The sequence below is a fragment of the Colossoma macropomum genome, unplaced genomic scaffold, assembly GCF_904425465.1.
Source record: "Colossoma macropomum unplaced genomic scaffold, Colossoma_macropomum, whole genome shotgun sequence".
Taxonomy (NCBI): Eukaryota; Metazoa; Chordata; class Actinopteri; order Characiformes; family Serrasalmidae; genus Colossoma; species Colossoma macropomum.
The window spans coordinates 28,130,608-28,274,786 of record NW_023494785.1 but is presented as its reverse complement, the minus strand read 5'-3'; the positions used below and the strand labels follow the sequence as shown (position 1 = coordinate 28,274,786).

The 144,179-nt window shown below is 39.2% G+C and overlaps 1 protein-coding gene across 1 annotated transcript; it reads left to right on the top strand.

Annotated features, from left to right (window-relative positions):
• The first annotated feature begins 80,498 nt into the window (after positions 1–80,498).
• Positions 80,499–143,748, top strand: acvr2ba (activin A receptor type 2Ba). Its single transcript, XM_036589596.1, has 11 exons — positions 80,499–81,024; positions 126,429–126,636; positions 132,299–132,405; positions 133,277–133,425; positions 134,027–134,170; positions 135,347–135,490; positions 135,878–136,026; positions 136,146–136,260; positions 136,959–137,097; positions 142,000–142,130; positions 143,234–143,748. The coding sequence occupies exons 1-11, from the start codon at positions 80,973–80,975 to the stop codon at positions 143,426–143,428; spliced, it is 1,533 nt and encodes a 510-aa protein (XP_036445489.1). The 5' UTR covers positions 80,499–80,972; the 3' UTR covers positions 143,429–143,748.
• The last annotated feature ends 431 nt before the right edge of the window (positions 143,749–144,179 follow it).

Sequence of the window (144,179 nt, the reverse complement as noted above, 5' to 3'; positions counted from 1 at the left end):
AACTGGCTATAGAAAATTCACGTCTCTTGTGTTTCCACTACATATTTGAACACTGATAGTACATTGTGGCCTAAAGCCATATATAGTTATCAGTAAATCAATACGTTCCAAGACTACATGACTGTTAAAAATGACAGAAATCGATTACAGTGATATATACACACTTCAGTGACAAAATATACATTCTTTAGAGACAATTTATGAGGCAAACACTGTTGTAAAGGACTGTGTCTCTCTTGTGTGTATCTGCCAGACGTGGTGCATAACACATGTTCTGACACATTTAACACTCACTTATTGGTACATTTCAGTCTGAAACTAATGTTATATATGCTATTTGTTGTGTTCCACAGTATTCCATAGTGCACTATTTTATCATTGTACATCAGCATCACTGGTTTGACAGAATTCATGATTTTGTATCGGTTTGTTTTTTGTCCATTAGTGTCACTACAACACTCAGCATGCATTATGCAAATATGTCATGCCATTGGGAATCCCTGTGGTGTCAACCATAATCCCTAAACCAAATCCCTGACATGCTAGACCAGGGGTTGGCAATCCAAATATTAAGAAGAGCCATTTTGTCCTTTCAACAAAAATCAAACCACCTTGGGAGCCACAACATTTTATGTCCATTTTATTGAACGTTTTACCATCTTGGCTGTAAATATGTCTCAGTATGTGCTAATGTGTTAGTCTAGGCTAAAAAGTATAAACAAAAACACAGATTTACTTTGCTCTGCTTTAGGATTTAGCTCAGCTTTGCATCTCCAGCAGGAAACTTTTTTTTGTTTCTGGTAAAATGTCTCTCAACGTTTGATTTTTTACGAGGCTGCTTCATATTCGGCAGCTTCTCATTCGAATTTTCCCGTGTCTGAGGTGCCAGAATGTGCTGCAGCAATTAAGGTGGAATGAGAAAATTACAACGAGAAGCTGGCAAACGAGAAGCTCACTTCAGGTTTGTGACTTTTTAGTGTTTGCTAGTCTCTCGTTGCAGATTAAATGTGTTAGGAAACCTGCTGGAGTGCTTATAGATGCAAATAAGTCAATTCGTCTCTAAATTATCAATGTTTGCCTTAAATCTTTCTCCTTGCCTTTTTGTTAGTTGCTAGTTCTTTGTTGTCTGTGTGGCTATGGTGACCAGCAGTCTGCGCACCAACCTTCAGGGTTAAAGGGTGAATTAGCAGTTATACATTAACTCCAGAGTTTAAGAACGTTTACTGTTAAAACTGTGTTGAACGATCAGCAGAGCTTTATTTTACTGCAAAGGAGGATTATTTTATTTTTACCTAAAGATCTTATTCTACTGTGGAGCTGCAACAAGGCAGTAAAAGAGCCGCGTGTTGCCGAGCCCTTTTTTAGATCCCCCATTTTAGACAATTTTGAAATCTTGGCTGAACATGGTTTTAGAGCCCAAAAAGAGGACTTGTGGTCACTCTATTGGACCAATCCTGACTACTAGCTAGTTCCTTCCACCTTGACGTTATGTCATTAGAAGGGTGTTGTCTTGGTCTTTAAAGCAGAAAATCTTAGTTTAGAGACTCCTCTATAGGATGTGAGTAGGTATGTTTACAGCAGCTTTGGTGATAAATTCATTGTTCATTTTGGCTGGAGTGTCTCCTTAAAAAGGGGGGAGAAAGCAGCAGTACTGTGTACTTTTGTCAGAGCCTCACTTTCTTGCTCTGCTTTCTCAAGAACACATGTCTCTAAAGGCACAGACCAATTCCAGGTGCTGCTGAGCAGAAAGCACTAACACTAAAACTTTATTACTTTTCCTGGCCACTGCACTGCAGTGCCTCTACTGCAGGCTGGCTTTAGAGCAGCCGTTTGCTCTGACAGCGGCGAGTGCACACGGCATTCACAGAGAGACGCAATCAGCCAAACTGTTCATTAACGAGGCCTGCTTCAATTACTGCAGAGGCTGCCTGCTTTTTGTACCTCCAGATTACATCATCCTAATTAGACCTTCTTCAACTCATTTGCACCCTCTGAAGCCCCCGCGGACACACAGCTACTCTAGTTCTAGGTAATTAATATGCACCTTAATTGACTTACATGGGTAATTGTGCCCTTAATTTATGTGGTTCCCGTTCAGAATGGCAGTACCTGAAGAGTATTTTTAGGGAGAGCCCTGCTTCTGTTTGTTCACAGCATTGGAAATTCTCCTCCTCCTGTTCTTAAAGGTGCAGCCTGTTTATGTGAGGGTAATCATAAGCAATTCTAATGGGGTTAATGGGGGCCCAATCTAATCCATATGATGAGCAAGATCAAAATGACAGCACAACAATGACAGAGGTTCAAGTGTATGTAAAAAATAAGACTCTTTTGATCCAAGGAATCAGCAGTAAGTTAATTATTTATTTAGTAGCTTAATTATTAATTAGTAATTTAGATTATGTTTATTAATAGGGTTGACGTAATTACTTAGGCTACAGCACTGATCGATGAACACTGATCAGTATCATAATAGTACGTAAAAGTCTTTTGTCTAATGAACATTGTCTAATGAAGTCTAGTTTGAGAGTATTGTCAACCTTTAGGGATGTTGTTTGTTGTGTTTTGCTATAATATTCAAATTACATAATTATATATTTAATTACATAGTGCGTTTTCCGCAACATTTACTTCCAATTTATATTCTGTATAGCTCTTCTAATGTTTTGCTGTTTGATATGAGAGCAGCCATCACAAAATGGATATTAAAAGTTGTACTGTATTTTTGTATAAGCTAATTGACATAACAGTGTTTAATTAGCTCAGCGTTTGATGCATAATATCACTAATGCTAGCGCATAAGCTGTCAAAGCTAATCAAAATCATTAATATAAATGCCACACATAACCCAGGAGCACACAGTTCACTGGCAAATCTACCTAATGTTAGGAAGCTAAGGTAATTTTATTTTACCTCTCACGTATTCACACAGCTTAAATCTGTACCGCTTGCCCATCCAGCACTGAAGCAGAGCATCAGTACCTACTTTTAATAATTAGGCTTTCACCAGAGCACAGGGATTAACTGTGGACTAAACACAACTTCATATGAGTCTATAAACATTACATTTATGTGTTTAGCAGATGCCCTTGTCCCTAGAGCTCTAAAACAGTAGGCAGTGTAGCATGAGGACTCGTGCAAAGTACTTTTATTGGTACAACAGTTACATTAGTGTTAGTGTGTATGTGGGCTAGTGTTTTGTCCCTGCTAAAGGTTTTTAAAATAGTGACTACTGGGAACTACATATAAAAGTTTTTTGAGCATATAATTGTTTCCTCTGAACTGAGAATTGCTATATTTTACTTCTCCATTATCGCTCCCCTATTGAGACGCAGCTGAAGCCACTGCAAGTAAAAGGTCATGTGTGTCGTATTCCTTACCAGCTCAGGACATACTACAACAAGCATGAGAGAGTTCAAAGTTAGCTAGCATATTTTTAACTAGCATATTGATGAAATATTAGCATATAAAGTAAGTAAGACATCAAAAGGTCGATTAAAGCTAATTTATGTCTCATTAACTGCACTATGAGTACTATACTGTCCTTTCTGTTAGCTAGAGTTTGGCAGAAGCAGCCTTTTTGATGTATTTTTAATGCTTTTTCAGTAAACAAGAAGGATGGAGAAGCAAGAGAGAATAGAAGACGAGCACATACACACAGATGCAGATGTAAACATTGGTAAATAATACAAATTAAGGTAATATAAAAACAGTGTGAAACTAGTATAAACAGTACAACATGGATTTTCAACTGAAAATAAATGAGAAAACATAAAATAAACAGTGGAACTGGAGTTGAATCAGTTTATGGAACTATAATAGTAGTTCATGGAAGATTGGAGGGATGGGAAATGAACAAATGGAAGGAAAAAGTACATTACAAACATGGATGAGAGAAAGAGGGGAGCAACGAAGCGGTGAAAAACATGAAGGAGATTAGAAATTGGCAGTTGATGTAATTCAGCAGTTCGTTTATTCACTATGTGAAGTAAATCATTTCCCTGCAAATGGATCTCACTGATTCTGGTTACGGCCCTATTGTTGTCTTTAAAATGCGAAGTGCAGTTGGTGGAAATAGTGATCTCCAGATTGGTTGGGTGCAGATGGCATGTTTGTTGATTTGTTTGGAGAGATGGTCCAGACCAGGCCTGTCCACTACAGGCACATCAGTCTTTCAGAGCTGTGGAGATGCCAGGATCAGAAAACTGTGATCTTTGAAACTTCAATTTCAACGTGTGCTGCTTATAATACGATCACTCTGATGTGATGTACAATCAGTATGGGACCACTATGTCAATCCTGAGAGCTGGACTTCATAGGGATTGCGCATAGACCTCCATTGGAGCGTTTATCTTGCAGAAAATAATGCATGTCTTTGCATTTCCCAATTATACATTTTCTAGATCAACTAAAGTGTCAAATTTGATTTTATTTTGATGAATTAGCACATCAGCCATGCCTGGGACAGGGCAGTCTGGCATTCAGGATAAATCACTGTCATCTGCAGTGCTGAGGCTGCACGTTACATTGTCAGTGTGTTGAAGAAAAGAATAATGCATGGTGCTGCGCAAGAGCCTCTGGACACGTCTGAGCCCCACCTCTCCCCTGAGCACATGTATGGAGGTGCAGGTATCTCAGCTACTTGTCAAATGGATGTGAGGCAAACACTCATGGGTTTAATCTTAGTTGACAATATCTCAATATTCTATTTAGCTTCAAACTAAATAAAAACTAAGTAAGTTGAAGTGGATAGAGACCGCTTTATTAATGCACATACCATCTGCTAGTGTCTCTATAGGATTGTAGTAGTTTGTTAGCGCTGTGCTAATGGTGATTCACATTAACACTTTCTGGCAAGACTGAGGTGAGCTTCTTGTTCTAATTTTCTGTTCCACCTTAAACAGTGCAGCAGTTACATTCTGGCACATTAGGTACTAGAATGTAACTGCGGCAGCATTTAGGTGGGACGGAGAATTTAAAAAAGACAGTTCTAGATTAAACACAGACATTTGAAGCTTCTAAAAGATATTACGTGTTTTACCTGAAGCTTGTGACAGACATATTAGCACTTGTTTTACCTTGTAGCAGTTTCACTGTGACTCTTTTAGTAGAGAGTTCTGGTATAGAGCTGCCACTGCTATTTTCTATTTCTAACAACTCATTGTTTAGACTGCTGCTCATATTCAGTCAGTGGCGTATCTGGGAAATCCAGAGGAGCTAGACTGACGTCTCACAAATTTGGTCTCGCCTATTGGAAATCAATACGTGACTGTGATTATGCTGATGCTTAATCGAATGCGTTAGTCCTTCTCTTTAGCGCTTGAGGTCCCAACCAATAGGAAAGCTCACTTAGCTACCTGGATACGACAGAGAAGAACAAGTCCTGATTGGTCAGTTTTCTACCGGGTGTTTCAGAAATGTAACTCTCCCTTAACAATGAAACAATAGTAGTACTGCAATATTTGCAGAGTTCAAATAAAAGCATGATTTAATTTCAATAAAAATCAACAAAAAAATAACAGACGTTCATTTTTAGCTCCCAGAAATCATTGTGGATTCTCTGAAGGCCTAGAACGCCCTGACGGTTCCTATCTGCTTAAAATACAACAGGGCTGCAACTAATGATTATTAAAAGAATCAATTAATTACTGTTTGATTAATCGACTAATTGAACCATTATACTGTGGGCAACTTCCTGTTACTTTGCCACATTACCAGTTTCTTCAAAGTCCTTATAGGACTATAGGACTGTCCACTTGGCATAACCACTAGGGATCTTTAAACCCAAACCTGCCACACCAACTTTTCAAAAGCATATCTGAAATCACTAATAAGGTCTGACAAAAATCACATAAATGATTTGTGGTGTTTGGCTCAAATAAGGGAAAAAAAATTCTTTCAGGTTGTTCTGGTTGTTCTATGCATGCACATCGAGGGAGGGCTTTTCCCACTTGCAGCTTTACCAGCAAGGCGGCTGGTTCTTTGTATTGAAGGGTGGGACTTTACCTGCAAACAGACACCATGTTCATCTCGTTTTTATCAGAAAAATGGGTTTTCCACCAGGAGGCACCACTAGAACGCCCTTCGAAGTTGAATGATGAAGTAGATTCAGCACGAACTGGTTGAGTTGTGACATCAACGCTATTCTCATCATACTGAAGGATAGAAGTGAACCGTCAAACAATGGAAAGCAATCAGATAAACTGTACAAATACAATGAATTGTAATGGGGACCTATACATATGTACAGTGAGCTGTAAACATGTACAGTTAGCCCACATTTGATTTCTGCTTCGTGAGTTCAAAGCAGTAAAATAGGCCAAAAGCGACATCCATTTCATAACATCCATTTCATAACCTCAGTGTTCTGTTTATCTCTCACATAAACCACATGAATGTGCATGTTGGGTCAACAAGAGAAAACTAGCACCCCACTTGCACTTGAATGCAGTATAATATCTCTGCTTTCTTCTTTTATTGTGCAGTAAAATGATAGAATCCATACCACTACTCTCTCTCTAGTGTTTTGCAGTCTGTGTGCATCATATGAACATTTTAGAGCGTATTTGAGTGCTTCTGATTTTAAATAAAGAATGCAATGACTTTTTTTCATAATCAATGCTAGGATTAATTAAGGATTAATTGACTTTGTTAACTAACTGTTGCACCTCTAATAAATAAATTCCTGTTAGATATGTTTTGTCCAGCTAGATATTATGTTCCCTTTTCAATGGCAATAATATGGCAATAATGGCATATGGCAATAATAATGCATTAAAGAGAGATTCCTAAAATCTCCTCTAACCTGAAAAAGTGATTAAACAAGTTTGAGGTGTTGAGAGTTGAGAAATTAGCCTTATGCTGCACTACACTTTTGACAATTGAAGTCTGATATCTGTCTTTATCTTTTTATGGCATTACAGGGTTCACCAGCTGTAATGCACAAAAAATGACTCATCCTGAGTCATTTCTGAGGTGGTGAAAGAAAAATCAAATCTCATAATAGGAAGAATCCTTGCAGATGAAGTCAAATTCCAGTGCGACCTGCAATTTAAAAAGGAATGGAACTCGTTTTACAGGTAAGTATTGTGAAAGCTGTTTTATTACCCCTCATTATCCGATTAGAGGGTGCCTCTGGACCCTTTTTTAGTGATCGAGATGGGAAATGTATGGAACTGAGGCTTGATCTATGACGGCAGAGGCTGCTGTGTCCCAGATACCTGCTGAAGTGGAAAGCCCTGGGAAAAAAAGATCCATCTCCTTCTACCTGCCCCTGCAAGTCCCCTGCTGCATTAGCTGTGTGTGTGTGTGTGTGTGTGTGTGTGTGTGTGTGTGCGCATGCCACTGCCATTGGCCACTGAATCACCTCTCACTCAGCTTGTTGATCACGTTCTGAACATCTCTTTTTGACCATATTTGGTATTCTTTCTTGACTGTGAGTGCATTGAAAGAGTATTGAAAGAGTATTGAAAGAGTATTCAGAGAGTATTCAGAGAGAACTCAGTCTAACTTGATGAAGGAAATGTCATCTGAGGATGTAAGTGAGTTATCTACTACTGTCATATCTCCATCATTGTAATGTTGACCTTCTTTTTAAATCTGTATGTGATGTTAACATGTAAAGATGTATGACGTGTTCTGAAAAACTGCCACGAAATCTGACCTGATGCCTCTGACTTTTAAATGATTATTTCAGGTGACTTGCAGCCATGTATACATACATATTACTATTTTAGCAATTCAGAAATGCTACTTCTTTCAATTTTAACCAAAAATCTTATGTTGTGAAGCTTTAAAGTAATGGTTGGGCCAAAATTTTAATTAACACACACTCTAGAAAATGATGTGTTAAATAACAACATACTTTTGTCACCCATTTTAACACTTTTGTGTTACATTTTTTTCTGATTTAACACTCTGTGTTAAAACTAATATAAAGTGTGTTATCTGTAACTGGGCACAGAAATATTTCAACACATTTGTGTTAAAAGTAACTCAAAATGTGTCGTCTCCAACTGAACACACTGATATGCCTAGTTAGAGACGGAATGTGTTGTTTTTTTAACACATCTGTTTTTAGAGTGCAGTTTTTCCTCAAATGTAGTCATTCTGCCAAGATATGTTTGATGTCTTTCTTTAGTTTTGTAGTGAAGCTATGAGATGAATGTACCTAATAGAAGTACAGAAGCCTTTAGCTACTGGTTAACACTGTTCAAGTTGCAGGCCTGAATCAGCAAATCTAGAATAGACTTGCTGTATGAGCAGTGTTGGAAGTGACACTGTACAGAGTAAGGCGTTACAGTTATGTGATTACTTTTTTCTGCAACAAAGTGCAGTTCAAAGTTTTGTAATCACAATTTGTAATTAAAATGACTGATGTAATAAGTATTAAGCTACTTGTGTTACTCATATGGCTTTAACCCCTTAAACCCTAGTAACACTTTACTGTAGTGCATTGTTCATCTAAACAAGATGGCCATAGCAACCAACATAAACCTATATAAACATTTAGAGAGGTTTATTCCAGTAGACGTCGTCTGTCTGAAACGCTGCTTTTGTCAACTTTCATGTCAAGTCATGTGATTTTTTTCTGAAACTGGGTTGTCATGGCACTTTTTTGGGTGAAACAAAATAGCATAACAACTGATTCTGTGAGTGTATCTCACAGTGACACAATGCTAACACTGTAACATAGCTTAAATCTTTTAAATGGTAAAATAAAACTCATTTTAACCTAGAGCCACACAAAATGCTCATTTTTGTTGATTTGGTAAGCTATGTCAAATTATCCACATTATGTCAGGGTGACAAGCACAGAGCAAAAAGGTCTGTATCATCTCACCCCAGAAAGTTTCATGACAACCTAACGTCAGATAATAATCTCACTTGACACAGCTGTTACGTCAACTTCGCATCAAAGTTGGCGAATGCAACCTTTTTGACGAATGATGCCTATTGGATAAAGGCTCAATCACATTTCTTATTTTTAACCCGACCCCTTGTTTTTAAGTGTCACCTTGCCCCTTGAAACTGACTTACAGGGGGTAGCGGTTAAAATCTTCCCCAAAGAAAAGGAACAACCCTCAAATGAAAAGAAGACTGCTTCATTAACATTGACTACTAGCACTGCTCTGTAGGCCACCCTGCCAGTCTGCAGTGATAACAGAGGAGGGTAAAGTTCAGCAACCTCGCTGCTGGGCTTTGGTTACATTTAGGGCATTATGTGCCTTTAAGGAGGGGGATGAGACAATTATTTATTATCACCCACCCCTAATTCTACAGTGATATGATGCTGAAGTCAGCTGTTCGCCAGCTTCTTGTTCGAATTTTCTTATTCCACCCTAAATGGCACATCAGTTTTGATGCCTGAGGTGCCAGAATGTAATGGGTGCACCATTTAAGGTGGAACATGAAATTAAGCTAACTAGGTACTGAGACATCAGCAGACTATTAGTGATTTTTTATGCTTGTTATAAAGAAAAGGACCAAAATACATTGAAACGTCATTAAACTAAGATAATACAATGCTTATTGTAATTTTCAACAGAGCAAATACTCATATTTGTGGGTTTCTTTGGTCACTTGCACAGCCATCTTGCCGGTTTTTCTTTTTTTTCTCCTAACACTCCATTTGGAGGGCCATGTAGCCCTAACACTTCACCCCACCCCTTTGTTTCAACAAGAATCGGGACACCCTACCCCTAGAAGTGAACACGCAAAACAGTGATAAGGGCTAAGTGGTAGGGGCAAGGGGCAAAATGGGATTGGGCCTAGGTGATCATACACGTTTATGTAGGTTTATGCTTTGCCTGATTGGGCTTATGTAGTTATATGTAGTCGTACACTGCCCTACAGAGAAGTATTACCTTTTAATCAGTGTTTACTGTTGTTGCCTATTTGGGCTTTCTAGTTTGTACAGATTTGTATTTATGGGTTTTAGAAAGGAACATAGAAGTGTAGAAGTAAAGTAATGAATAATGGGCTCAGTTTTCCAGTAAGCAGCAAGTAATCCCAGTACAGGTTGAAAGAAGAAGGCTTGCAGTTTGCACAATAGTAAATGTAGGCTATAAGCTTCAACTGCTTTAGCCTCATAGCGCCAGAGCAAATCTAAATAAGCAGACTTTGGACACTAAACACGTTGTGGCTGATCAGCTACATTTGGGGCAAGATGAAATTTGATGGCCAAACCGTCGATTTAGGATTGTGAGATGTTTGAGACACTTTAAAAAATAGCAGCCCCTCTTCAGCAAATCCGGCTCTGCTGGCTGGTCAGCTAACCCAGTGGTATATAACCCCCACTGTATGTGTATATGTGTGCAGAGACAGGGATGAGGAAAGCAGCGGTGGCTCGACTGTTGGCCAGACAGATAAGAGTGCGTGCGACTGGCTCACGGGTGGGCCTGATATTTAACTCCCAGAGCAGACAAAAGCCTTTTGATCCCTGACTCCCAGTTCACTATAGGAGGCAGGGGGGAGTGGAATAGAGTCCAGCGCTACTCCCACCACTTGGGTGGTGTATGCACAGCAGGAGCTAGCGCATATGAGAGAGAGTGAGAAAGAGGGGGGGTGAGAGAGAGAGAGAGAGAGAGAATTGCATGGCAGAGATGGAAAGAGTGGTGATGGAGAGAAACAGAGGGTGCATATGTGTATGTAAAGGAGATGGCTGCGGGGAGGGAGAAAGAGAAAGAAGGGAGGGAGGTTGAGGAAGACATAAAAGGAGGATGTGAAAAGATGGCAGAAAAACGAATACTTCAAATTGCCGCTTGTGTCTAGAGGGAGTTCAATCCGCCAGCAAGGCCGTTGTCTCTTTGCAGTCCTAAACGCTGTGGAAGAGCACTGTTTCATGGTAGGAATTCAAAGAGGCAGATGAAAAAAGCCTACCTTGAATAAGACACAGCTTTTGTAGCGGAGAGAGAAGGCCAGAAATAGTGCTGCATTCATCACCTGTGCCTCTGTACGGAAATGAGTGCTCCATTATAAAATATACATGTACATAATAATGCAAATACAATGTCATGTTAAATTGCCACTCTTTAAATTTACATTTCAGTCGATAGCGTTTCTGGCTCGTGCGTAGCATAGAGTATATCATTTGTCAGAGGCAAAAGGCTTAGCACATTTCGATCCATTTAATACTGCAGTGTGGTTGAACGCATGGCTACTGAATACACTGAAAAAAGGTACACTGTTTCAGATGATGCACTTTTCAGGTGTGCGGTTTTCTCTGATTATTTTGACATTCGCCATTGAAGACCACCCGAAGGCTCTCCCCTGATATTCTGATATGTAATGAGGAAGCAGTCCAGCACAATCTGGCCATTTCCCCAGTGTCTTAACCTAATAACACATGCTTTTCTTTTTTTCAAACCTGCGGCGTGTCCTTTACCTACTGCAATACACGAGTGAGAATCCTCAGGGAAGACACATCTCCACATTACTCTCATGTCTCTCTCTCTCTCTCTCTCTCTCTCTCTCTTTCTCTCCTGTCTATTTTGCTGTCTCTCTCTCTTCTGTCTTTGCTTTCTCTCTCTCTCTCTCTCTCTCTCTCTCTCTCTCTTCATTGTGCTTCATTGTGCTGTACTTACTAACGGTTTTGTGTCAGATTTAACCCTGCTGTTCTGCCAGTTGGCACTTTCTGCTTTTCTTGCCTTTCTGTTGCTCTTTCTTTGTTTTGTTTCTTACTCACTCTGTCTATCCTTCTGTCTCTCTCTGTCTCTTTGTCGCCCTCTCTCCACTGTCTGTTTTTCTCTCTCTTTACCTTTCTCTCTCTCTCTTTCTGTTTCTCTCTCCATCTCTCACACTCTCGCTCCCCAGTCTCTCTTCTCTCTCACTCCTCGCTTTCTTTCTTTACGTTTGTCTCTGTTTCTTAATCTCTCAGTGTATGTCTCTCTCACAGTCTCTCTTTTGTCCCTGTAGCTTTGTTTCTCTCTGCCTCTCTCTCTCTCTCTCTCTCTCTCTCTCTCTCTCTCTCTCTCTTTCTGTCCCCCTTCTGTCTCTCACTCTTTGTTTCTCTCTCACGCTCTCTCCTCCATCTCTCTCTTCCTTCTGTCTCCAGTTTCTTTCTTTCTGTTTATCTCTTTCTTAGTCTCTCTTTTTTGTCTCTCTATCTTTCTGTGTCCCCCCCTCTCTATTGTCTCTATTTTTCTGTTTCTCTCTCCTTTGTGTATCTCTCTCTCTCTCTCTCTCTCTCTCTCTTGCCAAGCGCAGGCATGCTGAGTCTTTGAAGCGCTGCTACTATTTGTTTATCGGCAGCACTGGCAGGGGTGAGAAAGCAGTGAGAGAGTAAAAGAAAGCAAGGATGCCCGCGTGGCTCCAAGAGCACATCAAAACAGAGCTGTGCTAAATAATGCATGCCGCCTAAGTACCACTGGAGGGGGCCACTGAGAGCACAAGGAACTGCCCAGTTTGGAATTCTTCCTCCACGCCTTTTCTATTGCAACCTTTCATCTTGATCTGAGAACAATTTCACTGCCTGCACTAGGATGTTTTAAAGTGATGGATCAGCCAAAATCACATTCACGTGTTTTCCTTTAGCCAAAATGTGGTCGATCAGTCAAGAAATGATTGGTACATAAAGTTTCCTTTATTTAGTTTTGCGCTGGAATGGTGAGGCTAATGTAGCTAACAAAGCCTTTACCACCAGGTTAGCACTGAACAAAATCCATGCTTAAGTCATACACATTTTTAAGTAAACTTAAATAGACTTATGTGGCTTTTAACACCGTATGATGTACTGTTATCTATAAATGTGGATAAAAGTACAGCCCTAGTGATGGTGAAAGCTCATTTGCTGCCAGTTTAAAAACATCATTCATTTATTGATTTATTTCCTGCAAACCTAGTGTTCCAACATGTGAACATAACTGAACTTTTAAGCATGTTGGGTGACACAATATCTTACATTAATACCTCACTTATTGTACCTGACCTTGTTCTGTAAACGCGGCTGTTGAGCTGCACTAGTTGAACACACTTGTTGCTGCAGACAGATATCATGCCTGTACAACAAGCTGCCTATATCATAGGTGCACATTTTAAGACATCCTCACACCACAACATCAACTTTCAGATGTCAGACAAAGTTTCAGGTCTCACACACAAATCATGTGTCAGGTCTCGTACATCAGGCAAAACAGGACTTTTCAAACTGAAACAAAATGATGGTAAGCTTATTCTCTTATTCACTACCTAAAGTCAGCTGAATATAAACCAAACATACATCCATTTTTATTACTAGATTAAGACATTCTGGTCTGCCCAGTTAAACCTGCCAGTTAAACATGTAGCATGTAAAGCAGGGTCTCAAATTCAAATAACCTGGGGGCCACTGGCCAGGTGGCCTTTTATATAGGGTGGTTGGTAGAAAACATGTAGGTGTTCTACATGTGTCCTATATGTCTTCTGTCACCACAAACCACCACTACTACTACTAGTGCTGTTATTATTATTATGATTATTATTATTATTATCATTGTTGTTGTAGTAGAATAAATACACAGAACATCTGGTAACACTTTACTGTAGGGTATTGTTCATAAGGCTACATGACATCTACATAAGATTGTCATGACAACTGACATAACCCTACATAAATGTTTATGAATGCATATTTCAATAGGCATCATCTGACGTAAAGGCTACTTGGTAACACTTTCTATGAATGTCACCTTTGTAAGCATCTATAAACACATTCATAACATTTTATAATGCATTCATAAGGCATTATAAACATGGCTATAAATATTTATAAAAATGCATTACACGTTATAGCCATGCTCAATATGCATTATGAATTGTTAACATAATACATTATAAGTATTGATCATAACAAATTATAAGAGCTCATAAGTCGTATTTGTCTGCTAAAGTAAAGTGAAGCATACTGTACTAAAGCCTCCTCCAGTGTTAAGAGTGAGGCTTCAAGTTGAAGTATTTACTGAAGGATTTACTGAAACACTAAAACTTACACAATAAAGCATATTATAGGCTTCAAATGTCAGAGTTTAAACTAGTGCTGCCATCAGTGTTTTACCCAACGTGGGAAAGTCAGTGTACACCACCGTTAGCTTGGTATTTGTCTTTACTTTGCAGTCTCCAAGCTGGGACTGACTTCTTTGGCACTGACAGTATAATATGTTATCAGCACTACTTATAATGCATTATATTAACAATTCATAATGTGTAATAAACATGGCTATAAAGTGTAATCCAGTGTAATTCATTTTTATAAACATTTATAATCATGTTTATAATGCTGTATGGCATTATAACATGTTATAAATGTGTTTATAGATGCTTACAAACGTGACATTCATAGAAAGTGTTACCAGCTACTTTAGCTAACTTTGATGAAAATTGCCAAAATTAACCTTTATAGTGAATGACACCTTTTGGAATAAGCATATGTAAATATTTATGTAGGCTTATTTTAGTTGTCATGATAAGCTTGTAGGTGTCATGTAGCCTTATGAATAGTACCCTACAGTAAAGTGTTACCAATCTAATAAACATTTAAGTGTTCACTTCAATTGAATAAACTTACATTTAACAGTAGAATTATGTGGGACTCTTATCATGGCATAGGCATTTCCAATGAACACAAGTGAAGTGCTGGCAATGGAGAGCAGTTAATGCTGCATTCTCAGTGAATTTGTTTGATTATTGTGTTATAAATGAATAAATTATAAAAAATAGGTTCAGTTTCTAATAACCTCAGACGGAGGCATCACACTCGAGTGGTCTTGAGTCCACCTTACCCTGATAACCACTTTATTGAGACAAGACTGAGGCCATTAATTTACTGCAGCCTAAATACTGTAATAATTTTAGTACATTTTGTGTAGTATTTTTTTTTAAGAAACAGAAAGAAAAGTAAAGGAAAAGGGGAAGAAAAGCCCCTTCATCAACACCCCCTCAATCCCTCACCCTCTAAACATGTCTTAGATGATTGACTACAGTTGAGACAAGGTAGATTATGCGCAGTACATTTGTTGGCTGGACCTGCTTGAACATTAGCTGCTCTTCCACAGCAGGTTTTTCTGAAGTGTAGTCTGATGTATTTGTTTGAGCTTTTAGATGTAGCAGCTCACACTGCAGTGACAGTGATGAATCTCCTCCATGACCGCTTGCTCTTCCATAGCCGAAGCCCAATGCCGTCGTAAAGCATTGCCTCCAGCCTGGCCACATTTGCATTCTGCTTCTTCAGGGCAAGACATGGGAATAATTGATTCCGCTTAATTCATGCCCATGCCTGAGGCTTTCAGCCATGCCACTCCGTGCTTCTTATAACATAATTACGCAAGAACATCGCGCTTAGTCAGGCAAACAAATAAATCTAAACGCTTCTGCTGCCACTGGGCCGCAACTGGATGACCACACGTCCTTCTCCTGAGATTTATCCCCGTTCAGAGTGCTTCGGCCATCATGCACCAGATATCACTGCCGAGGCCATGCTGGAGATAGGGAAAGCAGGAGATTTTAAATGAGGCCGTGTTTAAGGGCGTAAAAGTAGAAACGAGAAAGATAGTCAGTCTATGGAGCACTGGCAGCTTAGACAGTAAAGGCAGGGAGGCTGAATGGTTTTGTGCCTTTCCTTCTTTAACTCACATGATTCAGTGCATCAACTAAATATCAAGCACTTCATGATTCAAGTGTGTCAGAGCAGGGAAAGACAAACAAACGGAGGTGCTGTGGCCTTCAAGAACTGGTTAAAAATGCCTCTATAGAGGCGGAAGATGATCAGAGGTCCTTAGTTCAATCTAAGACTGTGATTTTTATTAATGGTTGGTGCGTAAGTGGATGGAACAGCACAAATGATCAGCTCTGAGAGTATAAAAGTAAGCAGGCTTTGAATTGAGTGCTTTATATGGATATTATTTGACTACATAAACACCTTATTTAACACCTGACCATCATGAAAAGCCATTTGGGCAAGATGCATATTTATTGAGAAACAAATGATTTATTAACATAATATGAGGATATTAAAATGATATGTAGATAGGCCCAGATGTGATATGACCCATTACTGTCTGCTGGTACCACTTATAGGTTCGGATGTTGCTCGGCTCCTGATGTGGAAGAATTGCCATTTTAAAATGGCAAGTGCTTTTTGTGGTTGAACTTGGTAAATTGTGGTGTGGGTAAAAAAAAGCTATGCTCATAAAGCAAAAACACATTGTTACCCCATCTTGTATGAGCAAGACTTAATTTACCCCATGATTTTTGCAGAAAAATTAAGGCTGAAAGATGAATCGTTTATATATCAAAAACGCAGTTTAAGAGAGTGCAAGTTTCAAATTGCAAGACCTGCAGCTATCAAACTTTATCAAAATATGTTGTCTTAAGCTTTAAGAGGGGAAATTTAACCTAATAACACAGAGGTGTACGCTGCCTGTTAGACCACTGAGAGGCAACCAAACCTCCATTTATTGTAACATCATATCCACAACGTACTGGTTTTCTGGCACACAACATTAAGGGGTCAAGCCTCAAGGCAGAAAAAATAGATGTTCTGGTCTTCTTGGTAAAAAAAAATACAGGTCTGAAGCTCAATTTATAGAAAATAATCGCAATTTAAACCACAGTCGCAATATTAGTCAGAAATATTGCAGTTCAAAATTTTCCCCAAATCGTTCAGCCCTAAGAAAAAGTCACAACTGCTTTCTCATCATAAAAAATATAATTAAATAAAACAGTAACAGTCTTTAAAATTAAATTATTCAGCTTCTGGAATAAATGTATAAGAATCTAAGTAATAACGCATATGATATAAGTAAATTGCAGTAACGTAAACAGCACTGTGCCACGCAGCTGAAACTCTGAGATGCCAACTCTCCAACCTACTCCACATTCCACTCATCAAGGTTGTAATGGAGACACAAATTCTCTTAGTTTATGATTTCATAGCTTGTATATGAATTAGTTTATATGGATTACATCAACATGCACATCCACTTTCATTCAGATGCAAGACTCATGACATTCTGCAAAAGAGGACTTTAACTCTACAGCTCAGAAATCACATATTAGGTTCAGGTTCATTCAGATCAATTTCCTTGAGTTCCTTGAGTTTCCCTCCAACCAGGATCTGTGGAATGATGTGATTAGCCTTGTTTTAGGGTCACAAGACAAATTTTGTTTATGGTTTCTTAGAATAAAGGTGTGGCTCAGTATACCCTCTGGCTCAGCCCATCTTCCCTACTGCAGCATCTTTACTGTGTAGAAGAATGACGATTTGCTCCAGATGGATCTCTCCTGCCTTGTCCTGCCTTCGTCTTTGTCTGTTTTCCCTTCTTACTTACCCTTCCTCCTGTCTCTTTCCATGTGCCTTTTGTTTGTTGTTGTTTTCGTTGCTGTCTCCGCCCTTTTCCCGCCTCCCCTTTTGTCTGTTCACCTGTGCTTAGTTTGTTTCTCCTCATTTCCCAGGTGTTTCTAGCCTTATAGCTTCCATAAGTAGCTCTCATGGTTCAGCGTTCCTTTGTCTGGTCTTGAGGCCGTCTGTGTCGTGTCTTGTCAGTGTTTTGTACTACTTTCCATGGCTGTTACTCTGCATTTAATTCTTTGTTATCTACTCATTTTCTCCAGTATTTGTTTTGCTTTGCTTGGAGTTTTGTTTATTTAATAAAACTTCTAACTTGCACCCACATCATGTCTTGAATGCCTATCCTCCACCCACACTGTGACACACACTGTCCTAAAAAGGGTTCTAAATAGAAGCATGAGCACTCAAAGAACCATTTGTGTGCTTAAATGGTTCTTTACAGGGTAAAATAGTTCTTCAGATTGATGGAGTATATGTTGTATATGGTTCTATATAGAACCTTTCTGAAAAGGGCTCTAAATAGCACCAAAAATGGTTCTGCTATTGTTACGCTGTCAAGCTTGTAACAATAGAAGAACCCTTTTGGTGCTATATAGAACCATATACAACACATTGTCCATCAATCTGAAGAATGATTTCACCCTGCAAAGAACAATTTAAGCATGTAAATGGTTCTTTAAGTGTTGTTTCTATGTAGAACCATTGTCTTTCCTAAAGAACCTTCTCCATTTGTCTGATTAAATGGTTCTTTACAGGGTGAAATCGTTCTTCATATTAAAGGAGTATGTATTGTATATGGCCCTATGAAGAACCTTTTTAAAAAGTGGTCTACATGGCACCAAAAATGGTTCTGCTGTTGTTATGATGTCAAGCTTGCAACAATAGAAGAACCCTTCTTGGTGCTACATAGAACCATATACAACACATTTTCCATCAATCTGAAGAACAATTTCACCCTGTAAGGAGCCATTTAAGCATACAAGTGGTTCTTTGAGTATTCATGGTTCTGTGTAGAACCATCATCTTCACCAAAGAACCCTTATAGAACCATCTTTTTTAAGAGATGTAATGTGCATTGTCTTACTAGATGGAACGTATTAACCATACATAAAAAGAAAAGTTGTGTAGTAAATGTATAAATATGTAAATAATGAGCTGAGGCGATGCAGTAATCACTGTGCATGTACTGAGAACACGACCTAACCATTAGAGTTAGTGATAAAAAGGAAAGAGAGAGAAGTCAGAGAAGCTAATTTGTCTCTGCTTTTGCACATATTCTTTCTACATATCCTTGGTAACATAGCAAAACCCTAACAGTCAATGATTGCATCAGAACCACAAGCACCCATGCCAGCTTTTGATCAGTAAGGAAGGAGGGTTGAGGGAAGGAAGCATTATCAAACCTACAAAAAAAACATAATCATTTCTTTCAGGCTGTATAGACGGCTGACAAAATGTATGGAAGACTTTCTTTTGACTAAATGACACAAGTAAGCACTCATATTCCAGAAAGCCAAGGGTCTAAAGGAAGTCCTCATAGGGGGTTGCAGCTGTTACCAGGTTTTTTTTCTAACATGGCAGTGACAGATGATGTATTTAATCACTGTTGGTACAGTATAGTGGGTAACACCTCTGCCTTCTATGCTGTAGACTGGGGTTCAATCCCCTGCTTAGGCCAGCACCCTACACTATACCAATAAGTGTCCTTGGGCAAGACTCCTAATGCCACCTTCGCCTACCTGTGATCATGTTGTAAGTAGCTCTGGATAAGAGCACCTGCCAAATGCCGTAAATTTAAACCACCACTTAAATATCAACTTTAAAGATGTTGCAAGGTGAATTCTGTTCCAGATGATTCTTTGTTAAAAGCTGCTTTTGGCATCACTGCAGTAGCGTTGAAAGAGAAAATGTTTCTTCTTTGGAAACTGTGCTTGAGTAAAAAACATACTGCCCCTTCTTCTTTTCAAACACCAATGGAACTAAGACTCCATTGTATCCCCTGTGAACAGATCAAGGCCGCTACATGTTCGCTGCGTTGTGTCTTATTGAACCAAACAGTCAAAAACGTTGAGAATGGGCATTCCAGGGAGCGGTTTAATCTGATGGACGAACAATAGCAAGGCTGCATTGAGAAAGCAGGGCCGCGAGCTATACTGATACTAATAATGTGAGTGACATGCTGAAGTGCGTGGGAGGAATAGCCCAAAGAAGGCAAGGCAGCTGTTTGTTTCAGTGTGTGTGTGATGGAAATGACCCCTGACAAATGAAAACTGCCCAACCTTCAGCGCTGCACAGCCTGCTCTCGGGGGACAGGGGTCTGGCCTGTTTGCCTGGAGGCTGAGGCTGTGGTGTGCTCTTAAGACAGCTCAGCTCTCTCAGATGGCCCCCCACCATGCCCCCCTTTACTCTCTGTGCTCATTATCAGCTCTTGCATATGGCAGTTTCTCCGGTTTCTCCTGTACATGGTTGGTTAACCCTTAAGTGCATACCTCAGGTCGCTAGCAACCCTCATACTCATTTCTCCCCTGCACCATTTTCTGAGATACAGCACTGTGCAAAAGTCAGAATAGTATTCATTTTTCAGTGTTAAGGAAAAAAAACAGAAACATATTTAACAGAATGCTACACAGAAACCTTAGCAATTAAATATATATATTTTAATAATTAGTATGTCTGCCATTTGAATTCTGTTCTTTTCAGAGATTTGCTTTCAATTTTTTCAATCTGCAGGGATGTTTTTCTACAACTCCAAAGTTAGATTTTAGAAGTTTTTGCATTTTCTGCTTCTCACAATCCAAATCATCCCAAACACATTCAGTGATCTGGATGAGGTCTGGACTCTGAGGTGGTCAGTCCATTGTTCTGAGAACACCAGCAGCTTCTTTGATTGATTTGCAAGCATTCTTTTTATCTATTTTCTTTTCTCTGTAACGTCTTGACAGCTACACATCCTTTCAGACTCTTAGCACTGAGTTGTCTTCTCAAAGTGGAAGGATGGACAGAAACACCTGTGGATTTTTCAGATCTGAAGCAACTTGGAGCTTGATTTTCTCCTCCTGCTCAAAGATGAAAGTGCTGTTTATCTGATGGTGACAGTTTTGGTGGTCTACAGGGTCCCTTGTTGTTAGGAGTCCTGTTTTTTTCCATCTTTTTAAAAGTTTTTTGAACTGCAGTTTTGCAGTTTTTTTATTTGCAGTATTGGTGATGGGAACCAGGGGTCGCCATATCTACGACGCAATATAGCCATTTTATTTACTATCCAAAAAGACCACTGAACCTACACAAAACAGTGAGTGCATTTACATGTAATCTGATCATTATTGGATTTTGGCAGTTATCTGATTATTAAGTGGTCGTGTAAACAGCACACTCCGATTTTTTAGAGCGGATTTAGGTCTAGAAATCTGTTTAAGAAATCTGATAAAGAGAGCTGGAGTTAAGCTCAGTAATTGTGTTTTTCAGCACATGTAAACTCTTACTCTGATTTCTTTTGGTTTTCTCTGTTTGTGCAAGTGTGAAAAACAGCATTCAGCGTTTAACACAGCTCCCGTTAGATGCATCAAATCACTTTTACCCTTTAACTTTAACCCTTAGAAGTCGCAGTGGTTGCCAACAATAACATTACCGTGGTATGAATTAAGAGTTTATTAGCATAAATAGATATCTCCATTTAAAAAATTTCATAAATTATGCTTTTTATTGTGCAATCCAGGTAATATCAAGCAACCTGCAGTTGGGTTGTTTTGATTAAGTAAAAATAACGGGTAACTTACAAAATCTTTGTTACATAATTTAGTTTTTTACATTTAACAAGCAGGTAAAGTGCTGAAAATGTCAACAAAATTTGAAATATTGATATTTGAAAAATCCTAAGGCTGAATCTCAAATGGCTGACTGCTGCCTACATAGTGCGCTATGTGAATTATGAAATTTTGGCTTTTACACCGTTATACTGCCCTTTATATCCAGTATGTAATTGTGCACACATGGCTGAATCCAAAATGGTTCGCTGTGCTCTGTTTAGATGCAGTGGCCATTATATTAAGACCTACGTGCTGCACTTTGTAGGGAGAAGGATGCCATTTGAGATTCTGCCTAAAACAGTTTGCGGCACTTTTGCATCACCTGACCTGAATACTGATTCGCTGAACTGATTTATCGGGTTCTGCCCGAGAACAGCACTGGCGCTTGACTGTTTCTGTAAAACGTGAACTTACAATGCCTTGACAATGAAAAATAGTGGCTTTTGTGACAAAACATATGTAGAGCTCAGAATGCACTGTGTGTTAAGAATAACTCACAACAGTCAACTTGTTTTTTAAAGGATGGCATTTTTCACTCCAATTCTATATTAATTATTTCTTACACACAGTTTGCTGAAACAAGCAAAGAAATTTGGTCAAATGTACAGATTCTTAACTTATAATTGATACCACATATGTGTTTGCAGTGGAGGAGATATTTCATTATGATGTGAATTTGATGAAAAGTTATCTTGTTTTGCAGAAAGAAAAACATTCGTCGCATTTTTGTCAATTGTTGACTGAAACAAATTGAAAGAAAGCTGCCAATAAAGAATGTAAACTGAACTGTAAATGCACTTCACTGCATAGTTAACCATGTAGTTAAATATGTAATTATGTAATTACATTTGAATGGCAGTAATAACTCTTGATATTTAAAGGTTAATGACTGGAGCTGCTGTCCTGTTGAACCAACTGAAGTAAGATATGCCCTCACAAAGATTCTGAAATATTCTTAGTAAGGTTTAGTCCCACCCTTTGTGTGTGGGTTCCCACACTTGGGCCTTGCAGGTTGCCATATGAAGCCCTGTAAAGGGAGCTCTTAGCTGCAGCAGGCCCCAGACAAGCCATTGCCTGTGATCTATAGACGTGCATCCATCAAAGCGATTGTGTCACTCCTGCTGTCAGTTGATGGGGTGAGTTGAGGGGAAAGCACCTCAGTGCAATGAGGACATACTCTCCATTACAGCGGCTGCTGATCTTCATATTGCCAGACCCCTCTGGCGTGACTGCATCTGGGCCCAGCATGACGAATGGCTGTGGATCGCATCGTCATAATGGCAGCCATTACCCTGCACCAGAGAAAGGAGAGAGTCTTTACCTTAGTCCCCCCCTCCCCTCCTGATCCAGATCATGGTGGGTCAGCCGACAGCGCATTAAGACAATTAAGACGGCCCCTTAACCTTCCCGTCTGCCTCGTAGAGCTGGCGGAAAGAGCTCCTGTCATTGGCTGCCATGACTGATGGCATACAGAAGGCCATTACTAGAGGTAACTTCAGGACTTTACAGAGTAGCATTGTTGTGCATGCTTGTACCATCACCCAAATCACTTGTTTAATCAAGGAAGAAAGAAGCAGAAAAAGAGTCTGATTTCACTCAAAGATTATTGTTGTACACACAATGGAATGGTGGTCTACAGGGTCCCTTTTTGTTAGGAGTCCTGTTTTTTTCCATCTTTTTACAAGTTTTTTGAACTGCAGTTTTGGAAACACCTGTTTTTTTCACTTATTTTTCTTTCCTTATGCACCACAATTCCAAAATAGTTAGGACAGTAGGGAAAATTCAAATAAAAACAGAAAGTTATTTTTTAAATCTTCAATGAAAACAGTACAAACACAAGATATTTAATGGTGTATTTTATTAACTTTGTTGTTTTTTGTAAAAATACCCTCATTCTCAAGTTGATGCCTGCAACACATTCCAAAATGTGCAATTTTGAACTAGGAACATTGTGACATGTTCAAAAAAAACATCTTAAACTGGTGATGCAGTCTTCCTTAGGTACAAAATGAGCATGCAGGAAAGGCCCAGTTCTTTATGAGCAAAGATGCAGGTGCAAGAATTTGAGGTATTTCTCCCTCTACAGTGCATTATAACATCAAGATTCAGGGAATCTGGAGAAATGCCAAAGGCCAAACACCACAATGAATACCCACGACCGTCAATCCCTCAGACAGCACTGCACTGAAAACCAACAAGCTTCTGCAGTTAATGTAACCACACTGGCTTTGGAATATTTTGAGAAACCTTGCCAATAAACCCCGACCATTACTGCATCTACGAAAGCAAGTTAAGACTGTCCTAGGCACAGTGGAAGTCATATGTCAGCAGACTTCTCCAGGCTTGAGCTCATCTGAGATTGACTGATGCTCAGTGGAAACATGTATTGTGGTCTGACATGTCAACCTTCCAGATTGTTTATGGAAATAAAGGACATTGTACGGGTCAAACAAATACAGGTCAGACAAAGTTTACTAGTCACTGCTTTCTGTTTTTATTACCATTTCACACACTGTCTCAACTTGTTTTGACATTGATTTTAACTGATTTTGATTCCTGAGGAGTAAAAGAAGCTAATTCCATATGTAAAGTCAAAATAGCTAATCCCATCATTGTTGCCCTGTTTGTGTGGTCTTCATTCTGGCAGACTACCAGACCAAGTCTTGTCATTCATGTGAAGAGCAGAGGAATGCCTGGTTTTGACCCCATGCAATCAACCTTTGGCCTAAGCAACACACCTAGACTTTACACACCGTAAAACAGGCTTGGACTCATAACTGTCCCCTCCATCCTAAAACAAGGCCCAACACAGATATGACTTCAAACCCCAGAGGAACATAAGAGTGAGCTTGATAATGAGGCCGTTCTGGAGACAGTGCTTTCTCAGCATCTGATCAGAGGGCCTCCTGCAGCAGGTCAGCTCTGATTGGCCTCAACCCCTCACGGCCCAGGTCCACCGCTCGTCTAAGCGCATTTCAGCCGGACACCTTTATGAGCTGATTTACAGCGCCACATGATTTCCACATGGCTTAACTATGTACTCCGGGAGCTCCTCTCTGGATTCCCCCCTCGCGGCTGGACAGCTGTTCATCAATCTGGGAGATAGAACTGTCCTCCCTACCCTCACATGCACACTCTATGTTTTGCTGTGTCTCCCGGGGAACGGCATGGAGAATGCTGGGACCAGAAATAAAGAGGTGTGCTGCACAGTGAGCTGTAGAAACGCATGGCTTTTGTAGATGTGCTGGAAACACTGAGTTCAAGAGCGGAGTTGGAGATTTTGAGCAGCTGCAGCAACTTCTTGAACTGCCTTTTGAATGTCTGCTGCTCTGATCTGTGTCAGCATGGGCCACAGATGCAATCATGGTCAAGTGATATTGTACAACCTTACAGAAACAGAATCACAAGAAAGAGAGTGCATACCAAGCACCAGCTTGTCCTGCATTCATTTCTCTCCCTATAGGTTATATAATGGAGCCTTCTGGTCTGATCATTCTTGCCCTGTCTACACCACTGTTGAATCAATCTTGTTTTGTGCTGCGAGGGACTCGTCTGGCCTTTTAACTGTGAATCAGAATGGTCATGTATATTCCTGCCGCATCGCTTGTGATACAGTGACTCAATAGTGTTTATTGCACGTATGGTCCTCACATAAAACACCCATACCCAGACACCAATAAAGGCATCCAAGCAGGTGAGGCCAGGCAAGCATGCTTTGTTAGACTGGCTTTAAGGGACTGCTGTGGTTTCTTTTAGCCATGACCTTCGAGCCTCGCTGTGGAGGGAATGGATAGTCCCATGGTGGTAAGTAAGAGATCAAGCCGGCTTAATAAAAGAGTCTCCGGTGGCGAGGCTGTTTATTACACTGCAGTGCAGGTACAGGATGGAGAAGAGGAAAATGATCTTTACGGTGATTTGTGCAACTCATCAGTTAAAGGCCCTGTTGCACAAGAACCGTCTATTGTCAGTCGGTAATGCACGTTTGCTTCAGTCCGGTGATTGATTTCCATAGTACAGAAGCATCTCTGCGCTGGGCTCCTGTTATTGTTTGACAGTATCAGTATGAATGAGCTGGATGAGGCCTTTCCATCACCAGAAGAAAGTGAAAATACTGGAGGCATACACTGAAATGACCAAAGTGACGTTCTGTCTTCTCTCACTGTTACACGGGAAGGGCCCACATTAAATTTTCACAAGATTGTGCAGCTTTTGTATTGTGTCTTTTGCCTCCCTCCTTCTCTCTTTGCCTCTTCACGATTTGTGTTTGAAGTGTGCGACATTAAATTTTTATACCAGTGAGGAAATTGGCTTTTGCTTTATGTTATGTGTACAATCTGGTAGTGTGGCCCACTCCCACATAGCGATTACTCCTGCAGAATCGATATGTGCTTATTGCTCCCATCCATATCTATAGATTTCAGCCTAATTTCACCCCCCGTGGCTTATGCCAATGTTGCGTTGCTTAGTCATGCTGCTGCTGTGCATAGAGCCATGAAAACTGATGTAAAAACTACACTTACTACAGCAAGGTCAACCAAAGGAATAAGCTTTGGCATCCTCGCTGAGTAAGAATGTAAAGATATAAGCCATCATAATGCCCAGAACCAATTTTGTAATTTCCTTTTTTCAGAGAAGAGTTATCTTGAGTTAACTCTTAGGGGCAGATATGCTAAGTTTTTGCACCAGTGCAAACCTTATTTCGGTGTTCAGAAGTTACAGTTGGTCTCACTTTATTTGAATAGTCCCTTATAGTCCCCTATAGATTAACTACAGATGTTCAAATTGTTAACAAACCATCTGTTGACAGTTGATTCTGAACAGTGGTGGGGTTAGGGTTAGGATTTAGACCAAGGTTAGGGCTAGGACCAAGGTGAGTGTTGGGTTTAGGTTTTGGTTTGAGGGTGAGGTAAGGTTAGGATTAGAGCCAGGTTAAAGAAAATGATGGTCAATTTAGTAGATATTTAGTTGAATGTAGCTTAACAGTTTTCTGTATAGGCACAGTAACGCTTTACACCCATAATAAGATCAAAAGGACAGTCACTTCATTGCATAGGCATTTATAGATGTTTCCCTCTTAAAGTGCAAAATATGAGATTATGACAATGAAGCACATATACTGCTTTATCAGGGCTGATAGTTAATACTGACTGTGTGCTGTTTAACACCAGTGAAAAGCTTGTTTTTTTTAGCTAACACAGCTGTCGTTGTGGTTGTACAGAGATGCTCACTGAACTAAATTGATGCCTGTTTCTTCTAGGTGAGTTGTTTCTGGCAGCAGTATGACAAAATTTGGCTTATGTTTGACCTCTCAAAATTTTGAATATTTATGTCAAAATAATGACTTATCATCTTATAATAATAATTTCCAATTGTGACTTAATAAGTAAATATGTCATTACTTAATAAGTCATTATTTTGAGATCAAAAGTCAGACTTTTGACATAATAAGTCATAATGTGGACATACTGATGCCAGAAACAAACACAACTGGGGGATTATAAACAAACAACATTTTTTGTGCTCTACTTGACAGAAATGGGCTTCCTTACAAAAAAGCATGTGAGTAAAACTAGCAGCTATATTTCCCTGCCCATATGTTAATTATTAAGTTGTGCCTGTGTTCTTTTGCATGGAAGTTCTTAATAGATAAAAGGGATGTGCATTCCGACTCATTTTGATATATTTCTTTATCCATGAGAGTTAATGAACAGATACCTTGATAACCGCAGAGAAGTAAAAATCAACGGCAAAACAAAAAAAGAGAGGGAGAGAGAGAACACAGAATTCGGCTGAAATGAATGTAGAGCCGGGGCTTACTTTTAAGATAAAAACGCCTGTTGATAATTAGTCAAAATAAATCAGTAGGGATCCGTGTTGGATGAGTAACATATCAGAGACTGCCTCAGATGAGCTCACAAGCTTAAACTACAGCTAACTGCTACATCACTGGATGCTGATGGAGATTCTTTGTCTTATACAGGTGTTTTGTTTTGAGTGGGGTGTGCCAACATGTCAGTTTGTCTAACATCAGTCTAGCCTATTTAGTGATCAAAGCTGCATTTCCACCTTCTCAGTCATGTCCTTGACATCCTGTTCAGGCTCTTGTTCAGGCTACGGTGCAGCAATGTAACATAACAGACTATTAGACAGAGTCTTATTCGAGCTGGATAAGTTGCACCAGAAATTGTCTGGTAATGTAATTTGCGAGTGATTTGACTGGCCCATTCATACAGGATAAAGGACATCATTTTCCCAAATTACCCCAAGTGCCCTGAATTGAAACATCATCACACAGATGTTTGTGTCATAATTGTGTGATAGGTGCCACAGTTCAGAAAAATAACAACACAGTATGTGGATAAATAGCAAATATGGCTAAAAGAAAATGCAGCACTTGACAAGGGAGGGAACTTTACATCAAATGTGGATTTCAGTAGTCTTTTCATGAACCTGAGGATTAAGGAAGTGGGTCAAGTCAAGCTCCATTTAGCTGTTATCCTTGTCTTCGGGTTGCAAAACAAGAAAAAATGGAGGTGACATTTTTTATCACCCAGTGTTACTTTTCTGTGATGTTGATTCAAATAGGATTAATATTGCTGAATTATAGAAGGTAATTTACTCTGGAATTATTACTTAGCAGACTTGTAAAACTACAGACATGTCAGATTCATACTGGATTAAAATCAAGGGTCTCTTCAGTGATCACATAAATTACAGCACCTTCTCAGGTAAAGCTAATCCAGCTCCAATAGGGCTTAACTCACAAATACGAGCTAAAAATTCACGTTTTACAGTTCTGTAAAATATAAAATCTGCTAGTTGCTACATTGTTGGTTTGTATATTTTCTATGAGGAAATGTAACAAATACCCAGATATTTTCTCAGGATTGGAATACAGGCACCTTGGTTAACTGAGCACTCAAGAACTCGTCCATATCGCTAATGGATAGCCACTAAATAGGCCAAGCCTCATCAGTGCATCAGTAGAGGTACTTTTATTGAGTGAACTTAGTGTGTTTGCTGAAACTCTACTGTTCTTTAACTATTACATGCAGCTTGCCATCAAATGTCCAATGGCAATTAACGTTCTATGAGCGGAGTTCATCAGGTGCACAGTGGAGAACATGGATAACGACTCAGCGCATGCTGCCAGTGCCATCATCCTCACGTTAGCGCAATGTTCAGAGGAATCTTGACATTTAATTTGAGCTTTCACACAAAAAGGTTAATGGCTTTGAATTACCCATTAGTGCTTTGGGCAGCCCAAGAAAACCTTCATGCCATCAGCCAGTAATCCGGCGGTGTGAACTTGAATAAAGCCAGCTTTATCTGGGGTTACGGTTGATGTACCTTCAGTGAAAGCCTGAATACTGAAAGCGTGTACAGCAGAGCATTTTTGAATACAGTAAAAGAAATACTGTGAACAGGCATTGTGTTTCACATAGAGATGCTTAATTTTTGTTCCTTGGTGGAAATGCTTAAAAATAGTAATTTCTTTAATAGTACCCTCATTAGAGGAGGCATTATAGTCCAGTGAAAAGGTCAAAAATTATCTTATCTTAACAATAAAAACTTCACAGGAGATGAGCAAAGATTCATGCCACGGGTCTCGCAGGCCAAATTACATGAACGTTGTGTTATATTTTCACATCAAAAGTTAACAGCTCACTGTGAAGCACGGATGCCATTAGCATGAAATTTTGCATGCGTGATCTTTAGGTGGACGCTCATTGTAATGGTCCATTTGAAGGATCTCATTAAAAAACATGGCCTCTCCAGCTATAAAAAAGGCTGTAAATGCTCGAGGACAAAAGGACAGCCAGGCCACACCGTTGAGGAGAAGGGCTTTTAGGGCTACTCTAAAGCTAAACCCAGCATCTTGTGTGCCACTGGATGCTGACAAGTGGCATGAAGTTATGCATTGGTGTGGTACAGCAAATCTTGTGACTTATCTCCTGCTTTGAAAAAGCAAGGTGGCTTTACCCTTGATTCAGTGCAGCTGGCTCTTGTCTTTGTGTGTTTTCAGAGGTTCTCTGTTTGTGTTACTACGTTTGTGTATAGTCATGTATATTCGAGAAAAGAAGACGGGATAACTGATTAACTAAAGAAACTTAGACACAGTCAACTCAGTCCTGGAAAAAAAAAAAACGTGGCTGCATAAGAACACAACCTATAAACACAGTTTGTAAATGCAAAGATGTGGAAGCAATAAAATGCTCTTTCACTTTTTTCACACTGACTATGAAAAATCAATACAGCACTAAGCAATAAATAAAGGAAAAAAGAACGAAAGAAAAAGCAGGAGGCATGCTTCTCTGCTGTACTTATCTTCTCCCTTGGTAAATGCTTAATTATTCTGACCTGGCATCTAATTACTGTTTTGAGAAAATTAATGGCCTACACAATTTTCTTCTGTCTTGATATATGAGATGTGCAATTTAGTTTTACATAATCGTTTATGACTGTGCTTTAAGGGTTTTCCTTAATCAATGTGGAAACTGACAATAAAGTTTTATTGCTGGTTTTGAGTGCTGGAACATTCATGTGATGCACTGCATTAGATGGTGGGCATTTTTTCCCCTTGTGAGAATATATAACAGATTAAATTTTCTGTTTATCATATCTTGGAGTGGTCAGTGTAAGCACGCTGAGCTGCAACTCACGCTCGCCTTCTCCTGCATAAATCACACTCCATTTTTATTGAGGTGATATCATCTTTTACCTCCATTAGGAGTAATGTACAGTCCTCTGCCTGTGAGCCACACTGAAGAGTGTGTGGGTGTGGTCACGATGAAGAGCGTTTGTGGGCACGGTCAGGATAAAGACTGTGTGGCTGTAGTCATGATGAAGAGTGTGGTCACGATGAAGAGTGTGTGTGGGCGTGGTCAGAATAAGCAATACATAAACTACTAGCTAATCCCAGTGCAGAAGATGGAATATAGGTGGAATTTGACAGAATATTGGTGAATGCAGTATGTGTGGAATTTTTGAAATATGGGTGGGATTTGTTGCAATACTGGTGGGTTTATTGGAATATGTGTGGAAATTTATTGAAATGCAGGTGTAGTTGTTGAAATAAGGATGCAGTTATTGGAATTTGTATGGGAGTTTTTGGAATACATGAGGAATTGTTCAGAATATGTGTGATGTATTTGAATACGCATGGGATTTGCCAGAATATGGATGGGATCATAGAAATATGGGTGGCATTTGTTGGAATGTAAATGAGTTATTCAGAACATAAATGAGATTGTCAGAATATGTGTGGGATTTATTGGAATACAGGTGTGAGTTGTCAGAATATGGGTGAATGGAATGCGTGTGGAATTTTTGAGATATGGGTGGGATTTGTTGCAGTACTGGTGGAATTCTGAAATGGAATTTATTGACATGCAAGTGGATGTGTTGAAATATGGATGCAGTTATTGGAATTTGTATGGGAGTTTTTGGAATACATGTGGAATTTGTCAGAATATGGGTGGTATTTGTTGGAGTACATGTGGAATTTGCCAGAATATGGGTGGGATTATTGGAATATGTGTGGGATGTATTGGAACACACATGGGATTTGCCAGAATATGGATGGGTTCATAGAAATGTGGGTGGCATTTGTTGGAATATGAGTGAGATATTCAGAATATGAATGAGATTATCAGAATATGTGTGGGATTTATTAGAATACAGGTGTGAGTTATCAGAATATGGGTGGGATTTTTTGGAATACATGTGGAATTTGTTAGAATATGGGTAGAAATGTCGAAACGCGTGAGATTTATTGGAATACAGATGGGATTTGTCAGACTATAGGTGGAATTATCAGAACATGGGTGACTGGGATTGTCAGAATATAAATGAGATTGTCAGAATACAGAGAGTATTTGTCAAAATATACATGAAATTCTCAGAATATGAGTGAGAATGTGGGTGAGATGGTTGGAATATGAATGAGATTGTGGAAGTATGAGTGGGATTTATTGGAATACGGGTGGAGATCGCTGGAATACGGGTTGAGCCGTGCCGCTGATGTGCCACTTCACCCAGTAATGGCGGGTGTTTGAAGAATGATGGCAGTGGATTCACTTACTGCTCCATCCAATGTTCATCATTTACACCCATTAAGAGCCCCAACCTGCCAGTCAACCTCTGCGTCTCTTCCACACTGACTGATATATGCCAGACACTGCCGTCATGTAACGAGCCCTTAACATGTAAAAACTGAGGCTGTAAATCTTCTTCATTACAGCTCTCCATGTTCATGGGTGAACCGTGTGATGGTGTGACTCCTCTCGCCCTGCTTGACGAGACCAAAGTGAACGGCACTTCATTTCATGCCGTCAGTGTTAATCTATGACCTCTCCCTTCCTCTCCCTGCACTGGCTGCCAAGCACTCCCCCAGGACTTCCTGCTGTGAGCCTGCCTTCCTTTGACAACTGCATTAGGCTACATGTGCAAAAGCAAGCAGTGCATTTTTAAATGATGAAAACCACAGGAGACATGAGAATTCCAGCAACAATCAAGCACGTTTTACGTTCTTTTTAGAGGAGAGTTTTTCAGGGGTTCTGGAGATATTGTGTTTTTTGGGGACTGGAATGCAAATGAAATGGGTGCGCCATGTTTCATTTGTTCCAACTGAGCACCTTTCCCCCTTTTTATTAGCCATTTTTACAGTGGCCAATATTGATCTAGCAGAGTATTTTGATCTCATTTATATGGAAGTTGTATTTGATTGATACAACTTACATACATTAGCAGTAATATATCACTTACTGCTCACCTGTATCCCATCTAAATGTATTAAAAAGGATTTAAACTGAGAAGTTTGTAAAAAGCTTCATGTATTTTTTGTATTAAGTACTAATAAGTTTTATTAATAAGGTTAAGCCTATATGCAGGACAGCACCTTCATATCAACAGCACCATCAAGAGTAAGCTTCACCTCCAAACAACCTCTGGAATTAGGAGAGGAAGTGAACAGCAGATCTGCCTGAAGGCTGAAGCATTTCACCTCAGATTATTTCATTTTCCACCCAGCTGTTCAAACTATGTCTTTATCAAAACAGACGGACAGATAATCACCTAGCGTTCCTCCCACATGGAGAAGAGGAGAATGTTTGTGCTGTGTGACTCTCTGCAGATGTCTGTGGCTTTTAATGAGTCGCATCTCTGCAGTGACAGTATGTAAGGAGTGGGTGGATGGCACATTTGCACATAATGCCTTAAAGCACAGTGCCATCTCTGTTTGCGTTATGAAACGTAGGCAAACTATGAGCCAGAAGGTCTTGGCTTCATGGTAACGTTTGCCAGTATGTCCTAAACATGACTGGATTCCAATTAAGATGGTGCGGCAGTGACATTGGCCCACACTGATGACTAGCACTTGAAATGTTCTCCAAACCCGACAGGACCCAAGTGTTTACATTGGGTTTGGTCTGGTTTTATTGGGTTTGATTTGCTGGGCTTCGGTCAGGTTCACATTTCATGCTTGGGCTTTTCACTCTCCATCTACCACCTTTAACATATTTAAATAGATTAAATTAATTAGTGAAATTTTAACAGAATTTCTGCAACTAAAGGCACTTTTAGGTTCTGGCAGTGGATGTTTGGATGGTGGTAGTCAGGTTTAGGTTGGGTTTACATATAATTTTGTCAGGCTAATGTCTGATTTGGAAAGTATTTTGTTGGGTTACATTTGGGTTTGTAATCAAAATGTGCAGCTGTGGTGCTTTGCTGGACTGCTGGGCAGAATCTTCCTGACTATGTTTTGGTTTGAGCCAAAATTTTAGGTCATATTAGAGCTCTACTCCCAAAGCCCTGAGCTTGATCTCCAGTTTTCTGTCTGACATGTAGTCCTCTATCTCTATTCTTCCCCAGTATTGCAGTGAATGAGCAAAGTGGGACCTGATTGACTGAAAGTAGTGTTGCTGTTTTATGGGTTGGTTGATGGCAGAGTGCTGGGTTGTGAAGGTCAATTGTATGGCAGGAGTATCAAGTTTTGTCAGATGGTTTCTACTGTGCATGCTGTACGGTGTTCTAATACAGTCATAGATCTGGTGGTGTGCATAAATGAATAAGACTGGGGAATATGACCTTGTTTTTTCTGAGTTTAAAAGCTTAGAGACATTTTTAATCATGGATACACAAAGGTTCCACACCACATTCTTCACAGATCAGAGTGCTTGTACCTTGAATACATTTCAGTGATTTATGGCTTATTCAGACTGTGCCTTTTGTATTAAAGTTGCTCTGCATGATAAAAAGTGCTCATCATACCCAACTTTGGTAAAGTGCTGCAGGTGGTTTCGCTTAAGTTACTAGATTGAAAGGTTTGTATTTGTATTGTGTGAGGTGTGTTTTGTAGGATTGTCCCTTCTTACTTGTTGGAGGCAGGGTTGCTTGGGAACTCGCACACGAGTGTGAGGAATTTCTTCCCGTTGCGACCTCCCACCTCTCTGTCCAGCAGCCTTTGGAGGAAATGTACAGCCAGCCATAAAAATCCCTGTGCAATGTGCAAGGAAGAAAAAAAAAGATTCATTTATGGGTGAAGTTCCTTGAAATTCTGATTATACTATCACTGTTGTACTGATGTTAATGTAGGGTAAAGTGGGCATAAATGTGGCTGAGCTTGATAAGAAAGAAAGGCCTTATCCTACCAGATAAAACCTCATCTCTGTGCCTATGCATATATTTACATTTTCCTTTATTGCCACTTTCTAGTTTCTGTAATGTGAAATGAACGTATTGCAGCATGACAGAACTGTAATGTGTTTTGAGGGTGTTTATTTTTATGATCTGTGTGGTATTATGAAGACAGTCTTGAATAAAGTTCATTGAGGTTCTGATTATACTCTCTCTTGTGCTTAAATAAATATACGGTGAAATGGCGTAAATGAGGTTGCTAAGGCCTTACCCTATGAGGTAAAACCTTTGTGACTTTTTGTGTTTATGCACATATTTAAACATAAGTATGTACATTTTCCTCTAGTGCATCTTTCCACAGTCTGTGATTTCTATAATGTAGCATAAGTAAGAATGGATAAAACTGTAATATGTTTTGAGGGCAGTCATTTGTATGACCTGAATGGCATTATGAAGACAAATTTGAGTAACATTCAGGTTTCTTTCCAGTGTTGGTGATCAAGACCAGAGATCACAAATATTTTTGTATAGAAACATTTTATTTACTATCCAAAATGACCAACGAACATACAAAATGACCAGTGAACCTACATGTCCACTGAGTTTGCATATGTAATGTTGATAATGGTAAAACAGCAGTAAATCTGACAAAATAAGTTTTCTTTGGGGACCATTTTGCCTTACAATGCCCTGCCTGTACCTCCCCACTATGAATGAATTTAAAAGAATATATTTTAGGCCTCAATGTCTCATCAATGTGCCATCAGACAACACATTGTGACGTTAGGGGTTCTCGGAAGAAACTCGGAGGAGTCAAAGTTCTGGTCCATGCTCAGCTTTACTTGAATTACTGGGGAAAACACACTGTTCTGCCAGCTCTCAGGTCTCACTGTTAGCTGTCCAGGCTCACTCACTAGCTACAGCCACATCCTTGAGGAACCTAGTCCTGCCCTTCAAAATAAAAGTCCCTGCAAAACTGAGCATAACAAATGCTAACATTTCCTATGAAGTATATAGCCTAAAATAAGCATGAATAACTTTTCTTTTTCTAATCTAAATGGAACCAGGCATGACCAATGCCACAGTGTTAGCCATTTTGTACAGTAACCTTCTGTGAGGAAGCTTTTAGAGGCTTTAAACTCTTCAGACGTCTGGTTCCTATCACCACCACTGTGATAAGTTCTGACTCAGTAAGTGTCTCTAGAATAGAGCATTTCACATTAAACCACTCTGAATGACTTTGTTTACATCTTAAACATTTAACTATGCAGATTTTTTTTCCTCTACCAAACTTTCCAGTGTCTATGATTCACACAGTGTAGCTTAACCTCTTAAATTGCCAGCAGCAGGCCCAAGGTTTTATTACACATTTCTATAACCTATGAATAGCTCAGCCAGCTTGCACTGTAGTTCCTGGATAATAAGCCTTAGTATGTAATAAGCCTGGAATTTTAAGGCAATATGTAAGAACAGATGGAACTGTAATGCATCTTGACAGTATTTCCTTTTATGATATGAAATGGTTCATTTTAGAGAAACTCATATTTCTTTACAGTGCTGGTGATGGGAACCAGGGGTCACAATGTCTACAGTGCAGATATACACATTTTATTCTTTATCCAAAAAGATAAAATAATGATAAAAAATTATAGAACTGTGGTAAATAGTGTTGCTGTACAGCATCCTGCATGCATATCTCTGCCATAAATGGATTTTTAAAGAAATATGTTTTAGGCTAAAAGGTTATCTCAGATCCACCATAAAACAATGATTCAGGCATCAGACAGCATATTTGTGACCGCTTCATATAAAATCTTTACGTCAGGCATTAAATGCTTCAGACATCTGGTTACTATCACCACTGCTGTGAACAATTTTGACTCTGTAAGTTTCTTTAAAATGGAGCCTTTCACATCAAACCAGTCTGATTGACTTTATTTACATCTTAACCATTTAATTCCACAGAAAATTTGAAAGTGGAATTCCCTTTTATAATTGGGTGAAGAAGGCACAGGATTGAGGTTGATAAATAAGAAAGGCCTTATTTTATGAGATAAAACCTTTTGTGTTTATGCATATATACTGTATGGACAAAAGTATTGGGACACACCTCTTAATCATTGAATTCAGTTGTTTCATTCAATTCCATTGCCACAAGTGTATAAAATTAAGCACCGAGCCATGCAGCCTGCAAGAATAGGTTGTTCTGAAGAGCTCACTGAATTCAAGTGTGGTGCTGTAATAAGAAGCCACTGTTGCAACAAGTCAGTTCATGAATTTTTTTTCCTTCTAGATATTCCACGATCGACTGTGAGTGGTATTATTGAAAAGTGGAAACATTTAGGAACCACAGCAACTCAGCCACGAAATAGCAGACCACATAAAGTTACAGAGCGTGTACAGTGCATAAAAGTTGCCAACACTCTGCTGACTCAATAACTGCAAACCTCTGGCTTTAACATCAGCACAAAAACTGTGAGCCAGGAGCTTCATGGCATGGGTTTCCATGGCTGAGCAACTGCATGAAAGCCTTACATCGCCAAGCATTGGATGGAGTGCTGTAAAGCATGCTGCCACTGGACTCTGGAATAGAGGAAACGTATTCTGTGGAGTGACGAATCACGCTTCTCTGTCTGGCATGGACGAGTCTGGGTTTAGTGAAGGAGGAGAATGTTACCTGCCAGACTACATTGTGCCAACTGTAAAGTTTGGTGGAGGAGGGATAATGATATGGGCTTGTTTTTCAGGGGTTGGCCTAGTTGGGTTGGCCCCTTAGTTCCAGTGAAGGGAAATCTTAATGCTTCAACATATCAAGGCATTTTGGACAATTGTATGCTTCCAACTTTGTGGGAATAGTTTGGGGAAGGCCCTTTCCTGTTCCAGCGTGACTGAGCCCCTGCATATAAAGCAAGGTCCATAAAAGCATGGCTGGGGGAGTTTGGTGTAGAAGAACTTGACTGACCCACACAGAGCCCTGACCTCAACCCCATTGAACACCTTTGGGATGAACAAGAACAGAGATTGTAAGTCAGGCCCTCTCGTCCGACATCAGTGTCTGACCTCACACATGCTCGTCTGGATGAATTAGGAGAATTCCTGCAAACACGCTCCAAAATCTTGTAGAAAGTTTCCCAGAAGAGTGGAAGTTGTTATAGCTACAAAGTGAGGACCAACTCTAAATTACTGCCTATGGATTTAGAATGAGATGCCATAAAAGCTCCTGTAGGTGTAATGTATAGGTCCACATAGTGTATATGTACACAATATTTACATTTTCCTCTATTGAAGCTTTCCAGCATCTGTAATTTGAAATGAACACAATGTAGCATGAATAAATGCAGATGAAACTATAATGTGTTTTGAGGACATGTATTTTTATTTTGTTGATCAGTATGGCATTAGGAAGGCTGCTTTTGAGCAAAGTTACTGAATAATAGCGCTATACTGTGCAACACGACCTAATCGGCACATTTATACAGACGGCCAAATTCGCCGGAAGCTATATTCCCTCTTTCAGCTCCCAGAACCAAGCTGTGTTTGAACTCTTCGCATGCTTTCATATCTCATGATCCCTCCTGCTGTGTGTGCATACTCAGAGGAGATAAACACACTGACACATCTCAACACACACACACTTACAGTCATCCATATAATCAGTCATAGACTCACTTCACACATACTGATTCACATATGTACACACGTCACGTAACACTGATGATCGTGCTTGCATTGGCCACATTAATTATGCACACAGTCACAACAGTGTCAGTTTGCTCCGTACATAACCAGTACTTTTTCCCTCCCTGGACCAGGGAACAGAGCGGAGGACTTGATTTCCCATGGGTGCTGTAGCATCTTAGCCTTGCTGCTTGCAGAAAAAGCTCCAGGAGAAACAGTTATTTTCCCCATAAAAAAAGCTTGAGTGTATGGAAACAGCTATTAAAATGGACGACATTTTCAAAGGCGTAATCACAATGTTGATTAACTCGCACGTACCAAGTTGTACATACAATATATTGCACATACTATATATATATATATATATACATATTGGCCCTTTGCACTCCATCCTCCTCATAAAAGATTGGCGGTAATTTCATTGCAGAAATAGTAGCATATTCCTCCCAATCCCATGTCCTAGAAGCGTATATCCGGACTGACTTGAAGATAAAGAAGCTGTTAGATCTTGAGAGTGGTTCAGTTTGAGCCATGATGGAGAGAGGGTGAAAGGGTTTAGATGGGCCGTCTGCAGCGGTGCTCTGGACCCTCGTATCTGCTCTGTTTTGGCAGAGTGCTATCAGCCTGGAGATAAGCGATTCCCCTTAAACCCCTTATCAGGTAACAGGGAGAAATGCGTTTAATGAACTGCGCCGCCCGCCACTTGTTTACTTGATGTTTTAATACCACGTCTGATGTCCTAATCTCAAAGGCAGGTGTGGAGAGTAGGTAGCCCTTAAGTGCATTTAGCCTGGTGCAGAGATTGCATCTGAAATGCTTTGCTGTGAGTGCTCCTGCATTTGTGTATGTGTGTGTGTGTAAAGAGTAAAGCTCCATTATTGACTCCACAGCTTTAATACTGTGGGCTGATTGCTGTTGCATGCGCAAACATCTCGCAGTGTAAAGACAGGAAGAAGTTTTCCAGACATTCACGCTCAGTTCAGTGCTTCAGCAGTTTCAAGACAAATCAACTCTGGCCCTGCATTCCGATTCAGGAAAATAAGGTTACTCCCAGACTTTCCCTTGGCACATGGCCTTGGGGGAATCTGCCGGCCATCTTGTAGGACATTGCATTTCTGAAGGGCAGAGAATGTTTCTATTGGCGACACCTTGAATTCTCTATATGACTTGAAGGAGCCTTCAAAATGCATTTAAAGATGCCTGTCATTTTTGTAGTATTCTCAGTAGATACAGCCAAGTTAGTGCTTCTGTTGTCAGGACTTCAGGAGCTGAACTTAAGGCCTAATATGTCAGATTAATCATGTTTTGATTTCCAATGGCTGGGACCAAATTTGTGAGAAAAAAGGTCACTCTAGGCATTCTGGAAGACCACGATATGTCACTGACCATGAATACGAGGGGTAGCATCACCAAGTTTTAATCAGTTGTTAGAAACTGACAACAGTGGCTGCTGTATGCCAGTGCTGTTTACTAGAGTCACAGCTAGTTCAAGCATCGGCTAGAGGGGTATAAAGCCCCCCAGCATGTGGCTATGGAGCAGTGGGACTGTGTCCTCTGGAGTCATGAAGCACCATCCATCACCTTTGGTCCAGAGTCCTGTTTGTGATCCAGAACTAATCATCCAACATCAGTACCTGACCTCACTGATGATCTAGTGTAAAGCCTCCGTAGACGTCTGCTCCATTTTTAAACTCATCATACTCCACATGTCCTTCAGCAAGCGAATATTCAAGACAATGAAATAGAATTCAGGTGATAGTTGTCTGGGTCTGTGACTGCAGACTGCAGAAGCTACAGGAAGAGGTTCTAAAATGTATGTCATACAGCAGCTATATGAATACTCTAGCCTCAGTCTGTAACTTCTCCCCAAGGCTCTGCTCCTCAGCAAATCAATGGCAATAACTATGCATAACTATTTTTACCATGCTATGCTTTTCCAGAAGAATCTGTTACACTATCTCAGACCTAATGTGTATATGATTGTTTGTATGGGGGGTAGCAGGCTAATTCCTCTTTAGCCACAATTTCTACACAAAGTCACATCGTAATCTTGGCACAGAGCTGTGCAATTTTAGCCCATTGTTAAGCCCGACTTGGTTGTCACTGACTAAATTTCATTATGAGGCTGAATTTCAGCTTCACTGGTAGTCATTTGACATACAGTGTGAGGAGGCTAGCGATGCCCGATAACTTGCCCGAACAAGCTACGATTGAGCAGTCGGACTATCAGATGGATTTCTGACATGCCAGACATTTCAAGGTTGTATGTTCCCCTCATTGACATTTTCTAGGAAACAGCTCTGTGTTTCTATGGCCTCATCTTTACAGACCCAAGTTGCCCCAGTCTTTCCTCAAGTTCTTCAAGAGCAAAACTTGCCCACTGTGAACTGATGCAGCATTCATTCATCTATTATCCATTATTTCAAAACTATGACATTCCTTCTAGCATGTTATCAGCATTACTTTACTCTGATAACATGCTAGTTAGCTAGCTAGGAGCTACAACAATAAAGAAAGGCAATGCAGCACACTTAAACCAGATAAAGCCATTATTCAAAACGTATATATAGTCTACAATCTGTCCTCTCAAAAAAATGGTTTCCATCACAAACTTTGCTTAGCTAGCGAAATAGCTAATTCACTGAGGCTAGTCTAGCCAAGTACAAGTGCGTTCCTACTGAAAAATTGGTTCTTTGTTGTTCTCTGTATCAGCTCTGGTGACCCCAGGACCCTAACCATGACCTGAGGAATCCTTTTCTTCAAAGTTTCTTTAATGTGTCATGCTGAGGTATGATGTGTCAAATAAAGAGCTGATGGAACCTGGGGACATAAGACATTGGGAACCGCTAGAATTCTAATGTAGCTAACAAGTAATGGAATCTTTTAGCATTATGCAAATTACATGGCTAAACCATCATATGCTTACGGGTTTGCACAATGGCTGTCACTCTATCAGAGTGGATCTGTTAACACTGTAGATGTGTAACACTCTGTAAGACATCTATATGATGTGTTTTTATAGGCGTTGGGAGGGGGTAGACCACTCTTCTCTCCTATCACTCTTGCCAAACATGATCATGTCTTAAATGCTTGAAACATGGTCTCCCACCGTACACATCTTATAGCTTATGTAAGCTGCACTTGTGTTACATAAGCATTGAAGAAGCGGCGCTGGTTGAGGCGAGGTGGCACAGAGCATGCACAGAGAGCATCCACACCATTTCTTCTATACGTGTCTTCCCTAAGCTCCCAGCAGCATAAACCCAGCGTGGAGATCTTCCAGCATATAGGAGCGACCGTATAGCCTAGTGGGAAGAAGTGAAACAATATTGGCATCAAGAGGAAGAGGGGGAGGGGAGGAGTTGTGGTATAAGCTGCATGCACTGAGAGTTGTTTACATCATCCAGGTACAGCTCTTAAATGTCACCCATGATTGATCGTGCTATTTGCATTCATATGTGACACGTCAGAGTGGCCATGCGAAGACAATACCCACACAGGCCTCATGCTTTATGGACTGGCCTGGGTTTCTTACCGACTGGCTGTGGTCCCATTGCGTATTTACAGGGCAAATGGAATAATGATTATTAATATGTATTAATATATATTAATATATTAAATAACATTACAATACAAAATAATAATAAACATATAATTCATTTTAAGTATGTAATAATATATGTTGAAATTAAATGATGAAATATTATTTCCAGCTGCCGCTTCATATCAGGTTATGTTTGCTTGCTAGTATTTGTTTTGGGCTTTCCTTGCTGGCCCGGAAGTTTTTCTGTTGTTGAGCAGGCCAGCACTATGGGGATGGAAATTGACTGAGCCACGAGCTGAGAGAGTGGAGTTTGACTGGGCTGCTAGCTAGGACACTTTTTGGTAGCAAAGTTTGACTGGGCCATGAACCATGACATTCTTTACCTTCGCCACAGTGGTGATATTTGACTGGGCCATGAGCCAGAACACTTTTCGTAATGGTGGCAGAATTTGGCTGAGCCATGGGCTAAGACACTTACAGCAGTGACGGAGTTTGGCTGGGCCATAGGCCAGGACACTTTTCACAGTTCACTGGGCCATGGGCTGGGATCCTTTTCACTGTGGTGGTATTTGACTGGGCTATGAGCTGGGACACTTTTCATAATGGTGGCAAGTTTGGCTGAGCCATGGCCCGGGACACTTTTCACAGCACTGGTGGAGTTTGGCTGAACCACAGGTCAGGTGGCTGTTGATTGCAGTCAGGAGAATTTTCTTCCTGTCATCTGTGGAACTATTATTATTATTATTATTATTATTATTAAAAATATACATACTAGATGTATGTTGAAGTTCTCCAGTGGATAATGGATTTTATGGAAGTTTTTTATTGAAGCTTCCATTTAAGAGACTCATCTGAATTACTGGTGCAAATCAAATGATATAATCCAGGGTGTTAATCCAAGATATTAATTTAGCTGTGTAATGAATTTCAAATCCCTTACGGTGAGATTGTGTTGGCAAAGTAATATGTTTACACACAAAATTAATTAACATGAATAGACTACGTTATATTTTATCTATTGTGGTGCTTAAATCAATATGCATAAATCCAACTTTAAATTACTTTGATAATAGTTGCAAAAAGACAATACTGATTTGATATAGATTAAAAGAAGACAACTAACTGATCTCTCCTAGTCACATAGTCCACTTTGTCAAATTCACATACAGTAGCTGAAGAGGAATTTAGAAAAGACCATTAAAAAAACAAACAAAATAAAAACCCTGCTAGCTGTAGTGGAATAAACACATTAGTGGATGATGTTTATCTGGTCATATTAAAAATGCAGTGCTGCTGTTTTATATCCAGATTAGTTTTATCACTTAAGCTTTTTCACCTAATAGGAAACATTCTTCACTGAGACACACACAGACCTTGGCACTGACCTCAACTGGCTATGGGCTGTGGGTATCTGGAACATAGTCACACAAAATTTGATTTATAAAGCAGCCTCTTCTTTATGCCATGCTGTAAAGTGTGTGTGTGTGTGTATGTGTGTGTGTGTGTGTGTGTGTATGTGTGTGCGCGTGCACATTTTTAGAATAAAAATATCCTGTATTTGTAGGAAAACCATACAAAAATAGAGCCTACAGTATTATCAAAAACAAAATGCCCCTTACTTTTTACAAGTGCTTCTTACAAAAGCTACATGTAACTGTTTTTTAACTGAAAAGCTAAAACCATGTATTTTTTCTGAGGTTAAGTTTAGGGTTGGGCTTATGCCATATTACAGTTTAATCGGGACTTAAACGATTATCTTCCTAGACTATCCTGTGGTGCGGTATAGGTATTATCCAGTTATTCTAATGACATTGTAAAAAGCAGATTAAATATGCTGCTTAACGCACACATAACTATACATAACACTGTAATCTGTACCTTTCCATTGTCTGCCACGTTTGTTTTTTATCTAAAGTCACATTTGTTCACAAGAAATTCTGACAGACAGAAATGTTATTCAGGACTCTGGTTCATGTGTGTAATCTGAAAGAATATGGTGTTTTGTTCTTGGCAGAATGGGAGGCTTTGATGACTGAAGGCCCAGGTTATTACATATAGGTAATTGCGTTATAGATGATATGTCTAGGATATGCAATGTATGTCCAAAAGTATCCAGACACCCTTTAAAATCCTGTTACTGACACAGTCATGTAATTGTGAACATACAGCTTGTATAATCTCCATAGCTTTGCTAATATTATTATACGTTATATTAATCTTGCTAATATAACGCTCTGGAGCAGCTGCACATGAGCCTAAGGTTAGCCTGCACAATGCCAAGTGTCTGCTAGAGGGGTATAAAGCCCCCATTGGGCTCTGGAGCAGTGGAACTGTGTTCTCTGTAGTGTTGAAGATCCATCTAGTACCTTTGGGATGAGTGGAGTTTGTGACCTAGAACTAATCATCCAACATCAGTACCCGACCTCACTAATGCTCTTGTGGCCGAATGCAATCAAATCCTCACAGCAGTGTGCCAACATCTAGTGGAAAGCCTTCACAGAAGAGTAGAGCCTATTACGGCAGCAAATAGGGACAAACTCCCTAATAATACATTTGACTTCAGGAGAAATGTTGGATGAGCACATGTCTACAAACTTTTGGACACGTAGTGTAGGTATGATTCTTTGTCCTGAGATTGTACAGTAACTGTGACTGTGCACACGTGCGTGCATGAAAAAAAATCTGTATGCTGTATGCAGTTCGTTGTTAACTTGTATGTTTGGCCTGTTCGTGCAGCAGATGAACGTCACCGAGATTCTCTCCGGAAATCATGATGTCTGATGTGACGCTGGATGAAAGAACTGCACCTCGGGACACAATTAGATCACACATCCCACCCATGAATTCTAGGCAAACAGAAAGGTCAATCAATATGTGGCTCGCTGAGGGAGCGAAAAATGCCAATAAGCATTCAACACAAAACAGAAATGCAGCATTCCATTCCGGATTCACTGGAATTAATTGCGTTGTCCTCTATATAAAATGATTTTGGAGGAATACTAAGTTTCCTGTCACAGCTAATAGTGTCAACAAAGTAAAGCTCATTTTGCTGTGATATGCAACATAGATGCCCCCAGCATGTAAGTCTGTCATGTTTTAAACATTACTATCAGTTTGGTATAATGATGTCTCTCTTTCTTTATTCATAAACAGGAACTGCACTGTGTGAGAATACATGACGAAGGGCAGTTGTTTTCTTTTTAAAACGCCTGGGTTACTTGCATTATAACAAATCAGTTACAATATAAATGTAGACTCTGCATGAATATATTCCTGTTTTTTTTTGTTTTGTTTTTTTTGCATGAAAATGATTTCCCTGCAACATTGCAGCGTAATTGCCCTTTGAAGTGAATATAAAGCACATTCATAACCACTATGTGGCACATAGCATATTGAATAAAAGGGCATTCTTTAATGTGCTTATTGTCTCTTCTGGACTGTCATGAACACAGTTGGTGTGGTTTCCTGATTAGACTCTGGACTGAGCCTGGGAGGAAAAAATAAACTCAACAGTATATTGAAGTACATTAAGATGCAATCTTAAAAATCTTTTATCACTTCCATGAAATAATAGGACAATGTAGGTTCATTAGTGTCACAGTGACACTGAAAACAAAGCAATGTCACACTAAATTAGAATGGAGTGCAGTGTGATTGGCGCTGCTCTTCTCAAATGACAGGAAAACATTTGATTGTCAGCACTACACTCTTCAGAGCTCAGCTGTTATTCCTATGTTATATCTATGTTTAATCATGATATGTTATTGAAAACGGCAATGTTACATTTGTGACTTTAACCACGTCAAGTCCTTTGTACTAAAAGTTAAGATTTTTTTAAATACAACCCCATTTCCAAAAAAGTTTGGATGCTGTGCAGAATGTAAATAAAAATAGAATGTAAAATCATGTAAACCATACTTTTTAAAGGAAAATACTATAAAGACAACATATCAAATGTTGAAACTGAGAAATTTGATTGTTTTTCAAAAATATATGCCCATTTTGAATTTGATGCCAACAACACGTTCCAGAAAAATTGGGACAGGAGCATGTTTACCACTGTGTTTCATCACCTCTTCTTTTACCAACACTCTGTAAGTGTTTGGGAACTGAGGAGACACTGCTGTAGTGTTGAAAGTGACATGTTTTCCCATTCTTGTTTGACACAGGATTTCAGCTGCTCAACAGTTCGGGGGGCTCGTTTGTCATATTTTTCATTTTATAACCCTCCAAATGTTTTTAGTGGGTGACAAGTCTGGACTGCAGGCAGGTCAGTTTAACACCCAGACTCTTTTAATACGGAGCAGTGCTGCTGTGATACATGCAGTATGTGGTTTATCATTGTCTTGCTGAAATAATCAAGGCTTAGCTTGAAAAAGACGTTGTCTGGATGGCAGCATATGTTGCCAAAACATGTACATATCGTTCAGCACTAATGGTGTCTTCACAAATGTGCAAGTCACCCATACCATGTGCACTAATGTACCCCTATACCATCAAGAATACTGGCTTTTGAACTGTGCACTGATAACAAGCTGAGTGGTCTTTAGCCCGGAGGACACAGGGTCCATGATTTCCATTAGAATTTCAAATTTTGATTCGTCAGACCACAGAACACTTCTCCACCAGTGTTTCTGAATCCTGTTTATATACGCTTTCTTCTTTGCATTTTAGAGTTTTAACTTGCATTTGTGGACGCTTGTGGTTTTCACAGACCGTATTTTTCATGCAGAGCCCATGCAGTGATTTCCATTGCAGAATCATGTCTGTTTTTAATGCAGTGCCGCCTGAGTGCCCAAGGATCACGGCCAGTAAACATTGGTTTTTGGCCTTGTCCTTTGCGTACAGAGATTTCTCCAGATTCTCTGAATCGTTACTGTTATTTTGTACTGTAGATGATGAAAAGCAAAAGTTCTTTGCTGTTTTATGTTGAGAAACGTTATTCTTGAATTGTTGCACTATTTGCTCGTGCAATCTTTCACAGAGTGGTGAACCCCTCCTCATCTTTACTTCTGAAAGACTCAGCCTCTCTGAGATGCTCTTTTTATACACAATCATGTTACTGACCTGTTGCCAATTAACCAACAGGTTTTTTTTAGTATTACACAACTTCACCAGCCTTTTGTTGCCCCCGTCCCAACTTTTTTGGGAACGTGTTACTGCCATCAAATTCAAAATGGGAAAATATTTTTCAATAAACAACAAAATTTCTCAGTTTAAACATTTGATATGTTGTCTTTGCACTATTTTCAATGAAATACAGGGTTTAAATGATTTGCACATCATTGCATTTTGTTTTTATTTACATTTTGCACAGCGTCCCAACTTTTTTGGAATTGGGGTTGTATTATTTTTAAAATTGTAATCTTTATTTTTTATTTTAATCTTTTTAATCCATTGACAACTCTCAGGTCAGTGGCGTAACTAAGATTTGTATGGCCTCAGTGCAAAAAAACAAAAAACAAAAATTACTTTCAGTGAATAAGAAAATGACTTTTAATTGTAAAATGTAATTTGCTTGTTTACTCAATATTATGTCTCAAACAAGTAGATGCTCTTAAAGCACACCACCCACTACACCCTTAAAAGAATGGTTCTTCGAGGGGTATTTAGTCAAGAAAATGGTTCTGTATAGAACCATGAACATTCAAAGAACAATTTGCATGATTTAAGAGTTCTTTGCTTCATGAAATGTTCTTCAGATTGATGGAGAATGCACTGTAGATTGTTCTATATAGAACCTTTTTGTAAAGGGTTCTCTATAGCACCAAAAAGAGTTCCGTTATTGTTACAAGCCAAAGAACTATTTTTTGGTAGTATATGGAACCATTTTTGCTAAGCATGTAGCATCTAATGTTAACCTAAATGCTGACAGTAGACTACCTATTTAAGACTTCACAATTATAAATAATGAATCTCTCATGTTGCAGGGTTGCAGTAAAGATTTTAGAGGGTCCAGTCGCTGTGGGCTGCACAATGGGCCCCAGTGCGATTGCACTCCCTGCTCCCCCAGTACTTACACCACTGTCTCAGCTGCATTTGATCTACTCATCAGAGACTTTTGCACAAACATGAGTACATGCCAGTTTGGATGCATGCTGTCCCTGGATTGAAGCAAATACCAAGGAATTCTACTTTCCATTCAAATTGATATGCTTATCATATACCTTGTAATGTAAGACTGTTGGACCCCTCTGTATTTTATTCCTGATGAAATGATGTGCACCTTTGAATAAAGTAGATTCAATGCATTCAGTTTTTCCTGTGTAGAGTAACTGAGTTAACAGATAGCAGTGTAAATCAGAAATTGTGTGTGCGCTCAAAGATAACACTGATCTTGTTTGTTGTATCATTGGAGTTTAAATCTTTGACTTTTCCGAGGTTCAGAGGTTCTGCAGTCCCTCTGGACAGTGGCTGCAGAAATCACCAGCAGGCCTGACTGCCCCACAGGCCAGCCTGTGCTTGGAAGTGAAGATTGAGCACTACCACCTGCTGTCTACAGTCTTCTGCTCAGAGGTGGGGAATCTGTTTACTCACTTACATGTACCTAAATATCAAAATGTTGTTCCTCTCATTTATACTGAAGTGTATTTGTGAGAAATGTAATGTATTTCATACTCCGTTCCACTTTAGCCGTTCAAGTTGTTTTGAGCCTCTTTTTTAGGTTTCTTTTTTTTGTTCTGTTTTGTTCTGTCACTTTTGAGATTTACCATTTTATTTTAAACCTGAAGCATCTCAAAAAAAGTGCTTTTTTACTCAAATTGATTTTTGCTAGGCTACAGTCTGGTAGTTCTATATAGAACAATGAACACTCAAAGAACCCTTTGCATTATAAAAGGGTTCTTTGCATCATGTAAAGTTCTTCAGATTGATGGAGAATGTACTTTAGATAGTTCTATATAGAACCCTTTTTGAAAAGGGTTCTAACTCAAAGAAAAACTCAAAGAAAAAGTTTGAGTGTTTGAGTGTTCATGGTTTTTAAAGAACCATGAACACTCAAAGAACCCTTTGCATGATTAAAGGGTTCTTTGCATCAAGAAAGGTTCTTCAGATTGATGGAGAATGTGCTGTAGATGCCATAGAAGAACCATTTTAGTTCCTTAAAGAACCTTTCAATGGATGGATGGATGGACTTTTATAAATGTGAAGAACCTTTTTGAAGTTGAAAGAATTCTACAAAGGACATTTTTCCAGTGCACATTCTAAAACAACTAACCCAAACAAGTACCAGTAGAGCCTATGGTTCTCGAGTTCATTTTCCACCTGATTGAGAGACAGCTGGAACTGTCATAATAACACTGGCTAATGATTTAATTGTCATTTTGGTTATTTTATGCATCAGAGGCATACCCAAGGGGTAGCCAAAGGTGGCCAGTGCCACCCTATCATGAAGCATGGCCACACTTCTGGAAACCCCAGTCATGGAAAGTGAAACAGTCAGCCATCATCAATAAAACAGTTACCAGAGAAAAACTCATCCTACATACCCTGTGTGAACAGTTACGCTGATGAAAATCTGCCACCAGGGTAGATATCAGTCACTTATAAGAGGCGATGATGCTGTGTTTAATAATTAGCATATCTTGCTGTGAAAGGCTAATTTGCAGCACAAACAGGTGGGTGACTGTGTGCTGGGTCCTTTCAGCAGTGCTGCTATGTGTTTATTATTCCAGCAAATATTTTTTACAGGTGAATGCATGCATGTTCTAGGCTAAATTCGATCTGTGGAATGGGTTTGTGCTTAAGCTAGGTCAGCCTATTCTCTCTTTCAGTATACAGTGCTTTCTGGCTTGCCTTCTAATCAATAGACTCATGTATAGTGAGGGCCTAAATGAATGGCTTGGCTTTAAGTTGCTTGATTCAAATACAGCATTTCCTTATGAATGAATAAAATATGTTGCATCGGTTTTGTCTCACTTCTGGCAAAAACTGTTGATTAAATATTTTATTCATGTAGAAATTTAATTTAAGTCGAATTTAGTTATGTACAGAAAAAAAAAACAGCACAGCACTTTTTACATCATTTTATTGCAGTAGCACTATTTTATTTCTTTGTTTCGTAGCAGTGTGCCCCCATAAAATATCTGGGACTAAACAAGCCAACCCCATTGTAAAAGAACTATGCCCCTGTTACACATACAGATTTAAAGCATCTGATTTGGCTAATGATTTGGCTAACTAGTAAGCTAGTCTTACTTACTAGTTATTAGCTAAGCACTAACACTGTACTGGCATTAAATATCTGTTTTTATGTACAAATGTCAACTATTACAGTAAATCATGTACAGAATAAAACAAAGCTTATACAACTCCATTTCCAAAAAAGTTGGGATGCTGTGCAAAATGTAAATAAAAACAAAATGCAATAATGTGTAAATCATTTAAACCCTATATTTATTTGAAAATAGTGCAAAGACAACATATCAAATGATCAAATGCTAAAACTGAGAAACTGTATTGTTCTTTGAAAAATATTTTCCCATTTTGAATTTGATGGCAGCAACACATTCCAAAAAAGTTGGGATGGGGCAACAAAAGGCTGGTAAAGTTGTGTAATGCTAAAAAAACACCTTAAGTTCAATTGGCAACAGGTCAGTAACATCACTGGGTAGAAAAAGACCATCCCAGAGAGGCTGAGTCTTTCAGAAGTTAAGATGGGGAGGAGTTACCAAGACTGTGTGGGCAAATAGTGCAACAATTAAAGAATAACATTTCTCAATGTAAAGTAGCAAAGAACTTTCATCATCTATGGTAAATAATATCATTAAAAGATTTAGACAATCCAGAGAAATCTCTGTATGCAAGGGACAAGACTGAAAACCAGTACTGGCTAGCCCTGATCTTTGGGCCCTCAGGTGGCACTGCATTAAAAACAGACATGATTCTGCAGTGGAAATCACTGCATGGGCTCAGGAACACTTCTGAAAACCACTGTCTGTGAAAACAGTTCATCACTGCATCCAATTTAATGCAAGTTAAAACTCTACTATGTGAAGAAGAAATTATATATAAAAAGACCTAGAAATGCCACCACCTTCTCTGAGCCCCAGCTCATTTAAGATGGACTGAGATGAAGTGGAAAAGTGTTCTGTGGTCCAATGAATCAAAATTTTAAATTCTTTTTGGAAATCATGGACACTGTGTCCTCCGGGCTAAAGACCATCATGCTTGTTCTCAGCACACAGTTCAAAAGCCAGTATTCATGATGGTATGGGGGGCATTAGTGCACATGGCATGGGTGACGTGCACATCTGTGAAGGCACCATTATTGCTGAATGATATACATGTTTTGGCAACATATGCTGCCATCCAGACCACGTCTTTTTCAGGGAAGGCCTTGCTTATTTCAGCAAGACAATGTAAATCCACATTCTGCACACATTCCACTCTATAGTAAAAAAGTTAGGGTACTAAATTGGCCCAGATCAGACCTTTCTCAGCTTTAGCATTTAATATGTTGTCTTTGTACTATTTTCAAATAAATATAGGGTTTAGATGATGTACGCATCATTGCATTTTGTTTGCATTTGCATTTTGCACAGCGTCCCAAATTTTTTGGAAATGGAGTTGTATTTATATCTGTACAGTATGAAAATATAAGCATATTAGCATGATCTGCCTTAAAGCCATTCCTCAGTAATAATTCTAAAAATAACAGTCGATCCATTTAGCATGTCATTCTAATTTACATCCTGGTACTTGGCTATGTCATAGTGTTTGGTGACTTTATCCAAATGTAGAATAGTGAAGAATTCTCTAAACTATTGTTGGTTTCAGCTGCAAGTGTTATCAAAGACAGAGGAGAACGTCCTTGTGTCCTATTATGTCCTGTTGGTACCAATCTTGATCAGGTCACAAAAATCATAAAACAGGAACGTTAGTTGCCCAAAGGCCAATAGGAAAGGAACAGATCCAGTTTTCTGGTGCTGAAAGGTTCTGATACTTTGTGCAGTGGAAAAACACCCATGATGTAAAGGTTCTATACCAATTCTAGAACCATACGTCCAAGCCAAAAACCATTTAGGAATTTTTAAGTATGTATTTACTCCAAAGACCTTATATCTGCTTGACCACAGTCACATAAGTCACAGAGGTGCAAATGTATCCTGCTACAAAGTCAGATTAATTGATTGCAGGTACATTTTTCATTCATCAAGGTACAAACAATGTAAATGTACCCTCAAAGGGGCAACGGTGGTTTTAAGGTCCAATTGTGCACCTTTTTTATGCATACGTTATACGTATTTGTACCTTTTCATGACCTAATGTTTTAAAACGGATCAATAAAATAAAATGCCTGGAGAAGAGACGGGGTGTGTGGAGTCAGTACAACTTAGAAAATATCATTTCAGTGGATTATGCTATAATTAAGTCCCTGACTAAAAGTACTGAGATGTACCCTTGAGGTACCACCCTAGTGACAAGAGGGGTACTTCCCCAGTGACAGTTTCATGCCTTCATTTCTGAGAGTGTAAGAAGAGTCTCTAAAATGGTGGAAACATTTGTCAGCTTTTCATTGTCTCCTCTAGAAGTGGATGGCCAGAGGCTCAAGAACGGCCAGCTGAATGATGAGCCAAGTGAAGACCTCCCTCAGGCTTCACGATGGACACAGTATCAGCCGTCAGCCGGAGACGTCCGTCAATGTGCAATAGATTTCACCCAGTGAGAGAGTGAAAGACAGATGTCTGTGGTCCCACGGCAACCACTGTCTAATTTAGCCCCCCCTCTCTCTGAATTAATATTGATTTTCGCATGATAACCATTGATGAAATATGTAAAATGCAGATTAGATGGCCCGATTTATTCAGAGACCCTCCTGTGCCCTCTTTTTTTTCCTGAAGCTCAGCCTTTTAATTAGCACAGAAGAAATGGACCATACATTATGCACAAGAGTTCAACCCAGCTGTCAATCATTAACTCTCCTAACACACGTCAGATATTCAGATAGTCAGGTTATTTTCAGAGTCCCAGAAGCCAAGACATTTGAGGCACCTCAGGCCTTCAGAACTTCGATTCATCACAAATTCCATCTCTGTATAACTCCTCTGTCATCATAAGTGAACATAGAGGCAAAGTTGCGCATGATGTGCAAAGTTTTGATCATTCCAGACTTATACGTTGTGCTGTGTTTGCTGATGAATCTCCATAGACATTGCACTTTCCTCCAAACCATAAAGTTGACCCTTCATGCAAGAAAACTTTGGTAAGTATTAAAAGTCTGATAAAAAGGCTTGAGTAAGAAATGAAATAAAAGAAACTTTGCATTCACATCTACTAATTCAGCAGCACAGCGAGTCATTCTTACTTTTGAGATACTGCCATTATAGCACAATGTCATTCTCAGAATAGGCCTTCACTGGAAGCAGAATACAGCCCATTCACCTGGCCTTGGACTCAATTCTGGAGGGAGACAGAGCCTGCTATTGTCTTTAAAGCAACACGGCGCACTTGCTCTTCCTGACAAAATGTCATACCACTGAGGTAATTGCTTATTTCATGGCAACCGCTCATTGATCGACATTCCCTCTTTGCTTTCTTCAACACATACATGTCAACCCTTTGTGCAGGAGTCATCTATAGCAGAGCTCGCTATTCATTTCATCAAAAGAAATCCTAGTTCTAGTGAAAGCAATGAATCCTTGTGGTTGGAGGGGGGAAGATGGCTTTGTTTTATAACTGCATTGGCCAAACAAATAAAACTCACATAGAACGATGACTTCCAGCATACTCTACTTTGTGGAGCTGAGCTTTTCTTAGGTGATGGTAAAGAAATCAAATCTTATCCAAGTATGTGAAATTCAACGCATGTGTGAGAAGACATGTGCATGTGAATGAATGAGGTTATATTTCAGTAATGACTGTAGATGTTTTCTGGAAGTGTGTGGGAAGATTAGTAAATACACGTTGCAAAAAATGTATGTCTTGGCAAGTGAAAACATCTCATTTTTTAATATCCAGTCAGAATGGCCAATAAGCATGAATTATTCATTCTTCAGCGTCTGGAGTAAAAGCAGAAAATTACACAGACAACTGAACATCTAAATATTATATACACTTTTGATAACACTTTATCTAAGGCAATCTACATAGGGACCAACACATACATAAGAGCCGAATAACATATTTATGAAGCAATAATTGAGTTTTTATGACAAGCTTATGGTAGTAACTGCAGAACGATATAAGATGTTCTATGAATTCAATGACATTGCATTGACAGAAGAGACCTGAAACTAAAGTGATGGACATTTGTTCCATTTAAGCTCCCCAGACAAAAAATTAGTCACCTTGCATGTTTAAGGTGGTAGTAACTTCAGGCTCCTGCAGATGGTGTTGCATGAGGATGATCAGGCTATAAATACCTGTGGGGTGTGCAATGAGATTCATAGATTGAGAAGAGGTGGTACATTGTAGTGAATGTCTTGTTCGATGTGTGGAAAATGGGTTGCAAAGCAGATGTTAATGATTGGTAAAAAGGAGTGATTGCGTTTGGGAGTGCCAAAGGCCATAGAGTGAAGGAAGTAGCCGATGGTGTATCGAAGAGTACGGTCATACAGGTCTATCAGCAGTGGCAAAAATCCCAGTCTACAGGAAATTCTCATCAGAATTGTGGCTGAAAGATGAAACAGATGGACAGTGTTTCATGGCTTGTGAATAAAAAACCGCTTCACTTCCAGGCAAGAATTGCTTCTAGAAGTCAATGCAGGTCTTTTACAACCAATTTCTGAAAGAGCACTCCACAGGGAACTGCATACCATGAACATATGGAGCAGAGTGGTATGCCTTTGCTTACTTCTGCTCACAAAGTTGCCCAGTTACAGTGGGCGAAGAGATACAAAAATTGGACTGTTCATGACTGGAAACGTGTTATCTGGTTAGATGAATCTCGTTTCTGCCCGTGTGTATGGTGCTCGGCATTGTGTTCATTGTAGACCTCAGGAAGCCTTTAATGAGGACTGCATGCAAGGTGTGGTTTAAGCTGGAGGAGCTCTGTGATGTTCTGGGGGTGTTTTAATTACATGGAAATGGGTCCTCTGGTTGAGGTGACCGTAAATTTGAACCGCAGTGCCTACACTGAGCTGCTGGACAAACACGTTTTGCCTTTTGCTCATCATCTCACCGAGGAACATAACATTCCTATCCCTGTATTCCAAGATGACAATTAATGTGTTCACAGGGCTGCAAATGTGACTGTTTGGCATGATGGACATTCAGGAGCATTCACACATCTGGACTGGCCCACAAAATCCCCAGACTTGAATCCTCCTGAAAATCTGTAAGACTACCTGGGACAACGAGTAAGACCCCAGGGAAAGCATCTAGGAATCTGGCTGAACTGCACAATTCTTTGATGCAAGGGTGGCTGAACATTGATGTCGCCTTCATCCAGAAACTTGTCCAGTCCATGCCAAATCAAATCATGGCTGTTATACGTGCCTGTGGAAGTATTGCATGTTATTAGGTACTAATCAGTCACAGGTGACTCATTTTTTTGTCTGGTGAGCTTATAACATCATTATAAAGCATCACTAACATCATACTAACATTAACATAGCAGAACTAACATAATATGATGAATCATTAAACATCCTACTAATGCCTGTAAACCATCGCAACTTGATCAGACCGCAGTAATGCGAACCACATTAGTTGGAACCACCTTACTTTGAACTACAGTGGTTTAATCTTAGTCTTTGCAGGAATTTGCAGCAAAGAACCTGCCAAAATGCTTATGAACAGTAGCCTAACTTGTGCAGATGGAAGTGGAACTCACTGTATTATTGACAAGGACAAAAATTAAGCTTTAATGAAATCCATGAAAAGCAATATGACTTAAAATACGCATCCCGGTCCAGGCTTCAGCATTGAGCTTTGGCTACATGGGTTTCATTTTTGGCTTGAAAACTTAAAGTACGTTTACATTGCAAACGGTTGTGCTATATTCTAAAATGCACATTTCCATTGTGTTAAAAAAGATTTTGTATCGAAATGCACATAGTGTGCATACAGTCACTTACGGCTCAATGTGTTACAGTATCACGTAAATATTGAAAACAGGATTCCCATTTCAGCTCCGACCTTTAGTTCTTAGAATGTTCCATATATAAATATTATGTGTATGTATATATGTTGTTCATATTTTCATATAGCAGTCAGCACGTTAGATAATTTGAGACAATATAATTTGGGAAAGTTTTTCATCACAGATTTTATTACATTTCAAGTTATATTAGATCTTTTTTTTTCACTTTTTTCTGTGTTTCTCTCCTATGCTCTACATACACATTCTTAGTTGGGCTTCATAAACTGCTGACTAATGACTAATATGACTAATTTAAGTTCATTCCAGTTTTGTTTTTACTAGGCCTATATTTGTTTTCTCTGCATCTGATTTTATATACAAAGCTCCATTCCAGAATCACAGCATTTAAAGCCCAAGAAACTCTGAAAAAAGTAAATTTCTCCCCCATATTATTCTTTATTACACAACTTTTGTGTGAATATTAAGGAAATAACAGCTGTTACAAAATACTCATTTAACATATCCTGACTTTGAGCTGCTCATAGCTGTTGAATTTCCTCTCTATAATCAGAATAAAATTACATTTGACAATAAATGCATAATTTGCACTTTGAAAACTTGCAAACTTCAAACTATTGCCTACAGGGAAACTGAACTCGCTGTGTTAGAATTATGGACACAGCGCATTACTAGATGAGCTACGAGTCTCCATATGCAACCCTTACTACTATTCTTAATTAGCCATGCAAAAACATATTTGGTTCCATAAAGAAGCAAGTATTTCCATGGATACACATATGCATGCAGAACAGCTTGTTATAAAAACACCATCTTATAACTAAGAGAACCGATAGACAAGTTATAATTTTAGGAGAAAATCTGTGAACAAATGCACAGACTTTGCAGTATGTTTGCCCTGGTCTATTCAAAATTCTAACTGCAGCCTCTGTGCTGTTGTTCCAACCACTCAACTCGCCGATGCTAGTGGTGAATGTGCATTTGAACTGAGGTTCAAACAATAGAATAAGCCTTTTTGGTGTTATATAGAAAATGCCAGGATGTGATCAGTATACAGTTTATTCCTTTACAGTTATGATTTGTTTCCACCTTAATATCACTTTTAATAGTGGTCCCTGTATTGACACACAGGGGTTAAGCCACACACTTGGTCCTCCTGTGGACCAAAGAAGTGTGTTCTTCACCACTCCCAGTGACAGTGCTGTGCTAATCTTGGTCCCTTGTCACTATGGGATATCAGCAGAGATGTAATTCCACTATTGATTTCACAGTGGAGATTAATGCTGACCTCCTTGGGGTGTCCCTGTTTGTGTATTGACAAGCAGTTAAATGAATGTGTTAGTCTTATCGCATGCTGAAGCCCCGGTCACCATACTATCCTCACCCCTCGACCAGCATCCAACATCTTGGGAGTGCAAGGCTCTGCTTATCAATAAAAAAAAAGGCTGCATCACCATACAGTTTTAAACTGACCTCTCACAGTTCCTCAAGCCAGGCATGCACTGGGCAGTTTTAGCCTGTTCTAAGTCCCATTTGCTCATCACCAACTAAAGTTCAGGACGAGCCAAATTGCATCCTCGTCAGCTGTCGTCTGATGTGCAGTTTGAGGGGAGTAGCGATGCCTGATTAACTGCCCAAATGAGCTCCAATTGAGTGGTTCGATGATCAGGTAGATTTCTGTTGTCAGAAATTTTGGCCACTTGTCATAGACAACATTTTAAAATTTTATGCATAAACAAATTCTATATGTACTGACTGTGCTGCGTTTGGTTGAATGGAATTGTGAGATGTAAAATGAAAAAAGCATTTTAAAATCTCTTTGCAAAACAGTCAATAAACTAAGACCATATAGATCGAACCAGAATGTTTGTAAACATAATGGTTGGTTATATTTCCGGGTGGATAACTCACATTCAGCCAGCGTGGAAGCAACTGAATTTACAGCACTGTATACAGTAAATTTACAAAAAATGAGCACTAACAGTAAAACCCTGTTGTGTTTCAGGCTGTAATGTCAAACATGCCCAAATATGTAATGGATTTTACTTGCGTTTTTCCTGTTTTCCAGCTTTCAAAAATCGACCTGCTATCCCGCTGAAGAATCCTCTGCGTGTGCTAATACTTGCAGCTAAAGCTAACGACAACCTAGTGAATTCATTACTCTTCCAGATAAGGAGTGAGTTGCACTATTACATCACCAGTAAGAGCTGCAGAGTGTGAACTAGTACAATGTGTTGATAATTGCTATTTTCAGAATTATTGGAGACATAAACTGTAAGCTAACACCATTAGCATCCTAGCACAGAATGAGCGTTTTTTGCTTACATTTCCACACTTACAGAGAAAAAATGACTTTCTTCTTTTGATGATACACATGATCCTGTGTAAAAGTTCACATTTGTGAGTGAGTGTGTATAACTGCAGCATATTGTTTCATATTCAGCCAGTAATGTAAGCTAACTGATGAGTAGAGTAGCTAATTAGCCACATTAGATGCTTTAGAATGACCAAAACACCATTAAATCTTTAATCATGGTTATTATAAACTGTTCCAGCTGTCTCTCAAGCAGGTGGGGTCAGTTCTTGTATTTTGAATGTTCTGTGGGAAAACCTGCTTCCCAATGCTTCTCCATTAAACCCTACAATAAATCTGTGGCTGGTGTAAGTTATGATTATATGACGAACATTATTCACGCTAAGTTATTGACCTGAGAAGATCAGTTTAAAAAGCTGTCTGTTTTTCCAATGTCTTGATTAAATAACTCTCAGGATTAGCATGAAATCCTTTTGTACCAGTGCAGCACTGTCTGTGTTATTCACCTGGAGGTAAGTTCTTTGCTGTTGTGACGTAACGCTGATCTGTCCTATTATCCTCGCCTGCATATCATATTTTTACTTTCAGTGCACAGTGAGGCACAAGCTGCTGCAGCACCCTCTCTCAACGTTCATTTTCAACACTGTCTCTACACATTTGCTTGGTATGCAGCGTGTTGTTTTGAATGAAACAGCTTTAGTGGAAATTGTCCATTGACAGAGCTGTCCATTGTACTTCACATACTATGTGAACCCAGGTTTTACCATGTCATTCACACTGAGTGATTTCATGCAATGTTCACATGTAAATTGCAGGCTTTGTCCGTATATGATGGGTGATTCAAACATGCAGGGTGAGCGGTCATCAAAGGACAAAATATGTAAAAATGCACAGTGTATGCCTGGCTCAGTTAGGACCTTATGCAGGGCCATTTCTGAAAGTTTTTGGGGCCCAAAGTAACTTGGTGGGTCAGAATTTTTGTCTGACAGTAATTTTACAGTAGTGTTAACCTTTTACTTGAGTACAAGTAAAAGTATTAATAAAGGAAATTACTAATTAATAAAGTAAATAAAGTATAAATAAAGTAGTTCATTAGAAAACTGCTTGAGTAATCACGTTTTTGTATATCCACAATCACAACCTGAAAATATTTCTGAACTCACTTGCCAATATTATTGGAAATAGTCTATACAGACAAAACTAAAGCCAAACATGATATTTCATGAGAAAAAAAGTTTTGAGTGCAGAATCTGCTCTAATCTATGCTTCGCTAGTGCAGATTTAAACATCTTTCTGTGAACTGTTCATGGTTATAGGACATTTCATGGATGATTTTATAAGGCTTCCTAGTTCATCTGTTTCCAATGAAGCAGTCTAGAATCCCTGAAAGAATCTGCAGAGTTTAATTATGTCTATATTGAAAAAAAAACAGGTAATTTGACTAAGCCTCAAAATAACAGTTAAATTACACAATTAATACAGTAATTTTCAGTGACAGTCCTACTGCCCATTAGCTCCTTGAACTTTAGCTTTTATTAATAAATGTCAACCTCTAGAGACAGTAAACATTGAATTCACAGCCTTCAAGCTGTATAAATTTACAGATGACCATATAAAACATTTCTACCATTAAAATCATTAGCAACAACAGCAATTTATACAGATTTAATTCTCTTCATTGATTTATGTTCCTCTGGTACTCACACTAATTACTTTATACACAACCAGAAATGTATTTTACTTTATTTAACAGTTAAACAGCTTAAAAAGCCCCTCACTCAGTTAAGAGAACACAGAAGCAGAGAGGGGGAGAGAGAGAGAGAGAAAGGGAAAAAAGAGAGAGACAGCGCAGAGCCAGGCTGTGTTCTGTAATGAACTGACTAAATAAAGTCTCTGATGGTGTAGTATAGTCTAACATGAAACCGAATAGTAAATGTATTTTTGCAAAAAAGAGACGCCCACACGCAATAACTTTACAGTTACCAAACAGTGATCTGAATATTATAACACTTGTAATCTCTGTTTGAGTGATGCTCTGTTTTGCCTATGTAGTGCGTGCACATGACAAACAAACTTCATACTCCACCACTCACAGTCTGCTCAGATTACTGTCAAGGCCATTATGTCTAGAAAATACAGAAAGTATAAGTGTGACTAAATTATTGCCTAGAATTTATGAGAAATGCTGTATTAGACTAGATTTCCTTATATCGGCAAAACTGTGACAAAGCCCTATTAAATACATGTAAACAGTACCTGTTTAGCTAGGATAGGTAAGTCATAAGCATGTGGCTACTCCCTCAAGCTGAAGCTGAGTTGTGAAAAGTGGACATTTCAGCAGGATTTGGCAGCTTTTTATCTGTGTGATATTCATTTGAAAGCGAACGAGATGACAGTTTGGATAAAGTATGTTCTTTTTCCTTTCCCTACTATGCTTTACATCTCTGAACTCATCAGGGCTGCAATGCTTTTGTGGCTGGGAGTAGCTCTGATTTTAACCCTCTAAAATCCCAGGCTCATTACATACTAAGGCTTATTATTCAGTAACTACGTGGATGTCAATGCAAACTTGTTGAGCCTTTCTTAGGTGATAGAAGTGTGTAATAAAACTTTGGGCCTATTGATGGGCCCTGGCCATTTCTAAGCTGAAACGCTCATAATTCATTTGTACTCTAGTAAAAATGCCACAGTTTTATTCTACTCCAAAAAATAATGTTACAGAGAAAAATGTTCTCAAGTAGAGTAATGAGAGCAAATGTTATTCATTACTTTCCACCTCTGCTTATACCAAGAAATGTCTCTGGGCTCCATGTCAAAAATATCAATGGGCATGCTCATCTGAAAATAACCTTCAATGAATAACAAAAACATTGTGATTGTTTGAAGTTGCCATGACCAAGTTGGTGCTCTAATGTAGATCAGTGGTTGATCTATATTATTACGAATTGAGGGTATGAATCATGTAATCATCAGGCATTTCATCACATTTGACCCAGTACATTATGAGCATTCCACATTTGCCAAGGTACATAGTCTGTTCTTATTGCAGTGCAGAGCTGGATAGTAAGAGTGCTCTGGAAATAAGTGATATAATGGGTTCAATAAAGGCATTAGATGGTCTGGTCACCAGGGGCCTACCAGTGCTACATACCCAGACAACTGTGCTCTAATTATTATATAGTGCAATAGTTTATAAGCAGTGTCCAAACACTTCTATAAGTAATATAAATAATGTACCCTAGTAGATATGGAGCACCCATAATGTGATGGATACTATGTGACTAAATGTGATTACTGTTACAGAGTGATGAACAAACTTGTATAACATTAGTGTTTGTAATTGTTTACAAAAATTACAAAAACAATTCTCTATAACAGAGTTCCCCCAATTTTAGGGAATGGTGATTATTGGGGTGTATGTGATTAGGGGGCCAGTTTGAACACGGAGTGAGTTGTGTTGTGATAGCCTACTCGAAGTGTGCTCAAATCCATTTAAAAAAAAAAAGAAAATTGATATTTCTGTATCTATTTCCATCAGCTTATAGTTACATTAATGTACCTATTGTGACTTACTGGGCATTGCGTGCATCTGTTTCGTGAATGAATGCGACTTGAAGGCCAAGACATTTATGTGCAGGGTCATAGAACACACAGTGCATATAAGCTGTTAGTCCTTGTAAATCTGTATCTGTGCAGAATGCAACCACAGAGTAATGGCCGCGTCCTTTTCAAGGCAGTCAGCCCTGTCTTTGCTCATTATCCTCCCAACGTGTCGAAGGCAGCGGGAACAATGTCCTTCATAATTTATAGCAATGATACCCATGGCTTCACTTTGTTCATTTTAACAAAGCTGCATCAATTATGTATGGGATTTATTTCAGGTCAGAAAATGAATTATACCGTTTTTGTTTCGGCGGACTGCCGCGCCGTCTCAGGTTCATCTGCTTTGTGATGATGGAGAAGATGATAGAGAGACTAGTGGATAATGATGTCCATCTTGGAATGGAACGGTAATGGGGGAAAAAAAATGGACAATTCATTTTGTCTGCTGCCTCATTTAAGACGGCAATTAGTACAAGTAACCCTCATGTCTCTAGCTTAAGCTGACAGTTTCATTAGAAACTCTCTTAAGCCGATTGTTACCATTGTGTTTTTACGTGTTATGAGCTTTGGATGAGCATATGTTTACAATCGGGAAGGATTGTACTTTGAGATTTTTTAGCTCTATTGTGTTCTCCTGTGAGTGTTAAACCCCTGACAGCTAGAGAGACTTTGATTTGACCTTTACGTTGGGCTACTCTGCTATCTCCCCTCTAAAGCAACAGTGCTCAACATCTGTCATTATTTAGACTCCAGCACCAATGGATTTATCCTCCCCTGTCTCCATCCCTCTCCCTCTTTCTCTGCTTCTGATCTATAATAAATTGTGAATTGACCTATCTATGCCCCGCCGACAAATAATGCAGTCCTAACTGTTGTGAGGTTGAACAAGCTTTATAGAACATTGGCATCCCATTCAGTGTAATTATAGAGCACAGCACCAAAATATATTAACAGTAGGTTATTAGTTTCAAAAGATATGTAGTTTATATGTGCAAAGGTTCTATTGTTTGGATAAATTTTTGTCATGTACAAAGATCTTCAAGAGTCCTTTAGTAAAGACAGTGGTTCTGTATGGGACCATGAACACTCAAAGAACCACACACACTCACACACACACACACACACACACACACACACACACACACACACACACTATCTAAGCCGCTCATCCTTCTAGGTTGCAGGCGGTGCTGGAGTCTATCTCAGCGGTTATTGGGTGGAAGGCAGGAAACACCCTGGACAAGTCGGCAGTCCATCACAGGGCACTCAAAAAAAAATTATGCTTAAATGGTACCTTGTATGGTGAAATGGTTCTTCAGATTGAACAGAAATGTGTTGTAAATGGTTTATATAGAAGCTATTTGAAAGTGGTTCTATATAGCACTGAAAAGGGTTCTGCTATTCTTACAATGTTGAGCTTGTAATAATAGAAGGACCTGTCTAAAAATGATTTCACCATGCAAAGAACCATTTAAGCACAAAATGGTTCTTTAAGTGTTAATGGTTCTACATAGAACCATTGTCCTTACTTAAGAACCCTTGAAGAACCACCTTTTTTGGAGTGTAATCAAAGTTTTGAAAAAGTTTATTAGGTTCAGTAGGATTTTTGTTAGTGTTCTGTTAAGGTTGTCCAACTTTGCAATAAAAAACCACCTATGAAAAAAAATAAGTAGCTATGAAAGAACACTGAAAATGTTTTGGTGGCTTTGTAACCAGTGAAACATCATCTTCACTCCAACTACAAAATAAATGGTACAATGTAAATAAACCCTCAAAGGTACAACAGTGGTTTTAAGGTCCAACTGAGTACCTTAAATAAGTTTTCCCAGGTGAAAAGTACATATTTATACCTTTCCATAACCTAAGGTTTTAAAACAGAACAATAAAATAGAAAGCCTGGAGACGAGACGAGGTCTGTGGAGTCAATACAACTTAGAAAATATAATTTCAATGGATTATGGTACAGTTATGTTCCCTGACTAAAGATACAGAGATGTACCCTTGAGGTACCACACTAGTGACAAGAGGGGTACTGCCCCAGAGACAGTTTTGTGCCTGTTCTTCTGAGAGTGTACTATGGAATCTTTATGCCCTTCATGATCATCAAACTGCTGTTGCTGGTTGCAGGTTACCTCAGGTTAAACCTAAACAGCTATCACCCACTGACCTTAGAGCTAAACCAAGTGGAATCTGGTTTTCACCTCTTAAACCCATAAATTCAGAATCATAGCGAAATCAAGGAACTGAAAAATGCCCAAAAAGACTGAAAGTGCATCAGAAGATTCTTTTCTAGACTTTACCAGTTTCCCATCCAGAAGATCCTGCTCAGATATTTATAGAACGTGAGTATATTTCAATCAGCTGGACCAAATTCATACCAAAATGATTGTCAATAAACCATCAATAAATCAAGTTGGTCAAAGAGAAATCTGAGGGGCAAATATTCATCATGAAATTCATGCATTTTGAAAATTGCATTTTGAATATTCAAACGCTGAAAAAGCTCAGTTAAATATGCAGTTTATTATGAAGCTACTCAATTAATTTCTAATCTAAGACAGTCACAGATAACATTGTTTAAATGAATCCTGATGTTATCACAGTTTAACAGATTACCCCTGGAGGGGGGGCACAATTCTCAGTGTTCACTCTGTTTGCCGATACCCACTATCAAATTAATTAAACTTTAATTGGCTTATTTATCTGTTTTGGTATCTCCCACTAATTTACAAGACAACATTACTTAATAAACTAACACACTGACTAGTCAAGACAAAGGTCTGTTCCAGTAACAGCTGGTGACTGATAGAACAATAGACTCCGTTATACCTCTTTCTCCAGAGGAATGGCCCTTTGACAGGCAGGCATCTGTTTTTCTGCCAGACTTCATGCAATAACAGCTTTGTTTGTTTACATGTATGCAGTGAAATGCTCTTGCAGAGGAGATAGCTAACACAACCTTACTGTGTGTGTGTCTATTTTTTATATATGCTCTCACTGATATGGTTTGGAACACTGCTAAACATAACGCACATAGACTCTCACCATATTCCCTTGAGTTAACACAGAAAATGAACATTATGTAACACTAATGTAAAGAAACTGTAATCTGTTACTGATCAACAATGGACAACAATGGAAAACACACAAACATACACACACACACACACATATGCATACAAATTCAGAATAAACAAACATGTACTGTGCAAAAATCAAATGCCACCCTCCATTTTTTTATTTACAGTCAAAGCACAAGTAGTTCAAGAAAAAGAAGTAATTCCTTGAGGAGATGAGATATTAGATAATCCACTTGCATGAAGAAAGGTAAATAAAAGGAAAATGAGCAGAGAAAAAAAAACAGGTTTTTATAAACCTGTTAGAAAAAATGTTTGAAACAGATACCATACAAGACCTGGTAGACCACCAAAACTGTCACCATCAGATAAAATAAAATCAAGCTCCACTCTTGAGAAGACAACTGTGAGAAGACAGCTCACCACTATGAGTCTGAAAGCATGTGTTGCTGTCAAGAAGCTGTTACTGAGAAAAGATAACAGACGAAAAGGAAGAAAATCTGCAAATCAAACAAGCTGCTGAAGCTGCTGGTGTTCTCCGAGCAATGGACTGACCACCCCAAAGTCCAGACCTCATTGAATGTGTTTGGGTTTACTTGAATGGTGAGAAGCAGAAATTGCAACCAACGTCATTTTTTTTTTGCTTTTTTCCTGACTGAAAATCAGATTAAATAAATTAAAAGTGATCTCTAATTAGATAGATAGATAGATAGATAGATAGACATATGTACTACAAATATACATAAAAAGTAGTATACAATATTATACACAAGTAGAGGCAGTAATAAACGAATAGTGACAAGAGGGAGAGAGAGAGTTGCTTATTATGTGTGAGTTCTTTTTTTGCATGTTCTGTGTTTTACTCTTTCTGAAGTATGCAGTATGCAGTCTGCTGTATGTGCTTCTGTATTTTTCTCTGCTGCTTAAACAAAAGCTTCAGATGGATTTTACAGATCCTGTATGTGGGCATATGACTACAATATTTCCTGCCAACATCCACTGCGTCTGCTCTTTAAACACTGCTTTGATTGCTGTGTTTGTGTGATGTAGAACGTGGCTGCAGAAGGTTCATTCTCTTTCCCTCGCTTTCTGTTTCTCTGGCTAAAGTGAATAGCGGATGTGTCAATATCGACCACTCTCCTCTCAAATCAAATTGCTTTCCTTACTGATGAGATGTGCAGCCCTATCAGGAGGAGAAGGGATTAATGACCTTATCAATGCAAACCAGGCCGATCACAGTTCAGGTGTCCTTCTCGGCGCCCCCACATGCGTAAATGTAAGCACTGTCACATGCCCTAATCCATACTCTTCATCATCATGCCTGTAAGATCTTCTTTCTTTTCTGTATTTAGAACAAATTCAACATTTAAAGTCAACTTTAGAGGCTCCACAAATTCTCTTTTCTTCTAATATGACCTTGTTCTTGTCATGTTCTTTACAAAAAACATTTCATTATAATTGCACCTGCTTTACGTGAGTTTACTGCTCATCCAATGTTTCTTCTGAAATCAAGGGTGTGAATAGAGAGTGTGTTCTATCTTTGCTGCAGTAACAGACTCTACTCTTCTCGGAAGCTTTACACTAGAACATTGCTGTGAGGATTTGATTGCATTCAGCCACAAGAGCATTAGTGAAGTTAGGTACTGATTAGTTCTGGATCACAAACTCCCCTACAACCCCCAAAGGTACTGTATGGAGCTCCATGACTGAAGAGAACACAGTTCCATTGCTCTACAGCTTCACAACTTCACTCCCCTCTATGGGTTCACGTTAAAGGAGCTAAATTATTAGAAGGAATATCTAATATATATTAGGCCACTTCATTAAAACCTCCTTGTTTCCACACTCATTGTCCATTTTATCAGCTCCAGCAGCAGTGCTGTGTCTGGTAGAACTACAAAGTGCACCTATATGGTAAGTGGAGCTGATAAAATGGACAATGAGTGTAGATACAGGTAGGTGATTTTAATGAAGTGGCTGGTCGGTGTACATATACGTGTGTGTATACATACCTATATACGTATAGTGTAAGCAGTAATCAGCTGTTCTCTGAATTTCTGAATATCTGTTCCAAAGGACTTGAAGAGCTCCTATCTGGACTTACTAGACTTGCATGATGTTGATTTCAACATCTGTTGATGTTACTGCATGTTACAAATTGCAGATATGCCTAGCTGAATACTATGACACTTCAGGCATATGGTACATGCTCAACTTGTTTTTACTAATGAAACATTTTGCAATATTGCAGCATCTGTGGTGTTCAAGGATGCTAATCACTGAGCTCCTCTCACTGAACTACACAGAGCTACTCTGAGATATTAGACTATCCCAGAAGTCAAGCCTCCAGTTTAAATCATGTTTAGCTGTAATGTCAATGTCATGCAAGGCCTTTGGCTTCATGGTGTTCATGACACCACTTGTTATATTTTTGGAGCATGAGAACATCTCAAGGTAGCAGTGTGTGCGCCACAGGGTGCACTTTGTCTTCTAATAAAACTTCATATTCTTTGTCCACTGTTTGACCACACACAGCAATCAGCAGACCTTCTGACCTAACAATTTCTTAGAGATACTGCCCATGCCGTTACAGCTGCACCATCATTTGGCAACAGACAGTGTGGACTGAAGACCTCTTTGGTTATTTGCCAAACGTACACCTGCTGTAGTAAAGAACAGTGTTTCTGTTAAGACTAAGACAAAGATATTCCTTTTCTTCAGTTCTGATGTTCTTTGAGACTGTAGTGTTGTGGTGTTTAGCAGCTCTCAGATTAAGCGTCCGTCTATCCCTGTCCGAGATCTTCAACTTGTGACCACTGTTCCTCTTGGCCAGTTTGCCTGTGTTTGGCATGTGTTCGTGATTTTTTGTGTTTTTAAATGATGCTTGGTGTGGATTTTGGTAAAATTGCAACCATACTTAAAAAAATGAAATGTTGAATTTACTTAAAAATATTATATCAGTGGTTACATACAACTTAAAAGGGAATTCCACCAATTTTGAAAAAATGTATGCATAATTCAATCATCGAGATGTAAACCTAGTCATTCAGAGTGTTATGATGTGAAACGGTTCATTGTAGAGAAACCTACAGTTTTACAGATGTCAGTTTTACAGATGAGTAAGATGAGTTTACAGTTGTAAATGAGAAAAAAAATCATTCTTTGGGGTCTATTTTGCCTTATTATGTCCTATTATTATACCCTAAATGTGTCTTCACAACATTAATGGTTGTTTTATCTCAAAACTCCCATAGAACACTTGGGCATCTCCAGTGCATCTACATATCTATAATAGAGCAAATATGATTGTGTAAATTGTGTAAATAATGCCAAAAAATGCAACCTCTAAAGTCTATGTTTGCATACTTTTAACAGTTCTAGAAATTACCTCAAATTTGTGTATGTACATCTTCATTTGCTATACTTTTAATCACTAAACATATTAGAAATGGAAGAAAGAATATCATAGGTCAAATACTTATTTGGAAATTTTGCTGTGATACAATTAGGTTTAGTTTATTGGGATTTATTTGGTTTTATTTTGGAAATAAAAAAATGCCAAATATAGTTCACATTTAACCAGAGGTAGGCATAAATAGACAGCTTTACACAGTTCCATACCAGTTAAAGATTTTCCTTGAACCGTATGTCCAGGCCAAGAACCATCTAGGAACCTTTATTTTGAAGAGTATAGCTGACTCATGTTCCTATAAAAAATCAAATGTATGAAAACTCAAGTGTTTATTACCAGACCTCTATCAGAAAGCTACAGTCCTTGTATATAAATAAAAGTTCGAAATATGGAAGTGTTTGCTAGCTGAAAGGAGCAAAAAAAAGACAGGAAATTGAGGTTTTATGTGTTTTTTCTTCTATAAAGTCATTGTGATTGGAGTTAATGGTACATTTTACACTGATCTGAGTCCTCAGTAATTCATCGAACCCTCTGGTAAGCTATTTCATGCTTGAGGAGGGGCATTTTTATAAATTGGCATTGTGTTGTGTGGCGCTGCGTGTTGTGGGGCAGAAGAATGGGAAGCATCAGGCTGGGCCATTAGAGAACACTGCAGCACATCGTCCCCTAAGGACACTGTCTGAAGAGGGTGCTAACCCATAAATCAGTTGGCCTACGTGCTATGGACAATGCAATCGCTGCCTCCTCTTGGTTCTCAGATCCTGAGGCTGTTTACAGGCCTAGTCCACCCGTTCTGAGGTCTGATCTTTCCCACTATCTTTATAAGTGTGAATTTAGGTCTTTTGATAGCTAGCACCCAGATATGGAAATATCTCACAAGACTGGTAAAGCAATTTACCTATCCATGCTCCGCCCACAGACGAGTTCTTTCATAGTGTCTGTGGCAAGGCTGCACAAGTTTTTATAGAATGCTGGAGGTGAACCATAACTGTTAGAGCTGGGCCTTTAATTCTGGCCATAAAGGACAAAACCTGGTCAAAAAATGACAAAAACCCATCTCTATGATGCTAATTTCTGCTGGCACCTTATGAGATTTCTATTACTGTGTTAGCGCTAAGTTAACACTGACATACAATGCCTTTTTTTTGCCCATTCTCAATTAAACACAGACATTACATATAACACTGTATTCTGGAATCAGTCACTCTTAACAGAACTAACTGCCTGAGTGTTTCTTTGATGAAGCTGGATAACTGCGAATCCTGTGCAGTCTGATGCTGTTGCTTCATTTGCCCTGATTGGGTGCCCACTGCTCGCCAGCCTTCTGGACCAGTTTGACCACCGTAGAACTTCTGCTGCACAATGCTGTACAAAATCTCACCTGCATGAACTGACCTTTCTGATGATACTGCTGCATTTTTTAATCATAGACGTTGCTACTTCTGCTTTTCCCCTTTTTCACATCTTATACTGATGGTCAAATCTCATTCTCTGCTGTTATTTTTTGCTATCTGGTGTCGATCAGAGGAGGATGGGTTCCCCTTTTGAGTCTTGGTTCCTCTCAAGGTTTCCTCTTCTTGCTGTAAGGGAGTTTTTCCTTGCCTCTGTCACCACTGGCTTGCTCATGGGGGCTCGGATATGGATTTTTTTCTGTAAAGCCGCTTTGTGACAAAGCCTGTTGTAAAACGTACTATATAAATAAACTTTGACTTGACTTGACATTTTTACATTTTGCTTGTTTTCTGTTTGCTTGTAAAAACCATTAACATATATTTTACCTAATATTTCTAACAGCTGATAGACACCTAATGGGTAGGCTTTCACTCATAATGTGGTGTTTAATACTTCCACAAGGCCTGGAAAGATGTTTTCTCTCTCAAAATTGGTCCCACCCATTGTAAATCAAAATGTGATGGGTTGATTCCACTGTCAGTTCCTAATTAAGCTGGTAGTTTAACCTGGAAGGCCTTCAAACCAGCAATGGGAGAGCTTGGTTGGCTATAGCTTTCTATACACTATGGGCAAAAAATCCTGATTAGACAATTGTCCAAAAAAAGTTCAAAGTTTAAATCCTTTTGATTCAAACCAAAACGCAATCAACACTACAGCTAAACACTACAACCTCTCATTAGGTTGAAGTTTAAGGCAGAGTGTGGATAGGTCCATTGCAAGCCACCAGGTACCATTTCGTCTTCCTGGTGAGAACCCTGATGAACAGTGCTTCTCGTTCTCTGCTGCTTGGCATTTTGACCCAGCAGCCTTGAGCGGTTCTATCCCAAGTCAACTGCAACAGCTGTTTTTCCACATGATCAGCTTTCAGTTTTCCAAAAGCAGAAGTTTGACTTCATTTCAGATGATGCATACTGATGAACTCCTATTTACATAACAAATGAGGGGCTTAAGTCAATGGGTAAGGGATGCTGTCAGAGAAAAGCTCCTGATTGATTCAATGTTTGCTCATGATATTGCCTTTGATTTTTCTATCCTCAAATATTGACACAAGCCCACTGTTATGAATCACTATGATGCTCCCACCTCGGTTATTATGTCCAAAGGGACCAGTATGGACATCAATATAAGAGCTTTCTGCAAAAGGATCACAGTATTTCGAAATGAAGAAAAATAGTCCTGCTTGGGTTCTACCAGTAATATTATACAGTAAACTGTGAGAAAAGATGTTAAAAAGGCTGAATAAGGTACAGTAGTATAGGCTGTATATGATGATGAATGTATGGTGGTTATGAAAAATGTACATGCAGATATATTAATAAATAAGCCTGTTGTAAGTGCTAATGGATAAAATGGATATATTCATTTCTTACATACAATATGTGTCATCTGTCTAGACATAGATTAAATGTGAACTTGGACTATATCACACAGCTCTTTCATACTTCAGAAAATGAGCTTTGTGGTTTATATTCTTGAAGATAATACACAGTAAAAATCTAATTCCCTAGTGAAGGCTGGGTGGATGTGGCTGTTTGGTGATAGCTGCAGTTTTTCTGGCAAGCAGAGCATCAGACCAGTCCAATGTCAGTCCCTGTACAATAACTTTGGTTACCTCTGCTGACCATTCCTGTGTAACCTAAAGATTTCACCTATAATAGTTTAACATTACAACTAATGACAATGTAATTTAAAAAGTGAATAAACAGATAAAACACTTTCTTCACTGTTTCACATCTAAAGCTAAAGCACCAGGGCAGTAATCTGGCTCTTGCTCAGTGTCTGAGCTTCACCAGACATAATGTTTACATCAAACCCCAACAGGATTTTGTGCAATACTTCAAAGGTGTCCTTAAGTCAGACGCATACATCATATTTATGAAGACTGCAGGGCCAATGCACTCAGGGACATGAATTTAGTCTTAACTGAATTCAGTCGTCTTATAAAGGTTTCAGCTGCGCACCCTCAGAAAAAGGAGGTAGAACGAGACACTTTCATTTCTTTTATGAATTAAGGAATTTGAAAGGCTTTTAATAAGGCTGGATCATGCTATGATGCTTCATTCTCTCACTTGTCTAAGTAACTCAACACTGTAGTGTAAAAATGCATTGATGTGTGGTGATGAAGTGGCCATTTAACTGCTTTCATTATGAAACATTAGAATCTTATTGACTTTAATAATTCTTTATAAAATTGACATTCTGTTCCTAAAATCCTGTTGGCTGAGATGTGTTGGAAGCCTTTGTAAAATATTCAATATATGCAAACCTATGACAGCCCCACTACAACTGAATTCTGTATTACTGCACTATATCTTAACTACAACTAGTCTGATAAGCTAGCTGACAAACTAAACAACTCCTCCATTAATGTCACAGGCTTTGACTTAAACTTGCTACATACTTTTCACTGTGAAACTTCAATATTTCTTACATGCTTCAAATGTCCGTGCTTTAGGAAGATCTGCCTTAATCAATGTCAAACCCAGCCTGAATCTCGAAAGGCTCCCTGCTTTCTATATAGTGTGTTTAAGTGTGTTCAAGTTTTCTTTATAGTGTGTATGAGTTTTTAGGCTCTATGCTCATATAATGCACTATTTGTCCAGTACGGGTGTGGCTGGATCCCAGATTACTGTTTGTTAGCTATAGTTCTCTACTATCAATCATCAGGAGCTTACAAATGTTAGAAACAAATAAAGTCATCCACATGTGATCTTGACCCTGTTCCTACTTCACTCCTTAAGATGGTTTTTGATTGTGTTCAAAATGATGTCTAAACTATTGTAAATGCTTCTCTGTCAACAGGTGCTTTTCCAAATGCTTTTAAAACTCTCCAGGTGAAGCTGAAAAAGAGTAGCATGGATTCCACCGTACTAAATCATTTGACCAGTTTCTAATCTTTCTTTTTTTTAATTAAAGTCTTACTTTCAAACAATTAAATGCATATCTAACATCAAATAAGTTATATGACAAGTTTTAATCAGGTTTTGTTCTAACTATAGTACTGAGACAGCATGGGTTTGCGCTTATGCAAAAATCCTTCTGTTTTGGTCTTAATGGGTCTTAGTGCAGCTTTTGATACCACTAATCACAAGATTCTAATACGCCACCTTGAATATTGGGCTGGCCTCTCAGGCACAGTTGTAGAACGGTTAAATCATATGTAATGGCTAGACAATTCTTGGTTTCACTTGGAAATCGTTCATCGAAGACTTTTAACATTTTTTGTGGAGCCCCACAGAGCCCTTGCTCTTCTCTTTGTACACGTTACCTCAAGGTGATGTCATTAAGAAACATAGTAGAAATTTTCATAGCTGTGCTGGTGACATGCAATTATACATGTCAGTTCCTTCTGATGATCAAGACTCTGTAGACAGGTTTACCAGCCGTGTGTACCAGAGGCTCGGTGCTTTAGCTTTGTATACCAAACCTGATGTATAAAACCTAGGTGTAATCGTAGACTCTGAGCTTTGCTTTATCCCACATTTAAAAGGAGTCATGAAAGTAGCTTTTTATTATTTGAGGAAATCTCAGAGCGATGCAGAAAAACTTGTTCATGCATTTGTTACAAGCAGAGTTGATCACTGTAATGCTCGTCTTACTGGACTTCTTAAGAAAACGAAACATCCTCTACAACATGTACAAAACGCCACAGCACACATCCTAACAAAGACAAATAAGAGAGATCATGTCACTCTCCTTTTGAAAGAACTGCACTGGCTACCTCCATCTTTTAGGATATATTTTAAAGTTCTGCTACTAGTTTTAAGGCTCTAAATAACCTAGCACCTGTGTACCTCACAGAATGTCTGTCTTCTTTATGTTACAACATGATATCGTAGAGCTGCAGATACTGATCTCCAAATTCCTTCCACAAAATACAGAAAATGCGCAGAGGCCTCTTTCAGTTATTGTGTTGCTAAACTGTCGGAATCAGTTTCACCTTCAACTTAGTGTTCAATTAAAATTCTACGTCTCTTTGGTATTTCTTTTTAACTTGATCTGTCATTGTCTCGTCTATTACTGTAAAACATTATCACCTGTCTGTAAAGCACTTTGAGCTGCCAGCAGTATGAAAAGTGCTATATAAATAAAGATATTATTATTATCATTTATATTATTAGCATATTATGCACTGTTTGGGTGTGTGTGTGTATGTATGTATACATTTTAAAAATGGCTGTTATTTGCGATTGTCTTGATTATTTTCAGTACTTGCAGTGCAGTTATGTTTAAGTTAAGTTGTTATATAAAGACACAACTGCATAAAGACACACTGATACGAACAAGGCACTTAAGCAATTTTTGCAGAGGCGCTTCTTCAGTGTGGTTTTCTGGGTGTTGAGAGGGAAAAATCAAATAAAGTTATCCAAGTGCAGCAGAGAAACACAAAAAGATGGAAGAAAGCATAAAGTTTATTTCTACACTCCCAAAGCTAACTTTGGTTTTCTCAACCAATTTAAAATGTGTATCCAGGGGGCTTCATTTCTGTCTTTTTGCCTAGAGTCAATAAATCCAGCCCTACATAAGGGGTTTTTAGTAACACCCTAATAACACCCTTATCTGTGATAAAATCACTGTAACACATGGCCTCTCGTGGCTTTAATATAATATGCGCTCATTTAGTGGTCAAAATAAAATTCGAGTGTACTGTCAAATGTAAAAATCCAAAAATCACATTGTCTGTTTTTCACTCCTGTGAAAGTAACCAAATGGAAGCAGATGGTGAAGGTTGCATTCAACATATTCAAAAGCTCAGAGCATGTATGGTTTGTAGTGCTGGATGCTGAATGTTATCCTGCCATATTTGACAGGTAAAGCACATCTATATTGATATAGCTTTGACCAAACGCCTTTGCTGCACTTATACAGTATGCACTGCACATATGCATTTGGATTTATTTCTTTAATGTTCCTGCTTGTGGAGCTGACCCTCTCAGTTGTCCTCCATAGAGCACATTGTTGATTCATAAGCCTCTCCATCCTCCACGTTGAATCACAACACAGCCTGCAGCGGGCTGGAATCAATGCTCTGAGAAATATCCCACTTACGTGCCATTCACCCTCAGTGTGAGGGAAGGCTTGTGTGTGTGTGTGTGTGTGTGTGTGTGTGTGTGTGTGTGTAAGAGAGTGTCTTTTTTCCATGGATGTGTATTGATCTATTAATCACAATGGCTTGCTAATATATAATACATATTATATCAAGACCTTAATCTGTAAGTCTATCAACTACATACTTTTCTGTACAAAAGTCCCAAACATCCTTTCATGTATTTAATTTCCAGTTTTAAAGGGGAAAAAAGTACCAATTATTAATTTTTTACAATCAGAAAACAAGCAGAAAACAAAAATAACACAAATATTAATAAGGTTTATTAGTATAAAAAAATGTATTATTAAGTAAATAAAATATTAGTATTATGTTTTGTGGTATTTAATGTGTCCACCCTTTGCCTTTATTACAGTTTCCATTCTTTTTAGGAGACTTGCTTTCAGGTTTTCTCAAAGAAATCTGCAGGAATATTTGTTTTAAGTGTTGTAATACATAGTTTCGACACTTTCCTTCCTTATCCAGGTGGATTATTTTATATCTAATCCCCTTAAAGGAAATCTCCTTTAGTCATTTTAGAGTCATGTGAAAGTGAAATCTACAAAGCAGCTGAGGTGTGTTTGGGTAGTTGCTTGTGTGAATGTTAGTGTCTGGTTGAAGGGGAACATAACGTCAGTGAGTCTTTTCTGAACAGCTTTTGTTGTGAGGACGCAGCTGTAACTTGTTTATAAGATTGGAAGGATGAAAGAGTTAAAGTGTCAGTAGAGTGGACAAATTAAAATCGCTAGATTTGACAATATACTTAGTATTGGAGGCTTTTGAGTAATTATATAAATAAAACGAATAATTTGTTATTAATGGCCATTTTGACTGTAAATTAAGTAAATGAAAAGGTGGTCCCTGTGTGTGTATGTAAATATATAAATATATAATGTAAAAAAATTAAGAGATCCAAGGTGTCAATTATCATGCACTGAAAGCAGTTAATTGTGGTGCTGTTTTGGGACCACTCATCTAACAGCTGCTGCACAGGGACTGCTCATCTAAACATGAAGTTCAGTGGCCTAATGATATTATGTAATAGTAATACAACTGTTACCAATCTAAACATAGCACTGTGTCATTAGCATTGGCTTCAATCAAACTGCCTTAAAAAAGGGAAACTGAAATGGCAAAAATATGAAATCACAATACTTAAAGGCATTTTCACTATATATAATATGTATCATGATATATGACTTTCTAAAAATAAATAAATAAAACAGGATACTGACAAAATGGGCTGACATCCAATCAATTGTGACTTGGCTGTGTATGCATTTACTCTATACTGGTTGATGTGGGCACTTTATAATTCATCTAAAATTGTCTTTATGATACATGCAGTTGTTCTGCACTGACAATATTCATACTTGGAAGAGAGTATCATGACAATTTATCACAATAACATTCTCATATTGCTCACCCTCACTAAAACTGGTGAAGCGAAAAGACCATTTGCAGCTGGGAAATGTAGTACTTAGTAGTATAAACTAGTTACTCATACAGTTTGACTTAAATTGACCCAAGACTTAACTTTTATCCTCACTCTAATCCTAATATTAACACCATATCTAGTACTACTAGTCTTCCACTTAGCTCTGACTCTAGTTCTCAGACAAAGCTAAATCATGGTGATATCTCAGAGACTTGCTCGTAAAGCACAAAAAAGGATTAATGGCAGAAATAAATGTGAAATGAATGTCTTCCAGTCTTTGGAGGCTAAATTTGTTTGTTTAGTCACACGATTCTTTTGAACTGCAAGCGGCTGAATCACAACTGCCTCGAATGTGCCAATGCCGAATATGGTGATGTGCGTTAATTGGGGAGCATATGTTGCATTTTTGGGGGGGAAAAAATCAGGATTAACTTTCGGGCTGGGGTTGCCATAGTAACCGCGGCACCTGTTTTTACATGGCTTTCAAGACATTTTAAGAGTCAAGATTCCATTAACTTGGGTGGCATCCAAGTCATTTCCCACTGCACAAGTTTTATTGCGGTGGAAAAAGAGAGGCAATGCGGGCTTGTTTCGATCGAGTCTGACGCACAGGGGGCAGGCGTGGGGGAGAGGTATGTTATTTTTTTATAAGTGGGACTGCAGAGCTGGTAGAGGCAGTATATTACCTTCTTTGCCTTGTGATGGTGCTGGTTGAGGCTGAAGCAGAGAATCAACAAATGCAAACTGTGGAGTAGAAGGACTGCTGAAAACATAGCCATCCAGGTTAACCAGGGGTTGGAACTAGGGCTGTCAGGATTAGTCTACTAAACTATCAATGAAACTGAATTATCAATTCAAATTTACCTTCACAATGAATTGGTCGTGATCATTTTGCAATTTGCGTGAGGCTAATGCATACTTTTCTTTTATTGTAACAAGAGATCTTAATCTTTTCAATGAAATATTTTGGAATTTTTTAACGACTATTGATGGTTTATTATTATTCGGTTAAAGTCAGTGTGAAGCAGAAATCATAATGCATCTTCTTTCCAAACTGTGAAACATGGTCGCAGGGAGGGTCTCAGAGCAAGCTGAGTGTTTCTCTCAATGATAGGTGAGGGTGATGGAAGAAGGAGGTGAACATGATATCATTGGTCAATATTATTTTTCTGTCCTGCTGGTGTGCAGTGACATAATCAAACATCAGAAGATGTTTTAGGTTTTAGAGCGGGACAAGAGTCATTATATTTTGATAGAAGATTAACTGAGAACAAGATTTTTTTGTCTTTTAATTCATATATAATCATGTTTAATATGACCAGGCGCATGAAGTACTCTGTCAGGAAAAAGGATACTGTCCAGGTAAATTTTTGGCCCGCATGGTACAACAATGTAAATGAGGTGATGTGTTAAATGAGGCATGCTACATTCACTTCTCAGGAGAAAGGGGCATATGTGGAACTTTCCTCAACTCTTTTAAAACAGAAACATAAAATAAAAGCCTGTCAAGACAGAGTGTATGGAGTCAGTGCAACTTACAAATATAGCTACAACAGAATGAGGTATGATTATGTTTCCTAACTATAGGTATTGAAGACCTTCCCTTGATGGCACCACCACAGCGACAGTGTTTGAACCCTGAAAGGTACAGTTTGTAATGGTTTGTAACTCACTCACTCACTCACTCACTCACTCACTCACTCACTCATGTTTAGCACGCTGAAGAATATCCACAAGGGGGTGCTATTGGCAATGAAATATCTTTTTTTGCTTTGTATCAGTGACATTATGTGTCCTTGTTTTAACTTCATTTTATTGTTTAGCTTTTTAAACTTTTTTTAATTATTAAATTAATCATCTAAGCAATCTGCAGTTTACTCAATTACTAAAATATTCAGCAGTGAAATCTCTAAACGTGCACAACATTCGTTAATAGGTTTATCAGATTACGTGACTGAAAATCTGCCGTACTAAAGACATTTGTTAAAAATTCTTTAGGCCAGGCTTCATCTTTACAACAGCCCATGCAACAGTACACACGACTTCCATGGACATGATCACTCTGACCTTTTTGTTCCATCCTATACAAAAATACTCTTTCCATGTGCCCACTGTGACTTAATGAAACAGCAATCTACTGGAGGCAGCGGTGTGGATGGAGGCAGTGCTACAGCAGCAATAGGAAATGTACAGATGCGCATGCGAATTCGCCTTAGAAGGCCATGCTGTTCCTAATATCACAAGGCCTGCGGTACATGCTGTGCAGTAAAGTGCACACTATTTCACCTCTCGCTCTGCTCACAGATTTACGGGGAGGATATTGCATGGTCTTCAGTGATTACCAAATCTCCAGCCAGCGCTCAGCTCGGAGGACCTGCGATCAATGCCTCCACTTTCCTAAAAGAGACTGAGACTGGAAGTGAAGCCAAAGAATATATCAGTCCGACTGTTAGCTTTGTGTTGAATCATGTGGGCTATTTAACGACTCTACCCAGGTTGTCATATTTTTTATTTGGCTAAGTGCTCCTTGGCAGACCTACTTAACAGATTTTTTGGACCAGGCACTCGAGCCACTCATTGCTCAGTCTTAGTGAGGCGGTGTTCGCTTTGAAAAGCGGCTGCTCTCAGTTACTCTAATGTTGCTGCTGTCACAGTGAGAAATAAGGAGGCGCGCTTGCAGCAGGCTCAGCCTAGCCGGGCCCTGCCTGGGACGGCACAACTCAGATTGCGCTAATGTAAATTTATTTGGCATAGCTCAGATGCTCTAATAAGGAACCATCTCCATATGCCATTAAAGTAGTGAACGTTTATACTCCCATAAACTCACTCACTTGTTTTTCAGGCCTCTGCAGGCCAACGGCTGACGAAAGAGAAGCATTTGCTTTCACATCTTGCTGGGGAAACTAATTGAGGAGTATTAGTTACAGTGCTGCCATATGTTGGGGTTATTCTTAAATCAACATTCATTACGTTAACCCTCTATGTAGAATCTGTCCTCCGCAGAAATCGATAACAATATGCCAAGGCAAATTTTAAAGGCTGCTTTTTGCAGACTACCAGGCCACTTTTGATCACGTTAGCATCAGTTTTACTTTTCATTCCTGTCTTATATTAATGTATGTTCCACACACAGGTAACCTTGTGATAGTAATGATTGAATCAATATGCTTCTTTCATGATAAGCTTAATAAAAGTGCATTGTTGTCATCATCACAGTCTTGTTCAGTGTGCTTCATGTGGAGTATATTAGGAATGGAATAGTGTGATTTGTACCAATTTCATATTTTATGTAGGCTATGGTAGCGTACATAGTGATACATTATTTCTGTTGGTATTTACTTTGACACTCCTGCTCTTTTTTAAAATTGGTGGAAAATTCAATTGTTAATCAATGTGGTTTGATGCGAAATCGTTTATTGTAGAGAAACTTATTGGCTTAGATTTCTTTACAATGGTAGGTACCAGGGTCACAATTTCTACAATGCAAATATATCTATTTACTATCCAAATGTCCAGCAAGCCTTCAGGTGTATTTTGAGTTTTATATTTAATGTTGATAATGGTATAAAATGGTAAATTGGAAACAAAATGTTTTCTATGGGGGCTGTTTTGGATTACAACACTTCACATGTACAGTGCTGTGCAGAAGTCAGAGACCACCCTCCATTTACTTAATTTTCAGTCAAAATGACCATTAAGTATAACTTCTTTTCAGCATCAGGCAAAAAGCAAAAAACATGGTTTTAACAAAAAATTACATAATTTCAGACTCTTTGGTGTATAGTGTGTCCACTCCACCTTTATTACAGCTTCCATTCTTTTCAGGACACTTGTTTTCAGTTTTTTAAAGAAATCTGCAGGGATATTTTTCCACACCAGGGATATTTTTCAGTCTTCGAAGTTGGTTGCATTTTTTGCTTCTCACAATTCCTGAAATCCACAAAACACATTCAGTGATGTTGAGGTCTGGACTCAGTCCATTGGGTGGTCAGTCCATTGTTCTGAGAACACCAGCAGCTTCTTTATTTGATTTGCACATTTTCTTTTCTCAGTAACAGCTTCTTGACAGCTACACATCCTTTTCATAGTGTCGAGTTGTCTTGGACAGAAACACCTGTGGATTTCAGATTCGAGGTACTGTTCATATGATGGTGAAAGTTTTGGTGGTCTTGCACAGTTGTTAGGAATCCCAACACAGATGTACATATGTACGTCTTTTTGAGCTCCAGTTTTGGAAACTTCTGTCTTTTCACTTATACAAGTGTATTATTTTACATCCACTTACATCTCAATCAGAAATATCTCCTGAAAAATGAGTAACTTAATGGTCATGTTGTATTAGACAAGCTTATCTCACAACTGTCATATAACAGTGTCTCAGGCAGCGTATTCATAACCACCGTTTCGTAGAGACAATACAGTGTATTTCACATCAAACAGCTCTGAATGACTTTGAGTTTACATCTTACCAATCTAATTATGCAGAGAAAAATAATATTAATAATAAACAAACAACAACAATAAAAATCAACCATACGCAAGGAAATATATTTCCACATATTTTTAAAACGTGTAATATATTTCCATTTTGTTTGACTTAGTCATTTGCAAAAGTTTTTGCAAAATGTTTTGTTGATTTTCAACGTGAAGTTCATACAGCCACTACAGAAAACCAACTTATATTTAGTATTTTAGTGCACACATCCTATTAATTTTAAAAATAAATGTTTATTTGAAAAAATGGAAAACAAAATGGAAGAAAAACATATTTTTAGCATATATGTTTTAAAGCATCACACATACACATACATTTTTTTCTAGTTAATAATAGTAGTAATAATAATAATAATACGCATTGATGTATGATCTTTAAAGCTGCTCTGTGCGCTACTCTTCTCTGGTTTGTTGCTATATGTAGTATAGTGTGTATATGGAGTACAGCACTGCTCCCTCTCCCTCTCCCTCTCCCTCTCTCTCCCTGCATTCCTCCCTTTGTAGTGCAACATCCGGGTCCTCCCCCACTCCCCCTCCCCCCATCAGGAGCCATTTTGGACTGTCTTCAGCGTGTGTGTGTGTGTATATGTATGTGAGAGAGTGAGTGAGCGAGAGAGAAAGAGAGAGAGAGAGACAGAGAGACACACCGACCGAGCGGGTCCTCGCCAGAGCCTCACTCACACTAACTCACTCACTCTCTCTCTCTCGCTCACACACAGGCAGAGAGACGGTGAAGGCGGAGAAGAGAGACACACAGGGCGCTTCTCTCCTCCCCGCGCGCAGGACTGACCCGCTCGAAGACTGACTCTCCCCCGTTTTTCTCTCTGTTTTCTGTTGTTCTCTTTTTCCTCCTGATGGATCCGCCCGCGCTGTGAAACTCCTGAGCGCGTTCGGAGCTCCGCGCGCAGCAGAGGCCGTGCCGTGTGCTGTGCTGGGCCAGTCCGCTCGCTCGCTCGGTGCATGTGTGTCTGTGTTGTTTTTTTTCCTCCCCCCGACCACCGCTTTAAATGTTCGCGAAGGAAGGGAGATTAAAAAGGGGGAAAATCCGGTGTGTTTGTTCTTAAACGGAGGAATATGTTCGCTCCCTGGCTGACTTTTGCACTTCTTTGGGGAACTTTCTGTGCAGGTAAGCTCGTGCTTTTCCCTTTTTTATGTATACATTTTATATCTTCTCTGCGTGTTTTATTTAGCTGTTAGTAACGACCCCCGCGGGCTACAGCTGGGGGCAAAACAGTCCTTCAGAACCACAGCGCGTGCTGGAGGCTCCGTTTTGAGCTCACGTGCCGTGAAAGGATGTCCAAAAAGCGTTTAATGATCGGGAGGCAGATGCAGGAATGCGGCTTTAATCACTCTGTGTTCACTCTGCTGGGTGAGACGGCCCACTACTGCTTTACTGACCGTGCGCGTGTCAGTGTGGGCCAGTGTGTCCTCCTCATAGCCGTGTCAGTTCGCAAAAATTGTGACGGGATTGACCGCTGGGCTGAAGTTGGCTTTATGTTCGAATTTTCCGTTCCACCTTAAATGGTGCAGCAGTTACATTTTGGTGCCTGAGGCGTCAGAATGTAACCGCTGCACCATTTAAGGTGGAACGGAAAATTCGAACGAGAAGCCAACTTCAGCCTCGTGGGCTGATCAGTCGGTATCCAGTAGATGAGAGCAGACTGAATGCAGGCTTTTAGGGTTTCCCTGTGCTCTATTTTCCGTGCACGCCGAGCCAGTGTGTGTGGGCTGGGTTCTGGTGTGAATGAATCCCTCCGCTGATTTGAGCTTTACTATTCGTGGTCATGTGGCCTGGCATTTTTTGAGTAAGGAAGGAGCACACAAAGGAGAAGGTGGGGTGGGCTGCCTTTAAGTTTTTTCTTTCTTTTTTTGGCCGGAGAGCTGTGAATGCTGCGCTTGTTTTCAGACTTCCCTCCATCGTCTCCTCCATTATCCCATCATTGCAATGCGGGAACTGAGTGGATTAATGAGCTGCACGGTGCTCGGTCCTGGTGTGCAGCTGCGTCCAAATCACATTCTACTATACTACACTACACATGCTACGCCAGTGGTGGTGTGCTGTCTTTGACACACTGTTCAGCATGGCAGTGTGCGGGTTTGGACGCAGCCTGGGCTTGTTTTGTGGAGAGAGGGCTTTTGCATGCATGCGTTATTTTAAGGCTGAGTGGAGGGTACGCGCGTGCAGTGCATGCGTAAAGGGAGGAAGAGGGAATTCTCCTCGTGCTCTCTGCTTTTCAGGGTTTCAGCAGCCTGCCATTACGCTCCTTCTCCTCATATATGTGTCGGATCAAAGCGCATGCATTCTGCATGGCTGTCTGCCTCGACTGGAAGCCCATCAGATTCTTTTATTGCAGTAAAAAATGTGTATTTGCCTTTTTAACTCCCCCCTCCTTCGCTTTGTTGTGCAGTTTCCTCCTTGTTTGGGTGAATCTGGGGGGAGGGGTTCTCCAGAAGTGGGGGCGCCTACCTCCCTGCTTTCTGTTTATTTTTGGGGTCATATATTTATATCTTGCCTCAGCCTTTTCCCTCCTTCCCAATAAAGATTAGACTAAGCTCGATCACCATGTTTATCTGAACCAAGCAAAATGGTCCCACTTGTTTCTTGAGCTGAATATTGTAGAAATAACTTGACTAGGTTGGTCTGTATTAGATGTGTAACAGAGAATCTTTGGTCACATGATGCTAAAGTAAGGCCATTTTTGTCCTGTCAAAATGATCATGTGTAGGTTTGTTTTAGTCCTTTTCTTTTTCGTGTGGTCCAACAGGTATTTGAAGTAGTGCATATATAAATGCCTTTAAAATGGCTTTGTATTTTGGTGTTTATACTATCCTCCCTTTTGAATGGGTGTACCAGTTTCTCTCCAGGCCACATGGAAATACAGGACTAAGGACTAAGTAATTGGGTAATCTAGCAATTATTTCTGTGATTAATTGAGTAATCGAGAACATAAAATTCATAACAGCAAACATTTTAATTTTACTTCAAATTTGTAACTGACTATGTAACACATAGTCAAACCTGGTAAAAGAAAAATATCAATGTAAAAAATTATTTAAGCATACAAATGATTCTTTGAGGTGTCATGGTTCTAGATATGACCATTGTCATTACTAGAAAACCCTTGAAGAACCTTTTTTTAATGGTGTACTTTGTTGCAGTGTCATGCTTGTAACCCAGAGAGAACCATGCCAGCTGGCATAGAAAATAATTTGCTTTAAAACTAGATGGTGTGTGTAGTTTTAGAGGTGTTCTGTGCTGCACTTTGATACTGATCATAAAGAATGATTTATATGATTTTCAGCACAGCATGTTTAGTACAAGACATTTTTATTAAATATTCCCACACAGAAATGTTCAGCAGGGCAAACTCATGGCACTGGAGAGTTATGATCTGTGGTTTATTTTCAGTATTCTGAGGGGCTTTCCAGGTGCTGCAGGGTTGTTTGAAACTGAAATCACAGGCATATCTGTGCAATCTTCGTCTAATGATACTGCACAGATTACTGACAATCTAGCCTTTGAGGATGCAGAGGCTGCTATCACCTGTACATGAAGCAAAGCAGTAGATTCATGATATGTAATAGGAATAGAATATAGTAATAGCAATAAACAATTTGTTATTAATGAGTTTAGTTACTGCTCTTAGTCTTGTAGTACTGCGTTAGGCTACAGCAGCTGTGAAATCAAAGCAGTGATTGACTGAAGTAGTGGTTGCATCTCCATGTTTTCATGTTATGCTATTACTGTGTTAACTGCTAGTGTGTGTGTTGCCAGGTGTGGGCTAATTTTCATTAAAGTGGTCTAAGAATCACTAGCTTTTCTTTTCCACTTTAGAACAAGAATTTGAGAAATGAGAAATGTTTGACACTGTTTCTACAGCAGGTTAGCACTCAAACATATCATTTGCTGATCATTAGTATGATGTCAACCTTTGCAACACCAGTGTCTAGGGGTGTAACAATGCATTGTGACAGTTTGGTATCATTATGCAAAAATGTGGCTGTGGGGATTCTCTAAGTTATGCCATCTAATGCAACTGCATTGTTTGAAAACCAAAGTTCACAAGCGGTCAGCACAAGTCAACAACCAACTCCAGTGTGTGAGCTATACAAAAACATGGTCATTTTTCTTTTGAAATTTTTTCAAAAACATCATAAGATGTTCATTAAAATCATGAACCTAGTGTTGCAAGTCAAATTGTGGACTGCGCGTATTGTTGCACCCTGCTGATGTCACAAAAAGTAATATGCAAATGAGCCTTTTACCAATCACTGAATGTTTATATACTCAGAGCATCCCGACAAATCACAGATGTTCAAAAACCACAAATAATTTTGGCCAGAAATAATGCAGGCCATGTTACATCATTAATGCAGCATTGTGTTTTTAATATATTGCAAGGCATGTTACAGTGGCAATTTGTAGTAATATAGTAGCAATATGGTGTTTTGTCTATATTATGCAGCCCAAAAGCAGATATTCAGCTTAAATGTGCATCATTTTTTTTTATTATGATCTGCTCCAAGTTCCTCAGCTGTGGCTTGTGTTCAAGCTGAATGTGGAGTGTAGACTATTCATATTGTAAAGCAGGTCAGTGGGAGCGCAGTAGCAGGGCAAATGTTGGGACGATGACAACAAATCCCATTGCTGTGTCCTCACTCATTCTCAGATCATTGATGCTGGAATTGTAAATGGTTTTGCAATGCTGTGAGGGGCCCATAAAACTTGATGTTTTGGCTGCTGCCTGTATTGTGTAATGGGCTTTGCTGAATGCATTCCAAGGCAGCAGGAGGAGGGGAGGTGGGGAGTGAAAGGCAAGAAGGGCTGTATGCCTTTTAAACATGAGTCCGTCCCTCCGAGGAAACAAAGGAGGCCTCTTTCTCTGGCCGTTCTGTCTGCTTATGATTCTACCTTTGCTGCTGTTCAGTTATGTCAGTGTGCTGCTTTCTCTGGCTTCCTATGCATTAACGAGAGACTCGGTTTGGCTCTGAATTTACTGGAAAAGCATCTGGCTGGGGTTGATGTGTTTGTTGAAGGTTGTAATGAATTAAAAAAAAATTAAATTAAAAGTGTAGACCAACATTCTTTTAAATTGAATATTTTTGGTTCCGCTCGTTGCCAAAAAATGCCGACACTTGCTTAATAAGGTCTGCAGTGGACAGATGTTTAGATATGATATTCATATTGATCTGATATTTCAGACCAGTGTTTTTGATTTATTTATTTACTTCAGAAAAGCAGATTGTTTAGGTGACAGTAGAGTACTGGACTAAAATATTGATATTTTATTTAATTTACTGCATTTTTATCTCATGTCACTTTCTATGTAATGCTAATTAATAAGGATCCAATTTCTGTGTATTATAAATCTTTATGCATTGGCATCAACAAATATGCGCATGAAAAATACTGATCCTGATAATAAGTAATTTTCATAGAAAACATAAAAATAAATCTCAACAAAGTGTAAATAGTTTTGTCGCACCTTGAGGTAGTTGTTTGTTTTTGTTAAACTTTTGTGGTTTTCTCTTTTTGGAACGTCACCAGAGGTTTTAGTACAGTGAGATTCATGTATTTGTGTGTATTTAATCATAAATATTTTATAGTTTTTGCTATATCTTTAACTGTCACGTCAGGACTTCTTCAAACATTGAGTTTTTTAGTGTATTGTATATTGTATTTGACTCGCACTGCATATCATATCACAACCCCCATGTTGAAAAAATGAACATTAATATACATATTTGTGACGCCTCAGTGTGTGCAAGAAATAGAGGTGGCTGTAATGGACTGAGGGTTGGCCTAGCTCACCCACACATTCATGATTGTGTCCATGTTACATATTAGCGTGGGTGTACACGTTGTCCTGTGTGTTTCTCGTGTGCCCACTACTTTATGGAGAAGACGAAGACTTGCCGTCGGTGATGTCACAAACACTGCTTGCCTGATAGAGCAGCTGAATCGGTGACGGTGCGATGTGTCTATATGTTTGTGTAAGCCGCGCTGTATTTTTCTTTCCTTTTTTTCTTTTGCAAAGGCTTGGCCACATGGTCGAGGGGAGTGGGGGGAGGGTGGCACCGAGAAGATGCACAATTGCTCTCTGAGCTGAAACGGCCACCATTTAGCCTAGTTCCATTGCAACGCAAAGCAATGGAAGAGCACATCACCTCACTGGCTAATTTCCAGCAATGTACCTTTTATTTGTGTGTGTGCTTTCTGTCATGGAGAGATCCTGTGGTGTAAGGTTAGATAGAGGGGGAGGGGATAGAGAGAGAGGTAGGGAGGGTTACAGAGAGAGAGGGAGAGGGAGAAGCATGGGGGGGGGGCACTGAGGGAATGGGGGATGGGTAGCCTCCAGCAAGAACAAGGATTTAAAGAGACAGTGCATATATTCTCTTCTCCTGTTGTGCATCAAAATGTTGAGCTGAAAAATACATGAGACAGTCTCTTCAAGAGTGAAGCTTTTGGAACAGCAGAAGCTTTTGGTTTTAGCACGAAGGGCATGTGGTGGGGGGGGGTTGTCTCCACAACTGTTTCTCATTTAAAGTGTGTGTCTTCCATAGACGTGTAGCTGTAACATGAGCTAGGGTTCATATTTTAGCAGTGACTCGAGTTATAGTCTCTCTGACTGATGCAAGCATGATGGTGTGATTTGCTTTACTTTGCCATGTGATTTATAAGCAGTCCTTTTACCAGTTCTACTCTGTGAAATGCAGTAAGTTCTGTGGTTTGAGAAACATCTGAAAATGTCCAGAAGAGAGGAACGAAAGCTCAGCTGAGGAATGTGTTCACAGTAGGCATGATCTGCACATCTCGATGAATTTCAGTTAAACCAAGCATAGAAGTTCATTTTTACCTCTTTATAGCGTGTGTAGTTTTGTTAGAAGTGGAGGCTTATTGATTGTAGAAACATGAACTTCAACGGCAGCTTTGGTATTCAGATTTAAAAGTGGGCTTTTTTTCTTTTAGCAAGACCCCAATCCTTAAACAAGACAAGGCCAGCTATGTCAGACTTGACTACACATGTAGCCTGTGGGGAACATTGTCTGTCAGCAATTGAAACCTTTGACCAAGGTCTTTTGGTCCATAAATGGTCCTGGACCCTCTTTGTGTAGGTTTGAAAAGATGTGTTATATCTTCTGAAAGTTAATGGTTGGGCTGTGGCATAAGCTAGCTAGTTAATGAGTAAGGGAACGCCTTGTTCTATAATTTGATGGTCCGTCTGGGCAACTGTCTATCTGTGATTAAATTGTGAGTGGGGAGGAAAAATGGTGGCCCTCCTTAATAGCAACCAAATCATTGTTGTCATCTATTGTTGATGGGCTAATATTGAAATATCATAGCCCATCAGCATAGTCCAGTGTAGTCGCAGGAAACGCAAAAACCGGTACAGAAAACCGGTAGTTAGTGGTACTTCCAGGTTGATGACTCATAACCGGTCAGTGGTGCTAAATATGACCCTGCTTAAACAAAACCTTGTCATTTTGATTCACTGTGCATTCGTAATTCGGTTTGAAATGAGTCTCAATTTGATACATTTTTCAATACAGCAAAAATAAGGAGTACCTAAAGATGTGCCTTTACGTTAATATGGTTCCTTTCTCAGTTGGAGCACTCAACAGCATAAAAGTACAGTATTTTACAGTAATGGTAGCCACCAGCTAGAGGTGAGCAATATGCCAAAATTGAAATATCATGATGCTTAAGGACGTTTTCACGATACACATTTTGTCTGGCATCTGATCAGTTGTAAAAGACAAAGTGGTGCCACATTCAAAAATACCAAAAAAAAAAAACTAGGAATACAATGATTCATATTCAATATTTCACATACTGTGCTGCACTAAATCCAGTGAAACAGAACTAATGATGCTCTCTTTGTAATCAAACATACAGGAAGTTTTTAAGTACTGACTATTTCCACAATGTGCTCAGAAAAGCATATTGTAATGTAATTTATCATGGTAGCAATAAATATTGTCATATTGCCCAGTCATACCACCGTCTGATATGCACTTTGAGGAGTGTGTGTTTCGTCCTTGCTCTTAATTTTGCGATTAAAAGGAAGTTCTATTCAGAGGAGGGAGGGTCTGCCCTCATTGTGGGCTTGCCTATTTCATTTTTATTGTACATTGTGCAATATAATCAGTATTAAAGGGGAATTCTTACAATTCAGTGGTTAAGATGTAAACAGCCATTCAGAGTGGTTTGGTGTCAAATGCCCTGTTCTAGAGAAACCTACTGAGTCAGAAATGTTCACAGTGGTGGTGATGGGAACCAGATACCTGAAGTGTAATGCCTCTAAAAGCTTTTTCTAAAAGTTGTAACATAAAATGTTTATGAATATGCTGCATGATGTCTGAGATGTTGTTTTCCTATTGTTTTGAGGAGGTTTCGGTATAAAACGTTGTGACATAATAAGTCTCCAAAAGAAAACAGTCAACTTTACAGAGAAAACATAGACATATGTAGGTTCACTGCTGGTTTTGGACAGTAAATAAAATGGGTAAATTTGCATTTTAGATGGTACAACCCCTGGTTTTTATCAACAACAGTGTAAAAAAATCAGAGAAGATGCGTTTCTCCAGAAGGCAGAAATTTTGAAAAAAATGGTTGAATTCCCCTTTCAGTGGAATACTTCATCTTCTCAAGTCTGTTAAATGGCATGTTCAGTGCTTAGCAGTAAAGCAACCACTAATGCTTAGTTAGATTTTAAAAATATGCGCTGACGGAAAATACCTCTGAGCAAGTTTTTGTTGCTGTGATTTTGTGTTAATTTGACCTGTTCCACAAAATTCTGTCTACACTGTGACGTTCCCTTGAAATTCTTGTATTCTTGTACGACTAGATACTGCGAGCAAACAGAATGTAGATTGACATTCTTGAGTGCGGTCAGCCACTGATGTGTGCATTTAGTTTGCATTTCGATCGTGACATGCTTTGTCGACATTGTTCAGTGATCTTGAGTGTGGAGATCTTTGCGTATGTGCAGATGGGGCATCTTGAAGAATTCACTTCCAATTCTAACCACTGTGTGAAAATTCATCATTCAGCTGGACTGATGGCTGCATTCTTTCCAAGAAGCACTTTGCACGGTGGTGTAAAACCCTCTCAGTACATGGAAATCTTTTGGAGCAAATGCATTTTCATTGCTTGTTTTGACCGATTCAGCATGAAAAAGGCAGTAGAGTTCCTGGAAATGTTGGTTATGTTTATGGAGTCATGGGGTTTGTTCATGGACATATGAGTGTTGGCTCTGGATATGAAACATGATTAGGAACTGTGCTTAAAATTGTAAAAAATATATTTACCATTGGAGATTTGAATTTAATCTGTAAACAGGTCATGCTTTCTCCCCCAAAGCCTTACTCTCTAAAAAGGAATGCAGTTTTTAGCTAAATGTTAGAGATTTGGCCAAAATCTTTGCAGTTAGATGTGTTCTTTTAGAAGCACAAGTTGGCTCAAACCATGAGAAATATGCTAGCACACAAACCAGCTGTGGCTTTCAGTTTCCAACAACAGGCTGCAGCCAAATAGATCCAAAACATTGACCCTTTGGAGTCAAATATGTTGTGTAAAAGATCCTCTTCAACCAGGAACAATTTGCAGAAAGATTATGAAACAAAATTGAGTGCTAGTCCTGTTTTGAAGGGGTGGTATTGTGAGATTTATGTGGTGTTGAGAGTTGAAAAACTTTGAGAATCCAGTAAATGGAGTGGCAGAGTTTATCATGGGTTTGTGAATGTCAGTTTGGTGAAATCCAGTATTTTTGATGAGCCGCTTTTTAAACTGTGCTGTTTTATGTATGTTTAGTGTGTGTAGCAAACATTAAGTACATTAAAAAAACCTTATTTTTGTTCCGTTTTGGCACTGCTAGTCTTATGTGGAATGACATAACGTCTGTGAGGATTTTTTGAGGGAGGGAGCTGACAACCTTTGAAGTGTCTCTGTTTTCTGTTTCATGCTATGTAAGGTATTTGAGATTGAATGTGAAATGTAAAGGCAAACGTTGCAATGAACTGCTTTGCTTATGTAGAGCAGTGAACCCAGAGGCATGGAATCCATTAATCTGTACTTTACTCCATGGTTTCCATCCTAATTTGTTGCAGACCCGTCAAAACCCACTTTCCAAATATGGGCTAATTTGATAAGTGGAGATAAAAATGCTTGCATTCTGACAAAATGGCCCTGTAGCTTGCTCAGTACAAGTGACATTACATTTAATTCTGTTTGTCAGTTGAGGTCCAGCATGAATAAACCACCCATCTAGAGGATAATATGCGGTCTGCATAAAGTGCATGAGAAGATCTTATCTATATGAGTTTGAAATGACCGCTGTTCTCTGAAGAGGAACTGAATAGACAAAACTAAGGCTCAGCGACGTTAAAAGACTTTGGGAAATGGTCCAAATTAGAGCCAAGCTAGAAATCTCGAGACCTCGTAGATGATCCTGTGTGAGAAGCTTGAACAATTGGCCTGCACAAATTGATTGATTGCTTGATTAGTTTCACTAATGATGCAATGATGGCTTCTTTTTTTAAATGGTGGCATGTCGCCAAGGTTACACTCATGAGTTTTCTCCATTTCAATGATCTGAGGTGAAGAGTAAAAAGACAAATTACATTTTTGGATAAAGAGTAATCATTCCAGAAACATTAATTCAGCCGCATTAAATCAATTTAATTTAATGAGCAACTTTGGATGGAAGTACCAGAAGTTCGTAGTACCAGAAAACTGGATCTGTGCTTCTTGCATGGGCCACCAGTCCACTACTGAGGGTCCTAGTTTTGGGTTTTTTTTTTTTTTTTCTTTGGTGCCTGTTCTTAATTGGTAACAACTGGACATAATGGTACTCGATGGTGCTCTCCTTCCTTACTGGTAACACTTGCAGCTGGAAACATTGACAATTTAGTGAATTCTTCTTCCAGGTGAAGATAAAATCACCAAAAATGACCAGTTAGTTACCCAGAATGTAAACTAGAATGCTATATTGGTGTGTTTATTTCTATTTCTAGAAATATTTCTTTGTAAAGAGTTGACTAAGATGACGCTGTGTTAGGAAGCTAACAATCATTCTATTAGCATTGATGCTAGCCTCCACAGAGCGATTGTTTTTGCCCATATTTTCACACTTGACAGCAAAAATTATAATATCTATTTGATTCTTCGCATGTTTCTGTGAATGTAGACATCTGTGAGTGTGGGAATGCGGAAAAGTGCATGTTGTCATTTAATGTCAACAAAACTAGGTGATAAGGTACAGTAAGCGAGATAGCTAATGCTACAGTTCACATTACCAAGAGAAAAAATTATATCTGTGCTCGGCTCTACACATTTCTGTAAATATAGACATTTTTGTGAGCCTGTGAGCAAAACAGTGCAGTGTATTATTATTGCCAGCCAGTAAGTTAAGGAAACTAGCAAGCAAGGTAGCAAAGAGTCAAATTAGATGCTTTAGTGTGGCATTAAATGGCAAAAAAGGTAATTATGTTGTTATTTGCAGTTATAGTGATTCCGGCTGTATCACAAATAGGGGAAAATGAACCAGAACTAGAACCGTAAGTTCCTTTGATTGCTGTTTGGGTCAGTTTCTTTTTAAAGGTGCAGTGGAAGAACTCTTATTAACAAGATTTAGTGTCTTGTTGGTGCCTTTGTCGTCCGTTTAGCAAGCATTTCAAAGCTGATTATGACTCTAGTGCGGGGCTTCTCAAAGCGTGGCTCATGAGGAGGATGATTTAGTTCAACAGAAAGGCCTTCACCCAATGAGAGTAACAACATGTTTGTATACTGGATATCACTTATTAACTTATTACAACTTATTACTGTACAAAACATGCTTATTATTTTCCTTTTCAAATGGTATGTTTTAAAGGAACAAAGTATAATGTGATGTGACTCAATTTGAAACCTACCTAACTTCTTTTTTTTGTGCATTGTTTTGTCTTTTTGGTCCTTGACACACCACAATCTTTACTGTTTGGTCTCCTAAGATAAAGGTTTGGGCTAATTTAATGTTTCTGAATATATTGTATCATTACCCTAGTATTACAGTATTCTGTCTGGTCCGTTCAGCTGCTGGTCTTGAGCTCGTATATCCACTAGGAATGGCTCAAGAATGGACCATGTCGTTTCACACTGTTGAACTCTCTCATATCATGGAACTTGAGAGAGAAATGCAATGCAGTATTTGTATGGAATGAGGTTATTGTCATGGCAAAGCTTTACATCTCTAATAGTGAAACAAAAGAGTTTATAATATCCCGAAGAAATGAAAGTATTACACTGCGGTGACTCTGCATGAACATGATTTACCCATGAAGTTATAGCTGGATCCTTGCCCAGATCGGGTGATGGCAATGAGGTTAGATTTACATGCACAAACTATTTGTCACGTTGCACGCATGTTCTCAGAGGTGCTGTTTGCCGGGTACAGCTTTTCAATCAGATGGTCCCCTATAGGCTTCCTTGTTCTGCGTTTTCTTTTGTTGCATACTTTGGAAGTGTTTTATGATTGCAAATGAACCACATGCTTGCCAAGCCTTGGATAATTTCCCAGGTTTCTTCTTCTTGTGTTTTCCCAACTCCATTATTTTCTTAAATGAGACAGCAGTGTTTGAAGTGGAGAGCGCGAGAGTGTGAGAGATTGTGAACGCTTCTCGCGGTGCAGTCGCGTGCTGCCGAGAAGGCACACTGTTCTCGCCCTCGCGTTTGTTTACCTTCACCGATAACGCTTATCTGGGGTTGAGCTGCATGGGTGGAATGCAGTACATTAACAATGATATTCTGCAGGCCTTATCTGGCGTAGGCCGCATCGTACATCACACGCAGCTTTCAAAGTCCTCGCGAGCATGCTGAGGGACGGGATTAGCCCAGCGTTTGTTTAGCTCGAGTGGAACTGCGCCACGCTTTGTGAAATTACTGCGGACGAGATGTTTACAGTTGCGCGACATGGATTCTGGTTCGGCGCTAATTGTTTTTTCTTAATGGACTTTATAGTAATACCTGAGTTCAGAGTTTGGATTCGTTTTAATCATTTGTCAACTCAAGGGCTTTTTACTGCTTATCATTCTCAGATTTTTAATGAAATCGTCTGCCTCCAGGCTGAGCAAAGCAAAGCAGAGCGGGCGTAGAGGGTGTTATTGTGGATCTCTCCATTTCACACTGACACTGAGCTGATTGCTTAATGGAGCGGTCCCTCCGCCGGCTCTGTTGTGGTGGACCTCGCTTGTCGCAGAAGTTTCTTTCTTGCCGGGAGAGAACGGCAAAGAAAAAGAGGGGAGGGTTGGGTTTTGCCCAGGCCCTTTCACAACGGGATTGATGGCTCTCATGCACTCTTCGTGTGTGTGTGTGTGTGTGTGTGTGTGTGTGTGTGTGTGTGTGTGTGTGTGTGAGTGGAAGCCATTTGTCTACAAGGCTGGGGCCCTGTCTGGTGGAGTAGGCCTAGCCCCTGTGGAGGCCCCCCTCTGCTTTTGTGTCACTCCGTCTGTGCTGAGATATGTCAGGCAGCAGAGGGGCTGATTGTTGAGCCCTGGCCCCATGCTGAGGCCTTTGGTGGGGGTGGGGCAGAGGTAGAGGGGTTGCTGGACACTTACTCCCTATTGACACCCTCTCCCCTGATCCACGTGTTTTTCTTTCTTAGAAGAGAGAGACATGGAGAGACGGGTATATACGATAGCTGTCACTATCAGTTATGTTTAATCGAGCACTATGCTGATTATTTTGCCCATTATTTGAGTTGATTTTTTTTTAAACAAAAGGCCAAACAATGAAAAATCAATCAATCAACCTTTATTTAAACTCTGACTTCACTGAGAGAGACCCTCATTTACAATGTAGCCAAGCCAATACAGAAGAAATAGGACCCACACAAAAAAATAGGCTCAATTGGACAGTAACCAGCTATTCAGAGTCTTATAGTAATTTCCAAAATGCGTTTTTTGAGGGGGTGCTGAAACCAAGAAGCCTTTAAAAGAGTTGCAAAAAAGAAACGGCTATAAATGGGTATCAGCCAGGCATCACGTTAATCTCAAGTTAATCAAATGAAATGTGTAATCAAGATAATGTAAAATTGCCCTAACATTTTCTGCCATTGTGGTGTTCTGTTGTTGAAAAACAGTGTTTTTCTGTTTTTGTTGTTCTTCTCTGCCCCTGTATCTGTTTTGTGCTCAAAACCCTACATTTGTATGCAGACACCTTCTAGGTTGGATCAGATTTGTTTTAATATAAAATTTCATTTTCTCTTGTATCTTATCGTTTTAAAGCCATGTGCTGTCGTTTGTATTGTGTCATCCAGCTAATACCTGCTAATACCCGGCCTTGTCATTCAAGATTTTTTTTTTTGGTATGCAGCTCTATAATCAGGCTTTGTACACCACCACTCCAGACACACAGGGTGTCATTTTTCAGTTGAGCGAAGATTCCTGTGAATAATACTCTAATTTTTTTAAATCAAGCCTACAAAGTGCAGATTTTCCAGCTAAAAGTCTATTTATTTGTTTCAAAAAAGGTTTTTTGAACTGTACCTTTCTTAAGTGTCAAATGCTGCAGGTGTTTGAGCTGTGGGCTCTTTATGTTTAGACAGTTGGAGCATTATAGAAACCTACAGTGGGCACAAAACTCTGTACTTCCCTCACAGAGATCCAGTTGGTAGGTCTTTCAGAACCTGCAGTGCTTTGCTGTGAATTTTGTAAACTGTGTTAATGCTGGAGAGAGGTCGATAAGCTAACCATAGAGCTCTATCAGCAGTCATTGTGCTCCTGTGGGAACCAGCCCTTTTTGAAGGGGTTTCAGGCTGGCCCTGCCACTGTGTGAGGTCGCCTCATTATTCTGGCTGCCTCCCTTCTGCTTGAACTTGAGGGGGGGGTGTTGAGATGGAGATGTGGCAGATGCTTGTCCCATTCCCCTTCCCTCCCAGCTCCAGATGGAGGTATGCAGTGTGTAATCTTGACTCCCAGGCTCCTTTGGTGACCCCTCCATGTTGTTCTCGATGTCCAGCTGTCGCAGGACATCAGCAGGCCTTCATCTGTCCGAACATTTGGTTTCCTCTGATTAGTTTTGCCTGTAGAAACCGTGAAATAATCGAGTAAAGTTTACACAGGAGGTACTTTATGTAACAGCACGGCTCTACCTACATCACAATTGATCTCCAGAGGAAAACCAGCAAAAAGAACCCTTAATATTCCGTTTTGTGTAGCTTTAATCACATTTAACTTGTTTCTTCCACTTTCATTTGTCACCAGAATCTCACCTAGACAAGCATATCTTTTCAGACTGCAGTGTTAGTTAAAGATACTCTACTGGGATTCAATGGAGTTCGCCGTCATTGTCCAAGTGCTATTGTGCGCAGAGTGGTGGAAGGGCACATGGTCTAATAAGACTTTCCCTATGTGGATATGTGCGGTGATGGCAGGAGAATGGCACAGAGGGCTCTCCTTTGTCATGGTAAACCAGGACTTGACCACCTGCTATGAAGAGAACCCAACAATGGCGGCCTACAGATACATGGGAATCTGGAGAGGAACTCTCTTACACACCCTGAAATGCGTTGGAAACGTCCTCAGACTTTTCATCTTGAGAGAGTGGGTTCTGTTGCAGCTTGAGTCTGTGGGTGAGCCTGGTGATCTGGCCTTCCTCAGGGGATACAATCTGTTCTCAAATCCAGCATGCAGTTTTGTGGAAGCTTGCAGGAAATCCCCATCTTGAGGGATCTTTTTGCGTGTTGTAATAATTGCCTGAATTCAACAAGAGACCCCTATTTGGCCTCACGCACAGCATGCATTTTCCTTTTTAAATGCGCTTTTAGTAAGGACTGGTGTAGAGGTGCAGTGTGCAGTGAGCATGGTCTTGTGTTTACACATGGAAAATACTATGTGTAGGACATGTAGCTTTTAAATAGATTAACTCCAGCAGCGTTTCCCATCTTAGTCCTCAGGGCCCCCCAGGTGGTCCAAATTTTTTCTTTCAAGCCTATGTGTTATAAGTAAAGTTGGAGCAAAAATGACCATCTGGGTGCTGTGTGGACCAGGTTGGGAAACACTACACTATAGATTAGCATCTGAACAATGTAAAAATTGTCTCTGATATCAATTTTAAGAAGCTAGATATTTCAGTACCTGTTATGAACCAATATAAGTTTACTTGAAACTTCACCAGGCAGCACTGTAAAGCGTGGCACATTTACAGTTTCAAACCCAGAGCTATCCATACCGTGGTCAGGTACCTGTGTTCATTTAAAACTGCGTAACAGAACTGTAAATGTAGGAATAGTTCTCTTTAGCTTGTGTGGTCACATGGTTTCTCACACAAATCTAGCATTAACAGTAACCACAAACAGAAGTAGGAACAATGGAGGATGGCAGGGTGTCAAGCTCCTCACTTTTTACTCTGCCTTTGGTTTGAAGTGAAATCACATACAGCGACTCTAGCTAGTGATTTTTTAAAAAAAAATGTGTATTTATTTATTATTATTTTTTTTATAAGTGACACTGTGTAATAATTCTGTGACGATTGCGTTTGACTGATCAGTAGTTTGCACTATTGCTAGCTCCACCCATACATTCTGGCTCGGTACACTCTGGACACTTGGTACCTCAGCAAGAAGCGTAACCAAACACGAATACTCAAGTGCAGTACAGGTCACTTGGCAGTGGAAACGATGACAAAAATGAGTAATCACTAACGTACTGTAGCGCACTGTGCAGTGGGAAAATGCCGTAACAGTTTTAACAGTGCTTTACTGCATATTAGTTCTGTAAGTATGATTCAGTTCTCAGTTGTCAAATTTCTTAAGCCTGAATAAGTAGCAGAAACCTAGTCTTACAGTCTTAAAGTTAACCTTAATCAGAATTTATAACACATTTTCCTTCCAAACCGTGGCACATTTCAGCGTGACAAATGGTATTAGCGAGGGGCTCTGAGCTTTTTAATGTGACGAGGGAAGGTGAAACATGATATTATTGGTTAATAATATTTTTCCCTGCTTGCGGGTGCACAGCAACGTAACCAAACATCAGAAGACGCTTTAGAGGCAGTCAGGTCACCACATTTCATCAAAGACAAGTGGAAAACAAGAATTTTGTTTTTGTATTTATATGAAGAGTTTTGCTTAATATAATCAGGGATGAGCTAACAAGGCAAAAAGTTAAGGTTGGCTTTAAATATAAAACCTTTTTTAAATATAAAACCTAAATTTAACCTTTGAACGGACAAATAACATGAACTCTCACAATGAAACTCGCAAATAAGTTTCCATAGCACCCATTTAAATGTTTGATTGCTCAGAATAGGATCACATTACTGTAATTATGTATGCTTTCAAAAATAAAGGTACTAAGAGGTTGTTGTATTTTTTTTTGATACCATAGAAGAACTACATAAAATTCCCTAAAAGCCTTTCAGTCAAAAGCCTTTTGTAAGTGAAATGTGAGTGCGAAGGAACTTTTTTAAAAACTTTTTTTTAAAAGGACCCCCACGTAATGTTAGGGTTTTGGAAGAACCTTCAAATTGATATAGAACCTTGTATACTGTGTAAAGGTTCTTTTGAATCATAGTTTTGAAAACAAAATTTTTTATATATATATATATATTTTTTTTACACGTGGTTCTTTTTAAAGAACTGGAAGTGCTTTTTTTATGGCATTACTCAGAGAACCCTTTGTGGAACCTTTAAGAGTGTAAAGAGACATTATAAGTTGTTTTAGTGGATTTCCACCGAAACTGATAAATCCATTGCACCTTAATTTCAGAGATTTTATAGGCCGAACAGTATATTGGTTGGGCTCTGTTATAGATCCTCTCTCCTTTTAATGTACACATTCAAAGTCTAGTCATCACAATGTGCTAAATTGTTGTTTGTTTAGTGAAACTCTGATTTGTAAGTAGGCCTTTCTCAGTCATGAACTTCTGGCTGATGATTTATTGCCATGCAAATAATTGCTCATTCTGTTTGTTGCGATGTAAACATGAAGGAATGGCTGGAGTTTGACGTTTTCAAATTTATGTTCAGAGAAATAAGGATCCAGCCTACACACTTTAAAAAGATGGTTCAAGGGTTCTTTAGTAAAGGTAGTGGTTCTGTTTAGAACCAGGAGTTCTATTTAGAACCATGTCAAACTTAATATTTCGGTGATATTTCGCAAGGTGAAATCGTTCTTTAGATTGAAGGGAAAAAGAGTTGTATATGGTTCTAAAAAGAACCAATAAGGATTCTTTTATTGTTGCAAGCTTGACATCGTAACAGTTGATGAGAACTCTTCAGTGAAGAATATAATGAGGACTCATAATTGAGGAATGAGTAGAATAAATTAGTAAAACTCGGTTGAATATTTTTTATGTCTTTACATGAACCAGTTTACCTAACAGTTGCCTTGTTTATTATAAAATGTTTATGGACCTTGTCATTCAAATAAGCATCAGTGTTTTAATTACTTTATATTGAAGAAATTGTAGAATGTAAATAATTCCTTAAACCCTCATACCTTCCTGTGAAAATGTAATTGCTTATTCCACTGTCTGTTAGCACCTTGTTGACGTGGAATAAATGTGCATTCCAAGTTAGTGAATTTAAATGTGTTTTGCTGAAATTTTCAACTGCTGCTATTCCAAAATGTCAGTTACTGGTGGTAATTGGTGTATTCACACCTATTACTTCACCAAAGTGGTTAAATTTATTTATGCATTTATTTGTTTTTGGCAGACCTAACATTTTCATTTTGGCTCTCGCATTTTGATTTCTTAACGAGACTCATCCTCATTTTCAATTCGCAGTACTGTGTCTGGTGTGCAAATTTGGCCGTTATAAGAATATTTCAAATTAGCCGGCTATCAGCCTTCAGTGTTTCCCACAAGTCTGAAACAAACCTAGGTAGAGCACCATGAGGAGGCAGGGGAGGTTATTTTAACATGTTGACTTCTTCGCGTATTCGACAGGCATCAAATAAGTGCACGTTAAATCGTTTTGTCAGGGAAACACTGGCCTTTGGGCAGTACTTGCCAGAGTGTTTCATTCTCATAAGTTTTCTGAGGTTCATTTGAGGACATTCAGGGTGAGATGTATAAAGCAGTATATGTTCACAATGTGTGCCAGGCACTGGCGTGACCCACTTAAGAACTCTTCTCATGCACATAGGAGAAATCCCACTGTCTGGGTTGAAATGAGGCCTTCTTAAGATCCAGAGCATGTTCACTTTTTGATGGGAAGGGATTTTTTTTCTCCCTGCCAAACTCCAGTTGGCCTTATTACTTTTACCTCCCAAAGCCTGGCTGACCTCAGAATCCTGCTTGTCTTCAGAATATCCGCATCACACCCACTGAATCACCAGCGCTCGTCCATTAGGCCTACTTCTCCTACTCACTCTCTCTCTCTCCTGCGTGCGTGCGTGTGCTCGTCTTGTACCCTCGATTATTATTATTATTTTTTTCCTTGCACGGTGGTTATGCGGTTGAGTTGTGGTTGGTGTCTTGCCAGCGGCTATAAATAGATTTGTGTCAGAGTTAGCATCTGAATGAGGGGGAGCGGCAGAAAAGGAAAAACCCTTTTTGGCATCCAGCTGGCTGCCTGCCAAACACTGGCTGAGTGGAGCTGAGCCACTGAGTGTTTTTGGAGGTGATCGAGTAAAGAGGAGTGAAGAGCTTGCTTTTTGGGAGTGTGTGTCTGTGTGTGTCTGTTTGTGTCTATGTGTGTTGAAATAAAAGGCCATGTGAATGAGAAGAGTATTGGTGTGTTATCATCTGTCAGTGCCTCTCCAGCCCAGTTGAATAGGGTGACACTGTGATTGTTATCATGTCATTCATTCACTCTCATTTGTGAGTAAGCAGCTGTTCATTATGATCTCACACTCGTGATGGAATGGAAATTTTGGGTTTTCCACATGAGAAATCCTGCTAATTTGGGTTCTCATTAGTCATGTGCTACGGGTGCATGATATGAACCAAAGTGGTATTGTGATAGTGTTGTACTAGTATTGTGATTAGGTTGCTGCATGTTGTGTCTTGCTGTATTTAAAAGGCACTGGTGAATCAACAACCTGATGTGGTTCAAGATTGGCCTGCATTATTTTGACCCAACTAATTGACTTTTGTTGGATTATGTAGATGCTTCATTCTTCAAAACACCCACAGACACATCTGGCTATGATTGGTCAAGATGCTCACAGAACTCTGTAAAAAACTAAGGATGTAAAGTGATACTGGCATCATAGCACTAGAATATTTTCTTATATTCTATTTATGTTCTCAGCATTTGTCAGATGTTTAAATTGGACTGATGTTTCACACATATATTTGATGGATATTTTTATTGTCCTCCAGATTAGGAGGATATGTAGGTGATGCTGGGTTATTATACTAAAGCTGCTTTTTATTAATTTTACCACATGGCTAACCCTATAGAAATATATGTAATTCCTCTTTAATACAAATTCTGGAGGATTTAGTCCCAATTTTGTACATTTAAAAAAAGTTCATTTAAAAAAAGTATCACTTTTGTTGTCATTGGCAGATGTGTACATGAAAAATATTGTCTATGGCACAGACACACTGTGCTTGGGACTAATTCACACATATTTTCCGTCTTCTGTATAGGTTGCACAGGTCAGTACTACAGTATCATGACAATAAAGCCAATACTGTGAACAGTTAACAACAGCTAACAAATTTATTATGCAGCCCCATCATGTAATAGTGTCTTACTGTAATAAATTAATTTAATTGGATTATCTTGATTTGATAATCAGGCTATACAGAACGTTTTGGTGCGTCTATCAAGCTAACTGTGTTATGGATACGCAACATTATTTTGTAATAATTATCATATAATAAGCTGATGCAAGACTGATATTGAGATTTTTGAGTGCTCTGAGGGTCCAGAGTTCCAAATCCAGAGTTCTTTGAGTTAAAACAAGGCATTTCAGTCATCAGCCATATAAATAATGCGGGCAAGTCTTTAATGTCCCATCCAGATTTCACCAGTTTGTTTTTAATACATGGCGTAGTATATTGTTATGGCAGCATGTAACAAAATTGTATGTTGTCTGTAACTTGCTGCCTACACTATTCTAAGGCATATTCATATTGTATTCCAAGTTAGAGAACATGCTACCACTGGTTTGCATGTTGTGTGAAATATAGCATAGAGCATAGCATATGGTGGATTGGCCAGATGTATATGTGTCTGGGACTCTGCATTATCATGCAAACTGCCCATGTCCATATCATTACTAGCCTTTGTGGTCAACAGACGTCGGGTCAGACACACATCCATACAAATGCAAATGGTGGCGTGTGATCATATGTATTTGGTAATGCATGGAAATGGAAGTAGCCTTAGTTTTTGAGGGGGTACATGTTTATCTGAATTTTAAAGTTGTAGCCGGACTTGCTTTTATACTTGTTTACTGCAACTTTGGGTAATTAATGTCCAGACAGTGAAACTTCTTGAGAATGTTACATGTGAGTTGATACTTTTTGACTTTGTGTTCACTTGCAAGAAAGTGCCAGACGTATCATGAGCAATGAATGCTCTCTTTCTGAATTACATTGGCTGTATAGCATAGTGGATAACTCCATCACCTCACACACAGAAATAAGTGTATGCTGAAAACCCTAATTTGCTGTTATTTGTTAGACTTTTTATTTAAAATTATTTATTTGTACAGTTGTTTATGTATTTATTTATTTTTTAGCTCTTGTACAGTTGTTGCTGTGTTACTTTTCTAGAAAAACTTACGTGAATGTGGTGAAGCGTCAAATTGAAGTTTCTTGTGCCGCTGTTAAAATTTCTCACTGAAACAGGATCACTGAGACTAATAGGTTATTCAGTTATTGATGTAATTGTTAGTTGTAGCCATAGTTTGCGAAAGTAGAGCTAGTCGTGTAGTTACTGTGCTGCAGTAGCAGTGATTAACTCCCAGAATCTCAGCCGTTTTTCAGGACTACTACTGCTGTATAAGCAAAACAGCTTTATATTGTTGGGAGATGTTTCACCCATTTTGCCAAGCTGCTCTAAAATATAGCTGTTTGCCCTTTGCTTTCATTCAGTTTAGTGTAGGTGGATTTATCTGCTTACTTGATTATTACAATTAACAGGCCATATTAGGACAGTTTTCATAGCCTACGTTTAACCGTCCTGGCTTGCCAGGCTATTTATTTTCATGCTGACAGCAGTTTCAAACAAATGTTTTACTGGGTCATTTAGACAGTGAATGCTGTTTTCCAGTGCCCAATTTTCACATGGATCATGATATTAGTATAGATAATTATTTTTACTAGAAAATGCCTATGTGGAGTTTTGTGCTTCCTGTGCACTTTGCATGATTTGTTAAATTATATAAAGCAGTGTTCTGCATGGTACCAAAAGGCATAATTTTGTGCTTGCCTGATGGGCAAAGGCCTTTTTATTATTATCTGTCTGATTAGATATGTTAGTGAGGGGCTGTTTGATTAACCATAGGGGAACTATGTGCATTTAAAACAAAGGTTTATTATTTAAGAAATAGCCAAGGAAAATTTTTGTCAGATAAATAAATAGATAAAGAGTCTGCCCCTTCAGATGAGCTGATGAGCTAACACTAGACCTAACCAGTGCAGCTATAGACTATGCTAACTTGGGGTCTGCTACATTTTCTTCAGTGACAACCTGTTAATTTGTTGAGAGAACCTTGAGAGCAGAGGAATATCTTTTTTTTCTGTTTTCTGCCAGCTAGCATTGTTAGATTTCATCTCTAGCATCTCTGACTTCTCAGTCAGATCCTTGAAAAGTCCAAGAGCATGTTGATGTTGAGGCACTTGTGTTTGGTAGCAAATTAATGACTTAATATACTTAATTTATTGCAACTATGAGTAACATTGTCACACTTCATAGCCTATTTTCCAGGCTTTTCATGCTTCAGTGTAATGAATAACCAAATAGTAATTTTCCTATTCGGGTACTGGCACCTGAAATGGTTAACGGTGTACTCGACTGCATATGCTTATTATTAGGGATACACACATGTTGTGGGCACCAGAATGCATATGCATGTACTTGTGGACATTTGGTCCAAAGCTAGCCTGTGTGCTTGGACATGTCTAATTGAAGGAGAAGAATTCCAGACACTGGGAGGCTCAAAGCATGAGACAGCAGTCCAACAGTTCACTGCCTGTGCACAGCACTCTGTATTAGACTTGAGAATTCCCAGACTGGAACTGCTCCCTGTACAGCCTCAGCTTCTAGACAACTCTATGACCTGGACAGATAGCAGCACAGCAGGGGAATCTAGGGAAGGGAAATCGTGCTTCAGATATAAGTCAATCATTTTCTTCTCTTCTTATCAAATCATGGCAGGGATTTACTCGCTTCTTGCTGTATGCATGGCGTGTGCAACCAGGCAGACCTGCTTCATGCAGCTCTATGAGGAGATCTAGATGTGCTTCTAGATGTCATTACAGACCACAAGAGAATGTCTCCTGTAAAACGCGGCCATGTGTTTCAAAAAATTAATGGATTGGTTTAAGCTGTCTAATTCCTTTCCCCTTTCCAGTAACAGGCACTTTTACTGCCTGTCAGCTTCTCTTGTTACCAACACTCTTCATTCATAAATACAGTGCTCACCTTTGCAATAAACCTTTTCACTGTGTCGCTGTTGTCAAAGGTGTGTTTATAATTTCTGACTTTGGTGGTTCAGCTGGCGTTGGATAGAGTGAAGGACAATTGCAGTGCACTGTGATGCTTGTAAAACTGTACCTGAGAATATATATATATATATATATATATATATATATATATATATTTCAAAGAATATCATTTTTGTCAAAGTCTCTACTTTTTAGTATTTTGAAACAACATTTTGGGTTTCTCAAGGAAGGCACAGTGCAGACATGACAAGCCAAAAGCTACCTTTAACACGCTGTGAAAACAGATAAAGAAAATCAGTTTTCTTTTGATCTTTTTCTAAAATAAGAGCATAATCAAAATTTAAAAAAACAAAAAAAAACAAACAAAAAAAAAGCTTACCACTTTTGTACCAGCTTACAGCTCTCTGCTTCTGCCACCTTTTGTAAGGAGCAGGCAAGAAAGAAACAGGTACATAAATTGAGAAGGGATGATATATTGGATGTCTTGAGTTCATCACTGCTGTGTGAGATCATGTACTGTGGAAGGTTTTATTCTGTGTCTCGGGATTTCCTTTCACAAAACACTGAAAAGAATGTTAAGATGAATGTGTGTTGCGTTACTTATAATACTGCTTTGCTGGTAAATGCCCATTAATGCTATTTGATTTATTTAAAAATGTGGCTAATATCTATTTTATTACTCCATGTGGCTCTATGCTTCTTTAGATCCTGAGTACATTTTTAGGGCATGTTGGATGTGATAAATCATGATTTTACTTCACACCTATTTGTTAAGGCTAGAAGTACATTGTATTCTTTCATTTGTTGTATAGAAAGAGTTTGATAGAGCGTAATGGTGGAAAAATGACAGTTAACTGAATTATCTTGTGTATTTAATTGCAAGTAATCATACTGGTATTTTTTGCTCAAATTTGACCTTAAAGAGAGATTTTTAAATTTTAGTGGACAAAAATCTTCATCAGAATGTATTTATTACTTTCAGTAAGTCAATTACATTATTTTCGAGAGAAAGCAGGGTTCACATGATCCTGAACATGAAAATCACATCATTTCCACAGAATGAACAGTTTCTGTTTTGCATAACTGACGTCCAGTGGGAGCGACGGTGGCTGCGTGTTTCAGCACCTCCACGATCTTGGCCTCTCGCTACATTGCATCTAGTTTTGAGGAACTTGAACTAACGTTGCTGATATTACTGATACAACCACATCAGATGTGTGTTTTGCTTGTAAATGATGCTCCAGATTCTGCACCTGATAAACAAATTTATAAAAAAAAAAAGAATTTGTGTGATAAACAAATCACCACTAATAGAAAGACAGGCTGTGTTTGAAATAGCATGCTGTTTACTGTATACTGCATCAGTATATACTGTATACTGCATGCTACTGTTCATCACTAGTACACTAAACAGTCTCCAGCACACACAACAAGCCGTGTGCCGTACTTCAGGGAAGGGGCGGGACTAGACTGTCAACATCTGGCACTGAGCCTATCAGACCGTCTCAATACCCGCCCCATTTTCCTTAGTCGTTGCTAGCTGCTTTACAGCATGTACATTTATATTTTAGTCAAGAAATGAGCCTTTCTGACTTTTAAAAGACACCCCGTACAGTGACAGAGGGCAGGACAGTGTTTTTACCAGTGTTTTATCTCCAAAGCCACAAATAAATTATAAAAATGTCAGCTTTATATTTGTCTGTGTGGTAAAAGTGTGTGGTTTCCAAACACACTTTGTTTTCCTCCAGTCATCGTTAGCAATATGAGCTAGTTTGACTGAATAATAAGCAGCGTGACTCCACACATCAGCCTGAAAAGACCAACTTTATTATCCAAAGTTTTAACCGCGTTATTTATGCAGTAAGGTAACTTTATTTTTAACTTTATTAACTAGACAAGATAAGCAAATCTACTTAAACACCAGCAGAGAAAACCGAGTGCTGCCACGTTTGGACAAATGTATTTAATTTTGCAGTTATTAATGTTTAGAAAGGTTGAATCCAGGGCTATTAAAAGTTTTCTGGTGGTTATGTCAATAGTTGCATCCTTCTGAAATCAATGTTGAATTGTGGGATGTAGTATATTTATTTCTATATAAAAGAGAGCTCTGACTGCAAACTGGAATATTTTGCCAGAGTAACATGTTGTTGTAGTCCAATGTGCAGCAGCAGTATCTCCTGTTGCTTTGGCCTTTGTTGTGATAGTTGGTATTTTTGCTGACCTGCAGCAGCGCATACCATATTTTAGCATGGATTTTTTTTTTTCTTTCTTCGATCTTTCAATTTTGACAAAAAAAAACGTCTTACATAGTGCATCTTTAATTAACACAGTATTCGAAGCTGTTCATTTGTTGCCTAAAGAATTGATTTGCTATTGATACTGAGATACCAAACCTCGTACTGATACTGGCAAGATCTTTATCAATTCACTACGCCTGGCACATGTGTCATCTTATTGTAATCGTCCGGCTGTAATTAAGTAGCCAACTCATATTTTAAATGAGTGAAAATCTCCCTTAATGTTTTTTTGTGCTGGAATTTCTATGAGGGGTGAATTCATCCTTGACCTGAATGCATCATTACACAGAGTGCCCTCTGATGCCCTCTCTCACATTATATATGTAATAGAGTGGTTTCAGTGGCAGGTTTCAGTTTCCAGGTGATACTATAGCCTACACTCTGTGCACCAGCACGCCAGCATTCAGAGCTCCTCAAGGCCAGAATAGTGACAGGTAAATTTAAGAAGCAGAGAATAGGCCAGAGTACTTGTTCTTATCCAGAATTCCTATCAGAAACTCTGCTGTGTTATGTATGGAATGTACAACAAGTATACTTGACTTTTTGTCCTCTTTGTGTTATTAAAATGACGTCGGTGAATCTATAGTTTTCCTCTCAGGATCTCATTATTATGTTTGACAGAGACAGATCTTTCTATGTGAAGTGCTATATTTGAGATTTTCTCTACTATTCCCTTGGAAAATCATTTTGTCAGCTTTTCTTCACTCTTTCAAATATAAATAGCTTGCATTGTAGTGTTGAGCAATATCGCAGTGGAATAACACATGACAGTACTATGGCAATGTAGTGACGTGACGTTTGTTTTTGTTTATTTATTTAACAGGAACATTACAGATAAACATTGTAATATAAATTGTAGTATATAGGGCTTCTGAAGCTCCTGTCTGTGGTGAGGCACAATATATCCATCAATCTGATATACATAAAACAAACAAAAACACATTCCAAGGCGACGAGTTGCACTGATACAGGTTCCGTCCATGTATACAAAATGATTTTGAGCAGAAATTCTACTCCTCACTCACTGTGGAGGTGCCAGTCACCATTGCAGTATCATATTTTATTAGTGTTTCTTCACATTTTCTCTTACAAGGGGGGGAAAAGTGTTCTTCACAATTTTTCTCTTAGAACATTTAAACGGAACCCCCTATGGAGAAGTATTTATCATCTGTTTTAAGATTACAGTTCCATAATTTTGTGTTTTAAATGTAGCTCCAACTAGACTGAGATCAGTCTGGGAGTAGGACTGGCGCTGTGAAGGAAGTTAAGTGGAGAAATCATAAGGATTATAAAAGGTCTGATTGTTAAATGGTTTGACTTTCATATTGATATGCAACATATGCAGATTCACACTGTTAGCCTCTGAACCAGTCACAGCCCCAGGTGAGAATTTCTGTAGGTGTTTTGAATCAAGGTGTTTAATCAGTTGATGTCATGATCAACAAAAGTGAATTGTTTTGGTCAGAGTAGTACAGGCCAATCTTTAAAGTCCATGTAAAGTAAATTCAGAGATTTGTTTCTGAACATTTTTTTACATTTTAGAAAATAATTACGAAAACACATGAGAAGACTGAACTGTGTAGTACCGAATTGTGGAGACCTTTTAAGTTTATTGTTTCTTTGTTCAGGATTTTTTGGGCAGGCTTGAAATCATGGCCACAATTAACATGACCCCCCCAAACACAATCTTATAAAACTACAGTGCATTAGCAGCAGTGGTTCTCCCAGCCTAACTTCACTTGGCTAGTTTATGCTAATATTATAATATATCTATATCTGTACATACCTGTTGCTAACTTGCTTAAATGGGCGAAAAATGAGCATTCTGTTGCAGACTGAGAGGAACGGGGTTGTTTCTCGGGTAGGTCAGTGTCCTCTGGCTCCGAATTCTGGCTCTGTTGGCTCAAACATGTCTGGCTGCACAGTCCAATATTTTATTTAGTTATTTCAACCCAAGAGAGGCTTTGCTGCCGAACGTAGCAAGCTAACAGATATGCTAACGTTAGTACGTAGCTAAAGTCGGCTTCCTGTTCACAAGCTTCTTTTTAAAATTTTCCTGTCCCCCTTTTAGACAGTGCAGCAGTTCCATTCTGGCCAACACAAATCTGAGGAGATTTTCTGTGAGTGGGTGTGGCTTCAGAGGAGAGAGTACTGTTTGTTTTTTCACAGTTTTGAAATCTAATGTTATATACCTCTCTTTATATGTGTTTTTTTAATATTTCTGTGGCGTGGCAAACTCAGCCTTTAAACCCTAATGGGCTCAAGCTCACTTTGATTCCTATAATTAGGGTTTTAACAGATATGGGTATTGTGTGCTGATGCTGATATCCAGTGTTTTTCATGTACACATCTGCCAGTGCCAATACCATTACATAAACATACCTAAAATCCAGAAGTTTGGTCTAAACCCACCTGGATTAGCGTTACAGATAAATATAACATTTAGGACTGTTTCTGTAAGGTTACAAATGCAGTAAAATTAATACAATACAGGCATTTAGGCATAGTAACCCAACATCACCGAAACATTCTGCTCTTCTGGAGTACAATAAATATATATTCACTTGTCAGTTTGACATGTCAGTGAAATCTGAACATCTGTCTAAAGCCAATATTTTTTTTAAAAATGCACGTCTGCTGATACCGAAGTGTTGCCCATTCAAAACTACATAACTTGGATATTGAATTCATAACAGATTGGGGATGCACAGATATGGGGCCTGTGAGCTGATGCTAATACTAGATTTTTTGTATATTTCTTTCTGTAGTGTTACAAATGCAGTAAAGCGAATAACGTACAGATGGTTCTAGTGCAGTCAGCCAATATTCTGCTCTCAATAAATACAACATTAAATATTGGTTTAAAATCACCTTTTTCTGATGACAGTATTTTATTTATTTGTTTATTTTTTTCAACAAAAATCTGCTTTTAACTACTGGTGAGTAATATAGCAAAAGTGTAATATCGCAGTATTCCCAGACCTTTTTTGCCCAATATGTCACAATATTTTTTTGACAAAACAGACAACAGGCAAAAAAGAACCAGTGGTGCTACATTAAAAAAATAGCAGTAATAGCAAGCAAAGGTAGTAGTTTTATTTAGCGCTTCAAACAATGTCCCACACTAAACCCAGTAAAACATTACAGACATAACATAAATATGGTCACATTGCCCAGCTCTAGCTGATACCAATATGATTCCTGTGTAATTGTGCATCCTTTATTAAGATGAATGACTGGATAATAGTTTGAGTTTAACCACATCACTTTAATGATTCACCAGCATGCTTTTAATATATTGCAAGGCAAATTGCAGTCACAGTGTATCAGTATAATTGAAATACTGATATTTTATCCAATTTATGCAGCCCTGCAACATGCATGCTAGGTCAGCCCTACAGCAGAGTAAAAGAGTTAAAATATTTCTCGTGTTCATTTTGTCCGCAGTTTGTCACTGGAGCAGAATGAACGGTAGAATCCCTTTTTCCGAGGCGGCCCTTTGTATTGTGTCCGCTATGAATGCATTAATGGACTCAGCACCAGAGTAACAATGCCAGTCCTTTTCTTCGCTAACAATGCAGGCTCTCTCTCACTCTTTCACTTGCTCTTGTTCTTATTGGGCTCATATTTATTCTTTTTACTTCTTTTTCTCAAAGGCATATGTTGATAATTAACTTCTCATGTGCTTCTGGATATTGGACAGCTGTTGTGAATGAATTTATTATGTTTGTATTTAAGAGTAAGGACCAGTACAGGGCTTGAAAAGCTCACAGCTATGAAAATGGAGTTCCTGTGTAGCCTTTGTGTTGGTTCCGTTTACTCTTCTCCCTCTCGCTTATGCCTTATATGGAGTCACGTGTTAGTGTAACACTATACTCTGAGACTCCTCCCAGGAGGATATCATTTATTGATATCGCCATCTTAAAGGCATATACCATCACGCTGGCAGAGAGACTACTATTATTTAACCCCCAGACCTTTCTTGGTGATCATTTTAAGTACGTTGCGTAATTTCGGAGGAGCCCCCTCCCACAGGCATAGCAGGCATGGGAGTTGAAAAAATAGGTTTCAGTGCATAAATGATGGAATATCCCTTCTAGTTTTCAACATGCCACAGCGAGCGAAGTGGGAAAATATGCCTTCAAAGCGCACGACTACTGAGATCACCCACGTTGTTAGCAATTCATTAGACATATTCAGTGGTAATAAGGTTTGAAAGCTAGTTATCACAGAAAAGTCCAACTGTGCAAAATATGCAATGTGCACTGCTGGTAAAATCCCCAAAAGCCTCTGTCCTCGCATGACCCTCTGGATGCTTAAGGCAGTGTAGCAGAAAGCCTGCCTTGCTAATTGGGATATTTTTGTTCAGTTGTCAGCCTCGTTATGAGCGCTAGCGCTCTGACTTAGCCGGCTTGTTCTGCCGAGCGGCGAGAGAGAAAGGGAGAATATAAACCGGAGCGTTTGGACAGCACTCTTACCTCGAGCACTCAGCAGCTTTGTTGGCTCCACTGGGGGTGGCTAGCTTGCGGTCAAGTTCCGCTGCTCAGGTAAGCTGTCTGCCAAGAACAAGAGTGCAGCGCTCCAGTGCTGTGACAGGGCTGGGCCCGAAGAGGGTCCCCAAGCCAGCAGGGGCAGAGGCTCTGGCAGGAAATCAGCATGAAGCCTAAAAAAAGCCAGTGATCTGGCACTGCATGGCAGGGCAGGGCAGTCCTGGCTTACAAGTGGAGTTTATTTACATCCTCTGGAAGGTGAAGGTAGGAGTTGGCACAGTAAGTGTACATATAAACTGCATAGTAACAGTACCAGTAGCAGATTGGATTATGTCACAGTTTCATTTTAGTAATGTATTTTATTTGCATGGCTTATTTATATGGGCCCTTTTAAAATAATGATATTTTTGGTTTTGTTGATGGTTCTTTTTTGCAAGCCTCAGAAATCTGAATATTGTGTAGGGATGTCTAAATCCACTGTTTATCTGATCTGAGTACATTTGGACAATTCTGATCTGATTTTTATGTTTTGATAGGGATTACAGCCAGGTAATTTAGGTAAGATAAGATACAGTGTAATACCTTCATTTATCGTTTGTCATTGGTACGTTTTGTTTACTCTTTATGGACAGTTTTATAGTGTGTCTAGTATCTGATGATTTGGCTACTAGTTACTTTTAAATGCTGTGACAACACAGGAAAAAAAAAATTTCCACACGATAGCTAAGTCTTCCCGTATCACATTTTGCTACCTAGCTGGGAGGGGGAAGGCTAAGGGGTGTGTTTAAGTAGCACCACTGCATCTTTTCAGACTGTCATTGATGCAGCAGCTGAACAAGCTTGGGGGAGAACACTTACCTCTCATTCTGTTACATCAGTTAACGGGCACTCACACTGGTTAGTACCATGCTGAATAATAGGGAAGAGGGAGGGTCATACTGCCCACCCAGAGAAAGCGAGACCAATTATGCTTTCTTGGCCTCCCGATCACAGATGGCTGTGGCATTGAACTCTCATACTCCTGACAATACAGCAAATGCTTATACACACCTAAAAAAGAGTAAAGAAAATGTTTTTTTATATGGAACCATGAACACTCAAAGAACCCTTTGCATGGTGAAAGTGTTCATCAGATTGATGGAGAACGTGTTTTATATGCTTCTATATCAGACCTTTTTGAAAATAGTTCTAGATAGCACCAAAAAGAGTTCTTCTATTGTTACAGGTTTGACATTGTAACTATAGAAAAACCCTTTTTGGTGCTATATCGAACCCTTTTCAAAAAGGTTTAGTATAGAACCATCTACAGCACATTCTCCATCATTCTGAAGAACCGTTTAGCGATGCAAAGAACCATTTCATCATGCAAAGGAGTCTTTGAGTGTTCATGGTTGTAAATAGAACCATTTTGTTTACCAAAGAGCCCTTGAAGAACCATCATTTTTTAAGAGTGTGCAATTGCGCCATCTCTTATAATCTTTAGAAAATAGTGTTAGAGAACCTTTTAGTAGTGAGTATATGATGTGTGTGCGGTAACCTGCTTCTTTCTTTTGGTTTTAAACATGCTTTTTCTGTTAATACGATTTTTTCACTGTCTGTTGAGACTCACAAGTGAAAGACGTCACAGGAGCACGTTTTGTTTCCGGTGGCATGCCGCTCATGGTAAGTGGCAAAAAAATACTTGAATTGGAAGAACCACACGCTTATATTTTTATGTGCTGTTTAGGCGAAAGCAAGTTGTTTTTAACTTTTGAAAGCCCACTTCACTGTATGACTCTACCACATTGGCATAAATAGTACAATATAGAAACACAATTTGAAATTAATGAGGCTGATCCATTAAATTTTTGCCTTATTTGCTCACCTTTGGTGAGGGTGCTCTTGGTCTTTCACACTCTCTGGAAGAAGCGTGTTTAAAGTCAGTTTGTCTTTTGTAAGCACTGAAGCTCTAAATAGCAGAGAAACGTTTATTGGCTCTCATTTGTGATTTGGTTTATAGTTTCGCATAGCTGATCAGAGGTTACCATTCCTCGCTTCGTTCTACCCTTTATGCTAGAGTTAAAATAGATCTGTGTGCTTTTTGCCAAGAATACATTGCAGAGAATTCATGGCTGCTTCTTTTGAAGCCCAAATGGATATCTACAGCTCACATTTAAATGGGGGCACATGCTGCTTGTGCCTGGTGAAATAATGTGCCATTGTTTCACACTATTGCAGACTCCAGTGTGGATTTTGACAGCTAGTGACGGAGGTGTTGCCTTTCACATGTAATTGGTGGAATGGTAGAATATGGAGAGTAGTGGACACGCTGTTGTTTATCATGGCTTGGGTGCTGTGCAACAGCTAAACTACCTTCTGTACAGAAAGTGGTAAGATGTAGTTTTAGGATAAGGGCAAGTTCACATCGATGGCTGTTGTGTTCCTGCCGCTCAGAATGAAACTAATCTCTTAATTTCTTCAGCGCCAGCTAGAAGCCCATGTTAGCCAACAGCCTTTAATGAGAAACAATAACATCTAAAGACTGAGTTGATGAGTGAGGGCTGAGTGTGAGTGGAATTGTTTCTAAACATGCAGAATTGACTCTGTTCCAGAGTAGTATCGATACTTAACCTGCAGCCACTCCCCACCTCAGCCAGACAAACGTGTGGCGGCAAGCCTTTCTCTTCCCATCAGTGAGATGATTTAAAATACCTTTTGAACTCCCTGATCTGACCATTGGAGAAATGTTGGGCCAAAATTTGAAGTTATATATATATATATATATATATATATATATATACATTTTATATATATATATATATATATATATATATGCTGGATTACATATCAGAGGTAAAAAAAATCTGATTCTGTCCTGTAAAAAAAAAAATCTAGCCTGAAATAGCATATGCTGACATGTGTGATGTAATGTTAGCAACAATTCTTTAAGCTCTGTCATATTTGATTCCCAGTTTTCATTAAAGCTTCACTTAGCTTAAATGATTTGAAGTTCTGAAGTCAAAATTGAACTCCAGATTACTGTAATTCCTAGATAATATTTCATAGCACATGTACAGTGATTTTAAAATTTAATTACATGAAATAAACCCAACACTCAAAGGGGTGATTATTATTTGTGATTAGGCATGTAATTAAAGGGGAATTCCTCTGTTTTCTCTTATTTCTGCATAATTGTTGAGATGTGAACCAAGTAATTCAGAGTGGTTTGATGTGAAATGGTGCTTTGTAGAGAAACTTACTAAGATTTCTTTACAGTGGTAGTGATAGAAACCAGGGATAGGGAAATACAGCCATTTGATTTACTATCTAAAACCAGTTTTTATATGTGATGTTGATAATAGTGGTAAACCCTATGTCTACCCCTCCGCTATGTATGGATCAAAATAAATGGATTAAAAAACAAGACAAAACCTAATCGTGAAAACAATGTGACATGTTCCTCTGTACTATGAATGTGTTTTAAAAGAAAAATATACATTTTAGGCCAAAAACATATCTTAAAACTATCTTACAACAATGACTCAGGCATCAGGTGGCGTATTTGTAACCACTTCATTTTCAGTGAAGAAGAGGTAGAATTTTTCTTTAATGTTAAATCTCTGTAGACACTTCAGTTCTGAACCCTTAAAGGTCTTTTTAGTCTACCATGGCTGAAAGGGAACATTTTCAAATTATTGTTTCCATAAATTTATACATTTTTACTTGTCAGTTTTCCATCAGTAGAGGTCTGGTATTTCAGGTGGGCAGTATGACCATATTTTATTGCATCGTGTCACACTAATGCTTTTTTGAGCATATTGTTGATATTGTCAGTAGTTAAAGAGCGCTGTTGAACTGCGTGTTTTATTACAAAGACAGTATAATTTAGTTCTGTTAAACTGGGTTTTGTGCAGTGCATTATGTGAATTTTTTGTCTTTTTTATGTGGCACTACTGTTTCTTTTGTGTCTAATCCAACTTATGAAACAGCAAATATCGTGATGCATATCGTACATCTTGAAAATGTCTTAAGTATTGCAATATTCTAATTTTTGCTGCATCGCCCACCACTAACTTTTCATTAACTCATGTATACTGCTGTTTGTGGTTGTCACTCCAGACAGTTTTGCAGAGAGAGATTAAGTTGTAGCCTTTTCAGTAGGGATACATTAGTACTGATATTGGTATTGGGTATAGGCCCGGTATCATGCTCATTTACTCATACACAACCTCATAAAAATGCACTGATACTAACAAAAAGTCGACATTTCCTACCAAGGTTTATATCAACTTTTACTCTGTTTGGCTGAATAGAATTGCGAGGTATAAATGTTAATACATTGATTTTATTTACTTTTACGTATCGGCCTATCGTGTATGCTTCAGTGCACAGGGTTTTTAGCCGAGCTGCTGTAGCTCAGTATTCAGTGTTATTTTTAATGAAAAAGCTTTGCTGTAAAATATCCGTAGACAGAGCTGTCTGTAGAGCCTGTGTTTCACGTAGCATGTCAGCATGGATGAAGTTTTTTTCGTACAGTGGGAGTATATAAATCATAGGCTTTGTCTGTACACAATGGATTATTCAAACGTAAAGTGTGAGTCGCTGAAGAACAATATTGTCTGGTCAGGACATTCAACGACAGCTCAACTAGCCATAACACTCCACATATGAGCTTTTCGGATGATCCTTGGATGTGATTCCTGTCACTGTGATACAGTGACTGTTGAAAAAGACAGGTGAGCATCAAAACTATGAAACAGCTTTACAGAAGCATTTTCCTCACGTAGAACAAGACCCGCTCTTCAGTGCAGCGCTCCTCGATCTATTCCTCGAACTATGATAGCATAGCTAGCTAATGCACGTTATTTAAATTAAGGTAGATTTTAATGACCTAATTAAGGATCATTGCACTCATTTACACTAAGAACTACTTAATTATACGTTTGTAATTCATTACTGTATTAGACTCTGTCTCAGCAAGTATAAAAAAATGTTCTCGTTTCCCTTTTGATTGCGGACACCTTCTCTGCACCATCCCTTTGGTAGACTTTTGCTTCTATTCAGTAAAAGGTTTGCATAGACTACACATACATACTGACTGACATAATCTACAGCAAAGCGCTGCTTTTTCCTTCCTCAGTAATGTTCCAATGTTTGCGTTTGGTCAAAGGGAAATTTACAATGATGGCTACAAGCTCCTGTAACTGTATTCAGCCAGCAGTGAATCATGACCATGCTGGTGAACCACAAGCTTTTCATGCGGTCTGAGCATCCGTGCCAAACCCCAATCTTTGAGTAGAGGCGCTGACAGCTTGTTTATCCGCCGTAATCTCTCCAACTCTCTCTCGTTCCAAAGTAAAGATTACATATGGCTCTTGTAATTAGCCAGGGGGAAGCAATTAGAGCAGCGGAGCTGAAGGTAATGACCTAAACTATACTGTGCATAAGATTTCAATGGGACACCAACATTAGGGGGCTGATGACGGTAGGTACACTGTAAACTGTTCATGATTGTGCACTGTGGACAGGAGGTTGTGACCTTATTGCATTTAAGGTGGTTTAATGTAATGTTATATTTACCGATTAGAATTCATTGTGATCATTGTGATGTCTAGATTATATGTAAACATACAGTACTGTGCAGACGTCAGAGACCACCCTTCCATTTATTGAATTTTTGCTCAAATTGATGAAGTACATGCTATTGATTATTCAGCATCAAGGGGGAAAAAAGCAGCAAATGTATGTTTAATGCGAAATTACAAAGATGCCTCAACAACCAAATACATTATCAAGTTTTTCAGTATTTAATTGATCCAATCTTTGCCTTTATTCCAGCTTCCGTTCTTTTCAGGAGACTTGCTTTCAGTTTTCAAATAAATCTGCACGGATATGTTTTTTTCACATCTCCAAAGAAAACCAGTGGCTTCTTTAAGTGTGTCGTGATCTTCTCAGCAGTGTGATTGAGGTCGCTGTCTTGCTGTAGAATGAACTTCCTCCCAATCAAATGTCTTCCAGAGGATACTGCATGATGTATTAAAATTAAAATACTTACCTGCATTCATTATCCCTTCAATCAGATCATCAACTCCAGATGTTGTACATCCCCAAACATGCACTGATAGTCCACTGTGCTTCAGTGATGGTTGTAGACATGCTTCGAAGAGCCTTTCGTTGCTTACGCAGCGTACATACTGCCTTCTGTTGATTCCAGACATCTCAAATTTAGACTCCACATCTCAGATGTCCAAATTCAATGTTCTAGTGCAAACATTTTTTTTTTTGGTGTATTACCTTTTCTCAGTAACGGCTTCTTGACAGATACACATCCTCTCAGACTCAGTGTTGAGTTGTCTTTTCACAGTGGAAGGATGGTAGAAACACTTGTGGATTTTTTTCAGATCTGAATCAAGAGTGGAGCTCAATTTTCTCCTCTCTGTCAAAGATGAAAGCTTAAAGTACTGTTTTTCATGATGGTCACAGTTTTGGGCATCTACCAGGTTAATAAGATTTTTTTTAAATCATTTACTTGCTTATTTGTTTGTTTGTTTGTTTGTTTGTTTGTTTGTGTTATTTATTTATTTATTTAAACCTCCAGTTTCCCCCTCACCCATTTTCATTTCACTTTCTCCTTTATTATGCAGGTGGAATATATTATGTCTGATCTCTTAGCCATTTTAGGTGCTCATGAAAAAAAATTGCAAGGCAGCTGAGGTGAGTTTAGGTAGTTGCTTGTGTGAATGTTAGTGTCTCTTTGAAGGGATACAGTGTCAATGAGACCTTTGTCAACAGCTTTTAATGGGAGGACGCAGCTGTAAGTTTGGAAGGATGGAAGAGTTAAAGTGTCATTAGAGCACAAAAGTAAAGCAAATTAATTACTGACGGATTTGGATTTCAGTGGTTATACTTGGTGCTGGAGGCATCTGTGTATAAATAAATAACTTTTGACTGCAAATTAAGTCAACAAAAGGGTAGTCTCTGACTTCTGCTCAGTACTGTATAATCTATAAACATTTTAAAGCATTAATCATTTTTTCACTTAAATCTCTCAGATGGAAACTGGCTTTGCAACACTAACAAACCACCCAGTGTTAATCAGTTCTCTGTATGTTCTGTCTATTTTTGTCACCCTTATCCGTAGACCATGGAAACACCAGGAGGGCAGCAAATATGTCTGCAATATGCATGACATGCTTGATGAAATCAGGCATTTTTATTTGATAAAGCAAGCTTATGCAGTTTTTTTGCAGGAAGTTACAGGTAAATATTGTTTTGATCACTGCTAGTTTGGTGGAAGTGAGCTGCTGGCAGCATAATTTGCAAACAATTTTGTAAAACATTCATTTTATCACTTGCATGATGTGCGTAAAGTCAGTGCAATCCTGTGAATTTTTTCATGTCTTTTCTTATTTAACTGTCATTTGAGTTTGCGCACACACACACACACACACACACACACACACACACACACACACACACACCCCGATTGAGTTTCTCTTTTTGTTTGTGAACAAACAATCTAGGAGGGACTTGGCTGAAAACTTCAATTTGTTTGGTTTGATGAAGCAGCCGCTGTGTTTTGTTTTGTGGTTTGCTGTCTCTGTTTCCAATTACAACGCGAGGTCTTATCAGGAATGTTAGTGGCATTTGAGGTTTTGTGTTGGTGTGTTTTCAAGGCCTTCATGCTCTCACAGTGGTGTAGACTGACAGTCTTTATGGGCCACAGAAAATGAGTTCCAGATCTCTCTCTCTCGCTCACTCACAGACTCACTCACTCTCTCGCTCTTGCACAGAACGGCTGCCGCGGTGTTCAGCATTTCTTTGATCCTAGGAAAAATCTCTGACGTTTGAAGCCATTTTTTTTAGATGGCAGAGTATATTTTTAGTTGCAAATGCTATTTTAGAATGTCTTTTTATCCAGAGTTGGCCTAAATGGATTGAGAAACAGTGAACAGTCCTCAGTGTGATTGTTTTGTTTGTCACCGTGGACAGAAACCCTGATCGTCTGACTGTTATTATGAGCCAGTACTCAATGTCATCCATAAATAAATGAGGAGTACATTACTTAACGTAATGTTTAACAGAAATCTTTTGAATGACAGCTCCCTGCAGGGTGCCTTGGCTCACTTTCAAGGAAGCAAGTTATTTCTGTAACTGTTTAACGTTCGTAAATTGGAGAAAATGCGCATCTTGCTTCGGCTGTTGTTAACATGGATATTGTGGCGTGTGTGGTTATTCTTTTCTCTGCGGCTGAGCGCTTGCAGTTGGAGCGCGAGTGAGCTGTGCTGAGGTTGAAGTGCGCTGTGGTTGCGGTTTGGAAGTGGATAAGCTCCTGAGTAGCAGTAACAGCAGAAACAGATGTTGACTTTCTCTGCTGGTCCTGTCCCTGTCAGTAACATAAAGCAGCTCCCACTGAAAAGAATGGACAGTTAGCTTTTTTATTATTTATTTTTTTTGGTCTTTTCCCCTCTCTCTCTTTCTTTCTCTCTCTCTCTCTCTCGTTCTTGCTCTTGCTTTCTCTTTCGCTTTCTCTCCTTCTTATGCCTCTGTTCTACTTCATTTCTCTCTGACCATGTTCACACTTTTCGATCACTAATGCACTGAAATGAAAATGCTTGGCTGAGGCAGATATTATACATATTATTCAGACATAGCTGAACAATTGCTGTCACGTTCACAGACTCAAAAATAAGCTACAGCTTGATGTTTAGGTCTCAAATATAAATTTAACATCAGACTGAAGAACATATGATGACAATAGTACACTGTAAAAAGTGGCTCAGATTTACTTAATAAATACTTTGAATGATTCGATCAATGTAGTATTTTAAGTTGAATAAATCTAGTTCAATTGCTTTTTACCACATGAAGTCATTTTTTTAAGTAGATCTGATGAGCCACTTTTTCCAGTGTAGATCATTCTCTCACATGTAAAGAAGACACTTCATTCACCAGGTTTTTGACCGAGTTCTTTTTGCATTACTATTTCAACGCACTTGCAATCATCAGATTCATCCACTCGGGGAAGGGGTCCGAAGCATAACCAGTGTTACAAAATGTTCTATGTCCCATAGCATGCAGTGAAACATTTCCTCCAGAGAGGTCTCCAAATCCCCAAATCTTACATACTGAAGCTTTAGAAAAAAATATTTTTTTTTTCCCTTTAAAGTTTCTAAATGTCTTTTACTCTTTTCTATTGGTGGCCCCCCAGTGGACACAGAATCAAGATTCCTCCCCCCCTTAATGCTGTTATGCTCCACAACAATGGTAGCTGTTTAGTCTGCAATAGTGGACGCAGTTCTGGGGCATTCCTGTGCAAATGAGTGTGGATGAGTGAACACTGGGCATGAATTCCTTGTGTTGGCCATGTTTTGCAGTGGAACCAATGACCACTAAATGCTTCATGTGCTAACTAGCTGGCCATATCATTCCCATGCGCTCTGTCCTACTAGCCCAGTCTTTTTACTCCACTTCAGGTAGGCATGATTCAGCTGCTTTGATTGGAGCACCCCTGTTCCTGTCCTGTCCTGTCCTGTCCTGTCCTGCATATTTTAGTTAGTATTTTTGTTTGTTATGAGCTGTTTAGGTGGATCAGGTTGGTTGGGAAACAGGGAGGACACTAACCTGTGAGTGATTCAGGACCAGGTTTGGGAACTGCTGCATTATAGACCAGGGAGAGACCAGGCACATTGGTCTTTTTGGTTTTTGCCAGATAATGTTGTAATATTTTTAAATGAAGTGTTTTTAAAGCTTTCTTATTTATCTTTTTTTTCCCAGTAATATATTTTGCAGTCTGAAAGACTGTGCATGTTATGTTGTTCAATTAAGTCCACTCTTATTGTTTGGCCTTTAAAAAAAAAACAAAACAAAACAAAACGGATTGCTGGATTAATCATTAGAATAATTGGTAGATTACTCTGTTACTAACTTAACTGATAGTGACTGACACATTAACAGATTTAGCTGTTTTTTGTTTTTTTTGTTTTAAAGAGTTGGTTATTTTTGTTGACGCGCCTGGAAGGGAACGTGTTACAGAGTGAGAGAGAGAGAGGGAGAGAGAGAAGTTGGGGGAGGAGGGGTAACTAGTGAGGCGTTCTGCCAACTGATGTAAATGGTTAAGAGAAAACGCCTGGTTACACTAAAATTATATTGCCCACATAATGTACAGGCAGACCAGTGGCAGTAAGATGCATCTCAAAGGGTCCAGTTCCTCAAGTAATGTTTTTAGGACATACTTCCTTTTGTGTTGCTGACATCTGCTATCGCCATTAGCCTCAGTGTCCCCATGGAAGCTCATAAATTCAGGCCCTGAATGTTGAAGAGGGTTCATTGCTGAGGCAGCGGGGGTTTTAGTATGCGCCCCTAGTAGTACAGCAACTCAAACAGCACATTGGCATTGGCTGTCCTCATTTACAGCCCAGCAGTGTTTGTGTACGGATATGTATGGTGTGTGTGTGCGCATGTGCGATTCACTGAAAAAGGTCTTTGTCTAGTGGGGGTGAGGCGACGGTGCTACTCCGATATTCGGTGTTACCTAGCAACCGCAACGCACAGATTGGCGAGAACATCTGCCGTCGCAGCCGCTGCCAAATTTGCGTTGTATAGTAAACACGGGCTCCACACACGCAGGTTCCCGCCAGGCAGGGGATGAACAGCTCACTGGCCTACTGTTCTCTCTGCACTCTCACTCACGCTTCCTCAAATACTCCAAGGCCTTTACACTGCTCACCTTTTACATGCTTATCCAAGATCAGCCGGGAGCTTTAACTTTAAACGGAGAAAGCCTCAGATAGGACAGTTAGGAAAGATGTTCTTTCTGTTTTTTGTTTTTTTTTGGACTGTTTACTTGACAAATAGACAGTGTGTTTCAGGACTTCATAATGAGTCGGGTAAGAAATGCTAGGGGTGTCACAAGGCGCATGTTAATATTGTTAATATTCTTTTGATAGGTTGCCGGATGATATGCACTGTGAATTGAATACAGATACATTTCTTACTATGAAATAGGAAAAAAAAACAGTTTGGTTTGCCTACTTTGGTTGGTTAATTAGCCAAGCTTTTTGAAATGGTGAGGTGTCTCAGTCTGGTACAGTAGTCCAGTCGAGCACGTATCTTATCAAGAAAATTGTGTATCGTTACACCACTTTGAATTTAATCCGAAGCAACATCAGTGCGATTCTTTTTCACATTCTTTTGACCAACCACAAACTGTCATTTGTCAGCGGTTAATCATTAACGAACAAGCTTAAAATCATGGACACGACCCATCAAAATATCACTAACAATATAAGCCGTCCTGGTCTAAAAGCTGACTGGCTGAGCCACATTCAAAGTCGTTGTAAAATACTTGATAAACATACTTATGAGAGCGCATGTTAGCTGAATTCTGTTGTAAAGGACTGAGGTATTAAAAATGCGTTTCCCTGTATGAATCCTGGAATGTAGTAATGATGGGAGGGGCAAGACATAAGCATGTATAACAAGGAAATGACACAAAACCAGGGGCTGACAGGTAGAATATGTTCATGATTATACTGGAATATTTGATGTTAAGCTACTGAAAAATTTTGATTCTCAAGTTCTAAAGTGGTGATTGCCACTCATTACCAAGTCAAAACAAACAAAAATGCCATAATCAGCACTGGCTTTGGCTTAGTGTTCCTCAGTAGCTCTCGAAAGCAGTCACCGTCCACCAGATCCTTCTCTATAATTTTGCACACCTGTGTGATTTTGCTCACTCTGCCATGCATCACACTTTCTCTCATGGACAGTGGATGAAAAGTTTTTTTATTTATTTATTTTTTTTATATATATTTTTTTGTCTTAATGCTTGCAGATTTTGGCTGGTATTTTGGTCTTCTTGAACATCTATAGCTGCATGCTTCATTGTTTAGTGGCCCCATCTAATGTTGCAAAGATTATACTCAACATGAATGATCAACCCACCCATTAAGATAGGAAGCATTGGTCAAACCGTTGTTTATTTGTTGGTTAATGGTTAATTTTTTAATTACATACATCCTTACTTTGTTCTGAGATTGCCTTTCCAATGCTGTTGTTGCAGAAGGCAGCATTATGTGAATAAGACTTTTAGCAGTCTTATTTTTTCCTTTGCGCTGTGAGCATCATGGTCAGCCACAGGTCCAGATAAGTGTTTCTAAGGGTGAGTAATCCAACAAGAGTACATTATTTTGGTTTAAAATAATGCAGGCCAGTCTTCAACCAAGTCACATGATTGATTCGCCGGTTCATTTGAGGTGCATCACAATCACAGTATATACCAGTTTTATCACAGTACTAGTGTTGTCTGTATCATGCAGCTCTAATATGGTCATTTTCATAGATTCTGCCTGACACAGAAACTGCAGCTCTACAGATCCAAAAGGACAAACCTTTTGATGTTTTTATCTCTGAAATATATCCCTACAAGCCGCCTCCTGAAGGTTATTGATCTTGGATCAGTATGAAAAGGCATTTCCTCTCTGGATCTGTGGGTGCACGTGAGGTGTTACCATCCTTGCTCTGACCTCACCTCTTCTGGGCTCGCACAAGGATGCGCTGCCCTTGTCTGGCTGTTCACTCAGCTCAGGCCGACAGACTGTAGACCACTATGCCTTATGTGGGGAATTTGTGCTGACAGTTTTTCATACTCTGTAATCATCCATTCTCAGCGAGGTTCATTATTCTGTGCAGAGCTGACAGAGTCAGGGGTGAAATTCATTCTCAGACTGGAAAACAGACATTACACAGATTTTCCTCACTGCTTCTTCCTGGCAGCAGCCAGGAGCATCTACAGTGCACCTTTTAATTGTCAGTTTGCAGTGACTGTACTTTATGTGGGCAGTGTGTTGGTTCATCCGATAGACCAATAATAATTCCTCCTATAGTGTGACTTTTTTTTTGCCCTTTATGCTGTTAATCCACAAATAAGTGCAGATGATGCAAAGACATACAGTGCAAAATAGTTAGACCATTTAGCTGAATGTCTGAGTCAGGGATGGTTCAGTCATGTTTCAAGTGAAAATAAGTCACCTCTCGATCACATCCTGCTGTGTAGTCCTAAGTAGTCCATTTTGTTCTCAAGACAGAAAAGCTTAAGAGAATAACATAAAATGAAAAGCTGGTCTGTTGGACACCAGCCACCTTGCTGCACTTCTGTTTCTTCCTGCACTACCTGCAGTGCCACCCTCCTCTCAGGGCCTAAAAGCTAGCGATGGTGTGAACGACCTGCAAGGTTTAGCAGTGTCTGAGTGTCGTAGATGTAGGCGTGATTGTGCGGGTTGCACATGAAACAATTTCAATGCAAAGCAACATTTCAGCAATGTTTTGCTGAGCCCAGAGAAGCCTCTGTGTGCTTACACTGTAGGGTTAAGGTTAATATTAATTAGGGTTATTGGTACCCTATTAATATTAATACCCTATTAATATTAATAGGGTAACATTAGTTAACTATATATTGTTCAGTGCTGTTTTTTTTACATTTACTAAAGATTCTAAGATGTTTCTGAATAAAAAGCTTACAAAAATAAAGTAATACATTTACTTAAGCGTCTAAAATGATTATAAGGTCATATGGAAATGTTTGGACAGTTAAATTAAGTGCACATACTCTACAGAAGACCAAGGGTGTTACATTTTTGGCGTGCGACTGTATACCCACACTAAAGTGTGATATGTCAAAACTGTCAAAAAATGTAATGACATAAAATGGCCATTCTGTCCACTACTACCTTGATGGTGTCAGGGCTGCTCACATAATAAGGATGCTAAGGCTGTTTCTGGTTGTTTTTGACAGATAAATATGCCCCACCCCTCCCTTCTTTGCCCTGTCCTGAGACTTTAATGGCCTGATTTTGCTTTGGGGCAATATAGTGTTCCTCCTAAAGGACGTCAACTCTAGCACACAGTCCTCCTGGATGCCCTTGAGCTTTGCTTTCTGATAAACGTAGCCTCGCTCGTGAGGGTGATGCAACCCTCTGTCGTCCTGCTGGAAAGGCTCCGCAGCGTTAGTGTACGTGCTACTCTGGGTCATTCACTTCATTATAGATAGGCCACGCTGTCCTCCTATAGGCTGCCTTCCTCTGAGAATTTGGCCTTGAGTGATGGTTTGAGGACAGCTCAGTCCCAGTATCACACCTCTGTGAAAAAAGACCAAGATTCTGACAGAGTCGGTGCTGAAGAAATGATGTGCCCTGATGTTTGAAATATCACCGTCCACTTTTATTGAGAGCACCAGCAGTGCAGGTTATGTTTGTGGACACCAGTGAGTATGAGGTGGGCTTGCTCCAAACTTTCCTTTCGCCTTGGCTTACATTGCAAAAGTGGTCCACCTGCTTTTAGATCTGTTGTTGGAGAAAAACGTTCACGCTTACTACAGGAGGACTGCTGGTATTAATTTACTACTGGTATTGTTTATGAGGGTACTGTAGGTCTGTTCACGCGATCAAACATTTAGCCTTTGTTAACATGATCAGCTTTCATTTTAGTGGTGTCTAAAATGCTGTTTGGACAAAAAGGGAAGCCGAGATGGCTTTCCATTATGACAGGAGGTCTCTCGCTGTTCCTTTTTGTGGCACATTGCCAAGTGCAGGCTGTGGCATGGAATGGTTTTAGAGGAGAGTGCACAGTAATTCTGAGGACCCTACAAGCTGTGTCTGGAATGTCTAGGCTCTTGGTTCTCAGCTGAACTGTAGGCTTTATATCACCTCACTGACCCTTTGCTAAAACTGAACAGTTTGCACAGACGAGAGCGTCATCTGAGTCAGACTGTTTGTTTTGCCAATAAAATCCTCCTCATAAAATAGTTGAAATGTACAAGCAGCTAATAATAAGGACATAATGATGAACAGATACTGCTAATGTGAAAACAATTGCTCATTTCTGAGGATCTTTTTTCACCAGCACATATACTTTTATTTTCCTGGTTAGTGAACCAGACTGCCAGTTAGTCACAGTTGTGTTTTTACAGCACGTGGGTGTTTGGTTGCTTCTGATTGGTCTAACTCATCTACAGGCAGTTCACAAGCTCGGAGTCAGTAAGTTAAGTTTTCTAGGGCTGGGCTGCATGTTTTATTATAAAGAGAGCAAAAATAGTCCCGTTTAACTGGATTTAGTTCAACACAGTATGGCATATTGAATAATCATTGCACTCATAGATTTTGATAGTTTTTTTTAAATGTAGCACTACTTGTTTTTTTTCACTGTTCCAATTGATCGGAGGTGTCACAGTATTATTTTTCTTTGCCATATCGTCCACCAAGTTTTCCCTACTTAAAACCTAAGGCAACGTTGTTGATAATGAAGGATATAATTAAATCTATATATACATAATTAAAATTGCAGCTCAGTGATTTGAAAATTGTACCCCTTAAAAATGATTAGACATCATTCACTAATATCTTCCTAACTTTTTTCTTAAATTTCTTCTTGAGAAAGATCCTAAGAAAGTCTGTCAGATTCATAAACCACAGCATTGTTCTGACCTTTGTACTCTTGAGTGTGTGTAGATTCTGTTCTTACCTAAGAACAAATCCCAAATAAGAGGACGTTGTTGAATGTCAGGATCTGACAGCAAAAACTGCGTAAGTGGGTTTTAAGAATGGTTGGAGAACGAGGCCTAGTGATCTTTCAGCCCGGCTTGGTTAATTAGGTATGGTACAGTGCAGTTATAAAGGGTGAATAAATACAATTGTGTTCATAATTTCAAGCATCAGAGGCATTAAATATTGTAATGTGTTTTTTGTCATGAAAATGTCGAAGTGCTGAGATATATTTTTGTCATAACACCCACTTCCTGACTAAAACTAATGGAGTATGAGAACGGTAAAACATGAAACATGCACGCTGACCAGTGTAAGAAGTTGTCTGAATTCTCTTACGACATAACTTTCATCAGTCAGCCCTGAGTGTCTGGTCAACAGAGGCTGTGCTGGGCCTGTCACCATTATTACATAATCGCCTGACTACAATTATTTAAGCTGGTGGCAATTAATCGTCACCTAAAATTTCATGACTTTGACAGGCCTGGGCAATGTGCACTCCATTATTTATCATATTTGTAATAAAATGCTCAGTATTTCCTAAACACATTCCAGCGAAGAGCAGTCTGTAGTGTGGACTTGAGCATCGCTGACAGTAATGTGTTTGTGTGTAGGACCCAGCCATGGAGAGGTGGAGACACGCGAGTGTTTATACTACAACATCAACTGGGAGATCGAGAAGACCAACCAGAGCGGCGTGGAGCGGTGTGAAGGCGAGAAGGACAAGCGCTCGCACTGCTACGCTTCTTGGCGCAACAACTCGGGAACCATCGAGCTGGTGAAGAAGGGCTGCTGGCTGGATGACTTCAACTGCTATGACAGGTCAGCCACAGCACACATACATGATATAGTACAGCAGTAGAGAAATGCTGCTGGAGACTCTTGAGCTACTCTACTTTGTATTAAGGGGGACAGTAACAAAAATGTTATGTAAATCTTGGTTGAGGTGAGAAGTCTCATCATTTGTCACTTAAGAAGTGAAGTAAACTGATTTCTTACTATGTGAGAAATGCTCTGATAGAGATCATCTGTTAAACTAGAATTGACAAGAATTCAGTTTTTCCCTGCTGCAGTCAGATATGGAGATATTAAACAAGTTACTGACCTTCCTAAGTTCTGTTGCCATTGATCATGTAATCTAAAGAGTCTGAATGAATAAATGAATTTTTAAGCCTACGCAATGATCCTACCAGGTTTTGAATTATGCAGTATGTAGTGATACACAGAACTCTACCTTTTTTTTATGAACAGGATATAGTTGGTACACAGGCAGCTGTGCTTAACATTTTTATTTAATTTTTATTTTTGTTAAAAGTGAAAGAGGTAGCATCACTCAAAAATACCACATAGACAGGCTCAAAAAGAAAGTTCAGCTCGAGGTTCAGGTCTCAAATGCAAAATCAACTTTATACTAATGAAGATATGGTGACAATAGTAGATAATTCAGTTACGTCCTTAGAAGCCGCATCCTTCACCAAGTTTTGACTGAGATCTCTTTGAATACTCTTATGACACTCTTGCAGTCATCAGATTCATCCACTCAGGGTAGGAGTCTGAAGCACAGCACACGTTTCAAAATGTTCTGTACATTGTGTGCAGTTACTCATTTCCAAACCCCCAAATTGTGCACTTGTAATTGTAATGTTTGTCAAAAAGGTAGTCACTTAAGAGGAGTCCAGTCGCTTCAGCCAAGTGGTTGCTGCAGCATTTTTAGTGAGTTAATTGCATGTGCATTATAAAAGACTTACAAAAATACATGTGGCCTAAAAAGGATATGCCTCCAGTCTGCCCTTATTGGTCAAAAGCTCAGCCCTGATAGGTCCAAGAGCACATTATGATCCAAAATCCCAAACTTAACCCCTTAAATGGCCAGCACCCAGGGTGGGCTCAGAGTGTTACTACACATCTGTAACCTAAGAATAACTCATCCAGTTTGTATTGTGGTCTATGTAGTCATTGCATAATTAGACTTAGTATGTGAGAAGCCTGGGATCCTAAGCGGTTAATCAGCCCCAGAGCAGGTAAGTTGTGCACCATAAGTTGCCATGGTGATGTATCTCGCTAAAATCAATCCGCTATCATAAGAGAGAAAATCCAGGCGTGGATCAAACTAAGTTCAAAGTTAGCTGGCTAAGCAAGAAATCCTACTTTGTGAGACACCAGCCCAGCCTAAACCAACAAATAGTGACGCTTTTGTCCTTAAACGTTGTCAGTTTTAAGCCATATCAAGTAAGATAAGACCTGCCTGCTTTCAGAAGTGGTATTTTTAGAAGCTATTTGACAAGAGTTTCACAGGGAGGAGTTCTAAAGATACACTAAAAGTCTGGAATATTGTCATTTAATAAGCAGTGAAAGGTTTACAGTTTTTATTAATAATACTGTCCAGTTATTTAATCTCACATTTTCTTTTGTTCTGAGTATATATTTTTTTATCCTGTGCTCACCAGTGACCTACTTTTGAGACTGCACTGGCAGAAAAGAGACTTTCAGAAATGTGCTATTGCTTTTAAAGTCAGTCAGGTTGCTTAGATCCTGGTACCTGATTTGAACCTGTGAACTCTTTATGCTCTTTATTTTAGGGTTGTCACAATTACTCAATTGAACTTGCCTACTCAGTTAACTAAATTTAGCATGTACCTTCTCGAAGAATGAGCAGTAACTAGCTTTTCTTATACCAAGAATTGGAGTCTAGTGCATTTTTTGCCACAAAATGTTTTACACTTGTTTTAATAAAGTGTTTTTAAAGTTTTCCAAGTTTCCAATAAAGTGTTTTGGGCTATATATATATTTTTTCTTGTACAGTTCAGGACATTGTCATTATTTGAACTTAAAGATGATTTTGTTGATTAATCAACACAATAATTGGTAGATGATTTGATTGCAAATACAATTCAGAGTGCTGCCACTGTAGCTTTGGGTTTACAAAGGCTTAAAGGGTCCGTATTCTGTTCTTATTCTTGTATTTGTTTTGTGCCCATGAGGTCCACTGAGGACATTTGTGGTATGCTTTTACATACCAATAAGATGCAAATAACATTTTACAACATCTGTTTATCCCTTGAAATTACCCAGGCTGTATTTATTACTGTGTCTGAAATATGTAAAGGGCCTCTTCTGATTGGCTTCCCTGTTTCGAGCCTCATTCAAAGAGACCTGAAACACTTCTTGTTTCAGCCTCATTGTGAATGGGCAGGGCTAAACTTCTGTAGGCTGAATAAGTGAATACATGTAAATGATTTGGTTTTTCTTGACATCATAGAAAACAGGCTGTTTTTGCATCTTAGTTTCAATATACATAGTGCAGCTTAGTTTCAGTTTACATATTGTATCAGCTCCTTTAATTCCAAAACAGTGATGAACATTTTCTATGATATGGTCCCTTTAATGAAAAGCTTCCTGTTGCATATGATTCAGAGTTGCACAGAGAGCTAAAATGCACAGCTTAATGAATCAGTTGGGAACCAGAAAGTACCTGGTTGCCTCTCGTTTATGAGTGTTTTATTTATCATCATATTCCAGCTCATCCGAATGAAAATTTTTACTCTATGTTCTGGGATTCGTCATGTAAAGGGGAATTATTTCATCATAGTTCCAGATGCTCAGCTTGTGTAGTTCCTCACCGTGGGAGTATTGGTGAAACAGTTTCCCTGCAATTGTATTAGAATGAAAGTGGGCCAGTCACCAAAACTACTGCTTAAAAAAGATTACTCCAGCAATCCCAGGTCGCTTAATCTTCAGGGCATCACCCGGTGTTGGATTATGCCGCTCACGCAGAGTGGTGTGGTGTTAGAAAGAAATACCGTTCGCCATGGTGTGGGTTGTCAGTGGATAACCGCACACCTCCAGGGTATTAAAGCACGCTGCCGCAGGTGGAGTCTAGCTGCTCAGTGTTGCACTTATTTGCCACTGCTTCCCCTGCAAGTTAAGACTGGTTAGATTTCTGTTCACTCACCCTCACTTGCCCATTTATTTGGCTGTAGAATCAACAGATGAGATGATACCTGAACTGAAACTGATGCAGACAAATGAACTTATTCTGCAACTTGTTGACCTTGTAAGTCTATCTGGATTAGCATTATGGAGAAATAAAAAAAAATATATTTCAGTAGGGTTACAAATGCACTAAAATGCAGAATTTTTTTAGCACAGAATCCCAGCATTATCCTCAAAAAGATTTACTCAACTATCAGTTTGAAATATTGGTCAGTTTCAGACATCTGTCAGATATTGATGATATCTTTTGCCTAAACAATTATCCGCTATAACTGTATGATTCCTACATCATGCATCCCTAAGTTTTAGAGATAAACACCAATAAAATGCTGTAGTATGAGAATTCTGAGCTGAATTCTGATGTCCGATCTGCTCAGCTCTTCCGGAATATCATAAATGTTTCATCAAATATAGATTTGAGTGATTTTTCAAATCAAATCATCTGCCCAATGCTAATAATGAACTGCCAATACCGATACAGTCCCAGTATCATTTTGCATTCCTACGAAAAAATAGTGAATAAGGGGGTGGGCATTGGTGAGCTTTGTGCCTGCGCTGTTGGGTTATGCCTCTTAGGGGTGAGTGGTCTCCTTTAGGTCATTCAGCTCACCTCTCATGCCCCTGCAATGAGGGCAAAGGCCCATGCCCTGTCCCGGCCTTACAAAGAGGGCAGTGCTGAATAACGGGCCATGTGCCACAGAGCGCTGACTGAGCATTAGTCAGGGTGTGCCCCATCAGCAGAATCATCACACTAGTGCTAGATCTCTCCCTCTTGTCCCCACTGCTGAGGTCAGTAAGGCACTCCTGCCATATCTGGTCAGCAGCCATTCTTCTGCTTCATTCTGTGGACTGGAGCCTGGGCATGAGGAGGTGCTTGGAGTAGAAGTGCTTAGTATCTTGAAGTGCCACACTCTGAGATTAGTGACGCACCGAAACACTGAAATAAAAATGCCTGTGTGAAACCGAAAATAAAATTCAAGACACTTGATCGAAACCAGAAACCCAAAACCCATTTTTTAAATCTATATTTTTTAATTAAAAATGCAATTTTATTTGTGCTTTTGAATAAATGTGCTACACAGCAAAACTGCAAGGTAATAAAGGGAATACCTTTTTACTAAAATGACTGAAATATGTAGGCTACAGTATGTGCCAGAAAATCCAATGTCCTCAACAGAGAATGGTGCCTTGAACGGTCCAAGGCAATGAATTTCATTCTTTTTTTTAGTTATGCTTTGTTTTTGTCACTTTAAAAACCGAGGCTAGTAGTGCTTGCAGGGACTTTCCTTACTGCTTCTATTTTGCTGTATTCTATGTGTCGAGTGTCCTGTTTTCAAGTGGTATCAAACCTGTAATGGAGGAGTTCTTGAGTGTCATACCTCCTCTTAACATGAACATCACTGTAAATTGTCTGTTGTCCCTCATAGAAACTGTGAATTGGCTCCGTGCAGAAAACTTTTTCTTTGTCCTCTGTTGATCTTCTCCTACTGTTTTATCTGTCTAGACTGACCGGCACAGGAAAACAAAGGGGGGGGAAAAAAGCCAGTGTTTTAAATTACTGTTTTGTATTTTAATTGTCAAGCAGAATGCTTTGTTAAGTGTTAGGTTTTGGGTTATGACACTATTAGTCATATTTAAACTTTTTTCTGTTTATGCTGAAAACCATAAGTATATTTTTTGGGATGTTTTCCCTTAAAGGAACGCTGTAGCATTTTTAAACCTAATCTCTGTCAGATGCATCTGTAGCGTTTGGTACCTTGGAAAAGAAATAAAAGCTCATTGACCCAGAACACTCTTATTATAATAGATGCTGGTGTGCACTTGCTCAGTTCTATCAGTCATCGTTATGTGAAGCTTGTATTTACAAAGAACTCGTACACAAATTCTTTTAGCCGAATTATTTGTGAAGGAAGCTTAAATCTGTGTTGATTCTTTCAGAAATGGGAGTTTTCCAGATTACCTTACCAGTGTAGTGATGTGGGGAGTTTTCTCAGGTGTCTGATAGCACATATAGTAATGTTTTTCAAATCTTTATACATAGCAACTGTCCAGTGGCTTCTGTTAGTAACTGTTTTGAGTCAACATTTTTTCAGTTCTTTTCCAAGTGCAGTGCAATGCATCAGTTACTGTCTCAGGTCTTGACCAAATGATACAGATGCAGCAGATCGAGATTAGGTTGAGCAATGCTAGATTATTCCTTCAAGGTGGAGGACCACACTCACTTTTCTTACAAGGAATTTCTTGCTTACACTTGGCATTGGCGTCTGGTCACTGTGATCCAATTGTGTTGATCAGCTCATCATAGTGTACACCCCTTTTTTTTCATACACCCCTTTTTAAACATAGCTTCTGCATCCAGTGGCGTCAGAGCAGAGTAGGCATGGCCTCTACAGGTTACACTATGTTGAATGCTTTATTAAAAAAAATGTTTGCATTTGCAGTGCAGAGCATTCCAGGCTATGTTTTAACAGGTCTTTTCCCCAAACTTTAGGCAAGAGTGCGTGGCCACTGAGGAGAACCCACAGGTGTTCTTCTGCTGCTGTGAGGGCAGCTTCTGCAACGAGAGGTTCACACACTTACCTGACGTCAGTGGACCAGGTGAGCAAACGATCCTGCACTTTCCTTGCACTTCTGTATTTACAGCAGTGAGTACACTATAATGCCCTTAGCATTCGGCTTGTGCTTGTTGCTTCTTGTTAGTGTGAAAAATATCAGATGAATTTATTGAAATGCAGAGCAGTAGTGCACTCAGTCACACTAATTCTTTGCCTCCTCCACTAAAAGACTGCTTTGTACATTTATATATGCTTTCCTCTGCCTATTTCTTTACATCACCGATCTGGGCAGAAAACGTTCAGCTCATTCAAACAGATGTATGCTCTACATAATACACGACATGCCTTTAAATTTCACTATTGGTTTTAATTTTCTCTTCCATTACGTTAGGTATTAAGCATTATAAACATTGGACATCCCTCAACTTTAAAAGCACTACGCCATTTAAGGCATGCATTGCCGGTTCATGGTCACAGCTGAATGTCTTTAGATTAGATTGGAAACCCATGAATGGAGATGTGCACTGTTATCCACAAAAGAGTTGGCTTACCCTTTATTTACAGACTGAGGCAGATGAATCTATCCTCTTTTCTCTTTCAGGAGAAAAGAGTATATATTCTACAGCTTACTTTGAGCCCCCTCACCCTTTGGTTGCCACGCTACATGAGCTCTAGAGTCTCTACAGCCAACACTGTCCTTGCCAGTTTAACGGAAGGAGGATCTAATATGTATTTATCAGCCCCATACCACCACCACTCGGTTGCTGTGGGTTTTATCCATAGTATTAGCTGTCATCATCTCTCTCTCTCTCTCTCTCTCTCTCTCTCTCTCTCTCTCTCTCTCTCTCTCTCTCTCTCTCTCTCTCTCTCTCTCTCTCTCTCTCTCTCTGATGTGTAATATTGTGTCTTTTCAGTTATCGAGCCACCTCCTGCCACTCTCTCTCTGTTGAACGTGCTGGTCTACTCCCTGCTGCCCATCACCATGCTTTCCATGGCCCTGCTGCTGGCGTTCTGGATGTACCGCCACCGCAAGCCACCCTACGGCCACGTGGACATCAACGAGGTTACACCACTACTTACATAACCCCTTCTTATTTCTTTACCTCAAGCCTTTGTTGCTGTTATTTGCTGTGTCCTCCTCCCAGCGAACATCTCTCTCTCTCTCTCTCTCTCTCTCTCTCTCTCTCTCTCTCTCTCTCTCTCTCTCTCTCTCTCTCTCTCTCTCTCTCGGTCTTGCTCTTCTGTTTATTAGCCTCTGGTAGTATACAGGTTCTCTTTCAGCCCAGTTATGCATCCTCTACTGTTTTCTAACAGGTCCTGCCTGTCATATTTTAGTCCACCTGTACTGATACCTTGTTCAGTATCTCTTCCCTAATGCTTGTCTCCATCTAGTGGCTGTTTGGCCAAATATAACTCAAATTTGCTTGTACAGCTGTCTTTGTTAATGACTAATTGAATAGGTAGAAAGAATACAAAACATAAGATTTGTGCTTGTTTTGTGCTGTGTTTATTTAGTGCTTAATGCTCTTAACTAATACAGCAGTTGTGATAAATTAAACAGTGAGGTCCTCTCACATGTAGGGTAACTGTTTTCCCTCATTTATTATTCATATTACCATATTGTATTTTGAATGTTGTGTCTAAACTATTTTCTCTTTGATCAGGATCCGGGTCCAGCCCCACCATCTCCTCTAGTAGGGCTGAAACCCCTGCAGTTGCTGGAGATTAAAGCTAGGGGGCGCTTTGGCTGCGTGTGGAAGGCCCAGATGATGAATGAATATGTAGCTGTGAAGGTCTTCCCTATTCAGGTTTGTGCTTAAGCCAGTGCTTTTAAGCCTATTTTAGCTGAGACCCCCTCCTTCTATTTCACCCTGAGACACTTCAGAGCAGCTTCCTTTAAATTCTGGTGTGCACCAGGCACGTGACCTTAACAGTGGCAGTACATTAGCTCTGTTGTAAGCACATCAGTGATAAACACGTGCTGCATTGCTAGTCAGGATTATAACATACAGCAGCTTCCAAACAAATGGAAAATATGGTGTTATCAGCCATAAATTTCCTTTGACAGACTTTTGACAGCTCTTTTGCAGCTCGATCATTCTGCACAAAGTGACAGCTACTTTTTTTTATATGTTTTTGTTTAGCGTAATTAGTTAATCACAAAATGTGGATGCCAGCTAGTTAATAAACTTCAACACCATTTCATAACCTCAGGGTTCTGTTTAGCTCTCACATAGACTACATGAAGGTGCATGCTGGGTGAACGGGTTCCTCCTCAGAGAAAATCTCTGAGACGTGCTTTAAAAAATCTGGGATTTTCTTTAATTTAAACCTGAGATTGTATGACAAAGTTTTAGAGCTTTGAAAAATGTAAAACAAAGAAAAGTAAAAAGTAAACAAGTAAAATGAACAAGAAATATTCAAGATTCTGCACTGCTTCTAGATTACGCTTTGTATTTTTGTATTAAATAAGAAAAGAATGCAAAATAGAAGCATCGGCTATTGTCACTAGTAGTCTCAGACTTTTGGACCCCACAGTTTAAATGATCAAATTCGCCGTTTTTCCCCCAAAGTTAACCGCTTGAGAATCACTGCCTGAAACAACACAGTGGCCTCCAAATATCTCTGTAAACAACATAATTTATAACTATTTATAGGAAAAATTTTAATGCGGTAAGGGATTAAATCTCTTTGTATTCTCGTTTTTTGTTTGTTTTATACAGAGAGATTTTGCACACTAATTCACCAAATATTTTAAAGTTTTGTTCACAGGATAAACACACTGTTCAAGGATAATGCCAGTGTAATGCTGAATTAAATACAGTGGTGGTGATCATATTTTATTTTTCCTTTCATTTTTTTCATCTGCCACCATTTCTACCATGATGCATGAATATTTTTGGACTAGGTTATCAAACCTGAAAAAAGTGTCAAACCGTATTACCCCTAATGCTGGCACTTTTTTTCCCCCCTTTGCGTTTCAGGACAAGCAGTCATGGCAGAATGAGCGAGACGTGTTCACCACGCCTGGGATGAAGCACGAGAACTTGCTGCGCTACATTGCTGCGGAGAAACGAGGGACCAGCCTGGAAATGGAGCTCTGGCTCATCACAGAGTTCCATGAGAAGGTCAGTGGACAAAGTCCATAACTGTTTTATGCTGTTCCAATGTACGTTCATGTACATTCATTCTCGTATTCTTTTTGAAAGCGCCCAAATGTAGGCCCGCACTTCAGTTCTTCAGTCTCATGGTTTAGTAGTTTAAGGCTTAACCTTAGCCTTAAAACGAATATGAACCAAATAATTTAAATGCTGGGAAATGTTCTCACCACTCATTTGAATTGATAAAGCCCCTTGGAGTGGTGAAACGTCTTCATTATACCACAAATACAGTCTCCTTGACTTACTGCTGCTAGACATTACAGCAGGGCTCATTGTTGCTAGAGTACATGAACAGGTATTAAATAGGTATTAGATAGAAGGCATTAATAATAAACATGTGTCTCTGCTCTACAGGGTTCTTTGACTGATTATCTGAAAGGCAGTGTGGTAAGCTGGAATGACTTATGTCACATTGCTGAAACTATGGCTCGTGGACTGGCCTACCTCCATGAGGATGTACCACGGTACAAAGGAGAAGGCCCCAAACCTGCTATTGCTCACAGGTACTGCACCAACGGATAACTTCAGAGCTGTTTTTTTTTTCTTACAAAGATTCACAGGATATGTGATGTTACTGCTACATTGCAAGATTCATCCAAACATTTACTCTGTTAACCCACAGGGACTTCAAGAGTAAAAATGTGATGCTGAAGAATGACCTGACTGCTGTCATTGGTGATTTTGGGTTGGCGGTAAAGTTTGAGCCAGGAAAACCACCAGGAGACACACATGGCCAGGTGAGAATGTGAACATGACCAGTGATGGACATCAAACAACTGTAGCTAGTAAGGTTGGATGCAAGTTCAGTCATATCACAGACGATAACAGATTCACAGAATAGCTGACTTGCAAGACTGCACAGGCTAGAATTTACGTGAGCAGTCGATTACTCGTTCCAAGTCCTTATTTACACTGTAGGCGAATGTACAAATTCAAATAAACTGCTTTACAGTGATGTGGTACTCTCAGAAGTATTCTTCATTTCTGGTATTTGGACTTGATATTGAATTGTTCTGTTCTGCTGGGGTTTTTGGTGTGGAGAACACAAAGTTCTCAAATTGAGCAGCCATGTGAAATTATCATTCTTATTTTTTTTTATTTATTTAGTTTTTAACCTTATAATGGCTCTGTATAAACTTAGTTACATTGAAACTGTAACTTCGTGCGGATAATTTTTAGTATCTCATAAATGCAAACATAAGGGCAGTTACGTTCAGCTGGTGCCACTGGCCACTGGAATGCTCACCTTTGTTTTTGAGAAAAGCTGGAGCACAGTAGTTATGGAGGTTATTAGATGTTGACACTGCAATTCTCATTTGGTGTTGGCCAAATGATCAAGTGGTCTAAAGTTGTTAGATATTTTTAGCTAGAACATTGCCTTGGTTTTACTGCAGTTTCACAATGCGCAAGCTAAACCATTTCACCCTTCTGTCAGGTTGGCACACGGAGGTACATGGCGCCCGAGGTGCTGGAGGGGGCCATCAACTTCCAGAGAGATGCATTCCTGAGAATAGATATGTACGCCATGGGACTCGTGCTTTGGGAGCTGGTGTCCCGCTGTACAGCTGCTGATGGTAAGCATTCAAACTTTCTCATAACTCCACTACAGTCAGGTCTTGAAAGATGAAAGCTACCTGTGGTCCTGATAGATAACCACAAGAAACCCTGAAAAACATTTTTGTATTTAGAAAAGAAGGACCAAAAAGATTAAAGAAAAAGACTAAAAGAAACTTTAGGGCAGGGCGTACACACTTTTAAAATCTAAACAGATTTCCAGAACAAAGAGCATCAGAAACTTCACATCAGTTTATCACAGAATTTCTTGTCTTTATGTTGTGAGGGCGCTCACACTACAGGACAAGGCAAAGAGAGAGTATAACACACCTAACGACTTGCAGGCCACGAGTAAGAACTCAAAATCCCAGATCTGCTCAGATGTCACGACACAAACAAAGCCAAATGTGCTGGACCAGACCTATTTGTGCTTTTCTGCATAGTGAAAGCACAAACTGGGGATTAAAATTGGGTTGTGAATATATATCACAGTGAGAGCTGGAGAAATGTTTTACTAAAAACTGGCAGCTGGCTTGAAATTGTAACGAGAGTGACAAATCTACATAGGAGCATGAATTTCCCCATTCCACCCTAAATGGTGCAGCAATTATTATAAAGCTTCAGATGTCAGAATGTAACTGCTGGACCATTTAAGGTGGAATGAGAAAGTTCAAACAAAAAGCTGGCGAATGCTCTTATTAGAAAATGTCACCAGCTTTAAAGGAATAATTAGGATATTTTGTTAGTCTCAATCAGCTTATCAGGGGTGTAAGTAACAATATTTAACCGAGTCTGGACTGAAATAACATTAAAACACACTAAAACATTTAAAACACTGAGTTACTACGCTGTATTAAAATATGCATATGCTCAGTAGGAAAAATTGTTAGAACCCTGGTGCTGGCTAACCATTTTGTATTGAGATGTTTGAGAACTAAAATAATCATACTTATTATTTAGCACAAGAAAAAGCAAGGGAGGCTGAATCCTCACTGTCAAACAAGCAAAGGCATGTAGAAGCTAAACGAAATCGTGACAAGCGATGGCAGCAAACCTGATGGCCAGCATAGATTTTGGAAAGGGGGGTGGAGGGAGGGGTTTCAGTTGGTTGCAGTCAATAAACTCATCCACTAGAGGTTACACACAGCTCCTTTATGAGCCTGTCCATACCAGTTTCACCACAAGAAGTACATTTGTAGGTCAAATGCTGCCTATCCAACCCAAACTGCTGAAGATATCACAGAAGATATTTGAAACAATGGGTAAATTCTGAAGTAGCGCTGTTTTAAAGAGATGACTCAAATAGAATGCTTACAACACTGACTACATAAAAAGTCAGGAGTCTGTGCATAACAGTATTATCCTTGGTTAAGAACTCTAATATAATTAATTGTAGAATCTGACTCCTACACTTAAATCTATTTTTAAAACCCTCCCTGTAGCTGTTTTTCATGTACCAACTGAATCTCCGTGATACACTCTTGAAGTCATTCACCTGATTAATTATGTGGGGATATTGGAGGGTAAATATGCAGCCGATGTAACTGGTGACAGTATGCAAGAAGATATGTGACATTTGCTTAGCCACACTGTGGCAAAACATTTCCAGTGAGATGCATTTTTATGCTAGATCACTTACGTGATATGTTTAATTGAATGTTTGTGTGGGCTGACTCATGTTAGGTTTGCCACAAGAGCACTAAGAACATGCATTAGTGAGCGCTTCAGCAACATAGGGCCATGATTGTAACCCCATTGCTCATGCCAAGTTGGCTGGCCATAGATTAAGCAGAGGAAAAGGCTGTAAAAGCTGAAACTGAAAATGCTGAAGCACCTAAATGGGCTATATAACACAATAAACTAAAAAGGGTGGCAGTTACATAATATATACGCTATATGGCCTGAAGTCTGTGGACACTTTTTGGATTTAGGCACATCAAATCAAGCATACAGCCATGCAATCTTATAGACAAAACACCCGGAATAGAATGGGTCATACATAAGAGATCATTCATTTTCAGTGTATCACAGTCACAGATGCCATCTTTTCAGTCAGTTTCTGCCCTGCTAGAGCTGCCCCGGTCAGCTGTAAGTGCTGTTATTTTGGAGCAGTTCTGTCTAGGAGCAGCAGGAGCTCAGGAGTGAATTGCTACCCACTTAAAAAAGATGGTTCTTTAGTAAAGAAAATTGTTCTGTATAGAACCATGAACACTCAAAGAATCCTTTGCATGGTTAAAGGGTTCTTTGCATCATGAAATGGTTTTTCAGATTGATGGAGAATGTGTTGTAGATAGTTCTTTTTGGAAAGGGTTCTATAGAACACCAAAAGGTTCTTCTATTGTCACAAGCTTGACATCATAACAATAGCTGATTCCTTTTTGGTGCTATATGGAACCCTTTTAAAAAAAGTTCTATATAGAACCATCTACAACGTATCAATCTGAAGAACCATTTAGTTTTTTTTAAGAGTGTAGGCCACACAGTCTCACAAGATGGGACCACTGAATGCCAAAGCAGGGTGCATTTGAAAGCATCTGTCCTCAGTTGGAACACTCATTATAAAGTTCCAGCCTGCTTCTGGAAGCAACGTCAGTGTAAGAACTGTTCATCAGGAGCTTTGAGTTTCTGTTCTGTTCAGCTACACGCAAGCCTAAGATCACTATGTGCAGTGCCAAGCAGTGGCTGGAGTGGTGTAAAGCTCATCGACATTAGGCTCTGGCAATGTGCAGTCGCATTCTCATGCAATGAACTGGCAGTTTGCTGGATGAATGTGGGTTTGGCAGATGACAGGTGTACACTTAACTGGCTCTGTATGCATAGTGCCATCGGTTTGGTGGAGGAGGAATAATCTGGGCTGGGTGGTTTTTCATGATTTAGAATCCTTAGTTCCAGTGAAAGCAAATCATAACGTAGCATACAGAGACATTCTAAAGAATTGTATGCTTCCAACTTTGTGGTGACAGTTTGGGGAAGACTGTTGTGTTTCAGCATGACCATACCCCCTGCACAAAGTGAAAAATAGTTTGCTGTGAGATTTTGACTGTCCTGCACAGAGCCCTGACCTCAGCCCTATCCAACACTTTTGAATTGAATTGGAATTGAGACTGAACCAGTCCAACACAGTGCCCAAATTCTCTTGAGGCTGAATGAAACTGAATCCTCAAAATGTTTAAAAATCTATTGTAATAATTTTCCAGAAGAGTGGAGGCTGTTATAGCAGCAAAGGGGATGACAAAACCAATGTTCATGTCCGTTGTTTTGAAAGTAGATTTTCACCAAGCACATATGGATCTGATGTTTGGGTGTCCACATATTTTTGGCCATACGAAGTACGTTGAGCCCTCGTAGCATATATTTGAACTTGTATGTGTGACGGTTTTATTTTTCTGTTTTGCTGAATTACTGAAAGTTGGGGATTTTGAATTGATTAATCATATGTGGTAGGGTTGCGGGAAAAAATCGGTTCTTAGATGCATCGTGATGTGGACATGCACGATTCTGAATCGTTTCATTCAACGTCAAAAATTGATTTTCTAAATATTTAATTTATAATGTAATGTTGACGGAACGCAAAAGGCGGAACTTGGAAGTGGGTAAGTGCAGCGCCCGGACAGTCTGTGGCGGCACATAACAAAAACACTACTGGATGAGTGAGAAATCCGACCGGCTCCCTCTGCATTAAAAGCCAGGTTAGATCAGGAGTCACGACACAAATGATAAGAAGAGCCATTTTGTCCTTTCACCAAAAATCAGACCACCTTGGGAGCCACAACATTTAATGTCCAGTATGTCTCAGTATGTGAAAATGTCCTAGTATAAACTAAACAATGTAAACGAAAACGCGGACTTGCTCTGCTCTGCTTAAAGCTTTAACTACAGCCGCATTTCTTCCATCTCCGCCAGAAAACCTTTCCTCAAAAAGTTTAATAGTCCAGCTTTCGGCTGTTTACGAAGTCGCTTCTCAATCGCCAACTTCTTGCTGAACTTTCGTGTTCCACCTTAAATTCTGACTGAGGAGCCAGAGGTAAATGCAGCACCATTTAAGGTGGAATGGGAAAATTAGAAAGAGAAGCGACTTCATCTTCGCATCTTTTTAGTGTTTGACAGTCTCTCTTTGCAGATTTAACGTATCAGGAAACCAACTGCGGTGCTTATAAATGCGAATAAGTCCATTCATCTCCAAACGCTCGTCTGTCTTTCTCTTTTCCTTTTTCGTTCGCTACTAGCCAGGCGAAACCTCGCTGCTATGTGACCTGCAGTCTGCACGCCAATTCTCAGTCGTTGAGAACCAGGGCTTCCGCGTTATGTTGCACACGACCCGTCTCGAAGATATTTTACTGACACAGCGATTCCCCCCCACCTCCACGAGACCAAAACCGAAGTTATAAAATCACTAAAGAAAACGGGCAGGACGGCTATAATGTGCTGCATGGTCATCCATTACCACTGGATCTTATTTCACCGTAACAGCGCATGTTATCACAGATGAGTGGCAGCAGCGTCTCCAAACAAGAGCAGTGAATGAGAGCCTTCCAGTTCACTTGCCACATCACTTCCATTTGTTTTATTAATAAAAGATATTGGATTATTGCATAGTTGCATTATGGATCATTACAAATACCTAGCTTGAAAAGTACCAAGTCCTCAGACAGTAAGAAAATAGAAATCATGTATAAAAAAAAAAGATGCATCGAGATGCATCAATAATTGTTTTATAATCGCATCGCAGCCCTCTGAATCGTAATCGAATCGTGAGGTGCCTGGGGATTCCCACCCCTAATATGTGGTGTCTTTTACAATGTACTTTGATGTTGGACCCCAACCACAAAAATGATTCTTAAAATGAAACAGTGCATCCATAAGCGTAGTACCACTTTAATCAACATTGTAATAGAGGTGATTGTCTGTGGTTGTATTTCCAGGTCCTGTGGATGAGTATATGTTGCCATTTGAGGAGGAGATTGGGCAGCACCCGTCCCTGGAGGACCTGCAGGACGTGGTAGTACACAAAAAGCTGCGGCCGGTGTTGAAGGACTGCTGGCTGAAGCATTCTGTAAGTCCAGTGTACAGTGATTTCCTTGCTGACTGTTTAAAATTTTTCTTCATTCTTTTTGCCCTCAAACGATTGAAATAATTGTGAATAATTGCATTGCCTAGTGTAGTTAATCGTGATTGTGATTGCTCACAATAATTCAATAAAATTGTTTAAGTATGTAAAAGAACAGACCACATGAATTTAGCATGAACGCAGGCTGAACATGAAAATAAGATGAGCGCAGTTTCCAGTTTTCCTCTCTGATGTCCAATGAGAGCAGTGGTGGCTGCCTGACCCAGCTCCACTGCGATTGCAGCCCTCTTGCTCTCATAGCACTGTGCCACATCTAGTTTCGAGGGGAACTGGAGTTTTCCACTTTGATTTGGTTAGTTTGCTGCTGGTTGATTTATCCGTGGTTCTTTCTCCAGTACTGTCCAGTGTAGTTTGCTCAAGGCATCCTCCAGTGCTAACGTTACAGATATTACTGAGATTGCTTGCGTCAGCAGTGAGTTTTGCTTGTAGTTTAATACTTCTGGCTTGATGGACTATGGTGATAAAAATTCACACAGTGGCAGTGGCTGGAAATAACTTCATTAAGCCAAAGTTATTCACCGGCAGCCAGTTGCACCAGCTGATCATAATTTTAATTGAGCCTAGTTTCAATGTAAACTGCCAACGTTCATATTTGTGAGCTACTAGAATTTAACCGGTCGCACCAAGTTACATAGTTTCAACATAGCAACAAGTTATACCTTAAAATTTAAAATTTACTGCGTGTAATGTTTCCTGTGTATGTCGGGTAGCGTGACTGATAGGCTGCAAAGAGTGAAAACGTCAGTGCGACAGTGTTTTGATCTACAATCATGTTACGCACTACTAGTTAAGATGTACTGTAAGTGTCTGTGGTGCAGCCGAAATTCTGTGTCTCTAGTTTTAAACTAACTACTCTCAATGTGAGGTTTAGGACTGACTTTTCACCCCAACTTACGATGGAACTTGCGTTCACCTGGTGCAACTGGCTGCAGCTTTTTATTCATATTTGCTGTTCCACCTTAAATAGTGCAGCAGTTCAATTCTGATGTGTGTGTGTGTGTGTGTGTGTGTGTGCACGTGCGGAGCAGGGTCTGGAGCAGATGTGTGAGACGATAGAGGAGTGCTGGGACCACGACGCCGAGGCACGACTGTCGGCAGGCTGCGTAGAGGAGCGCATCTCACAGATCCGCCGCCTCACCAGCGCCCCTACCTCGGACTGCCTCGTATCCATGGTGACCTCTGTCACCAACGTGGACTTGCCACCCAAAGAGTCCAGTATCTGAGTCCTACTGCAGTGCTCACAGTGAAGAAAAACTCACAAATCTGAAGCAAACGAAACAACCCTCGTCTTTCCAGACTCAGCGGATCTCAGACAACAACATGAATGCAGCTGCTATTTTATCCTGACATTTTTTAAATTAATTATTATCATTATTATTATTATTATTGTTATTATTATTATTAATATTATTATTATTATTATTCTGATCGGATCAATTCTACCAGCACACTTCTCTACTGTATTTTTATCAAGAGAGGAAAACACAAAAGTTAAACAAAAAAAGAAACAAAACAACAAAACAAAACAAAAAAAAACAAAAAAGTGAAAGGACATCTCAAAGCGCATTCAGGTGCCGACTTATGAATGCTGACAAGGTGCAGGTACCTCAACTTTTTTTTGGTTTCAGTATCCTCTTTATATTCCTAGTTTTCTGTCTTCTGGACAGGACTTCCTGAGGCAAAACCAACCAACCAACAACATCAACTGACCATTCACCATGTTGGATAATACAACAATGCTGCAAAACCTGAGAGGAACATTATGACTGTTACACACAACTAACCTTCCTCAAGGGATTTTTAGTTCTGTATTTTCTTTTTTTTCCTCTCTCTAACTGTGTGCTATTCAAAATTACGGAAAACGTGTCTTTTACGGAACTAACGGGTGTCACGAGAACACAACAAAAGGTGGAAGACAACTGGACTTTTTTTTTTTTTAACTTTTTTTTTCCATATGATTTTGTGGTGTTGAAG

What these genes read in the sequence shown, in the direction of transcription:
- acvr2ba (XM_036589596.1), top strand. Translation starts at nt 80,973, where the DNA reads ATGTTCGCTCCCTGGCTGACTTTTGCACTTCTTTGGGGAACTTTCTGT. An exon ending in AAACCTGCTATTGCTCACAG is followed by an intron (nt 136,027 to 136,145) that starts GTACTGCACCAA and finishes GTTAACCCACAG; the next exon opens with GGACTTCAAGAGTAAAAATG. An exon ending in CAGGAGACACACATGGCCAG is followed by an intron (nt 136,261 to 136,958) that starts GTGAGAATGTGA and finishes CCCTTCTGTCAG; the next exon opens with GTTGGCACACGGAGGTACAT.